The 144,179-nt window shown below is 43.6% G+C and overlaps 1 protein-coding gene across 1 annotated transcript; it reads right to left on the bottom strand.

The window, feature by feature from the left end:
* Positions 1–36,512: 36,512 nt before the first annotated feature.
* Positions 36,513–117,703, bottom strand: MOSMO (modulator of smoothened). The gene is made up of 3 exons (XM_077448996.1): positions 117,453–117,703; positions 51,395–51,607; positions 36,513–46,362 (listed from the first exon to the last, which is right to left on the bottom strand). The coding sequence occupies exons 1-3, from the start codon at positions 117,556–117,558 to the stop codon at positions 46,178–46,180; spliced, it is 504 nt and encodes a 167-aa protein (XP_077305122.1). The 5' UTR covers positions 117,559–117,703; the 3' UTR covers positions 36,513–46,177.
* Positions 117,704–144,179: the final 26,476 nt, after the last annotated feature.

Here is a 144,179-nt window from a genome sequence, read left to right as displayed (position 1 = left end):
TATAAAGCAGAAGAGAATGCGCTGCATTAAAAAATAAAAAAATGTGCAGCGTGACGAATGAGCTGTCTCTATGTCTCTATTATGAACGCTGGTTTTACCAGACTGAGCGCTTCCCTCTCGTACTTGATTCAGAGCATGTGTGGAATTTTGTGCGTCGAAATTGTCTACGCATGCTCGGAATTTATGACAATGGATTATGTTGTCGGAAAATTTGAGAACCAGCTCTCAAATTTTTGTTGTTGGAAATTCCGAAAAAAAAATTCCGATGCAGCCTACACATAGTCAGAATTTCCGACAACAAGCTCCCATCGAACATTTGTTGTCGGAATGTACGATTGTGTGTACGTGGCATCAGAGCTAGAAACAAATTGCTGGGTAGGGAAAGGCATGGACAAGCACCACTAAAACTTGGGGGTGCTGTCACCACCACATTATTTATGATAGAGATCTAAACTTATTGGAAACTGCTTAATGGGGTCCATATTGGGGAGTCCAGTAAGACAGAACAGGGATCCTTAAAACAAATTTTCACTAAGAGAAATACAGAGTGTGCCATTGCTAACATCTCATTTTAAAAGTTCCGGTTACCAGGCTCTCAGACCGACTTTATTACTCTTATCCGGAACAAGTAAACAAATGAGAAATGATCACTTATTGCACTTCATACTTGCTCCAGGTCATTGTCTCAAAGTACTGAAATTACAGGATCAATACAGCAACCAAGCAACAAGAATTTTTATATGATGGCCAGCAGTGGCACCTTTCATCTATCTCTCAGTGCTGGTGTCCCTTAATGGCAGGAGTTGTGTCAACTCTAAGCCATTGTACACATGGTCGGACATTCTGACAACCAAACGGATTTTGGCCGAAACTGTTGCATACACACGGTCGGACAAAGTTGTCAGAAAATCCGATTGTACATAACGTGATGACGTTATTTCATTACGACGGGACTACGTTCAGGCTAGTAGCCAATAGCTTTCGTCTAGGAATTTGATCTGAGCATGCGCGGCACTTTGTCCGTCGGAGTAGGCTACACATGATCGGAGTATGTCCGATCGGAGCATTTTGTCGGAAAAGTTTACAGACAAGTTGGAAAACTTGGTCCGTCGGATATTCAGACGGAAACAGTCCGATGGAGACCACACAGTCGGATTATCCGACAAAACGGTCCAATAGGACACATTCCATCGGAATCTCCGACCGTGTGTACAAGGACTAATAGTGCAGCATAACAGAGGATTCTCTTAATATTTTGTATTTTCATATGCAGCCAGCACGTCAATCTCTCATCACTTATTCAGGTTTTCCAGAGTCTCTTAGCCCCATCTCTTGAACGTAATGTCTGTTTGCTCAGTAACTCAAGATGACATTTAAACATTATGAATGAGTCAGCCAATTGAATCAGAATCTCACTTCAAGCATCTTCTTTTGAATTTTAAAGCAGAGACGTTGTGTCTAAAAGGGAAGTAGTTATCTTGTAATCTCTAGAAAACCCATAGTGCTTTGGGAGTCCTTTTTCATAGGGGCACCCTTCGGTGAATATTTATTTGTAAACGAAAGACTTCTTGTACTGTATATAGATGAAAACACAGTTGTAAAACATAGGTTTAAAAACTGTTAACTCAAACCCAAAAACCATTAGGCCTCATGGGCAAAGACAAATAAAAAGCCACGCCATAATTTTTTCATTTATTTTTGCATCTAAATGCAGTTCTGCTTAAGCCAATGTCTCCATGGACATTGTGGGGTTTAGATTTATATTTAAGAGCAGCGTACAATGGCATAAGAATGCCCTTAACCTACATGTAGAGAGGAGCTTGCTGTCATAATTTATATTACCGTGCAAACTGGCAAACTGGTTGCCGTGCACAAGGGCCAAATGTTGCCCGACATTCTGCCAGAGTGTACTAGGCTTTAGTTAAAATAATAGACAAACACACTGGGGGTGATTTACCAAAACTGAAAAGTGAAAAATCTGGTGCAGCTGTGCAAGGTAGTCAATCAGCTTCCAACTTCAGCTTGTTTAATTAAGTTTTGATAGAAAAAAAACTGGAAGCTGATTGGTTTCCATGTAGAGCTGCACCAGATTTTGCATTGTCAAGTTTTAGTGAATCAACCCCACTGTGCTTAAAGTGGTTCTAAAGGCTCAAGCTTGTTTACCTTCATGCATTCTATGCATGAAGGTAAACAAGCTTGTGTGTAGCACCTCTCTAATACTTACCTGAGCCCCATCGCAATCTAGAGATGTGCACGAGAGCCTCAGCTCTTCTGGGACTTTCCCTCCTTATTGGCTGAGACAGCCAATGAGGTGAGAAAGCAGTAAAGGCCAAGCCACGGCTCTGTGCGTGAATGGATACACAGAGTAGTGGCTCAGGAGTGAGCCTGCTTGGGTGCCTCCATAGCAAGCATTTATTTATTTTTACACTTGCCTTTATTATGACTTTAAGCTTATAACACACACTTTTAATTTCTTGTTTCTTTTTTGAACATACCCTTTATATATTCACAGTGCTGGAGCAGAAAGTATGTGAACCCCTGGAGCGAATACCTGGTCAAACCTCATTGGGCAGCAATAACTTTAAGAACTGGTTCTGGCTAGCTCAGTAGATTTCTTTAAAAAAAAGGCCTGGATTCTTTCCTAAATGTACATAATATAACTAGATTCTAAAATGTATAGGTAAAGTTGATCCAGGGAATATCCAATTGCCTCTTGGGGGATCAGGAAGGATTTTTTTCCCCTTCTGGGGCAAAATGGATAATACTTTGCTGTTTTTTTCTTACCGTGCTCTGGATCAACTGTGGGTATAGGATTGTATATATTTTTTCCCTTTTATTGGTTGGACTAGATGGACTTGTGTCTTTTTTCAGCCAGTGTAAATATGGGACTTTAACCACTTCCCGACCAGCGCACGACGATGTACGTCGACAGAATGGCACGGGCAGGCATATTGGCGTACAGGTACGTCCAATATTCAATGTCGCCCTGCCATCAGGAGCGCGCCGCCGGTGGCGTGCTCCCGCGCTGGTCGGGACCCCCGTGAGTCCGGTCGTGGGACCCGCGGACTCGATCGCCGCGGGCATCCCCGCGATCGTCTCACGGAGCGGCCGAATGAAGGAAATGCCGTGTAAACAACATTTCTCCATTCTGCCTACCAACTAGTGACGCTGATCTCTGCTCCATGTGATTGGAGCAGAGATCAGTGTTCACTAAATGAAAGCCCAACCCCCCCACAGTTAGTAACACACCCCTAGGAACACTTAACCCCTTCACTGCCAGTGTCATTTAGACAGGAATCACTGCATTTATATAGCAGTGATTACTGTATAAATGACAATGGTCCCAAAAATGTGTCAAAAATGTCCGATGGGTCCCCCACAATGTCGCAGTCACAATAAAAATCGCTGATCGCCGCCATTACTAGTAAAAAAAAAAAATAATAAAAAATTATTAATAAAAATGCTATAAAACTATCCCTATTTTGTAAACCCTATAACTTTTGCGCAAACTAATCAATAATAATTGCTTATTGCGATTTTTTTTACCAAAAATATGTAGAAGAATACGTATCGGCCTAAACTGAGGGAAAAAAATGTTTTTTTATATATTTTTGGGGGATATTTATTATAACAAAAAGTAAAAAATAATGCGTTTTTTTCAAAATTGTCGCTCTATTTTTGGTTATAGAGCAAAAAATAAAAACCGCAGGGGTGATCAAATACCACCAAAAGAAAGCTCTATTTGTGGGAAAAAAAGGACGTCAATTTTGTTTGGGAGCCACGTCGCACGACCGCGCAATTGTCAGTTAAAGCGACGCAGTGCCGAATCGCAAAAAGGGGTCTGGTCTTTGACCAGCAAATTGGTCCGGTCTGCAAGTGGTTAAGCAACCATATTTTTGACCATCTGCTTTACAAAACTGCTTCAGCTCAGACACATTTGTAGGATTGCTGCTTTGAACAGCTTTCTTGAGGTCATTCCACAGCATCTCTAGTCAGTAGCTACAAAAAGTGTAGCTGCTGACTTTTATTAATCGGACACTCACCTGTCGCACAATCCAGCGATGCGGGCGAATGAAGCCCCGTTCCTCTCCGCCTCTTCTCTGTGGCGCTGGCATTGTCACTGTGGGCGCCCGGCTGTGGCGTCACACTTGGGCATGCACTGCGCATGCGCAAGCTGCACACTGTGACTGACCAGGCAATCATCTGGGACCTGTGACGTGTCCCAGATGATTGCCAAGAGGGAGGGGAAAAGGTGATCCTCCTTCCGGTGCCGCGGTGCCCCGGGAGGAAGTGGGAGCAGGATCCCTCTAAAAAAATTACATGCCAAATGTGGCATATCAGGGGGTTACCTTCACTTAAAGCAGAAGTTCCATTTTTGGGTGGAACTCTGCTTTAAGGTCTGCGCTCTGACTGGGCCACTCCAAAAGGCACATTTTCTGTTTCTGAAGCCAGTCTGTGGTGAATTTACTTTCAATGTATCTTTACCAGACTACATTTTGTCATGCACTTTGGCTGTCAGTACACTAATTTTCAACGTTCCATTTTCATCTGATGAAAGTTTTATAATGCCAATGAGTCCACAATGGCCAGGATTAAAAACATCCTAAAGGACAGAAATGGTGGAGGAAGCAGTAATGTCACACAATGACTTTGTCTTGATGGTGAAAGAATTTTTATCAACAATTTATCTTTACAAACTAAATTATGTTCACCCCTCCGGGAACCACCAACATAATCACATTATGTAGGAGCTTCAGAAACTAAAGGATACACTACAGTTTAATGAATTAATTTAATTGCTGACTGCAGCAGCTTGAGACCTAGATTAAACAGAATTCACAGAATGAATAAGCAAGCTGCAGCATTTTTACAGCAACTTCCTTTTTTTCTTTAGTGCAGATCATTAGAAACCAGAGTTTCATCTAAAACTAGATCTATACAGAAAGAGAAACGTTATAATTTTGAACACATATAAAGGGAAGAATTCCGGCACTCCAAATAGAGTGATGCACTTTGTTTTAAACGAAAGTATAGTAGTAGCTTTAATAACAAATCTTTTTAGATCAATAGTAAGATCTAATATAAAAAGGAGGAAGCCATACTCAGAGGGTGTCCAGTGCCTCTGTAAACAAGTTTGTAAAGAAAGTAATGCCACGTACACATGATTGGAATTCCGGCCAGAAAAAGACCGATGAGAGCTTTTCATCGGAAAATGCGACTGTGTGTATGCTCCATCGGAATTTACCTGTCCGAATTTCCACCAGCCGACGGAAAACCTTTCTATCGGTAATTCCGATCGTGTGTATGCAATTCCGACATGCCAAAAATCACGCATGCTCAGATTCAACTACGAGACAGAAGCTATGGCTATTGAACTTCCCTTTTCTAGTCCCGTCGTACGTGTTGTACGTCACCACGTTATAAATGATCAGAATTTGATGTAACCGTGTGTAGGCAAGACAGCTTGAACCGAATTCCGTCGGGAAAACCATCAGAGCTTTTTCCGACGAGAATTCCGATCGTGTGTACGCGGCATTAGGGGGGGCAAGTGCCAACTTAATAAATCCTACTGGTTTCAGTGTATCCAGTGTATTCTGTGTAATATAAAACTTACAGGTCCATGGGGGTGGAGTAACCCATCAAAGATAATAACGTCCTGGGGTGCTCTGATGACGCTTTGCAGGCTCGGTATCGATCCCTTGGCCGTGGTTTATTGATTTCAGTCACAGGCTTCTGTGCAGTATCCTCTAAACATGAAGCTCCACGTTGACCAGACTGGAATGTGGAAGCGGAAGTGACGTCACCACAGCAGGCCAGGCATCCAGGCTGAGGATTTGCAATGCTTGAAAGGTACAGGCTACATGCTCGGAGCTCACAGCTCCTTCTACTGGCTTATTACTCTTGGGAGGAGAGCAGCTTAAATACCTAAGCAAGATGTCCGCGTCTGTGAAACTATAACGGCCAGCGGACCAACACTACTAGGAAGTCCTTTTTTCAAAAAATATTAAAAAACAAATTGTTTTAAAGGAAAAATAAATAAAAGATGGGACATATGAAAAAGTAAAAATAAGATGGGAATAGAGTTAAAATGCACTTTTAAAAACATCAAATAAAGTCTACAGGTTTGGAAATATCAGTTTGTAAATGGATAGAAAACTGTCTAAAAGACAGAATTCAGAGAGTACTGGTTAATAATTCTTACTCTGAATGATCTAAGTTCATCAGTGGTGTACCCCAAGGTTCAGTGCTGGGACCATTACTTTTTAATATCTTTATAAATGATATTGGGTCTGGGATCAAAAGTAACATTTCCGTCTTTGCAGGTGACACCAAGCTATGCAGTGGAATAACGTCCTTACAGGATGTCTCCAATTTACAAGCCGACCTCAATGCTCTGTCTAATTGGGCGACTATGTGGCAGATGAGGTTTAATGTTGAGAAATGTAAAGTTATGCACTTGGGGGCTAAAAACATGCATAGAAAAAGAATATATTTTTGCTTCTATTTTGTTACTCTCCCCCCCCCCCCCCTTTTCCCTTCTTTTTTTGTTTTTTGCTTATTGTTATAATATCTTTGGGGGTTTTTTTCTGTTCATTTTCGGTTTGCCTACTTTTCTTATATATTATTATTATGATGCTGTATAGTTTTTACATCTAGTTGGCCCTCCTGATTCATATACATATGTAAGGTTGGCTTGTATTTGACTAATTGTTATGTAAAGATATTGTGTATCATGTTGTTACAATTCCCTCCTGCGGGGGCAGACTGCATGGCTGCTTTCTACTATAGCGTTACAGTTGCACTGTCGCTGTGGTTTTCCCAGGCTTCACCCAACATGTTTGATCCTCCCCACCCTGTTCCACAGGTGGAGTATCACTTCTGACCAAAAGGGAATCAATGTAGCCTCCTCCTCCTGGCTGTCCATATTTGATGTCCGCATTTTCCAGGCTGGAACCGAGGCTGGCCCTCTACAGGACGAAGAGCCAGGACGAAGAGGAATGATGCTGTACAGAAAGGAACACTGAGCCAGAGTCAGCAAGAAATAGATCACACTCAACCTACCAGAAAAAAGTAAAAAAAAATCCAAAACAAGTCAATAAAAAAAAAAAAATCAGTTGTAATCAACAGAAAAAAAACACCAAGAACAACCCCTGGAAAGAACAGGTCCCAATACCTAGAACAAAATGACAGGTCTGGGAAGATCAAAAAAAAAAAGTGATCAGTCAACATGGACGTCCCACTGCTTTACACCCCTAACCCAAGGATCAAGATCATAGAATTTTGTGATTAAGGAAGTTGCCTAGCCAGCTAACCAAACTCGCCAAGTGAGACATACTAGATAAATGTACAGTAATATTATAGAGCAGTGATGGCAAACCTTGGCACCCCAGGTGGTTTGGAACTACATTTCCCATGATGCTCAACTATACCACAGAGTGCATGAGCATTGGGAAACGTAGTTTCAAAACATCTGGGGTGCCAAGGTTCGCCATCACTGGAACAGGCCAATAGGTGACAAGGATCTGAAGTAACCCCAGGATTCACAAAGGAACTCATGGAGTAGGTTCCACAAAGGTGTGCTAAAGTGACATCCCAAAAGAATTCAGGATTATGCCTCAGCCCCAGCATAGAGTGATGACACTAAGAATGAAATCAATCATCATCCCCGACAGGCTGGGTTCACACTAGTGCGACACATCCAATTCGCACAGCAAGAATTTATGACCGGCTCTCTATGGAGCCGGTTCACATCTCTACGCATCAGCTCTGGTGCGATTTGCACAGGAGCCCTGTGCGTCTTTTGGTTAATTTCAGGTCCGAATTCAGCCATAAATTTGAGCTGAAATCGGACCTGAAACGGTGAACGAGGACGCACCAGACTCCTGCTGTGAGCCGCTGCGTGCTCATATGTGAACCCCAGTCTAAAGGGAGATACAGATAGTACCCTCACGCCAGGGTACTAGGTGTAATCCTAAGACCCCTTTCACACTGGGGAGTTTTTCAGGTGCTTTAGCGTTAAAAAAAGCGCCTGTAAAACATTTGAAAGAAGCCTTATCTGCAATCCCAATGTGAAAGCATGAGTGCTTTCACACTGAGATCCCTTTCAAACTGGGGCGTTTTTCAGGCGCTTTAGCTTTAAAAAAAAAGCGCCTGTAAAGCGCCTGAAAGAAGCCGCAACTGCAATCCCAGCTGAAAGCCCGAGTACTTTCACACTGAGGCGCTGCGCTGGCAGGGAGTCAAAAAAAGTTCTGCAAGCAGCTTCTTTGCAGTGCTTTTGGAGCGGTGAATACACCGCTCCTAAAGCGCCCCTTCCCATTGAAATCAATGGGAAGCACCTGCAAAATGCCTGAAAAGCACTATTGGCAGCAGCGCTTTGTGGGCGCTTTTAACCCTTTATTTGGCCACTAGCAGGGGTTAAAAGTGCCCCAATAACGCTGATAAAGCGCTGCTAGTTTAAGCGACGCTTTACGAGCGTTTTTGAGGCGCTGACATTGTGAAAGGGCTCTTAACCACTTGACCACTGGGCACTTAAACACCCTTAATAACCAGACCAATTTTCAGCTTTCGGTGCTCTCACATTTTGAATGACAATTACTCAGTCATGCAACACTGGACCTATATGAAAATGTTGTCCTTTTTTCACACAAATGGAGCTTTCTTTTGGTGGTATTTAATCACCGCTCGGTTTTTTATTTTTTGTGCTATAAAAGAAAAAATACAGAAAATTCTGTAAAAAAATGAATTTTTCTTTGTTTCTGTTATAAAATTTAGCAGATTAGTAATTTTTTCTTCATAAATTTTGGCCAAATTTTATACTACTACATATCTTTGGTAAAAAATAAGTACAAATTGGTGGATATTATTTGGTCTTTGTGAAAGTTATAGAGTCCACAATCTATGGTGCCAATATCTGAAAATTGATCACACCTGAAGTACTGACGGCCTATTTCAATTCTTGAGACCCTAACATGCCAGAAAAGTACAAATACCCCCAAAATGACCCCTTTTGGGAAAGAAGACATTCCAAGGTATTTAGTAAGAGGCATGATGAGTTTTTTGAAGTTGTCATTTTTTCCCACAATTCTTTGCAAAATCAAGATTTTTTTTACTTTTTTTTTTCACAAAATTGTCATATTATCAGTTTATTTCTCACACACAGCATATGCATACCACAAATTACACCCCAAAACACATTCTGCTATTACTCCCGAGTACGGCGATACCACATGTGTGAGACTTTTACACAGTGTGGCCACATACAGAGGCCCAACATGCAGGGAGCGCCATCAGGCGTTCTGGAGCACCCAGGACAATTCTGACATTTCTCTCCTACACGTAAAAATCATCATTTATTTGCTAGAAAATTACATAGAATCCCAAAACATTATATATATATATATATATATATATATATATATATATATATATATATATGTTTTTTTTAGCAAACACCCTGGAGAATACAATGGTGGTCGTTGCAACTTTTTATCTCGCACAGTATTTGCGCAGCAATTTTTCGAATGCTTTTTTTTTTTTTTTAAACTGTTTTGTGCTTAAAAAAAAGAAACACAGTAAAGTTAGCCCAATTTTTGCATAATGTGAAAGATGAAGTTACACCGAGTAAATAGATACCTAACATGTCACTCTTCAAAATTGCACACGCTCGCGGAATGGCGCCAAATGTCGCTACCTAAAAATCCCCATAGGTGACGTTTTTTTTTTTTTTTTACTGGTTATATGTTTTGAGTTACAGAGGAGGTCTAGGGCTAGAATTATTGCTCTCGCTCTAACGTTCGCAGCGATGCCTCACATGTGTGGTTTGAACACCGTTTTCATATGTGGGTGGGACTTACGTATAGGTTCGCTTCTGCATGCGAGCACATGGGGACAGGGGCGCTTTAAAAAAAAAAAATGTTTTATTGTTCATTTTACTTTATTTATTTTAGTTTGACATTTTTTTCCCCAAAATAAATTTTTTGATAACTTTTATTCCTATTATAAGGCATGTAAACATCCCTTGTAATAGGAATATGGCATGACAGGTCCTCTTTACAGTGAGATATGGGGTCAATAAGACCCTGCATCTCACCTCTAAGCTGGGAAGCCTGAAAAAAAAAAAAAAAAAAAAAAAGATTCTGGCTTTGATCGTATTGGCGAGTCGGTAGAAGCACCGGAGGGTGGCGGGAGGGGGGGGGGGATGTCTATGGCTGGGTATTGCAGGGTATCACCGACTATGGCTGGGTATGGCTGGGTATCTCCGAGTATGGCTGGGTATCTCCAAGTATGGCTGGGTATCTCAGAGTATGGCTGGGTATCTCCAAGTATGGCTGGGTATCTCAGAGTATGGCGTTGCAGAGTATTGCGTTGCAGAGCATTGCAGGATATTGGACGGGTGTTGCAGAGCATTGCAGAGTGTTGCAGGGTATTGGCGGGTGTTGCAGAGCATTGCAGAGTGTTGCAGGGTATTGGTGGGTGTTGCAGAGTGTTGCAGGGTATTGGTGGGTGTTGCAGAGCATTGCAGAGTGTTGCCGGGTATTGGCGGGTGTTGCAGAGCATTGCAGAGTGTTGCAGGGTATTGGTGGGTGTTGCAGAGCATTGCAGGATATTGGACGGGTGTTGCAGAGCATTGCAGAGTGTTGCAGGGTATTGGTGGGTGTTGCAGAGTGTTGCAGGGTATTGGCGGGTGTTGCAGGGTATTGGCGGGTGTTGCAGAGCATTGCAGAGTGTTGCAGGGTATTGGCAGGTGTTGCAGAGTGTTGGCGGGTGTTGCAGAGCATTGCAGGGTATTGGCGGGTGTTGCAGAGTGTTGCAGGGTATTGGCGGGTGTTGCAGAGCATTGCAGAGTGTTGCATGGTATTGGCGGGTGTTGCAGAGTGTTGCAGGGTATTGGCGGGTATTGCAGAGCGTTGCAGGGTATTGCAGAGTGTTGCAGGGTATTGGCGGGTGTTGCAGGGTATTGGCGGGTGTTGTAGTGTATTGCAGAGTGTTGCAGGGTATTGCAGAGTGTTGCAGAGTATTGCAGGGTATTGGTGGGTGTTGCAGAGTGTTGCAGGGTATTGGTGGGTGTTGCAGAGCATTGCAGAGTGTTGCAGGGTATTGGCGGGTGTTGCAGAGCATTGCAGGGTATTGGCGGGTGTTGCAGAGTGTTGGCGGGTGTTGCAGAGCATTGCAGAGTGTTGCAGGGTATTGGCGGGTCTTGCAGAGCATTGCAGAGTGTTGCAGGGTATTGGCGGGTGTTGCAGAGCATTGCAGAGTGTTGCAGGGTATTGGTGGGTGTTGCAGAGCATTGCAGAGTGTTGCAGGGTATTGGCGGGTGTTGCAGAGCATTGCAGAGTGTTGCAGGGTATTGGCGGGTGTTGCAGAGCATTGCAGGCTATTGGCGGGTGTTGCAGAGTGTTGGCGGGTGTTGCAGAGCATTGCAGAGTGTTGCAGGGTATTGGCGGGTGTTGCAGAGCATTGCAGGGTATTGGTGGGTGTTGCAGAGCATTGCAGAGTGTTGCAGGGTATTGGCGGGTGTTGCAGAGCATTGCAGAGTGTTGCAGGGTATTGGTGGGTGTTGCAGAGCATTGCAGGATATTGGACGGGTGTTGCAGAGCATTGCAGAGTGTTGCAGGGTATTGGTGGGTGTTGCAGAGTGTTGCAGGGTATTGGCGGGTGTTGCAGGGTATTGGCTGGTGTTGCAGAGCATTGCAGAGTGTTGCAGGGTATTGGCAGGTGTTGCAGAGTGTTGGCGGGTGTTGCAGAGCATTGCAGAGTGTTGCAGGGTATTGGCGGGTGTTGCAGAGTGTTGCAGGGTATTGGCGGGTGTTGCAGAGCATTGCAGAGTGTTGCATGGTATTGGCGGGTGTTGCAGAGTGTTGCAGGGTATTGGCGGGTATTGAAGAGCGTTGCAGGGTATTGCAGAGTGTTGCAGGGTATTGGCGGGTGTTGCAGGGTATTGGCGGGTGTTGTAGTGTATTGCAGAGTGTTGCAGAGTATTGCAGAGTGTTGCAGAGTGTTGCAGGGTATTTCAGAGTATTGCAGAGTATTGCAGGGTATTGGTGGGTGTTGCAGGGTATTGGCGGGTGTTGCAGAGCATTGCAGAGTGTTACAGGGTATTGGCGGGTGTTGCAGAGCATTGCAGGGTATTGGCGGGTGTTGCAGAGTGTTGGCGGGTGTTGCAGAGCATTGCAGAGTGTTGCAGGGTATTGGCGGGTGTTGCAGAGTGTTGCAGAGTGTTGCAGGGTATTGGCGGGTGTTGCAGAGCATTGCAGAGTGTTGCATGGTATTGGCGGGTGTTGCAGAGTGTTGCAGGGTATTGGCGGGTGTTGCAGAGCATTGCAGAGCGTTGCAGGGTATTGCAGAGTGTTGCAGGGTATTGGCGGGTGTTGCAGGGTATTGGTGGGTGTTGCAGGGTATTGCAGAGTGTTGCAGAGTATTGCAGAGTGTTTCAGAGTGTTGCAGGGTATTGCAGAGTATTTCAGAGTAATGCAGGGTATTGGTGGGTGTTGCAGAGCATTGCAGAGTGTTGCAGGGTATTGGCGGGTGTTGCAGAGTGTTGGCGGGTGTTGCAGAGCATTGCAGGGTATTGGCGGGTGTTGCAGAGTGTTGCAGGGTATTGGCGGGTGTTGCAGAGTGTTGCAGGGTATTGGCGGGTGTTGCAGAGTGTTGCAGGGTATTGGCGGGTGTTGCAGAGCATTGCAGAGTGTTGCAGGGTATTGGCGGGTGTTGCAGAGCATTGCAGAGTGTTGCATGGTATTGGCGGGTGTTGCAGGGTATTGGCGGGTGTTGCAGAGCGTTGCAGGGTATTGCAGAGTGTTGCAGGGTATTGGCGGGTGTTGCAGAGTGTTGCAGGGTATTGGCGGGTGTTGTAGGGTATTGCAGAGTGTTGCAGGGTATTGCAGGGTATTGCAGAGTATTGCAGAGTATTGCAGAGTAATGCAGGGTATTGCAGATTAATGCAGGGTATTGCAGAGTATTGCAGAGTAATGGCAGGGAATTGAGGGGTTAATTTTCGGTGAGCAGCGAAGTGGGCACTGCAGATGCAGCCCACAGCGCTGCTGACACCGATCTCTTCCCCCTCCGCTGTACCAATCGATACAGAGAGGGGGAGGGAGGAACCGGCGTCATAACATGACGCCGGTTTGTTTACAAGTGATCACTCTATCATTTGACGGAGCGATCACGTGGTAAACGACCGCGATGAGCGGCCGTTTACCGTGATCCGTGATGGTCACGGATGCTCTTGAGTGCGCGCCCCAGGGGGCGCGCAAGAGCGGAATTCTGGGAGGACGTCATATGACGGCCTCCCAGAGTTAAATAACCGCCCTGTAGCCGTCATTCGGCTATGGGCCGGTTGTTAAGTGGTTAAAGCACTTGGGCTTTCACATTGGTATTGCAGATGAGGCTTCTTTCAAGTGCTTTACAGGTGCTTTTTTTTAACGCTAAAGCGCCTAAAAAATGCATGAAAAACGCCCCAGTGTGAAAGGGGTCTAAATCCTAAACTCTGACTTGTCATTTTAGCCTCAAGTCCAATTGTTGTCAAAAGTTTGTAGAATTCACCTCCATAACATCTCTAAAATTTGCCCCTTTTTAACAAAGGAATCCACCAAGCTCCTCATTCACTCCCTTGTTATATCTCGCCTTGACTATTGCAACTCCCTTCTCATTGGCCTGCCTCTCCATAGGCGATCCCCTCTTCAGTCTATCATGAATGCTGCTGCCAGACTTATACCCCTTACTAACCGCTCAGTGTCTGCCAACCCTCTCCTCCAATCCCTATACTGGCTCCCAATCACCCAGCGAATTCAATTTAACCCTTTCATGACTAAGCCTATTTTTGACATTTGGTGTTTACAAGTTAAAATCTATACTTTTTGCTAGAAAATGACTTGGAACTCCCAAACATTATATATATTTTTTTAGCAGAGACTCTAGAGAATAAAATGGCGATTGTTGCAATATTTTATATCACATGATATTCGTGCAGCGGTGTTTTAAACGCAACTTTTTGGGAAAAGGGAAACTTTCATGAATTAAAAAAAAACTAAACAGTAAAATTAGCCCAATTTTTTTGCATAATGTGAAAGATAATGTTACGCCGAGTAAATAGATACCAAACATGTCACACTTTATAATTGCACGCACGCACTCGACGACAAACGACGGTACCTAAAAATCTCCATAGGCAACGCTTAAAAAAAAAAATACGGTTACCAGGTTTGAGTTACAGAGGAGGTCTAGTGCTAGAATTATTGCTCTCGCTCTGACGATCGTGGCGATACCTCACATGTGTGATTTGAACACCGTTTACATATACGGGCGCAACTTCCGTATGTGTTTTCTTTGCTGCGCAAGCTCGCGGCAACGGGGGCGCTTTAAAAATTATTTTTTTCTTATTTATTTTAAAATTAATAAATAGTTTTTTCAAAAAAAACATTTTTTGATCACTTTTATTGCTGTCACAAGGAATGTAAACAATCCCTTGTGACAGTAATAGGTGGTGACAGGTACTCTTTATGGAGGGATCGGGGGTCTAAAAGACCCCCCACCCCTCCTTTACACTTCAAAGTATTCAGATCGCCGTTTTCGGCGATTCTGAATACTGTATTTTTTAGGGATGCACCGAATGGGTTTTTTGGTGCCGAAACCGAAACCGATACCGAAAATGAAAAATACACTAGACCGAAACCGATACTGAAACAGCACCGAAACCGAAAATGGCTTTTTTCATATATTAAAAAAAAATTATTTATATAAAATTGCCTTATAGTATTATTCATTATAGTATTCATATTCAACTGAATCATTAATTTTATGAATAAAAGAATAGTCCAGTAATGTAAAATAACAGTACTTTAATAAAGCAACCCAAATAAATTGGACAGTGGACACAGAAGATAAAATCAAATAAAATACAAAATTAAATTATAAGTTACTACAGCATATCCTGCAGTGTAGACTGCAGTCAGTGCACATTGAACCATAACAACAAAATAAATAAAAAAAATGAAATAAAATAATATAAAAATAAAATGACTAAGACCAAGTCTGATGCCACGTACACACGATCAAACAAGCGGGTGGAAAAGTCCGGCAAACTCAAGTCCGCTGGACAATCCCCCCGTGTGTAGCCTCCGGCATACTTTTTTGACCCGAAAGTACGGCGGACTTAGAAAGTAGTTTTGCACTCCAATCTTCCCGCCGGACTCGCATTTCGGCGGACAATCCGGCCGTGTGTGTGCCAGTCTGCCGTACTTTTGAAATGAACAGACTTTTCCCGCCCGGAGAAAAGTCCGCTCATTTCGAGCGGATCTCCAGGTAGGCAGGGCCCGCGAAGGAGACGTCGCTGGCCCCGCCACCTGGTATGGACTTAAAGGGGAACCCCAACGCCGAAAAAAATCGGCGTGGGCCCCCCCAAGTCCACAACAGACCCTTGTCCGAGCACGCTACCCGGCCGGCCAGGAAAGGAGGGCCGTACCAGGCCGCGTGCCCTCAACATGGGGGGTGCCTTGCATTCCGCGTGCCCTCAACATGGGGGGCGCTGGGAGCCCGGCATTCTTCTTCGTCGCCGCGGCCTCTTCTTCCGACTTCGGGGGTCTTGTCCCCCTCTTCAGTTCTTCTGCCGGGCCACCGCGCCTTCTTATAGCTCTTTTACAGGCGGTGGCCCGGTCTTCTGTCGCCGCCGCCTTCCGTTCTTCTTCTTCTCCTGGAGATGTTGACTCAACGCTCTCTCCGGCCACAATGCCAGGGACGCGCTGCACGGCCACTTATATAGGGACAAGGGGCGGGGTCATCGGTTGATGTCACATGGTGACCCCGCCCCCTTACGATGTCACAGTCCCGGAGGATGCTGGGAATGTCTCCATGTGACATCAACCCATGTGACATCGACCGATGACACCGCCCCTTGTCCCTATATAAGTCGCCATGCAGCGGTGGCCCGGCAGAAGAACCGAAGAGGGGGACAAGACCTCCGAAGTCGGAAGACCCCCGGAGCTGTGCAATAAATTATTTTATCTTGTGTGTTGTGTTTTTTTTTGTACTTTATTTTACAGGTGAATGGGTAGGGGTACATTGTACCCCATACTCATTCACATAGGGTGGGGGGCCGGTATCCGGGGGCCCCCTTATTAACCACTTTCAGACCGGACCATTTTGCTGGTAAATGACCAGAGGTCTTTTTACACTTTGGCACTGCGCTGCTTTAACTGGTAATTGCGTGGTCATGCAATGTTGTACCCAAACAAAATTTGCGTCCTTTTCTTCCCACAAATAGAGCTTTCCTTTGATGGTATTTGATTGCCTCTGCGATTTTTATTTTTTGCGATATAAACGTAAAAAGACCGCAAATTTTGAAAAAAAATGATATTTTCTACTTTTTGTTATTAGAAAAATCCAATAAACTCAATTTTAGTCATACATTTAGGCCAAAATGTATTCAGCCACATGTCTTTGGTAAAAAAAAAAAGTCAATAATTGTATATTTATTGGTTTGCGCAAAAGTTGTCACATCTACAAACTAAGGTACGTTTTCTGGAATTTACGCAGCTTTTAGTTTACGACTGCCTATCTCATTTCTTGAGGTGCTAAAATGGCAGGGCAGTACAAAACCCCCCCAAATGACCCCATTTTGGAAAGTAGACCCCCTAAGGAAATTGATAAGAGGCATGTTGAGCCCATTGAATATTTTATTTTTTTGCCTCAAGCGATTGAATAATGACAAAAAAAAATTTTTTTTTTTTTTTTTTACACAAAGTTGTCACTAAATGATATATTGCTCACACATGCTATGGGCATATGTGAAATGACACCTCAAAATAAATTCTGCTGCTTCTCCTGAGTACGGGGATACCACATATGTGGGACTTTTTGGGAGCCTAGCCGCGTACGGGGCCCCGAAATCCAAGCACCGCCTTCAGGCTTTCTAAGGGCGTAAATTTTTGAGTTCACTTCTCACTACCTATTACAGTTTTGAAGGCCATAAAATGCCAAGATGGCACAAAACCCCCACAAATGACCCCATTTTAGAAAGTAGACACCCCAAGCTATTTGCTGAGAGGCATGTTGAGTTCATGGAATATTTTATATTTTGCCACAAGTTGCGGGAAAATTACAAACTTTTTTTTTTTTTTTTCACAAAGTTGTCACTAAATGATATATTGCTCATGCATGCCATGGGCATATGTGAAATGACACCCCAAAATAAATTCTGCTGCTTCTCCTGAGTACGGGGATACCACATATGTGGGACTTTTTGGGAGCCTAGCCGCGTACGGGGCCCCGAAAACCAAGCACCGCCTTCAGGCTTTCTAAGGGCGTAAATTTTTGAGTTCACTTCTCACTACCTATTACAGTTTTGAAGGCCATAAAATGCCAAGATGGCACAAAACCCCCACAAATGACCCCATTTTAGAAAGTAGACACCCCAAGCTATTTGCTGAGAGGCATGTTGAGTCCATGGAATATTTTATATTTTGCCACAAGTTGCGGGAAAATTACAAACTTTTTTTTTTTTTTTTTCACAAAGTTGTCACTAAATGATATATTGCTCACGCATGCCATGGGCATATGTGAAATGACACCCCAAAATAAATTCTGCTGCTTCTCCTGAGTACGGGGATACCACATATGTGGGACTTTTTGGGAGCCTAGCCGCGTACGGGGGCCCCGAAAACCAAGCACCGCCTTCAGGCTTTCTAAGGGCGTTACAGTTTTGAAGGCCATAAAATGCCAAGATGGCACAAACCCCCCCCAAATGACCCAATTTTGGAAAGTAGACACCCCTAAATTTAGGGGTACACTAGTGAGACTAGGTAATAAATGGCGGGTGCCCTGAAACTATAAAAAAATAACTAACCAACCAGCGTCACCTGTAACCGTTATATGGTGATCACTGGTGAAAGGGTTAACTAGGGGGCAATCAGGGGGCTTTATGCGGTAGTATATGGGGGTCCCTGGCGCTATAAAAAGCTGCGGCGAACCTAAATACCTACCTGCCTAACTAGCGTCACCTGTGACACTAATACAGCGATCAGAAAAACAATCGCTTATTAGGCTGGGTTCACACTGGAGCGATGCGGGAACGCCACGAATCCGCGGCGGGTTCCCGCATCGCATGCCTCCCGGCGGCAGTTCACACTGCCCTATGCGAACTGCTGGGAGTGTCAGTGAAATGTTAATGACACCCCCAGATCAGTTCGCATATCGCAGTGCGATCTGCAAACTTGGATCGCATGGTGTGAACACCCATGCGATCCGATTCTGCTGCGGACCAAAAAAAGGGTCCCGTGCGAGTTTGCGGCGGGTGCGACACGAATTCAGCCATACTATCTGTATAGCTGAACTCGAATCGCACAGAGATCGGATGTGATTTGCACTGCAGTGCGGTGCGAATCACATTCGTTCTCATAAACCGCTGCAATGTGAACCCAGCCTTAGTGACACTGGCGACGGGGGGTGATCACGGGGTTAAACCTTTATTGGGGGGGTTAGGGGGGTACCTTAGAACTAAAGGGGGCTAACCCTAACTGCCCTAACAGTTATTACAGTCACAAATGACACCCGCCGGGTGATTAGGGGGTTAAACCTTTATTAGGTAATAAATGGCGGGTGCCCTGAAACTATAAAAAAATAACTAACCAACCAGCGTCACCTGTAACAGTTATATGGTGATCACTGGTGAAAGGGTTAACTAGGGGGCAATCAGGGGGCTTTATGCGGTAGTATATGGGGGTCCCTGGCGCTATAAAAAGCTGCGGCGAACCTAAATACCTACCTGCCTAACTAGCGTCACCTGTGACACTAATACGGCGATCAGAAAAATGATCGCTTATTAGGCTGGGTTCACACTGGAGCGATGCGGGAACGCCACGAATCCGCGGCGGGTTCCCGCATCGCATGCCTCCCGGCGGCAGTTCACACTGCCCTATGCGAACTGCTGGGAGTGTCAGTGAAATGTTAATGACACCCCCAGATCAGTTCGCATATCGCAGTGCGATCTGCAAACTCAGATCGCATGGTGTGAACACCCATGCGATCCGATTCTGCTGCGGGCCAAAAAAAGGGTCCCGTGCGAATTTGCGGCGGGTGCGGCGAATGGCTGAACTCGAATCGCACAGAGATCGGATGTGATTTGCACTGCAGTGCGGTGCGAATCACATTCGTTCTCATAAACCGCTGCAATGTGAACCCAGCCTTAGTGACACTGGCGACAGGGGGTGATCACGGGGTTAAACCTTTATTGGGGGGGTTAGGGGGGTACATTAGAACTAAAGGGGGCTAACCCTAACTGCCCTAACAGTTATTACAGTCACAAATGACACCAATGCAAAAAAAAAAAAAATGACATTGGTGTCACTGTGACTGGGGGGCAGGGGTAATTGGGGGGGTGATCGGGGGGGTGTGAGTGTGCCTGGCATGTTCTACTGTGTAGTGACGTGTTGGTGCAACTCACCGATCCTCTCTCCTCGGTGTCGGAACGAAAAATACCGAGGAGAGAATACATCACTTCCTCTCCTGTGTTTACATTACAGGAGAGGAAGTGATGTCACGAACGATTCCTATTCGTCGGGAGCGATCGCGAGGGGGTGGCCATGAACGAATGGCCGCCCCCTCGTCCGGGATCGCTCCCGCACGTATACCGACCGCCGCAGGCACCGGGCGGGGGCCCGATCGGGCCCCCGACCCGCGGGAAGGCAGGGACGTACATGTACGCCCATATGCCTGCCCGTGCCATGCTGTCGACGTACATCGTCGTGCGGCGGTCGGGAAGTGGTTAAAGGGGGCTCCCGGATTCCGATAACCCCCCCGCCCGCAGACCCCGACAGCCAACGGCCAGGGTTGTCAGGAAGAGGCCCTTGTCCTCATCAACATGGGGACAAGGTGCTTTGGGGTGGGGGGGTCGCACAGCCCCCCCCTTCCCCAAGGCACCCCCATGTTGAGGGCACGCGGCCTGGTACGGCTCAGGAGGGGGGAGGGCGCTCGCTCGCCCCTCCTTTCCTGGCTGGCCGGGTAGCATGCTCGGACAAGGGTCTGTTGTGGACTTGATTTTTTTCGGCGTTGGGGTTCCCCTTTAAGTCCATACCAGGTGGCGGGACCAGCGGCGTCTCCTTCGTGGGCCCCGCCTACCTGGAGACGCGCTCGAAATGAGCGGACTTTCCTCTGCGTGTGTAGGCGAGTCCGTTCATTTCAAAAGTAGGGCGGATAGTACGGCAGACTTAGTACGCCGTATTAGTCCGCTGAAAAAGTGCCGTGTGTGGGCAAGTAGCCCGTTCGGAAAGTCCAACGGAAGTCCGCCAGACTAAGTCCGTCGGATAGACGGCTACGTGTGTACACGGCATTAGAAGACTTAAAGTCTTAGACTTTATTAATTTTCAACTTAAATAAGAAGAACTAGTAGTAATTCAGTTCTCTCTCCCTAAGGTGTCAGCGGCTACATGTGCGATAAAAGTGTATGTTGTAGCTGCGGGTTACATACATAGTCATACAGTAGACCACACTGTTTTCCGGCCCCCGGGTATGAGCGGAGACATCCTGGAACACAGTCTACAGTCTGGTCTACAGCAGCGGTGCCCAGGCAATCACAGCAAGCAATGTAGATTAGTCTGTTTCTGGAAGTCTCTGCCCATATCTGGAACACAGTGTGGTATAGTGTATAGTACTGGAATATGTAGACCACCACAGATACAGGACATACAGTTTTGCACATGCAGCGGGCTGAAAGCTTAGGGAGAGACAATCAATGACTGAGAGTTTGTCCCAACAACAAACTATAAAGAATAACAATGGCAAAAGGCTGTTATTCTGTTTCACAGTAATATATAAGTATGCTAAATGCAATAAATATTTTCAACCTGAGGGAACTGTAGTAATTTTATTTTTTTCCCCCTAAGTTCTCTCCCTAAGGTGTCAGCGGCTGCATGTGCGATAAAAGTGTATGTATGTAGCTGCGGGTTACATACATAGTCATACAGTAGACCACACTGTTTTCCGGCCCCCGGGTATGAGCAGAGACATCCTTAAACACAGTCTACAGTCTGGTCTACAGCAGCGGTGCTCAGGCAATCACAGCAAGCAATGTAGACTAGTCTGTTTCTGGAAGTCTCCGCCCATATCTGGAACACAGTGTGGTATAGTGTATAGTACTGAAATATGTAGACAGCCACAGATACAGGACATACAGTTTTGCACATGCAGCGGGCTGAGAGCTTAGGGAGAGGCAATCAATGACTGACAGTTTTGTCCCAACAACAAACTATAAAGAATAACAATGGCAGAAGGGTGTTCTCCTGTTTCACAGTAATATACAGTGCCTTGCGAAAGTATTCGGCCCCCTTGAACTTTTCAACCTTTTGCCACATTTCAGGCTTCAAACATAAAGATATAACATTTTTATTTTTTGTGAAGAATCACCAACAAGTGGGACACAATTGTGAAGTGGAATGAAATCTATTGGATTTTTGAAACTTTTTTAACTAATAAAAAAATGAAAAGTAGGGCGTGCAAAATTATTCAGCTCCCTTGCGTTAATACTTTGTAGAGCCACCTTTTGCTGCGATTACAGCTGCAAGTCGCTTGGGGTATGTCTCTATCAGTTTTGCACATCGAGAGACTGAAATTCTTGCCCATTCTTCCTTACAAAACAGCTCGAGCTCAGTGAGGTTGGATGGAAAGCGTTTGTGAACAGCAGTTTTCAGCTCTTTCCACAGATTCTCGATTGGATTCAGGTCTGGACTTTGACTTGGCCATTCTAACACCTGGATACGTTTATTTGTGAACCATTCCTTTGTAGATTTTGCTGTATGTTTGGGATCATTGTCTTGTTGGAAGATAAATCTCCATCCCAATTTCAGGTCTTTTGCAGACTCCCAACAGGTTTTCATCCAGAATGGTCCTGTATTTGGCTGCATCCATCTTCCCCTCAATTTTAACCATCTTCCCTGTCCCTGCTGAAGAAAAGCAGGCCCAAACCATGATGCTGCCTCCAACATGTTTAACAGTGGGGATGGTGTGTTGAGGGTGATGAGCTGTGTTGCTTTTACGCCAAACATATCGTTTTGCATTGTGGGCAAAAAGTTTGATTTTGGTTTCATCTGACCAGAGCACCTTCTTCCACGTTTGGTGTGTCTCCCAGGTGGCTTGTGGCAAACTTTAGACAAGACTTTTTATGGATATCTTTGAGAAATGGCTTTCTTCTTGCCACTCTTCCATAAAGGCCAGATTTGTGCAGTGTACGACTGATTGTTGTCCTATGGACAGACTCTCCCACCTCAGCTGTAGTTCTCTGCAGTTCATCCAGAGTGATCATGGGCCTCTTGGCTGCATCTCTGATCAGTCTTCTCCTTGTCTGAGCTGAAAGTTTAGAGGGACGGCCAGGTCTTGGTAGATTTGCAGTGGTCTGATACTCCTTCCATTTCAAAATGATCGCTTTCAAAATGATCGCTTGGGAAATCTTTTTGTATCCAAATCCGGCTTTAAACTTCTCCAAAACAGTATTACGGACCTGCCTGGTGTGTTCCTTGGTCTTCATGATGCTCTCTGCGCTTTCAACAGAACCCTGAGACTATCACAGAGCAGGTGCATTTATACAGAGACTTGATTACACACAGGTGGATTCTATTTATCACCATCAGTCATTTAGGACAACATTGGATCATTCAGAGATCCTCGCTGAACTTCTGGAGTGAGTTTGCTGCACTGAAAGTAAAGGGGCCGAATAATTTTGCACGCACCACTTTTCAGTTTTTTTATTTGCTAAAAAAGTTTAAAATATCCAATAGATTTCGTTCCACTTTACAATTGTGTCCCACTTGTTGGTGATTCTTCACAAAAAATTAAAATTTTATATCTTTATGTTTGAAGCCTGAAATTTGGCAAAAGGTTGAAAAGTTCAAGGGGGTCAAATAAAACCCACAACCAACCCCCCCCCCCCCCCAACGTCACTTGCCGTGATGGGGCCTATAGACAGAAAGACAGAGGGATAGATTGGATAGGACAGACAGATAGACATACAGACAGGTAGATATGCAGTTAAACAGATAAATAGATATACATAGATAGATATACAGACAGACGGACGGACGGATGGACAGATAGATATACATAGAGATAGATATACAGATAGATAGGTAGATAGAGAGATAGATAGAGAGATAGATAGATAGACAGATAGATAGACAGATAGATAGACATACAGATAGATAGACATACAGATATACAGATAGACAGACAGATAGATATACATATAGATAGATAGATAGATAGATAGATAGATAGATAGATATACATATAGATATACAGACAGACAGATAGATAGATAGATAGATAGATAGATATACAGACAGACAGATAGATAGATAGATATACAGATAGATATACATACAGATAGATAGATAGATACAGATAGATAGATAGATATACATACATATAGATAGATAGATAGATAGATAGATAGATAGATAGATAATTAGACAGACAGACAGATATACATATAGATAGCTAGATAGATAGATAGATAGAGAGAGAGAGAAAGAGAGAGAGAGAGAACACTGACACTTCCACCTAAACCGTCCCCCTCCACCCCCCTTCTCCATGGAAGCACAGCATCAGCACTTACCTTGATGACTGTGTGCTCCTCTCCAGTGTTCTCCGCTCCTCTCCTGCGGTGTGCTCTACTCCTCTTACTTCCTGTTTCCTCTCTCGGGTGCAATGGGAGAGAGAAGACAGGAAGTGACATCTGAGTCAGATGTCAATCACACTGCCCGGCCGTAGTAATACATACTACAGCGCCGGGCGGAAACTACTCAGCGCTTCAGAAAGCGCCCCAAGGCGGGCTAAACGCCTGCAAATGAAGTGCCACGTCTGCAATCTCATGATTGCATTGATGTGGCGGTTCCCATAGTGCACTGTGTCCGGCGCTCGAACACAGTGCACTTCCTTAAAGAACTTTTTTTAAAGGAGCAGTTTTAAACTTTTTTTTTTTTTACATTTTTTATTTTTTTTTTCATTTATTTTTGTGACTACACAGAAGGGGGGCGGCGCCCCCTATAGACGGGCCGCCACTGACTGGAATATGTAGACCGCCACAGATACAGGACACACAGTTTTGCACATGCAGCAGGCTGAAAGCTTAGGGAGAGACATAGTTTGGCCCAACAGCAACAAACTATGTATGATGTGTGTGTACAGTACTAAAACTGGAGATCTCTTAAATTGAAGAAGTGCAAAAAACTGTAGAACTACTACAATGAACAAGCAACTAATGGCAGTATGGCACAACTAGACAACTGGAACATACTGGTAGTCAGTCATACTATGTTGTATGTTCCAATTGTCCAATAGCACAGTCCAATGCCAATTCATTTACTATGTTCAACAACATGGTAAAGGAATTGGTCTATGCTACGGATTTATAAATCTATTTCAGATTTCGCTTTAAGAACAAAAGTTGCTCTGCTTTCTCACAGGAGAGACGGTTTCTCTTCTCATCAAGAATATGAGATGCTAGACTGAATAGTCTCTCACTCTCTGTACTGGTGCTTGGGGCAGATAAATATCTGCATGCAATCTGTGCAAGCAAAGGAAAACGTTGTTTGTTGATGCGCCAGTACACAAGGGGATTGCCACTTCTGGCGATAGGCTGTTCAGCTAAATAAATGTCCAGCTGTTGGGTAGCTGCACTTGTTGTTGCACTGCTATGGACCGGGGTGCATTCATGTAAAATTTCTTCAAACATATCAGATATGGAGGGAGCATGCTCCTCTTCACTTGTATGCAACCGTTTCTTCTCACTTTCCTCTGTGCTACACCTCAAAACTCCTTCACCGGATGCTTCCACCACCTCCATTTGTGCCTGTATCATTTCCCGTGCACGCTGCTTTTTCTCAACATTAAAATAATGCTCTTTAAATCGAGGATCTAGAACTGTTGCAATGCAGTACAGAGGGTTGGACTCAGTGTCTTGAAACCGGTTGGTAACGGCCTCCAGTAGAGTGGTTTTAGACGTTTTTACGCCATGGTCTGTTTCTATCTCTTTTCCTAGCAGACGCTTCAGTGCGGCAATCAAGGGAATAACTTCAGAAATGGAAGCATTAGTTGAGCTTATTTCTTTTCTTAACTGTTCAAATGGAGATAGAAGAGACAAACTATTTTCAACTAACATCCACTGATGTGCACTCAATGTTGCCGGCAGCTCGCAATCTGCAATGAATGAAGCTAAAACATGCTTTTGTTCAAAAAGACTTTGCAGCATATAGTAGGTGCTCTTCCAACGAGTGGCTACATCTTGCTGCAGTCGTTTCGGTGGCATTCCAAACTGTATCTGCAAAGCTTGTAATCTGGAATAAGCAAGCGGAGAATGCTTAAAGTGACCCACAATTTTTCTTCCTTTTGATACAATATCAGATATGGTGCGCTGACTCAGCAATCCTTCATTCACAGCCAATTGCAGCGTGTGTGCCATACACGGTATGCTTTTAAGTTCACTGTCCTCCATTGCCTTTGCCATGTTCTGTGCATTATCTCGGACAATCAAATGCAATTTAGATTTCTCAATGTGCCAAGTGTCAAGCATGGATTTTAAAGTGTCAGCTATTGCTGCTGCAGTATGTGATCCAACAAACTCACGTGCGTTAAGTAGGATGTTTTGCAATTGAAATTTGTCATCTATCCACTGCGCTGTCAGGCTAAGCATGCTCGTTGGACTGACGTCTGAACTCCAAAGGTCGGTAGTAAAACTGATTGCTATGATGTCGGTAGTCATGAGCTCTTGAACATGTTTTCTAACACTGCAAAACAATTCAGGTAGACAGGTATGTGCAAAGTAGCGTCTGCTTGGTAGTGAGTAACGTGGCTTAATATGTTGCATGAGCCTACGGAATTCAATGTCCTCCACAACAGAGAATGGCTGGTCGTCTAATGCAATAAATTCCATCATTTTACCTGTTATGGCACGAGCTTTGGGACTGTCACTTGCAAATTTTTTTACCTTTTCAAAGACCGTGGCCACAGATGGTGTTGAGCCTGAGTCACTTTTTGGAAGTGGCACTGTTTTCTTGTAATCTGAATGCTAAACTGGATGTCGTGTTTTCAGGTGGTGTATCAAACCTGTTGTTGAAAAATGCCTTGGCACTGTACCCCCTCTTGAAATTTTTGCTGAGCAAAGACTACAGATTGCAAATTTGGGGTCTTTATCAGAAACTTTAAAATATTTCCACACTGCAGACATGGTCTACCTTTGCTGTAGCGCAGAATAATAGCATAGAAGGATCTATAGTGGGAGTGAAATCTGAGGGGGAAAAGAAAAAAAGGACAAAATCAATTTAAAAGCTCAACCCCAGGAGGCAGCTTTAAAAAATAACAAACTATCACTTTTTTTTTTTAAACGCTGCAGCTCTTGCCATGCAAGGTAGTTAATAATATATCTGCACTGCAGTACATCTGACTTGTACCAAAAAGATAATATAATTGCACTGATTAAATTTCATTGCAAATGGAATGGATTGCTTGCATGCAAATTGCAATTGCATGTTATATTTAATTTTTTTGAGCTATTCTGCAGTATAATATACTATACCTTCATGCGCTTGTTGTTGTCATTGCATTTGTCAGCGTAGTATTAACTAAGTTATACATGATTTGTTGAAACATGACAGTACACAATAAAATATATAATATATAGTTATTAAATATAATATATTATATTGCGTACTGTCAAGTTTTTAAAAATTCATGTGCTTGCTGTCATGTCAGTGTGCAATACTATACCAAAATGACAAATTCAATGACAACAAGGGCATACATTTTATAGTATACTAGTACTACAGAATAAATAGCATGCCATTCCATTTCAAATCAGTTTTATAGAACATATTTTTTTGGCTACGTCAGATGTACTGTAGTGCAGACATATTTAATACCATACCGCATGGCACAAAAGGCACAAAGGCGTAAGTAATACATGTTGTTTGACTGCTATGACAGTTTCAGTAGTATAGTAAAATAAATTAGTTGGATTGTTTGGCAGTTTAAGGCAAAAAGGCAATGCATTGCTCACCGGCGAATAGTAGTAATGGGAGCCATCCAGGAGGGACAGTGCCCACTCTTGTACTTCAGTATGCTATATGCAGCCCTCTATGAAGCGGTCTCTTGGGTCCCAGCAGCGTCTCTCGGGTCCCAGCAGCGTCTATCGGGTCCCAGCAGCGTCTCACAAGCACGAGGAGCGTCCGTGGGGAAGGTGCCAGCCTCTCAGCAGGGAACGTGCAAGCCGCCCACAGAACGAGTGATGTCATCCGAAGTTTCTCCCACCGCTACTGCGCATGCACAATTTTCGGCGCCATTATCGGCAAGAATTCTCTTTCGGCAAAATGCCGAAAAGGCAATTTTCGGCCGATATGTTTCGGCGGCCGAAATTTCGGCGCATCCCTAGTATTTTTTTTTAAAACCGGTGCCATTGGCAGCCGAGTAAACGGGAAGTGACGTCGCTTCTGTGTATACGAATAGGAGACTGGAATGAAGCCGCTTATGGCTTCAAGCCAGTCTCTCCCTAGCCACCAGAAGCAATGGATGGTAAACTCGGTAAAAGCGGTAGGAGGGGACGTCCCCTCCTGCTCCTCGGGCATAAAAGCCGAGCGGGCTTTTAGCCGCATTGGTTGTTATGGCTGGAAAGCCGATCGCTGGCACTGAAAAATGGTACCGGGATGATGCCTGCAGGTGTGACAGGTATAACCCCCGAAAGCCGAGTACGCACATCTGCGTACGCTCGGCAGGAAGGGGTTAAAATACTAACCACAACATACAAAGCCATTCGCAACTCTGCCCGAGCTACATCACCAATCTTGTCTCCAAATATTACCCAAATCGTCCTCTCCGCTCTTCTCAAGACCTCCTACTCAAGCTCTCTCGTCTCCTCCTCTCATGCTCGTCTCCAGGATTTCTCCAGAGCCTCTCCCATCCTCTAGAACCCACTACCTCCACCTGGCTATCCCTTACTCTTGCTACCTTCAGGCAATCCCTGAAAACTCATCTCTTCAGGAAAGCCGATCAGGTCTCTAACTAATCTTTTACCATTTCCATCAGCTCATTCACCACAGTTACAACCTTTTGTACCACCTGCCCCACCCTATTAGATTGTAAACTCTTCTGAGCAGGTCCCTCTTAATCCTCTTGTATTTTATTGTAGTATAATTGTATTGTCCCCCTTTTATATTGTAAAGCACTGCGTAAACTGTTGGCGCTATAGAAATCCTGTATAATAATAATAATAATACAAAGACCAGTTGAAAAATAATCAGCAGAGTCTGTCTAACCATCCCCAACAGACAAATCTAGTTGAGCTTCAACAGCCAAGGGCTTGAAATCTTAACTGAAATGCTAAGAGCATTTGTCTGATTAGGAGCAGGACAGGAAAAGTATCTGGCAGACAGGAAAGGAGGACTTGCTCCAAGGTCAAAAGGTTACACAAAAGTCCTTTGGGCATACTCTATGCCAAGAAGAACGTACCTCTGGCAGGATTCTATGATATTCTTCTTGCTTACAATCCAAGTGGTCACATTGCACCCCAACAAATGATATGTGTCTGCCGCATAAGACCTTGTGTACACAAAACACTCTCCTTAGTGCAGATAGTAGATGAGGAGAGCCAGTTTCCAGGGCAATGCACTTAGAACATACAAATGCATAATATAAATCCTAAAAGGGGACTCAATAAATGTAAATAATATACTACAAACAAATCTAATAAAGGCAAGAGTCCAGAAAATGTATTAATCCTTATATTAATGAAAACTACTAAAAGGTGAACAATTGTGAAAAAACTTTTTGCAAAGTCACAAAGTTTATAAAAACATGTATACACAAAATAAGGTCCTTTCACAGTCTATATACTTTACAGGTGTGCCCAGATTCCAACTTCCTGTGAAAAAAAGATATGTGCATCCACCAAGTGATACTGCTTTAAGGAGCCTCTTACCAGATAATGTGGACCATTGGGATACAAATGGTCAAAAATGCTTGTTAGTATCCTTTAACCACGATCCCCAAGTGCACGACACATCTCCCATCAGGATTACTGCTCCGATGTTAAAGACGCTTGCTTTTATATGGACATGGCATCCCAGTCTTAGACCCATACACGCTATACAACTTTTGTTGTCCTATATATATATATATATATATATATATATATATATATATATATTTATTTACCAAAACCATGTAGTGCAAGGGCCTGCCTGATTGCATACAAATTGAAACTCTTAAGGTTTGACCTCATATTATATGGTTTTGGTAAATTTGAAGGAAAAAATCTACAGAAAAAAATTGTATAGTGTGTATCCAGCTTTATTAGTCTCTAGGGTTCGATATTGAGTTGGCCCACTCTTGCAGCTATAACAGCTTCAACTCTTCTGGGAAGGCTGTCCCCAAGGTTTAGGAGTGTGTCTATGGGAATGTTTGACCATTCTTCCAGAAGCCCATTTGTGAGGTCAGCCACTGATGTGGACGAGAAGGCCTGGCTTGCAGTCTCTGCAAAAATGTATCGCAAAGGTGTTCTATCGGATTGAGGTCAGGCCAGTCAAGTTCCTCCACCCCAAACTCGCTCATCCATGTCTTTATGGACCTTGCTTTGTGCACAGTCATGTTGGAACAGGAAGGGGCCAACCCCAAACTGTTACCTAATTGCAAGTGCATTGATGTAATGCAAATGTACACTATATTACCTAGAGTATTGGGACGCCTGCCTTTACATACACATGAACTTTAATGGCATCTTAGTCTTAGTCCGTAGGGTTGAGGTGTCAGTCAAGTTCCTCCACCTCAAACTCGCTCTTCCATGTCTTTATGGACCTTGTTTGTGCACTGGTGTGCATTCATGTTGGAACAGGAAGAGACCATCCCCAAACTGTTCCTGCAAAGTTGGGAACATGGAATTGCCCAAAATGTCTTGGTATGCTGATGCCCTTAACTGGAACTGAGGGGCCAAGTCCAACCCCTGAAAAACCACCAACACCATAATCCCCCTACCAGCAAATGATTTGGACCAGTGCACAAAGCAAGATCCATAAAGACATGGATTAGCGAGTTTGGGGGTGGAGGAACTTGACTGGCCTGCAGAGAGTTCTGACGATAGAACACCTTTGGGATAAATTAGAGACTGCGAGCCAGGCCTTCTCATCCATATCAGTGCCTGACCTCACATATGCGCTTCTGGAAGAATGGTTAAACATTCCCATAGACACATTCCTAAACCGTGTAAAATAGATTAATACTGTTGCTCACAACCTTGCCAGAAGAACTAAATAAGATTTCTAGAAAGCTGCTCACATATAAAAGTATTCTCTACACTCAAGCATAAAAATAAAGGGGGTGTTTTATGTGGCGCTAACTATAATACAGCTACATGTGTATACCCTAAAACAATATAAATAATTCAAATTACAAAAATAGTAATACAGTGCATACAAATGTGCAACAGTGCCAAACAATAAAGTGCATAGTATCCGTATTAAAGTGCAAGAAAATGTATATCAATATGCTAAATAACATCTAGCAATCAATCCATGCAAATAGTGTAAAATAGTGTATATAGCAAAAATATAATCATGCCAAATAGAAACACATCTTCAAAGATCAAAATAAATCAATAAAAAATATCCAGTGAAAAGTGCAAATGCAAAAATAGTCCACTCAAAAAAATATGTGCAATCCATCCAAACGGCTGATGATAATCGTGCAATGTGAGCAATAAAGTGCAATCTACACCGTTCTTCCAGGCTTCAGTGCTTAACGTACACCCCTTATTTCCCCCAGCCTCTCACCTCTAATAAAGGTCCCTATGGACCAGATACCGCTTGGGGGGTGGTTGGTAAACAATCTTCCACCTCTTATAAGTACACCTCTGGGACACAAACTCAGTTCCTCCAATACCCACACTCCGGTTTCATATATAAGAGAATAAGGGGGCCGCCAATGTGTAGTAAAGTTAATCCACTTTATTAATAAGAAATATCCACACTTACATTGAAAAGTAGAAATACAGATGTAAATACTGGTGCTTCCGTCTCGGCCGCGACCGGAAGTGACGATCGACACTATTTTTGCATTTGCACTTTTCACTGGATATTTTTTATTGATTTATTTTGATCTTTGAAGATGTGTTTCTATTTGGCATGATTATATTTTTGCTATATACACTATTTTACACTATTTGCATGGATTGATTGCTAGATGTTATTTAGCATATTGATATACATTTTCTTGCACTTTAATACGGATACTTCTATGCACTTTATTGTTTGGCACTGTTGCACATTTGTATGCACTGTATTACTATTTTTGTAATTTGAATTATTTATATTGTTTTAGGGTATACACATGTAGCTGTATTATAGTTAGCGCCACATAAAACACCCCCTTTACATTCCTAAACCTTGTTGACTGCCTTTCCAGAAGAGTTGAAGCTGTTATAGCTGCAAATAATGGGCCAACTCAATATTGAACCCTACTAAGACTGGGATGCCATTAAAGGGCGGCGTCCCAATACGTTTGGTAATATAGCGTGTCTCAATTGTTAGAAATTCTGTATATACAGTGGTGTGAAAAAGTGTTTGCCCCCTTCCTCATTTCCTGTTCCTTTGCATGTTTGTCACACTTAAGTGTTTCGGAACATCAAACCAATTTAAACAATAGTCAAGGACAACACAAGTAAACACAAAATGCAATTTGTAAATGAAGGTGTTTATTATAAAAGGTGAAAAAAAATCCAAACCATCATGGCCCTGTGTGAAAAAGTGATTGCCCCCCTTGTTAAAACATACTATAACTGTGGTTGTCCACACCTGAGTTAAATTTCTCTAGCCACACCCAGGCCTGATTATTGCCACACCTGTTCACAATCAAGGCATCACTTAAATAGGAGCTGCTTGACACAGTAAGGTCCACCAGAAGATCCTTAAAAGCTACACATCATGCCGAGACCCAAAGAAATTCAGGAACAATTGAGAAAGAAAGTAATTGAGATCTATCAGTCTGGAAAGGGTTATAAAGCCATTTCCAAAGCTTTGGGAATCCAGCGAACCACAGTGAGAGTCATTATCCACAAATGGCGAAGACATGGAACAGTGGTGAACCTTCCCAGGAGTGGCCGGCCGCCCAAAATTACCCCAAGAGCGCAGCGACGACTCATCCAAGAGGTCACAAAAGACCCCACAACAACGTCCAAGGAACTGCAGGCCTCACTTGCCTCAGTTAAGGTCAGCGTTCATGCCTCCACCATCAGGAAGAGACTGGGCAAAAATGGCCTGCATGGCAGAGTTCCAAGGAGAAAACCACTGCTGAGCAAAAAGAACATCAAAGCTCGTCTCAATTTCTCCACAACACATCTTGATGATCCCCAAGACTTTTGGGACAACATTCTGTGGACCGATGAGACAAACGTGGAACTCTTTGGAAGGTGTGTGTCCAAGTATATCTGGTGTAGAAGGAACACTGCATTTCATAAAAAGAACATTATACCAACAGTAAAATATGGTGGTGGTAGTGTGATGGTCTGGGGCTGTTTTGCTGCTTCAGGACCTGGAAGACTTGCCGTGATAAAAGGAACTATGAATTCTGCTGTCTACCAAGAGATCCTGAAGGAGAATGTCTGACCATCTGTTCGTGTACTCAAGCTGAAACGAACTTGGGTTCTGCAGCAGGACAATGATCCTAAACACACCAGCAAGTCCACCACCGAATGGCTGAAGAAAAACAAAATGAAGACTTTGGAGTGGCCTAGCCAAAGTCCTGACCTGAATCCTATTGAGATGTTGTGGTATGACCTTAAAAAGGCCGTTCATGCTCGAAAACCCTCCAATGTAACTGAATTAGGACAATTCTGCAAAGATGAGTGGGCCAAAATTCCTCCAGGACGCTGTAAAAGCCTCATTGCACGTTATCGCAAACGCTTGGTTGCAGTTGTTGCTGCTAAGGGTGGCCCAACCAGTTATTAGGTTTAGGGGGCAATCACTTTTTCACACAGGGCCATGATGGTTTGGATTTTTTTTCACCTTTAATAATAAACACCTTCATTTACAAATTGCATTTTGTGTTTACTTGTGTTGTCCTTGACTATTGTTTAAATTGGTTTGATGTTCCGAAACACTTAAGTGTGACAAACATGCAAAGGAACAGGAAATGAGGAAGGGGGCAAACACTTTTTCACACCACTGTAGACCTACAGAACAGAAGAGGCTCCTTAAAGCATTGTCATTTGGTGGTGGATGCACATATCTTTTTTTCACAGGAATTTGGAATGTGGGGATGCTTTTGAAGTATATGAACTATGACAGGCCCTTATTTTGTTTATACATGTTTTTACACACTTTGGGACTTTACAAAAAAATATGTTTTTTTCACAATTGTTCACTTTTGGACTTTTCACTAATATAAGGATTGATTTATTTTATCTGGATTCTTACATTTAAGTTTGTGGTATATTATTTACACTTACCAAGTCACCTTTTATGATTTATATAATCACTTAGCGTCACTTTTTGATGTATTTGTATGTCTTTTGCTATTAGTGTCCTGAATGCACAAGTGGGTGCTTTATCTTACAGGTTCAAACACTCCAGCTAAAGGACAGTGTAAACAGGACTGTCAGTTTTGTCAGAGGGCCCAGGCAACGTCCTATTACAGGGAGGGACTCCTACTCCTTCCACGAGGTGATAGTACCGCAACCCTTGTATGGTTTAACACAAGCATCCTAGCCAAGCCATTTGCATGTGTTATTTGTGCCTTTTTATATGCATTTTTCAAGCATCCTTATTGAAGTTTATGGGACCAAAAAAAGTACCTGCAGCCTCTCTTAAAGGGGTTGTAAACCCTTGATTTTTTTTTTTTTTTTTTTAAATACCAAATATATCATACTTATCTCCACTGTGCAGTTTGTTTTGTATACAGGGGAAGTGTAGATTGTCTTTCCAGCAATGCTTTTAGGGCTAGCAAGCGCCGTTCCATTTCCCGGGATCGGCATGCGGTCCCAGCCTCGATGTGGTGCAGGTTCGGGCAGGAAAGGACAGCGTTTCGCATCCAATCATGCTTTGCCTTTTTTTACGCTGTTTTCAGCTCCCCTATGCACCAATATAGTATTAACATACTTATTTAACAAAAACAGCTTTCCATTAATTCTACACAGACTTGCCTCACTCTCTTCATAGCTATTTATAGCACACAGATCGAATGCTTCTGCCTTACTTCCTGGAAAGACTTTAGGTCATGACACAGTTAGGAGTTGACCAGCTGAGGGTAGATGATGCGGGGTGTGTGCTAATGAGATCAGCTGGTCAACTCCTTCCTGTGTCATGACAAAGTCTGACCAGGAAGTAAGGCAGAAGTAATCGAGCAGTGTGTTTAAACAGCTATGAAGAGTTAGGTAAGCCAATGTACAATTAAAAAGGGAAAGCGGTTTTATTTTTGCAAAAGAAGTACACTTATGCTACATTGGTGCATAGAGAAGCTGGAGGGAGGGAAAAAAAAAAAGGTGAACTTTGCCTTTAACCGCTTGCCGACTAGCCACCGCAGTTATACTGCGGCAGGTTGGCACGGCTGAGCAAATGGTCGTAGCTGCAAGACGGCCGCCTTTAGGAGCGACGCCGGAGCTGTTGCTTGCGGCCAATGACCGCGTTGTCCGCCGGCGACCCAAGATCGCTCCTTTAGAGAGAGTCAGAACAGGGATCTGGCCATGTAAACAGACATCCCCATTCTGTCAGGGATGTAGAGAGAGATCTGCTGTTCCTTTTGATTGGCAACAGCGATCTCTCAACTCCCTATCAGTACACTCCCTCCCAGTTATAAACACCTCCCTAGGGAACACTTAACCCCTTGATCACCCCTAGTGTTAACCCCTTCCCTGCCAGTGACATTTATACAGTAATTAGTGGCTATTTTTAGCACTGATATAATGTTAATGGTCCCAAAGTGGTGTCAAAAGTGTCCAATCTATACGCAGCAATCCCGCAAAAAATAATATAATAGAAATGCCATAAATATATACTTTATTTTGTAGACACTATACTGTCTACCAAAAATATACAGAAGAATACATATTGGCCTAAACTAATGAAGTTTTTTTTGGGATATTTATTATAGCAAAAAGTAAAAAAATTTTTTTCAAAATTGTCGTTTTTTGTTTATGGCGCAAAAAAGTTCAAACCGCCCTGGTGATAAAATACCACCAAAAGAAAACTATTTGTGGGGGAGAAAAGGATGTCAATTTTGTATGGGTACGTCATCACACGACCGCGCTATTGTGAGTTAAAGTGACAATAGCAAAAAATGGCCTGGTCATTAAGGGAGCAAATCCTTCCAGTCCTTAAGTGGTTACGGCTTTGAGTCGTAGATCTGGAAAAATTACACCTTTCAGCATTTTTCTCTGGACAGGCTCCATGACTAAGAATGTATTAACCGCTCCCCGACCGCCTCACGCAGATATACTGCGGCAGAAAGGCATGTACAGGCAGATTAACGTACCTGTACGTTGCCCTATAAGGGGTGGCTTGCGGGCGCTCCCGCTGGGAGCTCCGTGATCGTGGGTCCCGCGGACTCTATGTCCGTGGGCATACCCGCGATCGTCTCACGGTGAGATGCTAGTGTAAACAAGCATCTCCCCATTCTGCCTAATGACACTGTCACTGATCACCACTCCGTGTCACACACAGCCCCCCTCCTCCCCAGTCAGAATCAGTCCCTAGAACACACTTAACCCAATACAGCGCCACCTAGTGGTTAACCCCTTCACGGTAATCAATGCAATTTTTTAGCATTGATCGCTGTATTAATGCCAGTGGTTCCAAAAATGAGTCAAAATTGTCTGATATGTCTGACATAATGTCGCAGTCATGATAAAAATCACTGATCGCTGCCATTACTAGTAATAATAATAAAAAAAAATCTATAAAAATGCCATAAAACTAGCCCCTATTTTGTAGACGCTATAATTTTTGAGCAAACCAATCAATAAATGCTTATTGCGATTTTTTTTAACCAAAAATATGTAGAAGATTACGTATCGGCCTAAACTGAGAAAAAAAAATGTTATATAATATATTTTTTGGGGATATTATAGCAAAAAAGTAAAAAATTATGCGTTTTTTTCAGAATTGACGCTTTGTTTATAGTGCAAAAAATAAAAAAAACGGCAGAGTTGATCAAATACCACCAAAAGAAAGCCCGATTTGTGGGAAAAAAAGGACATCAATTTTGTTTAGGAGCCATGCCGCATGACTGTGCAATTTTCAGTTAAAGCAACGCAGTGCCGAATCGCAAAAAGTGTTCTGGTCAGGAAGGGGGTAAATTCTTCCGGGGGCTGAAGTGGTCAAAAGCTTGAGAAAGCCAGGTAGCTCACATTTTCAGTTCAGGAATGAAGCCCATATACTTCTCATGATAGGTGTCCATTCAGAGTATTAATTTGACCCATGGGAGTCACCCCCAACAGTGTAAACGCACACACTAATAAAGAGACACACAAACAACGAAATAAAGTGTTGGAAACCATATTTGTCATTTGAAGGATTTTTCCCATTTATACATATTTTTTCTGCAAATATCTCAGTATAGTCAGGTGACAATCAAATTGTATTTACAGAATGCAATGTCATGAAAAATTAAACAGGTGCAAGGGATGATGGGTAAAAGTAAAAAAAAAAAAAAAAAAAAGTAAAGAAAAAAAAAAAAAAGTCTCCCATGAAATAATTTAAGAATGTCCATTTGACTGATAATAAATTAGTCATAACAAGTAACACACATTACAGAACAAAGGTATTTACATCATCTTGACCTAGTAATGACATCTCCTGTAGCATACTTTTGTTTCAAAGTCTATAGCTGTGCTTGGAGTTATCGCTGGTAAAAATGCAGCTATATGTAGCAGATAAGCGCAGTAAATAGAAGATGAAAAAAAACACACCAAAAATGTGTGGGATTTGTACACACTTACACATGAATATGGTACCATAACCCTTTGTATGCTGCACAACAGTGACTACATTGTGAACTGCAATAAAATTATTTGGCGACTGCAAACTAGTTTTGGCGCTTCCCACTTGTTTGACAATTGTTTTTATCAAAATGTATGCAAAGGCAAAACTTTGATAAAGCGGGAAAGTGTTAGATCCTCTGCGAAGTTATTATTTCAGTCTGTGCCGCCCCACTTAGAAGTCGCCCCCAGATTTGCCCTGGCTTCACTGATAAAGTACATATAACATTTTAGCATCGTCATGAGAGTAATAGGGGAGGATAAATATTGTCCCTAATGGGGACAAACGTCCTTGTGACAACCGTCTAGGAGAGGGATTTTTTTTATTCTCACTTGCCGTTGTGTCTGAATATAGTAAGTAAAGGGAAATCGCACCAGCAGGATACAGAAAGCAAAAAATAACTTGGCAGGGGATTTAACCTGTCCCTACTCTATATAGAGAAGAAAAAAATGTTTTGGTTGTACATACACCTGAATCCTTTCGCTGCCAGAGGAGTTTATGCATTTTCCCCACACGTTTAAAAAATCGTTTAGGCCTAAAGATTACATAAATTCCCAAACGTTATATATTTTCTTAGAGAATAAAATAATGGTAGTGCCAATTTTTTTATGCCACTTGATATTACCGCAAAGATCTAGGAAACACAAAATTTCTGTAAAAAAAACACACTAAAGTGATTTATAGGGCAAAACATAAAACATTGGTAAATAATAAAAGACGAGGTTGCACCGAGTAGAGACCCAACATGTGAAACCTTACAAATTTGTGTGCGCTCGTGAAATGGCGCATACAAATTTTCTATAGGCGACTCTTCAAAGGCCCCCTATGGGTCATCAGTTTAGTGTTATGGAGGAGGTATTGTGCTAGTATTGCTCTCACTCTGGTGTGCACAGAAATATGTAACGTGTATCGCAATCTGCATTTTCAAGCATAGGCGCCTTTGAATCATGCTTTCGGATGCTTGGATGTAATTTTTTTTTGCAAAAAAATAAAATAAAAAATACAAATGATTTTTTTTTTTCATCACATAGGGGTCAGTTTTTCACACCAACGGATTGTGTGAAACCCCCCCCTGCTGTCAGGTCCATACAACATACAGACCTGGCAGCAAAATGGTTAAACCCCAATCAATCTAAAACAGTGTTCATCTTGGATGGAATTGAGAAAGGTTAGAGTCTTGGTCAAGTTTTTTTTTTTGCGGTCTGTCTTATTTTCTTAACCAATGATGTACGTTAAATACATGATGACAGTCTGGGACATTAAAAGACATGAAAATGCTACTGCCGGCCAACATGACGTGGGGGTGGCCGCGTGCCGACTATGTAGCCATCTAGCTCTCGCAGACGGGTTATCATTAGCACAGAAAACAAGGAGAGATACAAGGAAACAAACCGCAATAATTATCTGACAAAAACTGCAGCACTTCTCTCAAAAAAGGAAATTAAAAAAAATTGCCTACAGTGGGGCTTTAAAAAGAACATGGGGTGACACACAAGTGTTGTCATAGCAGACATGTTTTTAATTAAAGACCAACAAAGCTTTCACTTTAGATCAACTACTATTATTTAAGGTCATTCACAACAAAAGGAGAAAGCTGCTGAATGTAAAGCTCTAAGTCTCACTCAGGAGGAGGTGTGCTGGACCTCTGCAGAGAGATCCTGCTTCCATAAGAAAGCAAGTGTCTCTCTCTGCAGCTGCTGACAGAGGCTGGCCTTTTCTATGCTTTAAAGTGTAACTCCACTTTTGTTGAGAAAAAAACAAACATTCCCCTCTGGGATTATGTGCAGTGCAAGGATTTTAACAAACTTTGTTGCGGAGTCCTACCTTTTGTTTTTCTCGAGAAATAGCTGTTTGTGTCCATGTGCAAATTAAATTTGTATATAAGTGGTTTCATAATTAATAATAAGCTGCTGCCCCGTCCAGGGTTACAAGGAAAGTGACAGGGTCTGCATCCCTCTAGACTTGCTTTCACTTTGGGAGTATCTCACCAAAGATGACATTTTTGTTGCTGGGGATGGCAAAAATCGGATGTGCATCTAAGTGCAGACTTTTGGGAAAACCAGCGAGCCAATCACACAAGAAGGAAATTACATTTCTGGGGGGGCTTTCTGTACACATTCTGGTAGCCACCTCCAGGTAGCCATATTAAAATGCATTTTTTTAGAAAATGACAGTGCTGCAGATTGAAAAGGAAAGGTAATTTTTAGTAAAATTCCATTACAAGATGGCTTGTGTTGCAATTTTATACTCTATATTATTTTTTTTCCATCACGAAAGTGGAGTTCCCCCTTTAGTGAAAAAGTGTAAAAGCTCATCATACACATCTATGGTGCGGGAATGTGGGTGTTTTACTGTAATGCACGTTAGGCCAGTTGCACACGTACATCATAAATGTATTGATGTTTAGTCCCGTTTCACACTGGTGCAATGCGGGAAGCACTGCTATTACTGTGCGGGTTCCCACATCGCACATCGACTTCTGTGAACCATTGGGGGCATCAATTGAATGTTAATGACACCCTCAAATTAGTTTGCAGTGCAAAATATTAAATGGTACAGGAATCGGATCAAATGGGTGCGGACCAAAATAGGGCCCTGTACCATTTGGTGCGAATGCGATTTCAGCGATACAGTTTGCAAGGCTGAATTTGCATCACACAGACATCGCACGTGATGTACGCATCAATGTAGTGTGAATCACATGCGATATCTATGATTGCACCAGTGTGAACCCAGCCCGACTCTGGAACTTGTTGACAGGCAGTCTGAGAAAAAAATCTGTAAAGACCTGAGAAATGTTGAGTATAGACAAGTAAAATCCTTCTTCATTGCCAATATTGTATGTACCGTATATACTCGAGTATAGGCCGACCCGAATATAAGCCGAGGCCCCCAATTTACCACAAAAAAACTGGGAAACTTATTGACTCGTGTATAAGCCGAGGGTGAGACATCCCTGTGTCCATCCCTGTGTCCCGTCCATCCCTGTGTCAATTCCTGTGTCCCGTCCGTCCCTGTGTCCCGTCCGTCCCTGCCTACCTGTGCCAATCTGAAGCCTCTGTGTGCCATGCTCTCCTCGTCTGACAGACGGCGGCCATTCCTCTGTTCAAAAGCCGCGCCTCCCTGTCTGTGATAGGCGGAACACTCAATTTCACAGCAGTCAGTGTTCCGCCTATCACGGACATCCTCTCATCCTCGTCTGTAGTATGAGAATGAGCGGATGTCCGTGATAGGCGGAACACTGACTGCTGGGAAATTGAGTGAATTGGCTTTTGAATAGTAGAATGGCCGCCGTCTGTCTGCTCGACATGCTGATCGGGCAGGCAGACGGCGATGACTCAAGTATAAGTCGAGGGGGGCACTTTCAGCCTCAAAAAAGAGGCTGAAAATCTCGGCTTATACTCGAGTATATACGGTAATATACTCATTTATACGTAAAAACATGCTTATAGACGAGTAAACACATGTATGAGTCATTTACTGCACTCAAATGAAAAAAATTATAATTTTTGTTTAACTATTCTGCACTCAACTTTATTACTGATCTTTACTTAACTGTGTGCAATCTCCAATTCGGATCAGTAAAAATAAACCTCAGCATTACTCCCATGTGCAAGAGCCCTTGTGTGTGTTGATGTGTTGCAGTGCCATCCATTCTGAATGGCACCCCAATGCACAAAGGCCAACAAACATGCATTGCAGTTCACTGCTTGGTGTTGAAATTTGTGGCACATCTGATTTGTTGGGATGACTTGGTGCATTGGCAGTCCATCGATTTCAATGGGCTACCTAATTGCAAGTGTATTGATGCACTGCAAATGTACACTATATTACCAAGAGTATTGGGACGCCTGCCTTTACATGCACATGAACTTTAATGGCATCTTAGTCCGTAGGGTTGAGGTTGGGGTTGAGGTGTGCCGGCCAGTCAAATTCCTCCAAGTCTTTATGGACCTGGTTTGTGCACTGGTGAGCAGTCATGTTGGAACAGGAAAAGACCATCCCCAAACTGTTCCCACAAAGTTGGGAGCATGAACTTGTCCAATATCTCTATAAGCCCTTGTACACACAGGCGGAGATTCCAACGGAATGTGTCCTATCGGACCGTTTTGTCGGATAATCCGTCTGTGTGTGGTATGCATCGGACTGTTTCCGTCGGACCCAATTTTCCAACTTGTTGGAAATATTTTCCGACAAACTGGTCTGATCGGACATACTCCGATCATGTGTAGAGAATTTTGATCGGACAAAGTGCCACGCATGCTCAGATCAAATTCCTACACCAAAGCTATTGGCTACTAGCGTGAACGTAGTCCCGTCGTAACGAAATAACGTCATCACGTTCTGAACGATCGGATTTTCTGACAACTTGGTCCGACCGTGTGTATGCAACAGTTTCGGACACAATCCGTCAGACAAAATCCAACGGATTTGGTTGGCAGAATGTCCGACCGTGTGTACAAGAGCTAAGAGTGCCCTTCACTGGAACCAAGCCCAACCCCTGAAAAACAACACCACACCATAATCCCTCCTCCACTAAATTTTTTGGACCAGTGCACAAAGCAAGGTATAAAGACATTGATTAGCGAGTTTGGGGTGGAGGAACTTGACTGGTCTGCACCCCAAATCTACAGAACATATTTGGGATAAATTATAGCGAAGACTGCGAGCCAGGCCTGCTCGTCCAACATCAGTGCCTGACCTCACAAACGTGCTTCTGGAAGAATGGTCAAACATTCCCATAGACACATTCCTAAACCTTGTGGACAGCCTTCCCAGAAGAGTTGAACCTGTTATAGCTGCAAAGGGTGGGCCAACTCAATATTGAACCCTATGGACTAAGACTAGGATGCCATTAAAGTTCATGTGCGTACAAAGGCAGGTGTTGGTGTTCCAATACTTTTGGTAATATACTGTAAATGGGCCTTAGGACTTTGAACAATTTTGCTTTTAATACACCTGGAATGTGTTTAGTTAATTTAAACTCAAAAATTCAGTTGCACTTTCAAGGGGTCATCCTGATTTCACTACTTTATAAATCCCTAAACTAGAAAATTTATGAGGACAAAACTAGCTTCACGCTTTTACTAGGAAAGCAAATTACTTATTGCTGAAGCCAAAGCTGGAATGAAATTCCTGTAGACTACACCTCTAAAAACAAGTCTGCAATGTCAGATTTATTATTGTTGCCCCTACTTACTACCTATGAAAAGGTACTTGTCTCTAAAACAAAATGGATTTGGATATATAGTGAAGGCATCTAGAAGGCCCTGCACGTAGCATCAGCAGTAGCTTTCAAGATACTACCACTACAGAGGAATGCAAGATCATTCTTGTAAACACTGCAGAGCTTGATGACCCTCATGTTTCTACTGGTCCGTCACTATAATGGGCTGCCTCACTGGCCGATTGTACTGCTCAGGAGACAGGAAGGGGCAGGCAAACTTTAGCACCAGGAAGTGCTGGAGCTTTGCCAGCCAGCTGAGTCTGGTATTTAGCACTTCCAGTTGCCTGCACACACATGCAGTAATTTTTCTTTGTTCTAGGGCAGCCTTTCTCAACCTTTTCAACACAGAGGAACCCTTGAAATAGTTCTCCATTCTCTGGGAACCCCTGCTAGAAATTAGAAATCTACATCTCTTGATACATTAGTGTGATGGTCAATGGGAAGAATGGTCCTTACACCCGTGGTCATTGGGAGGAATTATCTCCTTACAGATGGCTAAAAAGATCAATGGTGTCGGTAGGAACTTATCCGAGAGGCAGAAATGGCTCAATGCCGAAGGAACCCCTAGCATCCTCTGGAGGAACCCTGGTTGAGAATCACTGTTCTGGGGACTCAACAGTGCAACCTATCATGCGAGGGGCTGCCATTGCTTGTCTCTGAAGAATGCCTGCCTGACCTGCAAGAGATCAAAGAAAAAGACAGAAATTCTCTAATCTATGCTAGTTTCAGTGACTTAGAAAATATTACAGCCAGGCAATTAGCTTCCTCAGAAAGAGTCAGCAACAACAGCCTTTGTATCTATATCATGGCAAATTACCTTTAAAGTGCAAGTTCGTCTTCAGCAAGATTTTGCTAAACTTCCCCTACGCAATTTCATATCTCCCAAATAGTATATACCAGCACTCCCTCCCGTTTTAAATGGTGCATGTCCTTCCATTGCACATGTAGCTGTTGAGGGAATTTCCATAAGAACCACTGGCCCCTTGATGCCCCTCCATCCTGACATTTGTAGGATGGGCTGGACATTAAAATTGTGCCTCCCCTAGCGGCTGCTCCGGGCCATTCAAACTGCGTACAGCTGAGCCCAGTAGTATCCGCTAAAACCGTTCAAACTGCACACATGCACAATGCACTTTTCCTCCTTCTCTAGTTGAGTGCTGAATTGTGAACCCCCAACACCTGCATGCATAGTGGGGGGACCTGCACTATTTAACTGCTTACCGACACACATCTATGTACTGCTGGGTGGCGGCTCCAACAAGCAAATTCATGTACCTGTAAGATCTCCACTTCCAGGTTTGCAGCTCTCGCTGTAATTGGACACAGTGGGAGCCAATCAGCGGGTCCATTAAGACCCGCCGATTGGTCCCCAACAGTGGCAGAATGGCGGTCTGCCTATGTAAACAAGTTCTGTGACAAGGGAAGACAGAGATCTTGTGTTTCTGCCGAGTAGGAACACAGATCTCTGTCTTCTCACAGTACAAGCGCACCCCCCCCCCCAGTTAAATAGCACTCCCTAGGTACACATTTAACACTTTGATCGCCCGGGTGTTAACCCCTTCCCTGCTAGTGTCATTAGTACTGTGACAGTGTTCTTTTTTTTTAGCACTAATCACTGTATTGGTGTCACTGGTCCCCATAAGTGTCACTTAATGTCTGATTTGGCTGACACAATCCCGCTATAAGTCGCTGATCGCCATCATTAATAGAAAAAAAAAACACGTATTTCATAAAAATATCCCATAGTTTGTAGACGCTAAAAAATTTGGGGGGAAACCAATCAATATACGCTTATTGGGATTTTTTTTTTTACCAAAAACATGCAGCCTAAGGAGATGAAGAAATTTTATTTTTTTACATCTTTTTTATTGGGTGTGTTTTATAGCAGAAAGTAAAACATTTTTTATTTTTTCAAAAATGGTGAGTTTTTTTTTTGTTTCTAGCGCAAAAAATAACCACCGAAATAAAGCTCTATTTAAGGGGGAAAAGGGACATCAATTTTATTTGGGTACAGCGTTGCATGACCGCGCATTTGTCAATTAAAATAACGCAGTGTTGTTTCGCAAATAACGGCCTGGTTGTGAAGGGGGTAAACCTTCCGGAGCTGAAGTGGTTAAAAGAGTGGTACACTGGTATGTACTATAATGGGAATATGAGATTTTTAGAAAAACTTGTACTTTCAAGATACAACCATCACTTTTTCTAGAGATGAACATCTTTTACTGATCTATTTTGCTGAGCTGATCAAACAGGCATTGCAAGCATGAGGGAAAACCCTTCATCTACAAGCAGCAAATCACACACAGACCAGCAAAATGCCAAAAACAGTAACTCCAATTTGTTGCTCGGTTTGTGAATGCTTATAATGCACATCCAGCATTAAAAAGGTGCTCTCGGGAATCCCTTTTATAAAATTCTGAACGCAAGAAACTCAGAAATGAGACAAGCACATTTCTGCATAGATCCAGATCAAAAAATAAATAAAAAAATTAAATTGCAGATTTACCTATTGCTAGCTCACAGTGTGGTCACTGCAGTATAAGTGTGTACAAACTCCCACTTCTTAAAATCATGATTACCCATTTGAATGTCAAGGAAGTTCCAGTGCTTTGTTAGCCACTTCTGGTGCCTATCTGGACTAGTACAAATTGCTGTCAATTTCCTTTGACGATATGTTATGACGCAAAAAACTTGGAAAAAAAAATGCAAAAATGAGAAATGTCTGATTTTATACATATTTGAAAGAAAAGAAAAAGACAACATTTGAGGGCTGCTACGAAGTATGAGGTAAACTGAAGACTCTTCATTATGTAGTCTTCAAGAAAATGGCTTTAGTTAACTATCGGTTCCAGTTGGCGCACCACAGTGATTTTGCTAGCAAAGCTTTTAGCATTCTTTTCCCAGAACTGCCTAAATTTACACTGTATACTGCGTCAGCAAAAATATATATTTATATAAACGTAAATGAAGAGGTCATTTCCCCCCCACCCTTCCAGAATATTAGTGTTTTCTTCTAATTCCCAACAAAGAGTTTCAGTATTCCAGTACCTGTGTGCTTCTAAAAGGAATTAGACATTCCCTTTTTTTGCATTTTCAAAGCACCGCTCAAACTATTTTTTTCAAAATGATACCCACCCCCATTTTGGTACCAGGAAATATGAGGGCCAATGTGCTGCATATCCATCTACAGCTGGACAGTTGAGCCAAAAAGCACATAAAACTGGCCAGAGCAAAGCCGTTTAACAGAACCAAGCTTTCAGCCATAGGAAGTCTCAGGGGTTGAATAGACTGAGCTGTACGCTTCATAGTGTTGGGGACTCTCCGACTACCAAGTCTCTGTGTTGTTAATCCTCAAATGAATCATCTCTCTTAAGTGAGGCCAGCCCCACTTGGCTTTGAAATGCTTCTAGGTCATAGACAAAGTTCATAAATACTCTTGGTTTACTCTTCATTTCCTATTCTTGCAGACAACGAAAACAGGAGTTGGTTTACTCTTCATTTCCTATTCTTGCAGACAACGAAAACAGGAGTTGGTTTACTCTTCATTTCCTATTCTTGCAGACAACGAAAACAGGAGTTGGTTTACTCTTCATTTCCTATTCTTGCAGATGATGAAAACAGGAGTTGGGTACAGTAATAAAGGTCCGTTTTGCTTGTCAGTGTAAAGCGTTCTTCACGAGTCTACGTCACAGTGCAGACCTGACGGCATAAATATGCTCAGGAGATCAGTCTATGATATTTGTATTTGGTTGTGGAAAGAAAGGCTCTCCATTTGATCCAAAGTGCATAGTGAGAACAAGTTAAAGTCTATTATCGTCTCAGTTCTCTTGTCCCTTTTCAGGTGTTCTCCTGAGAAGGCAATGTCCTTGGAGGTTTCAAAGAACCCCTTCCCCACCTCCCCTCCCGACAAATATATAATGTTCATTGCAATAAAAAGTCTTGTGGATCCCCCTGTACATCAGCCAGGTAAACATACTTTGCCTGCAAATAGTAGTCCCACTATAGTAAAGAAAATGGATAAGACAAAAAGTACATAAGATGACCCAACTACGGTGTTGTTGGGAAGTTTGTAAGGTTGTCCACCAACTTCATTGATGTAAAATCCTATGGGGAATATTAATGCTGCCATACAGAAAAGGATCACTGTGGAGGGAAGAAAAACAAATTGGTTAACCACTTAAGGGACTAGCCTCATTTTGAGATGTTGGTGTTTACAAGTTTAAAAGTTTTTTTTTTCACTAGAAAATTATATACAACCCAAAAATATGATATATTGTTTTTTCTTTCTAACACCCTAGAGAATAAAATGGCAGTCATTGCAATACTTTTTTTCACACGGTATTTGCGCAGTGGTCTAAAAAAGTAAGACAACAGTAAAGTTAGCCCAATTATTTTTTATTTTGTGAAATATAATGTTACGCCAAGTAAATGGATACCCAACATGTCAAGCTTCAATATTGCTACCGCTCGTGGAATAGCGTCAAACTTTTACCCTTAAAAATCTCCATAGGTAACGTTTAAAAAAAAATCTACAGGTTGCATGTTTTGAGTTACAGAGGAGGTCTAGGGCTAGAATTATTGCATCACGCTCTAACGATTGCAGCGATTCACATGTGTGGTTTGACCACTGTTTTCATATGCAGGCGCTACTCACGTACCCGGCCACAGGAAAGGTTTTGATCGCCTCCGCCACTGCAGACGGCTCCGGTAAGCCGAGGGCACAGCAGAGTGGCGGGTGGCACCTCTCCCGCCGCCAATAACTGATCTTACGGCGAATCCGCCGCAGAGATCGTAAACATGACCGGCTCCTGAAGAGACGGATACCTCGGTTGTGGCAGAAGCTGCTGCCGTTCCCGAGATATCCATCTTCAAAGTGCCAATGTATATGTACAGGATTCGGTTGGAAAGTGGTTAAGAAGACGCAGAATGTTTAAATTCCAGCTGTACCAAAACATGCTACATTTTACAAGTCATTTAAAATGCACGTATGCCTCAGATCCCCAGATGACGCTTGCTATGAAGGAAGGGGCCCCACACATGACTTTATTCTGCAAGTCGGGCTGACCGTTTGGACCTGCTGGCAGTTTGTAAACACATGTTGTTTCATTCCTTGGAGATTGTAAGTGTAATTTAATTGTATTCAATTATAATACCATTATATAATGCTATTAAAATGAATTAGTGATATACTACACTATGTGGATCTCCCTATGTACTTCAATCTCCTCTATGGAGTCGAATTCGTAGAAGGAGTTAGTAGAGCTTATGTATTCTGGATCATGGTGTATGTGGCTGCTATGCAGCAAGGCGTTTAGTGATCTCCTTGTGGGATCAGAGCAGCTGGTAAGGAGCTCAATTAAACGCTTGTGGGGATTCTTTGGGGAGCACCTTTTATGATGGTGTACATTATCATTTTTCACCACAAGAGAGAAGTTATTTTTTTTTTTTAACTGAGCACTTTATAATATATTTGCACTATAATCTTTGCATGATAGTTGCACATTATATATGGACTTGATTATATAGATTTATTATAAGAGGAGTTTATCATATTTTTTTATTGCACAGTTTTTCATGAGATGTATTAAATTTTTCTTTGTATACGGACAGTGCGCTTTGTAGTATTGTTTTATTCTAGTTTATTACACATCCTATACAGATTGGTGGTTTAGATTCAGCAGTCCTAACTAACTGATTTTAAAATAATTTTTCTCTCATTCACTAAGGCGATTTACTTTTTAGCAAACACACATATATTGTTTGGGTTTAAAATACACCTACGCCATTAAAGCCTGGACTTTAAAGCTTTTAAAATTCTTAAAAAGAGCTTTATTTCTTTTTTTTCAGAGCTTTTAAAAAAGGCATTGTACACTTTAAATTTTTTGTTGTTGTTTTAAAGCGGGAGTGCGCGTTTTTTTTTTTTTTTTTTTGAAAGCCAGCAGCTACAAATACTGCAGCTGCTGACTTTTAAAATAGTGACACTTACCTGTCCAGCGCACCCGCGATGTCGGCACCCGAAGCCGATCTCTCGATCGTCTCTCGGGTGCTGCCGCCGCCATCTTGGGTATGGGAATCAGGAAGTGGAGCCTTTCTGCTTCATTTCCCGGTTCCCTACTGCGCATGTCGCGCTGCGCAATAAGGATGGACCCGCTGCCTCTGGGATCTGTGTGTTTCCCAGCAGGCAGGCGGGGGACTTTCGGAAAGGGGCGTAATCTACGCCCCTTTCCGCAGAGAGCTATCCCGGAAGTGGTTGCAGATACCTGTACTGTACAGGTACCTGCACCCCCCTCCCCCCTGAAAGGTGCCAATTGTGGCGCCGGAGGGGGGGGGGGGGTTCCAATGAGCAGAAGGTCCACTTTAGGGTGGACCTCCGCTTTAACTAGGTATTTGTGACGACATACAGTATCTCACAAAAGGGAGTACACCCCTCACATTTTTGTAAATATTTGGATATATTTTCATGTGACAACACTGTAGAAATTACACTTTGCTACAATGTAGTAGTAGTGGTGAGTGTACAGCTTTTAAAATAGTGTAAATTTGCCGTCTCCTCAAAATAACTCCATACACAGCCATTAATGTCTAAACCGCTGGCAACAAAAGTGAGTACACCTCAAGTGAAAATGTCCAATTGGGCCCAAAGTATCAATATTTTGTGTGGCCACCATTATTTTCCAGCACTGCCTTAACCCTCTTGGTCATGGAGTTCACCAGAGCTTCACAGGTTGCCACTGCAGTTCTCTTCCACTCCTCCATGACGACATCACAGAGCTGGTGGATGTTAGAGACTTAGCGCTCCTCCACCTTCCATTTGAGGATGCCCCACAGATGCTCAATAGGGTTTAGGTCTGAAGACATGCTTGGCCAGTCCATCACCTTTACCTTCAGCTTCTTTAGCAAGGCAGTGGTCATATTGGAGGCGAGTTTGGGGTCATTATGTTGGAATACTGCCCTGTGGCCCAGTCTCCGATGGGAGGGGGTAATGCTCTGCTTCAGTACGTAACAGTACATGTTGGCATTCATGGTTCCCTCAATGAATTGTAGCCCCCCAGTTCCGGCAGCACGAACGAAGCCCCAGACCATGACACTCCCCCCACCATGCTTGACTGTGGGCAAGACACACTTGTCTTTGTACTGCTCACCTGGTTGCCGCCACACATGCTTGACACCATCTGAACCAAATAAGTTTATCTTGATCTCATCAGACCACTGGACATGGTTCCAGTAATCCATGTCCTTAGTCTGCTTGTCTTCAGCAAACTGTTTGTGGGCTTACTTGTTTATCATCTTTAGAAGAGGCTTCCTTCTGGGATGACAGCCATGCAGACCAATTTGATGCAGTGCGCGGCATATGGTCTGAGCACTGACAGGTTGAACCCCCCCCCCCCCCCCACCCCTTCAACCTCTGCAGCAAAATGTCTATTTCCCAAGGACAACCTCTGGATAGGACGCTGAGCATGTGCACTCAACTTCTTTGGTCGACCTTTACAAGGCCTGTTCTGAGTGGAATCTGTCCTGTATGGTCTTGACCACTGCTGCAGCTCATTTTTATGGTCCTGGCAATCTTATAGCTTAGGCCATCTTTATGAAGAGCAACATTTTTTTCAGATCCTCAGAGAGTTCTTTGCCATGTTGAACTTCCAGTGACCAGTATGAGAGAGTGAGAGTGATAACACCAAATTTAACACACCTGCTCCCCATTCACACCTGAGACCTTGTAACACTAACAAGTCACACGACACCGGGGGGGAAAATGGCTAATTGGACCTAATTTGGACATTTTCACTTAAGGGTGTACTCACTTTTGTTGCCAGCGGTTTAGACATTAGTAGCTGTGTGTTGAGTTATTTTGACAGCAAATTTACACTGTTATACAAGCTGTACACTCACTACTTTACATTGTAGCAAAGTGTAATTTCTTCAGTGTTGTCACATGAAAAAATATAATAAAATATGTACAAAAATGTGAGGGGCAGACACACTTTTGTGAGATACTGTATTCTGTGTCGTTTACTTGCCTTACTTGATGAGGTGTTTACATGTTGTGGCTTCGGTTTGTAGTTTCATGGCTAATCAATTCTCCATGTCCATGTATTCATTCATCTAGCTCAGAGGTCGCAAACTGGCTCTCTCCAGCTGTTGCAAAACTACAAGTCCCATGAGGCATTGCAAGGCTGACAGTTACACACATTACTCCAACAGGCAGAGGCATGATGGGACTTGTAGTTTTGCAACAGCTGGAGGGCTTCCAGTTTATGACCCCTGATCTAGCCTGACCCTGTTCACTAAAAATATATAGAGAGCTTACGTTGTAATAAGGAATGTGCCTGCATCCACGAGCCCGAGTTCATACCTAGACTTCAGCTTTAAAGATCTTAAAAGAAAAAACACCACACCAAAGACCCTAAACTTGAGCTTCAGCCAGTTTCTTACAGCTTAGAAAAACGTGGCGCTTCCATTAGAAAGCAGACAGTCTTTCCTATTACAATTTAGATTGTAATAAGGTAAAGAGCTAAAGTTTCAGTGCTTGGTGTGAAATTTGAAAATGAATTTCTCCACAATGTCTATAGCTACACAGGTGAATGAGGGTTTCTTTTCAAGTTTTTTTTTGGCTTATCCAGAATAAGTAAATACTTTAGCGAACATAGTCTGGGAACAGATTTAGTTAATGTAAAGCAGATGCAGCTCAGTAGAATAGGGCCCTCTTAACCCTCTTGCATTGAATTGTATTGCTGCTGTCTCCCTTTATGTTGTAAAGTGGTGCGCAAATTACTGGCGCTATACAAATCCTGTATAATAATGCCAATAGGAATATGCATTTTCCATTTGCTTTGCTGCCTACAGCCCCATGCAGGTAGGAATTAAAGGGAAAACAGCAATGCATTCATTTTTTTTTTTTTTTGCCTTAGAGAAATGTACATAGAATATTAAAGAGCTGTGACAACAAGCATCTTGGCTTCTACAGTAAATTAGTTTGACCATTGACCACAACTGTGCTGGGGTAAGATTGACCCGCTAGACAGGAATTGTATCCGGCTTCACCCAAATGTTGAAATACCCTTGTAGTTGCGCTTTAATTCCTCCTTAGAATGTAGGCTCTAATAGAATTAATGTGAGAAATGACTCTCTATAAGACCTCAGTATACGTATACCGGAATTGTTATGGGACACTTACTGCCAGTAAATGCAATCCATCGGGCATATTTTGTAGCTTCTCTCCTCCAATGGGATGCCACTAGCAAACCACAAGTAACAGTCAATGATATGATTCCCATTATGATGAAAAACAGCGTTGTAACCCACTCCGGTGGGAGTCGGGGAGGAATACATATCCTGTCACGTCCATGTATGGTCTGACACTGCCTGACCAGGCCAACCGTGAGAGCACCTGTGAAGTAAGAAAGAATGCATTAATACTGTGAACAAGGTTCTTTAGTGTATAGAACATATAAAATGCCTTTACAAAAATGATCCATCATAGTTTGCCAACATTACCATTATAAATTATTTGGGGTTTCACTCATTGTTTGTCAAAAATAGGACCTTATTTTGCCCTATTTTAAATAGAGAAGGTAATGAGTAAAACCTGTCTTTTTCTGCCCCGTTACCCATTAAGGAGATTTTCCATTCCTTCATGTTCTGTAGAGACAACCAACGAGGAATGAGAACAAATCTCTCCAAAGTCAAACTGAAGTAAATCTCTCCATAAAGTTCTCCCCAAAATTTCAAATTTTCCCTAATTTTCAGTCCCAGAGACATTGGTAATCAGGACAGAGAGAAAGTCAATCCCCCTAGCAAGGATAGAGAAAACAATAAAAAACCTAACGGGTTAAAATTTTCCCACATTCTAGCCAAAAAACACATGGGACAACATGACCCAGGTACTGGTAACATTGGATTTGTTACCTGCTCCTAATAACCAGTTTTTGCTTTTCCTTTGTCCCAGTATGGCAGAATCAAGGGAAGAATCATAGTGACTGCAGGAAACCATGAATGGGTCTAGTGTGTTAAGGTGCACTGCCATCCCAAAGAATGGGCTGCCTTAACACACAATAACGCATGGGTTAGGGCGTGTGTTAAATGCAATTTATAGCCTAAATGGACCCTTAGATGAAAAGTCAAGATCTCCAGGTAATTTCTGCTCCCTAGATCTCTGGGATCTAGTGTCTGGTGACAACGAAGACCATGAAAAAAGGAGTATTAATGTGCTCTGTGGGGACGTACACAGCAATAAAAACCTGAAAAGGTGTTTAAATAGTTGTCTACTCAAACAAAACAACCCAAAATAAGATTTACATCAGAACTATGGGGCATTTCTTTGGGCTCACCACAAAGCCTGCCTACTGGATGGAATTGAATAAAACGTACACCCTCGCAGATATATTTGCAATTTTGCTTATAAACATCAATACGTGGTCTAGATATGTAATGGGCCTCATCAGAGTTTCACCAAGTACACAGTCTTCACCTTTTGAAAGTAGCCACAGACTCCTAAAAAGACAACCTTTAGGGGGTTAAAAGAAGTTGTTTTATATTCTACCTTAAAAGAGATGCATGGGTTTTTTTTTGTTTTTTTAGAATCATACTTACCTAGGTGGGTGCAGCATTGGTCCGATGCTGCATCTGTCCCCCAGCGCCTCTAACACTGAGAACAGAGTGATCCAACACTGCTGGTTACTCGGTTCTCACAGCTTCCTGAGCAGAGAGCTGCTGTCAGACACCAACACTCTGCTCTGCGCCCCCCCCCCCAACCCGCACTCACTGGAGCGCAGGGCTGTGAAGGGGGCGGGAGCGGCCAGCTCAGGCTCTCAGCAGCTCGCCGAAAGGCTCCTTTAAATTGTCAAAGAAAGCTTCCAATATCTCATGATGAAATCATGGGCGTTTAGATATTTTACAGATAACAGTCTCTCAATTCATCCACCCTTAGGCAGACCACAGATGGTGCCAATTAATTTCTTGCAACCATGGGTTGCAGGAAAGAAATTTGCACGATTCCCCTAGCAAACAATGTGGACAGGGGAATCCATCCTGACTAGACATTGTCTGCTCCCAGCGGTGGGGGGCTCAGACACAATCAAGTTCCGATTTCAAGCTGCATGTACATGGGCTTTTTAAAATACTCTCACGTTCGTTAGATCTTTAAGCCAAAAGCTGACGGAAAATTGCAGAGTAAAAAAAATTTGTTTTGGCATGCAATTATGCATGGGAGGCGGAGTGCAATCACGTAAACCTATTCTTTTGATTAATCACTTGATGACCAGCCAAAACCGATACGTTGCTTGAATTCAAGTAATTATACAGGGATGATGCCTGCATCATCCCCGTATTGTGTTTTTTTTTTTTAGAGCCGACGGTAGGCTCTTTTGTAAAGGCAATCGTGCACAAACAGCGACCGTCCCACATGTGAGGTATCGCCGCGAATGTTAGATCATGGGCAGTAATTCTAGCATCAGACCACCGTGTAAATCTAAAAAGTGGTAAAGGCTTTTAAAGTGTCGTCTATGGATAGTAAAATTTACATCGTTTGTTGCCATTGCTTGGGTGTGCGCAATTTTAAAGCTTGATAAGTTTGGTATCCATTTACTCAGCATAACAATATTTTAAATCCTACCAAAGCATTGTGTTTGGGTTATGTGTTTGTGCATTAAAATTGACAAAAAGTGTACCCCCCCAAAAAAAGTGTTTTAAAAACTGCTGTGCAAATACTGTGCGACACCCACCAATTTATTCTCTAGGGCCTCTGCTTTAAAAAAAAAAAAAAAAAAGAAATATACAATATTTGGGGGTTCTAAGTAATCCAGTACCAAAAAGAGATGGTTGTTACATGTAAAGCAAAAAGAGCCAGAAAAGGCCCGTCTTAAAGTAGTTAAAATATACATTTATTCTAGCTACTAGAAATGTATGCACATGGGCGTGTAAATTTTGTCAGTAAGCTCTTCTTCAAATTCAGATCAGAGGCATATAAAAAATAAAAAATAAAAAACTCTGAAGTGCCTTTTTTGGCAGTGTGCATGAGGCCTAAACAGTTATAAACGCTTTAAGTGAATAATGTCAATAATATATGAAATTTTTCCATTGCTACATGCCTGTATGCTTATTACCAGATGAGTCTTGGCAGAGCATCAAAAACCATTAAAGGACTTTGAGAGAGGCTAATAGGTTATCTGCCTGAATGCACAGATGTTTGCCACTAACTTGCTATTTCATGGATTAGGAAGAAGCGAGTCAAGACTTGCCCAAATGTGATTAGTGCGATTCTCTGCTCTTCGGTAAGACTAATGAATAAAGCTTTTCATTGTCTGCTCACAGACAACACTGACACAAGGTCCCCAGCCCAGTTAAAGGAACATTATTTTTATACTGTTCAGTGATTTTAGATATAAATTGATTATCCCAGAGCAACTGATGAAAAAGGCAGATTATACACACACGCACACATAAAAAAACAAAACAAAAAAAAAAAAAAAAACACAAACACACAACTCTAATGAATTTATGTTGACCAGAAAAAACTGTGTTCATTCACTATTTTTTTTTTTTTTTATTAAAACACGTTATACTTACCCGGTCTGTGTAATGGTTTTGCACAGAGCAGCCCCGACCCTCCTCTCCTCGGATACCCAGCCGATGCTCCTGCTTGCTATGGGGGCACTCGTGCGCGCATGTTGCGGGTCTGTCCCGGGCACCTTCATCCTGGGAAAATACAGTGTCCCGGAGGGAAACTGACACAGCCGATGCAGCTGTTCATGATTCTGCAGAGAACAGCTGCATCAAGTTCTGATGACATCATCCTGGCGTGCCAATCGGCACCCACCCTCCCCTGGAGAAACACAGCAAGAGGTGGATAAAGCCCCCTCCCCTTCCTAGTTAATCGCTTTCACAAAGGAGGAGCCGTGGGTGTCGGCCCGCCCTGTTTTGCCACCTCCCGCCGCTGACATCACCCCTAATTTGAATTGGAATTTAGTTTTGTGCATTCACTGCATTGTGCGTGGATTTGTACATATCAAGTGGGGGAAGCTCATTTTACATTAGTCTTGAGGCTTTATTTTTTTCAAATCTTTACTCCAGATCACTCGGGTCATTTTTATTCCTTTTGTAGTCTAAAGTATGTTTTTTTTTTTTTTAAATGCAACTTTAGTGCCTTATATTTAAAGAGCATTTGTTTAATGTACGTTAGCCTAACATTGAAAGAACAAATTACACTCTTTGAATCCAAGTGGCTGCCTGCAACGTTAGAAAAAGCATTTGTTTAATGTATGTTTGCCTATCAAAGGCATTAAAGTTAATAAACCCTGCTACTCTTGAGCACAGCCACCCACCGACTGCATTGTAAGCAGAGTGACATTTCTTAAATGGGAAAGTGGCAGGGCCACTTAGCGACATCACGTGATGGCACCAACAGATTCATGCTGGGGGGGGGGGGGGGGGGGGGGTGCGCATGTCCCTAAATGATATGTTGGAAATGTGGACACCCTACACCCGAGCCTTGCTCTGTGTGCCATAAGACACATAGAACGGGCTTGGTCCTACTCCTTCGTCAGTGGCTGTGATTGACAGCAGCGGGAGCCAATGGCTCTTGCAGCTGTATCGGAGCCATTGAGGAGTGAGAGAGCCTCAGCACTCATGCACATCGATTGATCGAGATCAAGCTCAGGTAAGTATTGAGGGGAATGCAGTAAGGTTAAAAAAAAATAAAAAAAAAATAAGCAAAAAACAAACATAAAAAAAAAAAATACTTTTGTTTTAATTAACAATTCATTTTGACACTGCTATAGTGCAGCCTTTTTCAACCAGGGTGCCTTGCAAAATGCCTGAAAATTAATCAAAAAATTGTATACAAGCCAGCAGGTGGATCAAGTCTGCCTTTTAGTTACACAAAGCCATGGGTTTTCATTATGCACCATTATGACTTTTTAGACACTGGAATCCTAACAATGAGATCATTAGTTAATAAGGAGGACGCCTGTTGCCTCCACAGCAGCGGCGGCCGGTCTATAAGAGGCTGCCCCCCCCCCCCCCCTGCACTGCGCTGGGCACCGGACTAATAGGTTTTAATTAGGTAAATTGTTTTTACACAAGCACGATTGTTTTATGATATCCTTGGGGTGCAGAGTACGCTGCGTCCCAAACCCCCCTACTTGTGATCTTAGCCAATAGTGAATTAAAATTTTGACACTGCGTTACTTCCAGTTTCCAGACTGGGTTAACAAGGAAGCCGCAGAAGAGAGTTGCGTTAGGGGACCTGTGTCCGAGGAGCCGTAGGGATTTTTAAACGGACACCCAACAGTACCAACTGTGAGGTAGGGCCCAATCCTTCAGCCAAGCCTCCATGCTCAGTTCATGAGTACTCATAGACTGGATTACACCAAAAGATTTGCCACGGCACTGAAATCTGAAAATGCACTGCAACTAACAGTACACAGAGGTCTAGAAGGCATCGCAATGTCTTCCGAGCCGTAACCGAGGAACTGGCTGGGGAGCCAGGATCAGGGAGCTTTGTCTGAGGATCTGTGACCAGGGAGCCGAGTCCACCGTGAGTGTAAAGCCAATCATGTTTATATTTATGCTTTGAATTGCCTTTATCCTTATTCAAAGGCATAATATGAGCATCACATGAAGCAAGTAATACTTGTAGCAGAGTGTACATATAGGTCAGTCTCTGCCTGGAGGGGTTTGTTTAGAACCCCCCCCCCCCCAAAAAAAAAAAAAAGATAGCACCAGCCACCACTGCTCTACAGCATCCTTGTTTGACCCCCTTGTGCCCCTCTCCCTCAGCACTTGGGTGACATCAGCTGACTGATTGAGGGAGAAGAGAAACATCGGAATACTAGTCAGTACCAGAGTGGAAAAGTATGTGTTTTGGAAGAGTAAATCTAAAAAAACTCTAACGTTGGGTGTGCTACGTGTGGATGTTGCTGCATTGTGTTTGTGTAAAGCTTGTGTAGTTTTCTATTTTATAATGGGGTGTCTCAAGATTGTCCATTTTAGAGGGTGCCTTGACTGGAAAAAAGGTTTAGCAACACTGCTTTTTAAATAATTCTACTCTTTTACATTGTACTTCAATTATTTCTAGTGAAGACCCCCACACATTTAGTTCCTTTAATTCTGCAACACGTATTCACTATGCCCTGCTGATGGGCACTGCTGTGCCCCAATATTTCACAGAGCATGCCTTCTGAACTACAGAGGAGCTGAAGAGAGGAGTTTCAAGAGGCAGAGTCAATACAGGAATCACTGCCTTCAGGCAGCTAGGTACCATAGAATAAGTTGTCCTTAGAAATTGATAGTAAACTGTTGAGGGGAATCTGCAAGGAATGTATGGAATGCAGTAGGTTGTGGGAAGAGATGGCCAGCAGACAGGCTGCATTTACAACAAGTAAGGAGATTTTTCGAATAAGCCGATACTGGGTTGTCAACATCTATTGTCGTTTTATTGCCATTACAATGCTGAGGTCATAAAATGAAAGCGCATGCTCTGGCTATAGAAGGATTTTAAACGCTGAACAATTATGTCCAGAGATACTAGTCAGTACAAATTGCAACAGGTATTTGCTTTGGAAGAATAAATCACCTCTAATGTTGGGTGTCCTACCTGTGTGGATGTTGCTGCATTATGCAAAACTTTTAGAATAGTTTTTACAATGAATTTTAGAATGGGGTGCCTCAAGACTGTCCATAATTTTAAAAGGGTGGCTTGACTGAAAGAAAAAGGTTGAGAAACACTGCTCTACGCAACAGGCAGTTAAGGGAAATCTCTCCAAAAGGGTATAGATGGGGAGAAAAAAAATGTGAGGTTTTATTCAAAATGAAAAAGCAAAGTAGTAGTAGTAGCAAAGGAAGGGCAAATGCCATGCAGGTTACATCTTGATAGGAATAAAACATGTGCCCAACACTGCCTACAACAGAAGCCCCATACTTAGACAAGCATATTAGTTTAACCACTTGAGACCCACGCTATAGCCGAATGACGGCTACAGTGCGGAGCTCCTTTGCCAGGACTACGTCTATTGACGTCGTCCCGTGCACGAGTGGCCTGCACGCCCCCTGAGGAGAGGAGAAAAAAAAAGCCGATCACCGGCGGCCGTGATCGGGACATCAGTCCCGATCACGGCCAGCCCTGCCAGTGCCCACCTGCCAGTGTCCACCTGCCCCCTCATAGCTAAACATAATAAAAAAATAAGTGCCCCCCGTCAGTGCCACCCAGCAGTGCCCACAGTGCCACCCAGCAGTGCCCACAATCTGCCTCAAAGGTGCTGCACCCCAGTGCCACATATCCGTGCCCATCCGTGTCATCTACCAGTGCCCATCAGTGCCGCCCATCAGTGCCACCTATCAGTGCCACCTATCAGTGCCCATCAGTCCCATCAGTGGTACCTCTTAGTGCCCATCCGTGCCACCCATTTGTGCCACCCATCCGTGCCATCTTATCTGTGCCCATCTTATCTGTGCCCATCTTATCTGTGCCCATCTTATCTGTGCCCATCTTATCTGTGCCCATCTTATCTGTGCCCATCTTATCTGTGCCCATCTTTGCCCATCAGTGCCGCCTTATAGAGGAAGTAAACCCCTTCAAACCACTTTGACCTACAGGTAAGCCTAGATTAAGGCTTACCTGTAGGTCCAAGCAATATCTCCTAAACCTATATGGTTTAGGAGATATTTGCCCGAAAAGTAGTAGACAGCGGCGCGCAGGCGCACTAAATGCGGCAAGTCCAAGAATGGATTTGCCTAATTTGTCGACTCCCGTGCGCATGCGCGGGAGTGACGTCATCGCGGCTTCGCCGAATGGCAGCGTCGGAGCTGCGAGACGCGACTCCCGTGCGCATGCGCGGGAGTGACGTCATCGCGGCTTCGCCGCTGTCATTGGTCGGAGCTGCGAGACGCCACCAGCAAGATGGACGCGGCGGACTACAGGGATCAGCGGCGACTTCGCTGGCTCCTGTGTCAGGTAAGTGACACATAATGAGCTACTATGCGATGCATAGTAGTCCATTATGCTTTACCTTTGCAGGGAAAAAAAGAGGAAGTAAACCCATCAGGGTTTACTTCCTCTTTAACTATGCCCATCAGTGCCCACCAATGCAGCCCATCAGTGCCCACCAATGCAGCCCATCAGTGCCCACCAGTGCAGCCCATCAGTGCAGCCCATCAGTGCCCACCAGTGCAGCCCATCAGTGCCGCCTCATCAGCGCATTTCAATGAAGGAGAAAAATGACCTGTTTGCAAAATTTTATAACAAACTATTAAACATGATTTTTTTATTTATTTTTTTGCATCTTTTTTTGTTTGTTTAGCAAAAAATAAAACTCCGAGCTGTAATTAAATACCACCAAAAGAAAGCTCTATTTGTGGGAAAGAAATGATAAAAATTTCATTTGGGTACAGTGTTGTATGACCGCGCAATTGTCATTCAAAGTGCATCAGCGCTGAAAGCTGAAAATTGGTCTGGGACTGAGGGGGGTTTAAGTGCCCAGTAAGCAAGTGGTTAATAAATACCAAATCCTTAACTGAACATTGGAGTCTACCAGTAAATGAAACGCACCAAATCCTGGCTTGCAGACAAGAAACTAATGCCACACCATATGAGGAATGTTTAGATATCCTTAAAATGCCTGGTTCCTCAGATCTCTATTTGACAAGGTAAACAAATGAAGAGTGATAAACGGGTAGGTTTTACTCCCAAGCACGTAAAAGTGCAGGCATAGGAAAAGTTTAACCAATCCCACAATTTGTGGTGAAACTGCAAAACAAAGACATACTGTGCCCGAGTCTTCTAGGGGGAGAGTAGATTGGCGTGGCTACATTTTTCCTAGCTGATAGTCATTGGGCCCCTTACCCCACAGCAAACTCTCTACAGTCCTGTTGCCCAACCTGCAGCCCTTTGGGCTTTTTTGTGCGAGCATCAGGGCCCCTGCAGATACTAATCTGTGTTTCCTTATTGCAGCAATGGATTTCCAGCAGTTCCATGTAATAGGTCTCCTGAAGCATGACTCCAATCCACCAACTCCTATAGCAAGTTCACCGTCTCCGGCAGTCTGCTGCAGCATGTCTACAGTCTCAGACCATCTCACATATTGTCTGCAGTCTGTGATTATCTCTTGTATCATGTCCGCAGTCTGTAGCCATCTTTTTTTCTCACATGTCCACAGTCTCTGACCCTCTCATATCTTGTCTGCATTCTCTGACCATCCCTTGTGTCATGTCCCTGGTATCTTACCATTGCCTGCACCATGTCTGCAGTCTCTGACCATCTCACAAATTGTCTGCAGTCTGATCATCTCCTGTATCATGTCCGCAGTCTCTAGCCATCTCTGACTATCTCGTATCTTGTCTGCAGTCTCTGACCATCCCTTGTGTCATGTCCCTGGTATCTCACCATCGCCGGCACCACGTCTGCAGTCTCTGACCATCCCTCGTGTCATGCCCCTGGTATCTCACCATTGCCTGCACCATGTCTGCAGTCTCTGACCATCTCTTGCATCATGTACACAATCTCTGATCATCTTTTGTATCATGTCCACAGTCTCGGACCATCGCTTGTACCATGTTTGCAGAATCTCACCATCTCCTGCACTGTGTTTGCAGTCCATGACCATCTCTAGTCTTTCGCTATATCCCATTTTGTGTCTGCGGTCTTTTGAACTGAAAATTCATAAAATTGTCATATGCAGCCCCTTTGGTTAAGTCAGGGGCCACACTTGGGGGCCCCTTTGTTAAGAAAGTTGATCATCACTGCGTTAGACATGCTTCCTTTAATCATCTTCCAATCAATATAGCTTTATATAGCGGATGTGTTTTCAGAAAGGCAGTACACTATATTCTCAAGGGCATAGATTAAGTGAATGGTTCAATGTCCTTCTAAATTGCAGCAGAAAATGTTGCCACTACATAATTGACAAATATAATATGCAAAATTCACACATAGCAGTTGTTACACAAAACACACAGGTCTACACATTTTACTACAAAATTCAGCAATTAATTCTTTTTTCTCTCAAAGCATGTGGCATAATTGCATTGCGAGTACCATCAGCGAAGGAACAAAATGTTTCTTATAGTAATCGATATAAGCTATTCTGAGACCAGCTCAATTTCCAGTGACAATAGGAAAACAAGACATGCTACTAACCACAAAGTATCATTAGAATTTGGTATTGCAGAGTGTTTTTTACTAGATATTACAAATAAAAAGAGATTAGGGCATTTATGCTTTTAGTGCAAGTATTCCCTTCTCACCAACTCCCCCAGTGTTCTTCAACATTGAATGTAATTACCGAACACATCGTTATTCAGAGTGCGGCCCGCTTGGCACCAGATGAACCTTGGAATTCATAACGAGTTTTATAGATGCTCTTTAGAAATCTCATGGTAGTGTGATAAATGATGCATTTGTGATAAGTTCATGAACGTTGGAAAGAGGCTTTTGAATATGTTGCTATTCTCACTCTCTTTTTATTTTATTTTAATACAGGCAGAGAATACATTTGGACAAATATCACTGCAATGCAATAATTACACAGGTGACACAATCAAAAATGTACTTCAACATGGAAGAGATCTCATTTGCCTTCACTTTAACAGCCACTCTTGGCTCTGTCCATCTACAAGTTTTGGCTCTTATTACAGCCGGGGTGGGGTCATGTGAGCACTTCCATTATACAGAAACCATAATAGTCAAGGAGACAGCCAATAAGAAGACTTATTCAGATAAAAACGTTCTTGCACAATCAGTTCAACCTTGGATCAAGAGTTAGGAGAGTATGAAATGGGTCATGGCCACGTGTCAAGTTAAAGTGGACTTTAACTCATAAACCCAACTTCCTCTACTCTACAAATTAAATTATCTTTTTTTTTCAGACAGATAGACCTTCCTCCTGGTGGTATTTATCCAATGATGGCATTTAATTTTTTGCTAAATACATGAAAAAAAAAGGTGTCTTTTCTTTCCGTTTTTTTTTTAATTTTGCAAATAAGTAGTTTTTCTTCTACACTAATGTCTGGTGATGATGCGGCACTGATGGGACACTAACAGGCAGCACCAATGGGATACTGGTAACAGGCGGTACCGATGGGAAACCAATGTGTGATGTGCTGACCTGACTTTTCTAGTTGCAATTGTGACCCGGCATTTGTCGAACCCTGATTATTTAAATATACACATCTATACATATCTCCATCTCTCTAAGGTTATCTACCCCTGATCTACAGTATCTCACAAAAGTGAGTACACCCCTCACATTTTTTTAAAATATTTTATTATATCTTTTCATGTGACAACACTGAAGAAATTACACTTTGCTACAATGGAAAGTAGTGAGTGTACAGCTTGTATCACAGTGTAAATTTGCTGTCCCCTCAAAATAACAAACGGCTATTAATGTCTAAACTGCTGGCAACAAAAGTACACCCCCAAGTGAAAATGTCCACATTGGGCCTAAAGTGTCAATATTTTGTGTGGCCACTATTTTAGTAATTTTTGACCCCTGGACTGCAAAGCTGAGGGTCTACAGGCTCTGGTGACTGGGGTCACAAGAGGGGATTTCTTGTTCTTTTCATTGAGTGTGGTCTCTGAACATTTCCTTCAACCTTGATATTTGCGTTGCTGTTGGAAGCACTAGGCACTTATTTATATTTTTTCACTGTGCTATTTACCATTGAGTATTATTTTAGTTTTATTGTGTATACACATCTATACTTTTTCCACAAGCACTGTTAAGCCTTATACATTCTTTTTAAGGTCTAGTACCTTTGTAACAGCTGCTGTGGTCTTTATTAATTATAATCTTGCACTATATAGTTCTCCATTGGCACGAGTTTTAGTTTGTTTTATACTATTATTTTCCTAGCACTGCCTTAACCTCTTGGGCATGGAGTTCACCAGAGCTTCACAGGTTGCCACTGGAGTCCTCTTCCACTCCTCCATGATGACATCACAGAGCTGGTGGATGTTAGAGACCTTGCGCTCCTCCATCTTCCGTTTGAGGATGCCCCACAGATGCTTAATAGGGTTTAGGTCTGGAGACATGCTAGGCCAGTCCATCACCTTTACCCTCAGCTTATTTAGCAAGCCAGTGGTCATCTTGGAGGTGTGTTTGGGGTCATTATGTTGGAATACTGCCCTGCTGCCCAGTCTCCAAAGGGAGGGGATCATGCTCTGCTTCAGTATGTCACAGTAAATGTTGGCATTCATGGTTCCCTCAATGAACTGTAGCTCCCCAGTGGCAGCAGCACTCATGCAGCCCCAGACCATGACACTCCCAGCACCATGCTTGACTGTAGGGAAGACACACTTGTCTTTGTACTCCTCACCTGGTTGCCGCCACAAACGCTTGACACCATCTGAACCAAATAAGTTTATCTTGGTCTCATCAGACCACAGGACATGGTTGCAGTAATCCATGTCCTTAGTCTGCTCGTCTTTAGCAAAACTGTTTGCAGGCTTTATTGTGCATCATTCTGGCTTCCTTCTGTGATGACAGCCATGCAGACCAATGTGATGCAGTGGGCGGCGTATGGTCAAAGCACTGACAGGCTGACCCCCCACCCTTTTAACCTCTGAAGCAATGCTGGCAGCACTCATTTATTTCCCAAAGACAACCTTTGGATATGACGCTGCGCACGTGCACTCAACTTCTTTGGTCGACCATGGCGAGGCCTGTTCTGAGTGGAACCAGTCCTGTTAAAACGCTGTATGGTCTTGGCCACTGTGCTGCAGCTTAGTTTCACGATCTTGGCAATCTTCTTATAGCCTAGGCCATCTTTATGTAGAGCAACAATTCTTTTTTTCAGATCTTCAGAGAGTTCTTTGCCATGAGGTGCCATGTTGAACTTCCAGTGACCAGTAAGATAGTGAGAGCAATAACATCAAATTTAATGCACTTGCTCCCTAATCACACCTGAGACCTTGTAACACTATCGAGTCACGTGACACCGAGAGGGAAAATGGCTAATTAGGCCCAATTTGGACATTTTCACTTGGGGTGTACTTACTTTTGTTGCCAGCGGTTTACGCATTAATGGCTGTGTTGAGTTATCTTGTATTTTTTTTGTTTAATAAGTTATTATTGAGTATTTCAACAAGAAATATAAAACATACAAAACATCAAATAAAACCACATAGTTTAATGTCAAATAAATCCCTGGAAATACACATTTTTATATTATTATTATAAAAGAAAGAGAAAAAAAAAAATAGAATAAGGGGACAGCAAATTTACCCCATTTTACAAGCTATACACTCACAACTTTTCATTGTAGCAAAATGAAATTTCTTCAGTTTTGTCACATGAAAAGATATAATAAAATATATACAAAAATGTGAGGGGTGTACTCACTTTTGTGAGAGATACTGTATAGGCATATACAGGTTGCGGGGCCATAGTATTACACTTTGATCCTGAATGGGACATTCAAGACCTACCAGCAGTGCTAATGAATCGATCGTCGACTAGGACGAGAGGTGAAATCAGAAGGGGTGGTAAAAAGACAACTCACAAGTCACTCAACTTGTGAGTATGTTTAACATACATTTGTGAACATCAAAGGTAAACGGCACATGAAAAGTTAAATTAATGGACAAAGGTGAAGAGGTAAAAGACAACTAGAAGAAAAAATAAATAAATAAATAAAAGGAGATTTTAAACCTACAACACTAACATAAATGGGAACATTTATTTTAATCAAGTTATATATAACATATATATCACTTTTTAGAAAAATAAAAGAATGAATGAAGGTTAGTTTTAAGCGGAGTGAGTTTTAAATCTTTATAAAACACTATCCCTGCCTCATGGAGGTGAATAAAAAGAACCACTTCCTTTCAGGCTGTTCCTACTGCAATCTATTTAATGGATTTAATTGCAGCCTTGTCAGTAAAAGTCTAGTGCTTTGAAAAAGCTAGAAGCATTCACGGTTTTATAGGTTACACATAAAGCAGTGAAGTCTCAATCATGGACATGATTGGTATTAGGGCTCACTTTACTTCCAGCTGCAATGCGTTAAATTCAAGCAGCCAAGTCAGCAGAGTCATGAAACTGCATACCTGTGAACTGGGACCTATGGGGGGGGGGGGGGGAAGAGAATCAAAGGAACGGAGAACAAGATTCAGTTTATACTCAAAAGCAACTAAATTATACCTTTAAGCCCCATACACACTATCAGATTTTCTGCTGATTTTTTCCTTCAGATTTACCAAAACCATATCATATGAGGTCAAACCTTAGGAGTTTCAATTTGTATGCAATCAGGCAGGCCCTTGTACTACATGGTTTTGGTAAATCTGAAGACAAGAAATCTGCAGAAAATCTGATAGTGTGTGTGTGGCTTTAGTGAGAAATAAAATAGGAAGAGAAGCGGTGACCCACAACTGAAGCCAGAGTTGTATAACAATCCATCAGGGAAATCCATAAACAGTGTCTCAGATACTCTTTGTAAATTTTGATTGCGCCGCCATAGGACACGTCACTGTGGGCTACACACATCGTAAACAATTAGATGGATCTGGGGCACACATCATATGCAGAGGTGCACTAAAACAGACACCCCACCCTTAAAGTGATACTAAACATTCCTTTTTTTTTTAAATAAACATGCTATACTTACCTCTACTGTGCAGCTCGTTTTGCACAGAGTGGCCCCAATCCTGCTCTTCTGGGTTCCCCCAGTGGCTCTTTTGGCTCCTCCCCGCATTAGATAACCCCCGGGAGAAGTGTTTTCCCAGGGGATTACCTTACGGGCATGCTCCCGAGTCCAGCATTTGGTGTCCATAGACTCGGCGGCTGCGTCATTGGATTTGATTGACAGCAGAGGGAGCCAATGGCTGCGCTGCTATCTATCAGCAGAACAGCTGAGAACCCCCTAGCTGAGAGAAGGCGCGTCTCCGTAGGACAAGTCCAAGGGTTCAGGTAAGTAAAAAACGGGGGGGGGGGGGGGGGGCTAAGGTGTCTGGTCACTGGCAGATGTTTTTTAACCTTAATGCATAGGATGCATTAAGGTAAAAAAAAAACACTTACCTTTACAACCCCTTTAATACAGCTGAGCTTCCTCCTGCCACTGCAGTTGTCACACAAACACAGCGGCAAAGGATTTTTAAAGTTGGGTGAGCGGAGACTGATGGGCTTGGCCGTGTTCGGGATCCAACCTGCCCGATCCCGCCAGGAAGCCAACACTGCACACGACTAATCACAGGCAGTGAGACTTTTTCCGAACTGTGCAGCTGCAGGCAGTGGGCAGCATAACCACTTGCCGCCCGCCATATAGCAAAATTATGGCGGCAAAGTGGTTTCAATATCCTGACCAGACATCCTGACCAATGCGTGCCCCTGGCGATCATTGTTGCCGGGTGTCTGTCTGACATCGCGCCACACCAGCAGGTTTACACCCCCTTCGTGACCAGGCCATTTTTACGGCACAGCATTGTGTAACTTTAACTGACAATTGTGCGGTTGTGCGCTGCTGTACCCAAATAAAAATGTTGGTCCTTTTTTTTGCCTTTTGGTGGCATTTGATCACCTCTGCGGTTTTTATTTTTTGTTCTATAAACAAAAAAAGGCCAACAATTATGAAAAAAAAAAAAAAACACACAACAATATGTATTCTGCTACATATTTTTGGTAATAAAATCCCAAGGAGTGTATATTAATTTGTTTGTGCAAAAGTTATAGCGTCTATGGGATGCTAAATGGAATATTTTTATTAATTTTTTTTTGCAATATTTTGACGGACAAATCAGACAGACACCTAACTGCCCCTTTTTCAGGACCATTGACACCAATACTAAAAACGAATACTATAATCAGTGCTAAAAATGTGCACTGTCACTGTAATAATGACACTGTTTAGGAAGTGTTTAACATCAGGGACGATCAAAGGGTTAAATGTATGCCTAAATTGTGCTTACTAACTGTGGGAGAGGTGCTTTGACTAGGAAAAGGCAAAAGAGCCGTGTTCCTGCTTAGCAGAAGCACAGGATCAGTACCTCACTTCTGACAGAACGACAATCTGCCTTGTTTACATAGGCAGATTGTCGCTCTGCCTCTGTACTGTCTCATTGGCAAGCGCAGGCAGACAAAGTCTGTGGTACCTGCCGCTGGGCTCCCCGCTGTGTATAAATCACAGCGGGAGCTGGTCAACGGCACGTGTGCCCCCAGACCCGGAAGCACCAGATCACGTACAAAGTGGCCGCCTGCCGCAGTAAATGTATGTGGGGCAGTCAACAAGCAGTTACAAATACTGAAGTGATGTATGATAGAATATGGTAGCAATGGGCAGCCCAACGAGACCCCTTTCACACTGGGGCAGTGCAGGCGATACTTAACCCCGCTAGCGGCTGAAGAAGAGGTTAATTGCGCCTGTGTTGCGGCGCTGCGGAAGCGCACTGCAGGCTCCCGCAGCGCCCCAAAGATGCTGCTTGCAGGACTTTTTTTCCCGTCCTACAAGGGCTTTCACACTGGGGTGGCTTGAGAGGCACCTTTCAGGCGCTATTTTTAATCGCTGAAACGCCTGAAAAGTGCCCCAGTGTAAAAGGGGTCTAATGTTGTCTTTTCTCCTCCATCTGGTACTTTGACATGGCTGCTGACTACTACCGCCCAATTTGGGTATTTTTTATTTATACTATTTTTATTTTTTCAGGGTATGCCCTTCTTGTTTATATTGTCCGCTCATTCTTGGCCTTGCCATGCATTACTGTGCCTACATACTGCCGTGACTATCTGTACCACCCTGTCATATGCCGTTATTATACCATGCCTAGGTTTTCAATTAACAATCATTCTGTTCGTTAAAAATAAATACTAAAGTGGTAAAACATGAAATGTTTTCTTCCAAGAAATTAGCAGTTCCTTGCATGTAGGCATTACTAATTTCATTGAAAAAAAAAAAAAAAGAAAAAAAAAAAAGGCCTACATGTTGCTTGCTACCCAACTACATCATGGCAGCTTTGAATAATATCAGAAGGGTAAGTCTGTTGAGATTTCTGGCAGAGCAGTTTTCTTTCATGTGGAAAGTGATATGGTCACAGGCCAATTATAATACATGAGGCATTACTGCATCAAGAGGTAAAACAAGAATGCCACTTAAGTGCAATGTCAATCACCAAAGTGCATGAGCAATTACATGATAGGTTGTTCAATAGCTCCCATAATGCCGGGTGACATTTTCATTTTAACTAATGGGATGTATAAAGGATTTCAAATGGCACAGGAAATATGACAAAATGTTTGGCTTCCAAGTGCATCTGTGTGTGCCCGAGAAGGCGAAGTGCATTAACAAGGTCAGCACATTTTTTCCTTACAGCCAAGTCAGAGTAAAAATGGTCGGGTTGCGTCATCCCTACAACCACTGCAACCACACTTTTTTTTCCACAGCTTTTTCATTCAACCCCTCCCCCCACCCATTTATCTTAGAATTACCCATTTTCTACAGGGGAAATTGTATTTCTATTAAGCAACAAACTTACATTTTTTGCAGATCTTCATAATACAATTTGTTCAATCTATATAAATTCTATAAATATATAAATAATCTACTACACTTTTTTCTGTTTCAGCTATTTTTGTAAAGTTATGTTTATTAACAGTTTTTCAAACACTTACAACATATACAACACATGACCCATAGCCCCCCCCCTGACCCTTGTGCAGCCCTCCAATCAATACCAGACCTCAGACCATGTTTCTCAGCTGTATCCCATGAAAATCATGTTTCCCAAAGAGTAATGACAAGTCCCAATCCTGTAGGCATAACAGAAAGACCCATAACGCACACCAATGGCTAACAAGGAATCCCGGCATCCTCTCCCCACTCAATAATTTAATTCAAAGTATCTTTGGCGTCCAACCAGCCCTGCCATACCTTCTCACATTTCTTGGGGCATCCCCTACTTAGGTATGTGGCCTTGTAAAGGGGTAGTGCCTTGTTAATCAAGCTTTTCCAATAGGACACAGTGGGTGGTTCAGGTTTTTTCCAATATAACAGGATAGCTTTTCGCGCATAAAACAAAGACAGAGATATCATAGTCCTCTGTGCCCTTCGAGGCGCCAACTCCTCCACCAGCCCGAGCAAACATACCGCGACTGTGATAGGAATCGGCACCGCAAGGACTGTTTGTATGGTGTCCGTCACTCCCTTCCAGAAGTCCTTAATCTGCTGGCACTGCCAAAATATATGATCAAAGCCAGCACGGTCCGCCGTACAACGCCAGCACCCCGCTGAACCCGTACCATACATTCCAGCTAGCCGTGCAGGAGTATAGTACACCCTGTATAGAATTTTAAATTGAATAAAGTCTATCTCTTGCTGATACCAGGGTCTGAAACGGGTAATCCCACATGTCATCCCAATCCTCCCCTCCAAAATCTGTCACTAAAGCACTCCATGTGTCTCTACATTTCTGGATCATATTTGGTCTTTCAACGAACAACTCTTTGTAGACCGCGGACAGAGGCTTCAGCAAGTCCCCCGTCCGCAGCACCCTCTCCAGGGGAGTCACACCAAGCTCCACAGCGTCGGAACCAAACTGAGTGAGGAAGGCATGCCTCAGCTGGAGGTAGCGAAATAAATACCAATTAGGTAGATTATATTTAGCTTTTAGTTGGTCAAACGTATATAGCCTCGTCCCCCCCACTACGTGCCCCAGCTGTTTGATGCCAACCCTGGCCCAGATCACTGGGTCAGGAATCGCACAAAAATGCGACAAACAGGGATTGAACCAGAGAGGAGTGTCCGGCGACCAACACCCCACCCTGTTCTTCATCAAAACCTGTGCCCTGTCCCACGCTCTCACCGTTGCTCGCATTGAGGCCGTCAGAGAAGGGGAAGCCCTTGTACCCCTGTATACCAAGTAGGATAAACTCTCATACGAGCCCAGAAGGGCTGCCTCTAATACCGTAGCCGAGTCCCAGTCATCCCTTGTTAACCAACACCTGGCGACTACCATCTGTCCAGCTATGAAATACTTAAAAAGATCTGGTAATGCCAAGCCACCTTGACCCCAGGGTTCCTGCAAAACACGGAGACTTATCCTGGGATGTGTGGCGGCCCATAAAAATGAACTAAATAAACTATTCACCCTTCTAAAAAAAGAACAGGGAATCCAAATTGGTGAGTTTCGCAGAAAGTATAGGAACACCGGCAGGACTTTCATTTTAAGCAGATTAACTCTACCAATCAGGGACAACGGCAAGTGTTTCCATGCATCTAGTTGCACCTTAACCTTGGCCAGTAATGGAAGAAAATTTAGAGACATATAGTCACCTACCCTTGGTGATACCCGCACACCCAAATACTTGAACTCCTGCACCCATGCAATGGGAACCTTGACGGTCGCCAGAGCACGGGCCTCCCCATCAATAGCCCTCACGTTGGACTTCTCCCAGTTAACTCGTAGCCCTGAGTATGTGGCGAATTTGTCCAGCACCTCAAACACTGCCTCCAAGGATGACCCTGCATCCTGCAGAAAGAAGCATATCATCTGCATATAACGCTATGCATTCCTTAATGCCCCCTACCTCCAATGCTCCAACCTCAGGGGACCTCCGCAAAGCTATTGCCAGGGGCTCTATTGCTAGCACAAATAAGGATGGGGACAGCGGGCACCCTTGACGCGTGCCCCTGCCCACTTTAAACTGAGAGGAGATTGAGGTACCTATTTTAATAACCGCCCGGGGATTGCTATAGAGCAGGGATATCTAGGTCACGAAAACCTCTCCAAAGCCCATGTGCCTCAGCACTGCCAGCATATACTGCCAGTTCACTGAGTCAAAGGCCTTAGCCATGTCGAGAGATACCACTACTCTCGTGCCTGTCCTGTCAATGAGCAAACAGTCTGCGCAGGTTGGTGTCCGTAGATTTTTGGGGGATAAAACCCGTCTGATCTATGTCCACCAAGGTAGTAATGACTTGTGAAAGTCTGGTAGCCAAAACTTTCGTTAAGATTTTTAAATCTTGATTCAGCAGCGCTATTGGCCTGTACGATGAACATTACAGGGGATCCTTGCCTGGCTTTGGCAGCAGAATAACCTGTGCCTCTAACCAGGAGTCAGGAACACACTTGTGTTCAAGATAGTAACGAAAGAGATATTTTAGCCTAGGCACCAAGTCCTCCAAATGTGACCGATACCATTCGACACAGAAACCATCAGGACCAGGGGATTTATGGGGATGGAAGGACCTAATGGCCCTCTCAATTTCCCTGTCTGTGATATCAGCGTCCAAAATGTCCCTGTCTGCCACAGACAGCACTGGGACACCCAGAGACGCCAGCAACCCATCTAATTCCAGGGGACTGTAGGCAGGAATAGGCGCATACAAGGCCCTGTAGTAGTCCACAAAGGTGTCCAAGATATCCGTTGGATTTGTAAGTATAAACCCCCGATCATTTTTAATGCAAGGTATATTTGTCTGTACTCTCTGTTCTGCTACTAACATAGCAAGCAACTTACCATTTTTATCCCCTTGCTCAAAAAGGGATTCAGCTAGCTTCGTCCTAGATGTGTGGGCTAATTCAGTATAATGGAGGGCCAACACGCGCCTCGCCTCCAGGAGTTCACTATACGTGACATCGGATTGATTATCTGAATGTGCCAGAGCACACACCCTCTCTCTATCCTGTAATTCCTGTTCTTTCTTATTATGCGACCTTCGGGCCTGCTTAATGGCTGAAATATAATGGCCGCGCATGCAAGCCTTAAACGCATTCCCAAACCGTTGTTGGGTCAGCAGACCCTGCATTATCTTCCCAATAATTACTAAAATGTGGCGCAACCCGAGTGGACACCTCCTCCACCTCCAGCCAGCCAGGGTTCAACCTCCACCCCCCCCCCCCCCCCCAGAAACCGAGGTGTGACCAATATGTATCGACAGTGGCGTGTGATCAGATAGACCACCTGCGAGATATTTAGCTCCTCCCACCAACTGCAGCATTGACGCATTTGCGAACGCTAAGTCGATTCTCGAGGAGGATCTGTGCGTTTTGGAAAGATGTGAGTAACCTCTGGTAGTAGGGTTTTTCTACCGCCACAATTCTGTCAGGGCAGCCGTGGCTGCCCAGGCAGAAAGGTCAGCCGATGCCACTCTGGACGCATTGGAGGAGTCCAGAGCGGTAGAGAGTATGGCATTAAAACCCCCAGCTATAAGGAGTGGGAGATGCATGTAGGGCGCCAATTTACCCAAGAGGTCATACAGGATCTGGATCCGGAAGGGAGGCGGAATATAAACATTTACCAAGACCATTTTGCAAGTACTGATATCATCAGCTACAATCAAAAACCTTCCTCCTGGGTCCGAGATCACACGATGGATGGTGCAAGGAACCGCCTTACTGATTAGAATGGACACCCCCCCTGGGAGTAGGTGGAGTATGTTGCGTGGATCGCCCGCTGTATCCAGGCTCTGCGTAAGGCCAGTACCCTGCTCCCATCCAGATGCGTCTCCTGCAGGAACACTACATGAGGACTAATCAGTTTTAAAAATTGAAACATTAAAGCTCTACGGAATTTGTCATTCAGTCCTCGGACATTCCAGGAGACCACATTAAACATTTGTCCCACCATCATCCCCCAGTAAACCGGTCAGATATGAAACAATATACATACAATACCAGAGTGAAATACAGCTGACCATGCGAGGCATACATGTGACTAAGCATATGAAAAGTAGAAAGGCTGACTTGAGGGGTTGCAAATACTAAACAGCCTACCCCTTGACCCCCATAAACACCCTGCTGCTGTGTAGCAAACCAAAAAAAAAAAAAAACAGGTACACGCAGCTTTTCCCCGAACTGTGTCCTAAAACAGTCCTTGAGGGCATGACCGTTTAAAGGGTCACTAAAGACCAGAAGACACAAAAAGAAAAATTTGACACACTCCAAAACAAAAAGGTGTCAAAAAGTCAACTGTCCTAAACATGGTGCCTGAGTTCCCGGAGCTCCCGACTCCGCTTTGGGACCCTTCCCGTACTTGCCATAGTATCCGGACCTTGTGTGCCCCCCTCAGTTCTCAGGAGTCAGGATCTGAAGTGTCCAGCAAAGAACCATACATATACTGAAATGTGCATAAGAGGAAGGGGTAACGCTTTACAAATCTCTCCCCCCACCCAGAGTCTGAGGGAGCAACCCTTAACAGCAGGTAATCTCAATATTGACACAGTAGGTAGCCCAACCCCCGGAGAACAGACCAGCCGAACTCTTTGAGGAGGCCAGAGAAGAAGACAAAAAAGGAGGAGAGAGTCCAAACCCACCATGGAGAGAACTAGATACGCCAGGCCTCGCTTATCACAGCGACTGGAGCCAGGCGTCTGCTTCAGCAGGGGAATCAAAGAACTTCACCGAGCCCCCGTGCTGCACTCGTAGCCGACTAGGGTAGAGCATGGAGTATTTCAAATCTCGTTCACGGAGCCTTCTTCTTACGTCCGTAAAGGTCTTGCGTCGTCTCTGCAAGTCAGCCGAGAAGTCAGGATAAAGATGCACCGCTGTGTTCTCAAAGGGCAGAGTCTGATGTTTACGGGCCTCGCACAGTATACGGTCCCTGTCCCTATAGTTGAGAAATCGCACTAGGAAAGGCCTGGGCGGGGCCCCAGGAGGACCCCGGCTAGTAGGGACCCTGTGAGCCCTTTCTACCACATAGGTTGGGGAGACCTCGGTCAAGTGGAGGAGTGCCTTAAAAAAAAACCTCCGCAAACTCAGCCGGGTGGTCCCCCTCAGCCCCTTCTGGAAGGCCCAGGACCCTAACATTGTTCCTCCGAAGGCGATTTTCTGCGTCATCTGCTTTAGCCACCAGATTTTGAACAGTGCCCTGTAGAGCATGTATGGCTGCATCGTGGCGGTTAGTGGTGTCCTCCGTTGCCGAGATTCGTGATTCGGTTTCAGAAAGTCTGCCCCTAAATTTGTCTAAGTCCGCTCTTATGAGATTGCATTCCTCCGCCAGGTGGTCTATGCGGACCAGCAATGATGTTCTGCTTTGCTCAATTGCTGCAAGGATGACAGTGGTATCATTGGTTTGAGGGGTTGGCGGCACGGGCAGAGCAGCCGCTTGCGGTGCCGCCTGCTACATGTCTGCCATCAGCGCCTTAAATTGATTCAAAAAGTCCCCAGGACACTGTGCAGGCTGCGGTGGTGCCTTCTTAGCTGCAGACTTGCCTTTGGAGGGCATGAGGGAGTAGGAAGACAAACTGAAGGCACGCAGGATTGTACGTATGCAGGGAGGTGGACCCCTTTAAAAATTTTCCCAGCCACAGGATAATCAATAAACGGCCAGGCTGACTGAAAGTTTAGCTCTAGAGTTTCTCCAGTGTCCAGGTGCTGCCGGAGGTCTTGGGGGACAGCAGATACAGTCCAGCAGGGCGCAGAGTGGGCAGGGTATTCCCCTTTAAGAGTGTCCAGCCATGTACTAGGAGGTGAGAGCAAGCATGGATGATAGATGACTGTAGCTGACCTCCACCTCACTCCCCCAGCCACCGTTCTAAAGCACCCTGCAGCTGTCCCCAGTGTTCAGGACTCACCTCCCTTCCTGGATGAAGTGTGGTCTCTGCAAGCTGCTGCAGCCTCTAGGATACTGTCCGTCCGTGCCCCCGCGTGTCGCCCGCTATGGCGAGCTCCAGGCACGGCGATAGCTTTGGCGGTGGGGAGTCCTGGCAGCAGCCTTTGAGATGTCCTCCGCAAGGCTCTATCCCCGCTCGGCCCGCTCGTATGGGCGCTCCGCGATCGAGGCACTCCACCGTGGCCGGCCCGGAGGCTTCAGAGGCCTTAAAGATGGCGGTCGGTCTCCGCAGGATTAGCTAGGCCGCAGCCGAACGGGGCCTCCCGATACCTCCAAATACCGCAATATCGAGCTCAGCTGGTCCCTAGGATGTCCTGGGGTGAGAGGGAGAGGCTTGCAGCGGCGCCGGGTCCTTCAGCAGAGAGGATGGTATAGGATTAAAATCAGGATACCGGGAGCTCCAGCACCTCACGTCCTCCCTGTATCACATCCGGCCACGCCCCCGTTTCAGCTATTTTTAAATAAATACTCCCCTTTTCTAAAGCTACAATTATTATGGTGAGGAATCTGGCCACAGCCTCTTGGTCTACAGATCAGCTGAACATCAGCGCAAATAGGGGTGTTGCAGACAGTGGAGTCTACAGATCCTACTACGGTGCCTGCCAACCTGTTCTATCCCTTTCCAGCTACTGCAGGCACCCCCACTGTCTTCCTAAACAGAATTGCACAGTTGAGTTCAGGGGCACCCCCATCCCAAAATATGTAACTTTTTTTTATGCTTCCCTTTGCCCCCTTTCACACTGGGGCGTCTTAAAAGTCTCATGATTTTGCGGCCGCGATTTCAGGGAATGCCTGTGTAAACATGAGTTCTATGGACCGCAACTCACATCAAAGTTGGTTAGTACAGGGACTACTTTGAAGTCGGTAAGACTTAAAGTGGAAGTAAACCCATCGATTTAAACAGTTAAAAAAAAAAAAAAAAAGACATGCCGGGAATGCTAACTGCACATTGGCTGTGCTCTCAGCCAAACTATCAAACCATCCAATGGCTGGCGTCATAACGAATCACATGTGCAACACCATAGCAGTTGAAGATTAAACAGAGGCAAAGATGGCAGCTTCCTTGGCTGAAAACGATAGGGGAGTTTACTTCCACTTTAAAGTCGCACAGATATGAATGGTTATCATTGGGAATCATGGGGTACAACTTGTCATGGGACTCTGATGTTCAAAGTCACACACGTGTGAGAAGGGCCTTTATCCGATGTTGTCTGGGAAGACACTCACAGGATCTCCCCTGTCTTCTGGGTTGAAAAACGGTGGACACCATTCAACTTGGAAGACAGAAGACATCTTGTTCTTGTGGTGAAAAGGTATTACTGCAGAGGCACCTTGGGATTGTAGGTTGGTATTGCAATCAGTAGAGTTTTTGCACCTGCAGGGGAACCACCGACGCACAGGCACTGTGAATGTGCCCTAATAGCCGAACTCCATGCAAATGTTGGAGAAAAAAAAAAACACCACACACAGCACCTAATCTAGTTAAACGTTCAATAAAAAATGTGTTTGAAACGTAATAACCTGCTAAATAGTTTCATTATATCCTCATGTATCTACATGTACAGCAGCATTCAGGGAGCTTGGCCCAGCACTCTGAGCTAATCAGAGCTGTACTGCTTGGCACAATGTTCTTGGCCTACACTGCGGATACTTACAGAAGGGAAAAAGCAGATAGAGATATATTATATATATATATATACACACACACACACACACACACACACACACACACACACACACACGCACAGTGCCATGAAAAAGCATTCAATACCCTTTGATATTTTCTACATTGTGTCATGTTACAACCAAAAGTGTAAATGTATTTTATTATTGGGATTTTATGTGAGAGACCAACACAAAGTGGCACATAATTGTGAAGTGGAAAATTGTGGCGTGCATTTGTATTCAGCCCCCCTGAGTCAGTAGAACCACCTTTCACTGCAATTAAAGCTGCACGTCTTTTTGGGGATGTCTCCACCAGCTATGCACATCTATAGAGTGACATTTTTGCCCATTCTTCTTTGCAAACTAGCTCAAGCTCTGTCAGATTGGATGGAGAGTGTCTGTGAACACCAATTCTGAAGTCTTGCCACAGATTGTCAATTGGATTTAGGTCTGGACTTTGACTGGGACATTTTAACACATGAATATGCTTTGATCTAAATCATTCCATTGTAGCTTTGGCTGTATTTTTAGGGTCAATGTCTTGCTGGAAGGTGAACGTCTGCCCCAGTCAAGTACTTTTCAGATTCTAACAGGTTTTCTTCTAAGATCGCCCTGTATTTGGCTCCATCCATCTTTCCCATCAACTCAGTTCAGCTTCCCTGTCCCTGCTGAAGAAAATAATTCCTACAACATGATGCTGCCACCACGTTTCACTGTGGGGAGGCATGTTAAAGGGGATGTGCAGTTTTAGTTTTCCGCCACACAGAGAGTTTTGCTTTTAGGACAAAAAAGTGAAATTTTGGTCCTATCTGACCTGAGCACCTTCTTCCACATGTTTGCTGTGCACCCCCCCCCCCCCCATCGCTTCTCGCACACAGGACTTCTTATGTCTTTCTTCTTGCCACTCTTCCATAAAAAGGTCAGATTTGCAGAGTGCATGACTAATAGTTGTCCTGTGGACAGATTCTCCCAACTGACCTGTGGATCTCTGCAGCTCCTCCAGAGTTACCATGGGCCTCTTTGCTGCTTCTCTGATTAATGCTCTCCTTGCCCGGCCTGTCGGTTTAGGTGGACAGCCATGTCTTGGTAGGTTTGCAGTTGTGCCATACTCTTTCCATTTTCAGATGATGGATTGAACACTGCTCCATGAGATGTTCAAAGCTTGGGATTTTTTTATTTTTTTTTTTATAACCTAACCCTGCTTTAAACTTCTCTGCAACTTCATTCCTGACCTGTCTGGTGTGTTACTTGTCCTTCATGATGTTGTTTGTTCGCGAAGACCTCATACACACTATACAACTTTTGTTAGATTGCCTTTAGATTTACCAAAACCATGTACTACGAGGGCCTGCCCGATTGCATACAAATTGAAACTCCTAAGGGTTGACCTCATGTTATATGGTTTTGGTAAAGAAAAAAAAAAAAAAATAGTAATCTACAGAAAATTAGATAGATAGTGTGTATCCCAGCTTAAGGTTCAAACCTCGAGGGCTTTACAGGACAGCTGTATTTATACTGAAATTAAATTACACACAGGTGGACTCCATTTACTAATTAGGCGACTTCTGAAGGTAATTGGTTCCACTAGATTTTAGTTGGGAGGATCAGAGTAAAAGGGGCTGAATACAAATGCACTCCATGGCATTCTTTTCAGATATTAGTGAAAAATGTTGAAAACCATTTATAAATTTTCCTTCCACTTCACAATTATGTGCCACTTTGTGTTGGTCGATCACCTAAAATCCCAATAAAATACATTTAATTTTTTGATTGTAACATGACAAAATTGGGAAAATTTCAAGGAGTATGAATACTTTTTCAAGGCACTGTATTTAATAGATTATATTTAAAAACAAGGCTGCCTGAAAATATAAATTAAACACAGCTTAAAGAGGAAGTAAACCCTGATGGGTTTTACCTCCTCTTTATTTCCCTGCAAAGGTAAAGCATAATGGACTACTATGCATCGCATTGTAGCCCATTATGTGTCACTTACCTGATACCGAAGCCTGTGTTGTCACCGCTGTCCCCACTAGCAGCGAGCGTCCCTCTTCCTTCCGGGGCCGCAAACTCAAGCTCTGTGACTGGCCGGAGCCACGTAACGTCACTCTCGCGCATGCAAGCGGGAGCCACCAGTCACGCCATGACCCCTTCAGAAACAGCACCATCTGCCCTTTCTAAAGTGCGCATGCGCCGTAGACATCGGCAAGCGGCTTTATTGTAAATATCTCCTAAACCATGGAGGTTTAGGAGATATTTCCAGCACCTACAGGTAAGCCTTAAAGAGGGATTCCCCCTGAATTTTTTTTTTATTAAAAGCCAGCAGCTATAAATACTACAGCTGCTGACTTTTAATAAATGGACACTCACCTGTCCCAGGGTCCAGCAATATGGGCCGATCGATTGCTCGGCCCCCTGGCTGCTGCTGCCATTCTCGGTGAGGGAATCAGGAAGTGAAGCGTTGTGGCTTCACTCCCCGGTTCCCTACTGCGCATTTGCGAGTCGCGCAGCGCAATGGGAATGGTCCGCGCTGTCTCTGGGACCCGTGTGTCCCCCAGCAGACAGCTCAGCGGGACAGGAAGAGGCATAGACTCCTGTGGGAGTCTATGCCCGGAAGTGGGTGCAAATACCTGTCTTACGGGTATCTGCACCCTCCTCCCCCCTGAAAGGTGCCAACTGTGACACCGGAGGGGGGAGGGTTTCGATGAGCGGAAGTTCCACTTAAGGGTGGAACTCCACTTTAATATAGGCTCATCTGTAGGTAAAAGTGGTGGTACAGGGTGTACAATCACTTTAAGAAACACTATGCAACAGACATCACCAGCAGAGCCTAGAGCATTGCACTCATAAGCAATTGGCATGGCTGGTCTGCATAAATGAATCAATTTTTGGATACTCTCACTCCTTTTAATTTTCTAAAAGCACATGCCTTTTTGCATATTGTGTAATAAAATGCTTAGGTGTCACATTTCCCATTATAAATTACCCGGGTATGCTTTTTAAATGCAAATTGGCAGACAAGCCCTCAAAATAGGCCCACAATTCATTTTGACTGAAGGAAATATAAATCAGCTTGAATGGAGAATACATTACCGCTACCACATTTCAAGCAGATCTGCAAAGTAAGATCCGCTAACAATAACAGGATTCAGGGAAAAGGGAAATGTAGCTGATTTATTGAAAGTGGAGAAAAAGCAGACCCAATGCCCCAAGCAGGGTTTATCTTCCAAATGAACATCAGAAAACAATTGGCTTATATGACCAGGGGGACACCTGGCTCCTTCTTATCATAAACAAACACATTTTCAAGTGTAAAGGATCAAAAAGGAAGGAAATACTTTTTTTGTTTTTTTTTTGCAAATGGGCTACTTTCTTTAGCAGTTCAAATGTTAGCTAAACCAGTCATTTTGTGTTCAGGAGGTGGTGATCCTACTGCCTCCTGAATGCCAGTTTTCAATGGTACTAATGCGACACAAAGCACTGGGGCCACAGCAAGCGAACAGCCTCCTTGGGACTGTATTGTAGGCTTTGGGTGGGCCGTAAAAACAGGTGGTTGAGCCGCACCTACTTAATGCGGCCTAACTTTGTACAATAATAAATTCAATTTTAATGATTAGCGATCACAATACTCATTTATCTACACTTACAGAGCAAGCACTGATAATGGTGCCCATTGCAACCATTCAGCAGAGTGCTGCTCATCTGTAGCAATGAATGGGGTCATGGCACATGCGCAGTAGGAAGAGGACCCAGTCTGGAAGTTTTCCTTGTAAAAGCTGTGCAGCACTGGGCAGGGCCATACAGTGATGATTGCAGGAGCGGGTAGGAAAGTAAATCTTTTATCCTGTGGGCTGCATGCAAAAGGTGTGGAGTTACTCAATGGAAATTTATATTTTATTTTTTTCATTAAAAAGTAAAGTCGTCCCGTTTGCCTTCTTACTGCAAAATGCGGCCAACTGTCCCGTTAAACCTCTTTCATACAGGCATGGGGGGGGTTTGAGGATTGTAAAAACAGGTAGCTGAGCCACGGGTTTAACAACCCCTTGCTGCTTACATAAAGGCTAAAGACAGACAGAGGAGGCTGTTCACGTGCTGACCATGCAAGATTTTGAGATAACTTGGATCTCTTTGTCAGGCATTATACATGTCTGAAAACCATTTTCAGAAATGTTTTAAAATGTAACAAAAAGGCATCTAAGGCATCCTAAAAGCTTGCACCTTTACGCTTGGGTCAAATGTACGTGCATGGTTTCATTGAGACTTTTCAAAGGTGTCTGGTGCGGTTTCGTTCACCAGTGTAGGTGCGAATTTGTTAAGTGTATGACACTTGCAATCAAACCTAAACCTGAACCTGACCTAAAATCATACAGGACCCCTTTGAAAAGTGAACGGTGGGCGGCCCACAGATATTTGAGCTGGCTCCAAAAAAAAAAAAAAAAAGCAGATTTGGTTCACATCATGCAAACTGGATGCGGTACAATATGCATACCATTCACATATATGTGAACCGGGCCTTAGGGTATAGCAAACTCCAAAATTTCTGCAGAGAGGACCCATAATATGACAAATAAGGATGTTGAAGGATCACAGAACCAAAAATGAAACGTATTCCTGCAAAACTAGGCTGAATTAAATATGGATTTATAAAAAAAAAATAAAAAATAAAAATAAAAAAAAAACACACACACACACACACAACACCTTTAGGGCTAGAATACAACCGCATCAAACTACTCTTGCCATGCCTACCTGTCAGCTGTTTATTGAGTGATGCCATTCAGCCTGACATTAGATTCAGGCAGACTGGAGTACTATGGACTGCAATGGTAGCAGTTACGGGTTGGACATTAAAAAAAAAAAAAAACACAACACACACACACACACACACACACACACACACACACACACACACACACACCACCATTTACAGGCGTTTCATTTTTTTTTTTTCAGTCTGTAAACACACCCCTATATTAGCCTAAGTAGCCATGCACACGCAGAAGAGGAGCATTTAGAGGCTGAAAAATAAAATGCACCACCACCGCATTCAAAAGAGGATCTTTTGGGCAGAAAGAAAGCTGAACGTGCCTAAATGCTAGGCGCGTTTAGCGTTGGAGTGCTTATTCATTCCAATGGCCAGAATAAATTAATGTTCTGGCCAATGGAAATAATGAACACTCAAACGTTTGACACGTCTAAAAGGCATATGCAAAATGTGTAGGAAAAGGAGAAAAAAAGGAGAGAAACGCCAGACCGATCCTAGTGCAACATCATTTATTGTAAAAAAGCAAAGGGTTATTCCAGTGTAAAATGCACTTACATAGTGCTCAGTAGGTGGAAGCTTTCTGTGTCCAGCAAGATGACACACTGCCCCTTGAATCCCTGGGATGGATGATCAAAGTTCCACAGGCGCCATCTAGCAGCGGGAACTGCAGACTTGAGGGAACTCGGGCGGACGCCGGCTGGGTAGTTCAGCACAGAGATTCGGAGCAACTAGGGGTGCACCGAATGGGTTTTTTGGTGCCGAAACCGATACCGAAAATTAAAAATACACTAGGCCGTAAACCAAAACCGATACCGAAAATTACTGTTTTTAAAAAATATTTTCATACAGCAGATGGTCAGAGACTGGGGACATATTACAGGAGATGGTCAGAGACTGCGGGCATGGTACAGAAGATGGTCAGAGACTGCGGGCATGGTACAGAAGATGGTCAGAGACTGCGGGCATGGTACAGAAGATGGTCAGAGACTGCAGGCATGGTACAGAAGATGGTCAGAGACTGCAGGCATGGTACAGAAGATGGTCAGAGACTGCAGGCATGGTACAGAAGATGGTCAGAGACTGCAGGCATGGTACAGGAGATGGTCAGAGACTGCAGGCATGGTACAGGAGATGGTCAGAGACTGCAGGCATGGTACAGGAGATGGTCAGAGACTGCAGGCATGGTACAGGAGATGGTCAGAGACTGCAGGCATGGTACAGGAGATCAAGCAGCCTCACCAGTTCCCCTCAGATGCAGCCTGCCTGATAAAAATACATGCACAGTGTTTTCCATGTATTCCAACAGCTTTAGTTCACACCATGCAGTCAGTTTCCGGTGCGGAAACTGACTGCATGGTGTGAACTAGAGCCATTGGAATACATGGAAAACACTGTGCATGTATTTTGTGCAAAAAAAAAAAAGCACACGGAACTGCATCTGGTGTGAACTGGCCCCAAGCAAGCTACCTGGTTCCGTTCCAACAGACTTCTATTGGGAATGCTCATATCATTACATCTACTAGCAATAACTTAACCCTTCCCCATTCTATCACATGGCGATAAAAACCTAGCTGGGTCAAAATCAAGATTATTATTTTTTTTTTTTTATATGGCCAATAAAGGGAGTACAGCCTTTGTCCTGTGACCTGGTTTATATAGCATGGCTACATTCACACAAGTGGCCAGAGGTGGATAGTTTCAGACTTGTACTTTATTTTTATTGGGCCAGTTTGATATATGCAGTAAGCAGCATGTTGCATCAAGTACCAATGTGGTCTCTGCAATCAATTTGATTAGTTCTATTACTTTGTCCTAAAAAGGGATGATTAAGGCACACTGCCACCAAATATGTATTAAGGATCCAATGTAACACATGCATCTCCACTTACCCATGCCCGAATCAGAGCGGTGATCTCCGTGTGTCACAGAGCTGTGCATTGAATTGCCTGGCCGGCTGCAGTAACAATGTCCCGCCTCCTGTAATCATGTCACGCTGATTCAATGTCCCACCATTGGATCAGTGTACCGTCTGTCACAGGAGGCGGGACATTGTTACTGCAGCCACCCAGGCAAATCAATGCACAGCTCCGTGACACAGGGAGATCACCGCACTGTCGGGCGGGAGGAAAGGAGGAGGGATGAAAGGAGGAGGGAGGACGGAGGACTGGGGACGAGCCAGGAAAACACCTGTGCAATGGGCGGCACCAGGGGGCGGAGCCCCGCAAGGCCCCACCCCCATTTTTGGCAAGATTTTCCTTTCGGCAATTTGCTGAAAACACAATTTTCGGCCGATATGTTTCGGCGGCCGAAATTTCGGTGCATCCCTAGAAGCAACCAAATGAAACTGGTCAGATTGATCTGTTACTTCAGAGAGGATCCCCTGCTAGCTGTTACAAGCTGCAACAAACGCGCCCAGTGCAGGGCTCTGCCCGCCCGCGTCCTCAATGCACAGTATTCTGTGAATGGAAACACTACAAGGTCTGGCAGCCTTTGTGGCTATCAGCTTGTAGCTTTCAATGAACTCCCACAATGCTGTGGAGCCATCAGATTGTATCTACTTGCCTGTATGGGATGTACGGGGAAGCAGATACACTGGTAGATCTGCTGGAGACCTGCATGGCACCATAGATCTACTGATACAATGCTTTACAGGCTCCAAAAAAGAAATAAAATCAAAATTTTTTTAAAAAAAGTGTGTATTTATTTTTTTTCTAAAAAGTGAACTTATCCTTTAAAAAGATAGGTAATGGATATTTTATACATGGTTACAGCTTGGGCCAATGTATGAGAGAGATAGAGAGAGATATAGAAAGATATAGATAGAGATATATATAGAGACATATAGAGAGATATAGAGGGATATTGAGAGATATAGAGAGCTATGATATTATGTTTTAGATTTATTCATCGCAAGCGTCTGGGGATTTCTGACAAAATAGTTTGGAACAATTTGTCAAAACACCAGCTCTACTAAAATGAGATATTCTGAGTTTTGTCGCGAGGTTACAGCGGAGGAGCTTTTTAATTGCCACTTCTTTTCTGGAAACAAATGTCCTGCACAATGCGATTAAGATTGTTGATGTAGATGTGTCTATTTGAGCAATTTGCAGCTTCCAGGGGCATTGGACAGGTAAGGTATATACATTATATACCAGGGATATGCAATTAGTGGACCTCCAGCTGTTGCAGAACTACAATTCCCATGAGGCATAGCAAAGACTCTGACAGCCACAAGCATGACACCCAGAGGCATGATGGGACTTGTAGTTTTGCAACAGCTGGAGGTCTACTAATTGCAGCTCCCTGTTATATACATACAGCAGTTACATTGGTCCAAGCTGGACCAATATAACCATGTATACAAATACCCATACCTGGAATTCATCTCTAAATGTACAAATATCAGGCTATGACGTTGAACTCTATTATATATCCCTTTAAATAGGTTGTTCAGAATGATGATGTACTAAATGAACACATACCCAACATCAATGGCAGTCTCCTTGGTCTCAGAGAATCAGATTGTGCAATATCAAAATTTATATGCAGCACCTTCTGTTGCCTCACCCAGGACTGCCCATCAATGCGGTAATAACAGTGTTATGTGTGGTCAGAACATCACAAGCTGTTTACAGGTCCGCAAAAGACAAGGACACTGCCCTGTCATTATAAAGAGGTTTTTTCCTCCCTTTCCTGGAAAATACAAAAACAAAAACGTCTTTTTATGCAAGCGGTGAGGTAATGCTTTAAGCAACAATCCTAATCACATTGTGCAGGACATTTGTTTCCAGAAAAGAAGTGGCAATTAAAAAGCTCCTCCGCTGTAACCTCGCGACAAAACTCACAATATCTCATTTTAGTAGAGCCGGTGTTTTGACAAATTGTTCCTAACTATTTTCTCAGAAATCCCCAGACGCTGCGAAGAATAAATCTAAAAGACAAAGAGGACACTGTGCAGAACATAACACATTAGGCCGAGTCCTACATTTGACGTAGAACCGGTGCTCTAGAATTTCACCACGGTCTGCAGAATAAAGCGATGCCTATTAATTCACAGGCTCAAGGAAACGCATTGTTTCCCAAGTGCTCAGTTCACACAGCAAATAGGAGATACAAGTGGAATTTGACATGGCTCTACCGAAAACACAGCTGACCTAAAATCCACAGAGAAGAGCAAGAAGGAATACTCTGAACTGCATGCATCCCTCCCCAAATGCAATCTAATCATCTAAACCATAAATAATAATGTAGACATCATTAAAAAGTGAACTTTACAGCAATATAAAAAACACTCAACAAAAATTTAAAAACACTGAACAAAAATTATTTAAACTTAGCGCTGTTTCCACATACTTAACCACTTGCTACCCAGGCCAATTCTGACACTTCGCTCCTACATGTCATAATTTTTTTGTTAGAAACTACTCAGAACCCCCAAACATTACATACTGCTAGATTTTTTTTTTTTTTTTTTTGCAGAGACCCTAGGAAATAAAATGGTGGTTGTTGCAACTTTTTATCTCTCACAGTATTTGAGCAGTCGTTTTCAAATGCTTTTAAATAAATAAAAAATTAAAAACGATTTCATGCATTATAAAAAAAATTAATAACAAAAAAAAAAAAACACAGCAAAGTTAGACCAATTTTTGTTTGCATAAATGTGAAAAATTATGTTATACACCGAGTAAATAGATACCAAACATGTCATGCTTTGAAATCGTGCACACGCGTGGAATGGTGCCAAACTTAAAAGAGCTAAATGGGACCCGTCAAGGATGCCCCCTATCTCCTTTATTATATATAATAGTAATGGAACATCTAATTAATGCAATAAGGGAAAATAAAGATATACAAGGGATTAAAATTAGAGATAAGGAGTATAAATTGGCAGTATACGCTGATGATTTATTACTTTATATAACAAATCCTATTATAACAATCCCTAATATAATAAAAGAATTTGATAAATTTGGGGAATTAAGTAACTTCAAGGTAAATTACGAAAAATCTGAAATGATGAATATTACTTTAGAAGATAAAATGCAATCACTTTTACAAAAAGATTTTCCGTTTAAATGGCAGAAAGAGATGATTAAATATTTGGGCATCATGATTCCGAAGGATCTGAAGCAGATACAAGAACTCAATCATAATGTGATTATACGTAAAGTAATAAAACAATTGCAAAAATATGAAAGAATAACACAATCATGGTTAGGGAGAATAAATATAGTAAAAATGGAATTATTACCAAAGGTCTTATATGTATTCCAAACGCTACCCATTGCTTTATCTAAGAGGATAATGATGGATTTAAGGAAGGCTATAAATAGTTTTATATGGACAAAAAAAACCTCCCGAATAAAAAGAGAAACATTAACTAGAACAAAAGAAAATGGAGGTTTGGCTTTACCTGATTTTTTAAAATATATGCAAGCGGCATCATTGATTAGAATTATAAATTGGCAACATGACAGTAAAAATAAACAATGGGTAATGCTGGAAGAGGATATTGCAGGTATACAGTTAAAATTCCTGCCATGGATAAGACCTGAACTAAGGGAGAAAAAAAAGGAACTACCAATTTTTGTGAGAGCTACTTTAAAAATATGGGATGCGGTGCTCAAAAAAGGAAAGCTATCCTCCAGGACTGGACCCTTGTCCCCATTGATATCTAACCCAGAATTTAAGCCAGCAATGGAAAGTGTTAGCTATTTGAAATGGAATAAGATGGAGAATATAAGACTGATCCAGATCCTGGTGGATGGTAATATGCCTAGTTTAAGCGATCTTGGATTAGAAATAAAAAAACACTGGTTGCAATATCACCAACTAGAAACATTTATTGAAACCAATATAAACTTAATAAATAGACCATTAACTAAATTTGAGCAGATAATATTAAAGGAGCAGAACCATAAAAATAAACTATCTAAAATATACGAATCACTGTTACCCACAGGAGATATTAGAGACTTAATAGGAATAAAAAAGTGGGAAGAAGAGTTAGGAGAGATAATTGTAGAAGAAGAATGGAAAAAAATATTAGGAATAATACACAAAACCACAACGGCATTAAAACATCAAGAACGAAACTATAAAGTAACAATGAGATGGTATTGGAGTCCAGTGGCACTAAAAATAATTAATAAAGGCAACACAGATAAATGCTGGAGATGTGGGATAGAAAAAGGGACAATGGAGCATATTTGGTATAGTTGTAAGAAAGTAAAAAATTTCTGGTTAAGGATTTTTGAGATATATCAAAAAGTGACTGGAAAAAGACTGACTCCAGACGTGAAGATAGCATTATTTTCTCTTACGTCAGATACAGTACACAATATGAAACAGGGGATAATACAACATATGACAACAGCAGCTAGAACAATAATAGCACGTAAATGGAAAGAAACTATGAGTCCAACAATAGGAGAATGGATATGTGAAATGAACGAAATATGCTTTATGGAAAAACAAATAAGAGTAGAAGGATATATAAATAATCAACTACCAATTGTATGGAAACAATGGGAAGAGTTTAGGTCCTCTAGTGGAATGAGGGAATACTTATAATGTGGGGTGGGGGAGGGGGAGGGGAGAGAGAGGATAGGAGGGGGGAAATGGGATATTAGAGGGAGGGGGGATAGATAGGGAGGGGGGGAAGGAGGGAAAGATGTTAAGAAGAGAGGGGGGGGGGTTTCCTTTTTTTTTTTTTTTTTTTTTTTTATTATTATTTTTGAGTGTATGGGGATATGTTAGTAAATGTATTATATATTGAGAGAGTTTTTTATGTATGATGTAGTAAATGTACCAGAATGTAATATGGATAATTTTGAAAAAGAATAATAAAGAGAAAATTTGAAACAAACTTAAAAGAGCTTATAGTTGATGCTTTAAAGTGTTTTACAGGTTACCCGTTTATAGTTACAGAGGAGGTCTAGGGCTAGAATTATTGCTCTTGCTCTAACGTTCACAGCAATACCACATGTGTGGTTTGAACGTCGTTTACATATGTGAGCATGACCTACGTATGCGTTTGCTTCTGCATGCAAGCACGCGGGGCGGGGGCACTTTACTTTTTTGTTATTATTATTATTTTTTTACATTTCTATTTTGACACTTTTTTTTGCTCACTTTAATTTTTTTATTACAAGGAATGTAAACATCCCTTCCAATAGGAATAGCGCATGACAGGTCTTTACAGCCAAATCTGGGGTCAATAAGTCCCCTCATCTCACCTCTAGACTGGGAAGCCCGAATAAAAAAAAAAAAAAAAAAAAAAGAAGAAGGATCCTAGCTTCTAAGTCGAGGCAGCGTCATTTTTTCAAATGCAGAGGCCATAACATCGCTCCTGGCCTTTGAAAGATCATAGAGACGTCCGGGGGCACCGGATTCTCTATGGTAAACTTCCGGCATGGACCGATTCCTTCTCCCTCTTGACGATCGTACGGGCGAGGCGGGGAGGAGGAGCATCGGAGGGTAAAGGGGGTTTGGGAATGATCAAGCGGCTGAATGGCTGCTATGATTGTTTTTATGGTGCAGGGAATCGCTGGCTCTAAAAGAAGATGATAGAAGAAGATATCTGAATGATGCCTGTAGCAGGCATCATTCAGATATCCCCAGTCAATGATGTCATTGGGCAGGAATTGGTTAAATCACATGTGCTAAATCATATACATCTATATATAAAGTGCCAATGCAGCGAATAAATAAATAGTCCATCGGTGTAAACAACGTGCTAGTGTTGATGGTTCTTTCTTATGAAAATCCAAGGTGCCACTCCGTGCTCCCCTCCTGAATACCCCACTCACCAACAGTAGGATTCAAAAAAGCATGGTATGTGTCCCTTGGCAAATGAATAAATGTGGCTTGCTCCTTCCTTCTTCGATTATAGGGCTCTCAGCATGGTTATGATATGGAATCCAATAAAGAGAATAGATTTCTATAGTGTAATACCGTATGATTTATTAAAGGTTTAAAAGTGAAAAAATTCAAGCATGTACGTGAACTGCGATGGCCGCCGTGTCATGCGTTCCAGTTACTGGATATGACGTCACTATCTCATTCCCGCATGATGAGTTTAGCCCCTCCCACTGGGCGTCTTCAGAAGCTATGGAACTCTTTCTTCTTATTGGATTCCTCATCACAACCATGCTGAGAGCCCTGTAATCAAAAGGAGAAGGAAGGAGCCACATTCATCCATTTGCCAAAAGGACATGTACTGTACCATGCTTTTAAAAAATCATACTGTTGGAGTGGGGAATTCAGGAGGGGAGCACGGAGCGGCACCTTGGATTTTCCCAAGAAAGAACCATCAACACGGGCACTAATATTTTTATTATGAAAAACGCATCGGTGGAAAAGGATCTTTTTCTCCTGCAGCAGGTTGTTTTTGGTTCCATAAACTAATGGAAAGACATCAAAGTGGTTGGGTTTTTCATGCACTTTTGCCCGCAAGACAGTAGACACCTCCCAAAAACGTAAAGCACATAAAAACCTTAAAAATGTGTGTAAAAAAACACAAAATAGTAATAATAATAATAGTCGGCCAGTATTGATGGATTCTAGCTGCTCGGATACCATTTTACCATTCTTGCAATGACCTGGAGAAACCTTTCTCCATGTTCATTACTGACCAACACCTAGGATTTTCAAGAGAGAAGTCCAAATGTGAATGCAGAAAATTTATCTTCGGTGACATTTGCACTTAATGGTCTTGTGAGCTATAAGAAGTTTGTCAACCAGCTGAATGTAATTTGCTGCTCTGCAGTTGCCAAGAATTCTCATCATCCTTGAATGCTTTCCAGGAGATTTTCTATGACCCCACTAACAGATCTGTGAACCGCTTTTCATTGAAGACATATCTTATCCGAGGACCAACAAAAATACCCCTAATTCCCCTAATCTTGGCATTCCTTACCTTTGACACATCTGTCTCAAATAATGACAACCTTAAAGGGGTTGTAAAGGCAAAAGTTTTTTCATCTTAATGCATTCTATGCATTAAGGTGAAAAAACATCTGACAATGCCGGCGCCCCCAGCCCCCCGCTTTACTTAACTGACCCCTCGAAAGTCCCGCGCTCGCCCTGACATCCTCTTCGCCGCTCTCCCTGGCCGTTGATTGGCTAGAGTGGATGGATTGAAAGGAGCGCAGCCATTGGCTGTCAAATCCAATGACGTGGCGTGCCAGGGGGGGGGGGGGGGGGGGGCAAATGATACAGCGAGCGGCTACGGCCACTTGTTGTATCAAGGGAGTGTGCCCGCAAGAACTTCATGCGATGCGAGGGAGCTTGAATGAAGTTGTGGAGTCCTTGCGGGAGGGAGTCGAGACAGTCGCCGAGGGACCCCAGAAGAGCAGGTTCGGGGCCACTCTGTGCAAAACGAGCTGCAAAGTGGAGGTAAGTATAACGTTTGTTATTTAAAAAAAAAAAAAAAATTCCCTTTAGTGATCCTTTAACCTTCCTTGGTTTGCGTTCACAAACTTTTTCAGCAGCCCGAATTTAAAGTGAACTGGAGGTAAAAATATTTTTTGTTGGGTCAACAAGTGGTTCATGTGCCATGTTTTTCTTCCCTGGAAGTATATTCTTTCGTAGTGCCGATTTCCTTTTAGCCCAGGTTAACACTGAGCTGAATGAAGCCGCGCGAGTTCAACTGATTTCACTCCCGCATGTCAGTCCCGATTTCAGAGACATCTGTGCAGGTTTCTGCACAGATGTCAATGTAAATCGCAGCCTGAAATTGCAAAAAGTAGTACAGAAACTAGTCAAAATGCTCCAGTGTGAACCAGAGCTTAATGTAATGAGAAGCTTGCACAGATGTTCCATTTGCATATGCAACAGTACTCTGTTGTATCCAAGCTGCGTTCCAAGCAGCAGATCTCCACAGATATTCCAGTTGTACTTGGTGTACCTGGTGTATTTCATTCAACAACAGTTCCATGTTTTCGTATGTTTCTTTAATGCAGTGATTCTCAACAAGGGTTCCGTGGAACTCTAGGGTTCGCCCAGAGGTTGCTAGGGGTTCCTTCAGCATTGAGCAATTTCTGCCTCTCAGATAAGTTCCCACTGTTCCCAAGATCCCATTGATCTTGTTAGCCATCTGTAAGTAGGTAATTCTTTCCAATTACCATAAGTGTAAGGACCATTCTTCCCAAAGACCACACATTTAAGGACCATTCTTCCCAAAGACCACACGTGTAAGGACCATTCTTCCCAAAGACCACACGTGTAAGGACCATTCTTCCCAAAGACCACACGTGTAAGGACCATTCTTCCCAAAGACCACACGTGCAAGGACCATTCTTCCCAAAGACCACACGTGCAAGGACTATTCTTCCCAAAGACCACACGTGCAAGGACTATTCTTCTCAAAGACCACACGTGTAAGGACCATTCTTCCCAAAGACCACACGTGTAAGGACTATTCTTCCCAAAGACCACACGTGTAAGGACCATTCTTCCCAAAGACCACACGTGTAAGGACCATTCTTCCCAATGACCACACGTGTAAGGACCATTCTTCCCAATGACCACACGTGTAAGGACCATTCTTCCCAATGACCACATGTGTAAGGACCATTCTTCCCAAAGACCACACGTGTAAGGACCATTCTTCCCAATGACCATCACACTAATGTATAATGAATTGTAGATTTCACATTTTTAGCAGGGGTTCCCCGAGACCGGAGAACTATTTCAAGGGTTCCTCTGTGATGAAAAGGTTGAGAAAGACTGCTTTAATGTGTGCGGCATAGCTAATAGGTATTACAAATTGCAAAAACAGTGTGCCATTTCGCAGCTTTTCCTTCACTTCCTGTCCCATAGACAAGTAGGAAGCTAGAGGAAATCCCTGCAAATTAGAAAGGGAATTCTTTGGGGCCCATACATGGATTGACATTTGTCCGGTCCCTGCTTAACCAGCTGAATTTCAATTCATGTATGGTTGACCTTACCAACATAAAAATAATACTCTGGATTATGGGCACACTTAAGAATCCTGAATGAACAGTGGTAGTCTGCCAAGAGTTGAGACTTCTGTTTAGATGGACTGCCAGAAGAGACTGACTTACCAGGTTCTATATTATGCCTCTGTGTGGAGGTGGCAATCTTGGTATGTATGGGCAGGGCTTTACTTCCTCATGTCAGAGCCTCCAACAAGGAGCAGCACAGAGTTGGCATCACCAAATCTCACTCCAAATTTAACAAGAATAGCAGTCAGAGGCACACAGTTTTAGGCTGGGTACACAAAACCAGACAGATCAAAGCATCAACACAAGTGATGGTGATGTAGGGATCTCCCCCACCAAGATGCTGTATTCTGACATTGGGGACTCAACACCCCCCCTCCCCCCCCCCCCCCAAGTATACACTGGTCAGCATTTGTAGCCACTGAGTACTAATCGAATGCTGGTTTCCTAGCATACCAATTTCGACAGACAGCTGCACACATGGCCTGAAAGTCAGCCGTTTCCTGCTGAACGGTCTGATTTTTGGCCCGTGTGTATTGGGATTCAGATGTCACACTGCAAGCTTTACAGCACACAAGAGCATGTTAACTTACTAAACCTATGGATTTCAAAAAAACACTAAGGCTACTTTCACACTGGGGCGGGCGTCGGCAGTAAAGCTCTGCTATTTGGCTGCTAGTGGGGCGCTTTTAACCCCCGCTAGCGGCCGAAGGGTTAAAATCGTGGCACTTTGATGGTGCTGCCCCATTGATTTCAATGGACAAGGGTGGTCCTACAGCGCTGCAAAGATGCTGCTTGCAGGACTTTTTTCACTGTCCTGCAAGCGCACCGCCCCAGTGTGAAAGCAGTGGGGCTTTCACGCTGGAGAGGCTCTTTACGGGTGCTATTCTTAGCGATGTAGCGCCTGTAAAGCGCCTCAGTGTGAAAGTAGCCTTATAGCTAAAAAAATAGATAAAGCACATGTGTAGAAAGCGGCCTGTTCCCTCTGTTTTCACCCACAGATGGTCTAAGCCAGAAAAATTATTTAAACTGTTTCTAGCCACACTTTTTTTTTTTTGGGATGGTGTGGAAAATAGTTAAATCCCCTGTCAAGTTTTTATTGCTGTCCCGCTAGTGGAAAAATTCACCCTTCCATTTATACTGATGACCATTATTATTGGGAAAGCCAAATTTTTCAGAGAACAAAAGGGGAAGGTGAAGTCTTCCAAAGAGAACTGGTTTGGGGACAACTCTCCAAGAGGGGAATTTCCACACTTTGAGAGATTTCCTCTAAATCTCTGCTGCTTTTCTGAGACTGGAAGTGAAGGGAAATTTCCTCTAGAAGGCAAAATTTTTGTCCTAAACCCTTAGGCTCCATGCACACTGGAGCTGATAAACTGCAGTTTATTGGAGTTTGGGCGTTTTTTGTAAAAGCCCATAAACTCCACTCTATGTTAGCCTATGTGTCCATGCACACATGGACGTTTTTCAGCTTTAATGAGCAGTGGAGTTTATGGGCTTTTTTCTGAACGCCAGAAATTCGCGTTCAAAGTGCCGTTTTTCAGCGCCAAAAAACGACAAACGCCGATAAACGCTCATAAACGCTTGTAAACGCTCGTTCATTATTGTTCGGCATACTATTTTTCAATGCATTGTGGGATTTTTGGAGTGTCCTCTGTGTATTTTTATAAAAAACGCCCATTAACGCTAACGCTGTAAAACGCTCATAAACGCTAGTATAAAACGCTGTTAAAAGCAGGTTTTTAAACCAGCGTTTTGTGCCAGCAATCTGGCGTCCAGAAATAGCTTTTTTGAGCTTCAGTGTGCATGGAGCCTTAATGAGCCGTGGAGTTTATGGGCTTTTTTCTGAACGCCAGAAATTCGCGTTCAAAGTGCCGTTTTTCACTGCCAAAAAACGACAAACGCTGATAAACGCGCGTTAATTAGTGTTCGGCATTCTATTTTTTCAATGCATTGTGGGAGTTTGGAATGTACTGTGGGATTTTTGGAGTGTCCTCTGTGTATTTTTATTGAAAACGCCCATAAACGCTAGCGCTAATAAACGCTCATAAACGCTAGTACAAAACGCTGTTAAAAGCAAGTTTTTCAACCAGCGTTTTCTGCCAGCAATCTGGCGTCCAGAAAAAGCTTTTTTGAGCATCAGTGTGCATGGAGCCTTATTCAGCAACACATAGTGAAAACGTCAGGCAAAGAATTAAGATATAAAAAAAAAAATATATATATATATATATATATATATATATATATATATATATATATAAAAAAAAAAAGTTGCTAAGTTGAACATTATTGTTTTCTAACTTTGCAAGAAAAGTAGGTGTTAATCATTTTAGCAGCTCTATTAACCTCCCCCGGTGGTATAATTATTTCAGATTTTTGATGCTCAAAGCGGTACAATTCTTTTGCATAAAAATTTGGCGTTTTATATTGTAGGCCTGTAATTCTTAAGAATAACTCACTTAAATCTGTCCAAACCAGAGTCTAGTGGACATCCCGGGTATGATAAAGTTTAAAACATGAAATAATAAATTATAAACAACATAAATAACTATAAATAATTATAACAAATAATAATAAAAATTATTCAATAATGTAATCAAATCAAGAACACTGAAATTTGCTCAGTTGCAGAATTGACGCTGTCATTACTTTCAGTGTTTGATGACGAATTTCCCCACAAATCACGATCGCTCAATTCTGCAAGTGATTCTAATTTATCACTGTTTTCTAGCTGGTCTAAAACCACTTTTGACGTAAAAGGGACGGTTTTGGTTGCTATGGACAATCTCCAGTTTCCAGGCAGAAAGAACAGTATTTATAATATAAAACTGCATGCAGGGCACTGGACAAAAGGGATGTGAAATAATTTCATACCGTAATGTAATCGGTAAGATTACAGTGTACTGTATGTTTCACTTTTTAAATTTGGCGCCGTGCTCTGTCCCCGTGCGTCACAACGCTCGCAGGGAACGAAGCCCGGCTCTGTGATGAATCGAGCGGAGACGCAGCCACCGCACACTGCGGGGAGACATCGCAGGATCCCAGGGACAAGCTAAGTAAGCTGTACCTGGATCATGCGATGCGATCCCAAGGATGGTTACAGCTTTTGGTACTGAAAATCTACTCCAAACCACACTCGGGAATACTGTCAGGGAGGTTAAGACCCCTTTCACACTGGGGCCATGGCCACGTGAGCGCCGCTCATTTTAGTGGCACTTTAGTGCTGGTTAAGCGGCAATTTTCAGCCACTAGGGAGAGGTGCTTTTAATCCCAAAGAAGGGGTTAAAAGTGTCTGTGTTGTAGTGCATCTCTGGTGCTTTGGAAGCGCTGCCCATATATTTCATTTTCATTTGAAGTGCTTTTCTGGTGCTTTGGAAGCGCTGCCCATATATTTCAATGGCATTAAATACAGTGGCCCAAAAGATGCTGCTTGCAGGAGTTTACTAATGTCCCGGCAAGCACAACACTCAAGTGTGAAAAAAAGAAGTCACACTGAAATGAATGGGAGGCGGTTTTTAGTCATTCTACAGGTGCCATTTCTAGCGCTAAAATGCTTAAAAATCACCCCAGTGTGAAAGGGGTCTAAGGGTACTTTCACACTGAGGCACTTTTAAACTACCAGTAAAACTGAGCGCTTTTAAGAGCTTTTCATTGATTTCAATGGAGAGGGGCATTTTTGAGGTGCTTTTTTTAGCTCTCCAAACATGCTTCAAAGATGCTGCTTTTAGGAGTTTTTTTTCACCACCCCGCCAGCGCACCGCCTCAGCGTGAAAGCATTCATTGATTTCAAGAGCCGTTTCACAACGACCGTGCAGCTGCATTAGCGGTAAAGCACCGCTAGTTTTAGCGGCTCTTTACCGTAGTTTCAAGGGCGCTTTTTGGCCACTAGCTGGACGCTTTTAACCCGGCCGAACAAAGGGTTTCAAAAGCGCCGCTGCCAAGGGGCTGCCCATTGATTTCAATGGGCAGGGGAGCTTTAGGAACAGTGTATACACCGCGCTGAAAGATGCTGCTTGCAGGAATCTTTTTTTTTTTTTTTTTTTTTTAAATGTCCTGCCAGCACAGCGCCCCAGTGTGAAAGCACTCGGCTTTTCACACTGGGACTGCAGATGAGGCATTTTTCAGGCGTTTTACATGTGCTACTTTTAGCAGGAAGGCGCCTGAAAAAAACGCCTCCAGTGCGAAAGGGGTCTAAGACGTCAAAAAAAAGTCCTGCAAGCAGCTTCTTTGAGGAGTGGTGTAAAAACCGCTCCTAAAGCGCCCCCCCCCCCGTCTATTGAAATGAATGGGCAGTGCCTCGGCAGGTGCTTTGCGGGCGCTTTTAACCCTTTATTCGGCCACTAGCGGGGGTTAAAAGCACCCCGCCAGCCCCCAAAAAGCGTTGCTAAAACTCGTGCTGCTTTACCGCCGATGCCCCTATGCTGGCAGTGTGAAAGGGCTCTAATGGAAATAGGTTTTCATGAGCTTTTCAGACGCTTGGCGCCTGAAAAGCACCTCAGTGTCTTAAACGTGTAATGCAAGCCCACGTTTCATTCTTTATCCTAGACGGTATACAAATGTCATTGTATTGCAATTAGGATTAGTAGAGCGTGCCCAGATTATGTTCATGTAACACCGCTATATGAAAACCAAACTCATACATATTCATTACACCCAAGGGGGGACATTAACAGTGGGTAGCCTTCAAGGCAAGGCTCTGACATTTTCAATGATAAATGTACAGAACGCTGGAAGAACGTGAAATCTGCATGCAGGTCAGCTGTGTCCACAGTCGCTGTCATACTAGATTTATTTATTGAGTTTAAGCTGGAATATCCTCTTTTTCGACAACAAGTACTTTTGACTGCCAGAGGTGCCCATTATCATCCCTTTGCAGGTCACAAAATCATAACAAATGCCCAAAACGCAAAGCACTGTTGTAGATATTGAGACATTTAAGTCACTATAACATCTGCCTTGAAAATGAGAAGTCAAATGTTTATATTCATTCCAGCCAGACTCCCCCCAAGGCTGTCTGTCACATATGGAACCAAGTACATGGTCTGATCATCCATACTGGAAATGACAGATTGCACAAAGGCCATATAAAGCCCAACTCCAGCCAAAAGAGTAGGGAGGAATAGAGATTCAATAGAATTAATTTAGTGCGGTATTGGGGGGGGGGGGGGGGTCCTCACATCTTGTCAGCATTTTCTCCCCTGTGGCTAGCACCTCTACATAGCACTGAGGTCGTTGGTTCAAATCCCAGCTACAGCACTACCTGCCTGGAGCCTGCATGTTCTCCCTGAGTGGGTTTCCTCTGGGTACTCCAAAGACATCCTGATAGGTTAATTTTGTTCCAATCTAAACTGGTCCTAGTATGTGAATATATGAATGCGAGTTCGATTTTAAGCTCCTTGAGGGCAGGGACTTATTTAAATGTACAATATAAATGTAAAGCGCTGCGTAAAATGGACGACGTGCCAGAGACACAGGCAAAAACAGTTAGTAGAGCGTACAACTTTCCCTGTATGAGTATTAGAGATCAAAAAGTGACGGTAAAACTCACAGATATATAAAGCGAATACAAAATGTAACTATTCCTCATCCAAAATCTAAAAAAAAATTAAAAAAAAGGAAAAAGTGGAGTTGCGTTTTCAAACTCTATACTGTATTGCCAAAAGTCTTTGGCCTTTTGATCATCACACCTATATGAGTTTGTTGGAAATCAAATTCCAAAACCATGGAAACTAAGAGTTTTGTTGAACAGGACCTGGGCCACAACCAGTATTCCAATTCATCCCAAACGTGTTCAATAGGTCAGGGATCTGAGCCAACCTCAACAACAATGGTAATGTCTTGTTCTATACTGTAGCATTAACAGGACCCTTCACTTGACAAATCTGAACTCAGTTACTTGGAGGGCGGTCAAACTTTTAGTCGAATAGAGTATACGATTGTTATCAACGTTAATAATTATATTAGAAAGCTATAGTATCTTAAAGTGCACGCAGTGTTAAAGTAGACATAAAGCCAATCTCTAAAATCTCAGTCTTTAACGTGCTACTGTAATTTCAACGGTCATTTTCAGTATTTTTAAATCTGTGGTTTTATTAAAATACTACTTGGTGATTAAGGATGAGCTTGGGTTCTGTCCAAGCCAAAGTTTGGCCGACCCCAGAAGGAAACTAAGTGCTGGCTCAATCAATTATGACTATGGTATTGCCTGCCCTGCATGTACATAAAGGGGCGGGGATGCTTGTGACATCATTGACCTCATACATTCATTTTTTTTGTGTATTTCAGTTGTTTATCTGATTTTTTTGTTTGTTGGTTTCTTCTCCTTGCAGAGTTGGCACTTTTTGTAGCTTTTTTTGGACATTGTTTTTGATCACTGATGATGATTTGACGTTCACATCACCTATTTCGACACGAATTAGGTCTGTGAGGACCTGAAGAATCGCGAGTTCCAGCAAAACTCATTGAGCCTACTATGCCAACCATACTGGCATTCCAACTGGAAGGTTTTGGAGATAGGTTGATGCTGTAATATTTGACCTTGTGTATTATAATTGTTTTTATGCATTTGGGTGTAACAATCGTGGTCTTAACTTTTGCATACAATAAAGCCCCTTTCACATGGGGAGAATCCGTTGGATGAATTCCACTAGGTCAGCAGGGGATAGCTGTCAGAGCCCTGTTATTCTGTATGGGCAGATCGGATGAAAAACCGCACAGCCTGTCCATTTTGATCCGATTGACGGATGGCGAACATATCTCCATCAGTCTGTTTTGCGTGGATCTTGTCGGATCAGATGGCAGGCGGGTGTCAGTGGACACATCTCTGCTGACATCCGCCTGCCCATAGAAGTCAATGGGTGGCCCACTCGGATCCGCTTGAAAAACGGACAGGCGGATCCAAGCGGGCCAATCGTGTGAAAGGGGCCTAAATATTGATGTTCTATTTTTAATTGATGTTTATTTACTATTGAAGGCTTACAAAGTCCTATTTTTCAGTTTTTTGGTTCTGGCTCATACTGCCAAGTCAATGATATTACGAGCACCCATCCCTTTGGGTAGATGTAACTGCAGGGAATGCCCTGGGCCCTGGCAATTGGGCTGGTGCTCTGGAGCTCATCCTTGCTGGTGATGAAGCTATGGAGGTCATTGTGCACACACTTACTACTTCAGCTTGACAACTCTTTCTTTCCATCTCCCAGTTGTGCTGCTGTCACGTGTACCCCTGGTGGCGACTACAAACAGCTGTGCTCACACACTGCATAGGCATGTTTCATTGTTATTACATCTAAAAATACAATAGTAGTAGTTACAATATCGATAAGACAATACGCTTTCCTTTCCAGTTTTTCCACATGGGCTAAATGGGAACTAAGATGGCCATAGGTTGCACAATTTTTTTTTTTCATGCAACAACAGATTGCAGGAAAGAAAATAGCTGGATTCCCCCCCCATCAACATAGTGTTAATAGGTGAATATCTCCTGCAGAGCTGCTGTGTTCTCCTGACAGGAAGGGGGGGGGGGGGGGGGGATGGGGAGCGATTATTGCAAAGGGCTATAGGCGCTGCAATAAAGCACATGAAAAATCTGACATACTGGATGTACCAAAGTTGATGGTTCGATCAACTTGGGTACAACTACCCTGCCCATACACGGTTCAAATATCGGCCAGTCCCTGTTGAGCCGGCTGACATTTGAACAGTCTATGGCTGGCTTTATGCACAGTGGACATTTGCCAAAACCTAAAGCCATGTTTTTTAAAACCATTTACATAGTAGGCGAGGTTGAAAAAAAAAAAAAAAAAGACACAAGTCCATCACATCCAACCCATGTTTGTGATATGTCAGTATTACATTGTATATCCCTGTATGTTGCAGTCGTTCAGAGCCCTCTACGTAGTTTAAGGTTAAACCTGTTTTCTTCTAATTTTAATGAGTGGCCATGAGTCTTCTTAGGCTCGGTTCACACAGCGGGCGGCACGACTTGCAGCGCCGCGACCTGCCGCGACCTGCACACGATCAGAGGCGACTTGCAAAACGACTTCTGTATAGAAGTCAATGCAAGTCGCCCGAAGTCGCCGCAAAAGAAGTACAGGAACCTTTTTTCTAAGTCGGAGCGACTTGAGTCGCTCCTATTAGAACGGTTCCGTAGTACAGAACGGAGCGCGACTTGTCAGGCGGGGAAGTCGCCTGGACAAGTCGCCCCTGTGTGAACCGAGCCTTAAACTCCCTTCTGTGAAAAAGTTTTATCCCTATTTATCCCTATTGTAAATATTGCAGAATATACAGCCTCTTGCTACATAACTATGCTCCATTTCATGCTGAATAAACTAAATGTATGTATCTTAATATAGAAAACTATCTTTAGATATATTTTTACTCCAAAAGCATTTAATTAAAGAGGAGCTGCACAAAAAAAAAAAAAAATATTAAAAGCCAGCAGCTACTAATATTGCAGCTGCTGACTTTTAATAATATCACACTTACCTGTCCCAGGTTCCAGCGATGTCGGCGGCAGATGACGAGCGATCGCTCATCTCGCTGCAGCCACCGCCGCCATCCTCTGTCAGGGAATCGGGAAGTGAAGCAAGAGGGCTTCACTGCCCGGTTCCCTACTGCGCACGCGCGAGTCGCGCTGCGCTGGTTCTCCGCTGTGTCTCTGGGAACTGTGCGTTTCCCAGAACACAACGGGGGGGACGGAGCCATGCGGCGGTGGGCGGAGCCATGCGGCGGTCTGGCCGGAAGTGGGTGCAGTTACCTGGATTATCCAGGTAACTGCACCCCCCTCCCCCCCGAAAGGTGCCGATTGTGGCACCGGAGGGGGGGAGGGATAATACTAGCGGAACTTCCCCTTTAGGGTGAAGAACCGCTTTAAAATACATTTGGTTAAATAAAATCAGATTTAAATTCAAAATCTGATTTTTTTTTTTTAACAGATTTTTATCCACCCTTCTAATTGCCTGTGCACGGACACTTTTAATGCCAGAAAAATAAATAACACAACATCTGTAAAATGGGTGTTTTTTTTAGCTGCAGTGTGCATGAGGCCTTATGAGATCATATTTTATATCCATCTATATATATATATATATATATATATATATATATATATATATATATATATATATATATATATGTATATATATCTTTTAGTCAAAATTTTGTCTCAAGTCATTTCCACAAGAAATAAAGTATCCCGCAGCATTACATGCAGATATGCACATCGTGCAGAAAGTCCACCAAGCGACGTCTAGAAGCTAGAACTGGATGTACTTCTACTGCTCCGCGTGCATAAAGCACAATAATGACACTCATTAATACCAGAGGGAAATCAGCAGAAAAACTAATTTGTTCAACAAGAGAGTTTTAATTTAATTAAGACAAAGCTGAACTTTATGCAAACAGCTGAATACACAGATGCAGTACATACTGTATATTTGAGTGCTTTTACCTGCCAAAGGATTTGTATTCCTTTGCAGCAATCCAAAGATTAACACAGCTCTGCCACACGGAACAATCCTGTTTAGCAGGGAAAGGGACTTGATCTGAAATCACATGATTTCAAAGCAGCACGTCCGTGCAACTTCGGGTGCGACTTTAAAGACATCTGTGCGGCTCCATGCACAGATGTCTATTCAAGTCGCACCCAAAATTGCCAAAAGTAGTGCATGTACTACAAATATATTATATATACACACACACATATCTCATCAAACATCTCTATACTTACCTGCTCTGTGCAGTGGTTTTGCACAGAGTGGCCCTGAGCCTTTTCTTCTCGGGTCCCCTGCCAGCGCTCCTGGTTCCTCCTCTATGTCCAGTGACCTGTCGAGAAGCTGCTTCCCATGGGGGCACTCGTGAAAGCTTGCTCCCGAGCCCGCTGCTGCATCCATTGACACAAAGTGGGACTTGGCCCCGCGCCCCCGCTTCCTCGTCACTGGCTTTGATTGACAACAGCAGGAGACAATGGCTCCCGATGCCCCAGCAAAGCCAGTGGGACCCGGAAGTGAAAGGAGCTGCAGATGTGCACAGTGCTGGATCGATTATGGGCTAAGGTAAGTAACAAAAGGGGGGTGAGGGGGATACTGATGCCTAAAAAATTTTTAATACATCAGATTTTGTCGGGATGACGCGGTGCATGGACTGATCTGTGCGACGTTGGCAGAAAGCGGACTTCAGAACACTCGCTGTTCATAATAAAATCACACTCCTGTGACCCATAGGAGAAGTCCAGCCAAAACGAGCTCAGGCTGGACTTCCCCTTAAGACCCCTTTCACACCAGGGCGTTTTGCAGGCGCTATATCGTTAGAAATAGCGCCTGCAATCCACCCTAAAAAAGTTGTTTGAAGTGTGGGGTTTCACACTACAGCGGTGTGCTGGCAGGACGTCAGGGAAAACTCCTGCCAGCAGCTTCTTTGGAGTGGTGAAGGAGCGGTGTGTTTACCGCTCCTCCACCGCTGCTCCCCATTGAAATCAATGGGGCAGCGCTGTAATACCGCCGGCAAAACGCTGCTATTGCCGGCGGTTTTAACCCTTTCGTGGCCGCTAGCGGGGGGTAAAAGCACCCTGCTAGCGGCCGAAATGCTCCACAAATTCGGCGGTAAAACGCCGCTAAAAATAGCACCGTTTTACCGCCCACACTATGGGCGGTGTGGTGTGAAAGGGGTCTTAGAGTGATTGTAAAGCTTGGGTTGTGCTGCAGCACGAAAGTTTTCTCACCTTAATGCATAGAATGCATGGAGTGCAATAAGGTGAGAAACCGTGAGGGTTTACAACCCCTTTAAATGAATGCATCATTCATTCATTAGTTCCAGATCAGCGGATGTCAAGGTCGTTGCATAATTTCATATAATTTTTATTTCAATGAAATACCTCCAAAACAATGCTCTGTCTCCAAAAAAAATGAAAGCGGAGCTCCACCCTAAAGTGGAACTTCCACTCATTGGAACCCTCCTCCCCTCCGGTGCCATAATTGGCACCTTTCGGGGGGGGGGGGTGCAGATACCTGTATAATACAGGTATTTGCACCCACTTCCGGCATAGATAGCCACAGATTCTGCGGGTATTTACGCCACTTCCTGCGGGGCCCCCGCTGTCTGCTGGGAAACACACGGATCCCAGAGACCGCGGGGACCATCCTTATTGCACAGCGCGACTCGCGCATGCGCAGTAGGGAACCGGGAAGTGAAGCCACAAGGCTTCACTTCCTGATTCCCATACCGAAGATGGCGGTGGCAGCACCTGAGAGCCGATCGAGAGATCGACTTCGGGTGCCGACATCGCGGGCGTGCTGGGCGGGTAAGTGTCCATATTTTAAAAGTCAGCAGCTGCAGTATTTGTAGCTGTTTACTTTTAAAAACAAAAAACGGCAGAGCTCCCGCTTTAAAGTACAATATTGTATGAATAATTGTCAAAGTATCATAGAACTGCAAACTCTGTAGTAAGTACATATTAACCATCTTGGGGTTAGGGGCTCCAGTGGTGCTCTGCGAGAGAGACTGTGAGGGCACTCAACAGGAGAGAGGGGCCAGAAACACCGAACAGGGACCCAGGACGAGGAGGATCTGGGCTGCTCTGTGCAAATCCACTGCAACAGAGCAGGTAAGTATAACATGTTTTTATTTTTTCCTATAAAAATAACAAACATCTATCCATTTGAAACATACCATACCATGTTAAAATGAACCGAATGTACATTAAAAGGTGAAGTCCAGCCTGAGCTCATTTAGCTGGGCTTCTCCTATGGGTCACAGGATTGCAATTAATTTTGCACTCCTGTGACCTGTTTTCAGCAGAGAGCTGTCTGGAGTCCACTCTCTGCTAACATCACTGGAATCAGTCCAGGGACCGCATCATCTCAACTTCATAAATCTGGATCCACCAGGTGCCTGGACCAATGGCAGTCTCAGCCTCTCAGCGAGCCACTGAGACAGCCGCTCCCCACCCCTCCACAGCTCAGCGCTCCAGTGAGAGTGTGGAGGAGCAGAGCAGGAGAGCTGCTGATTGACAGGCAGCATCTCTCCACTTGGGGATATGTGAGAACCGAGCCATCAGTGGTGTTTGATGGCTCAGTTCTCAGCAAAGAGGTGGCAGGGGACAGATGCAGCATCCACCTAGGTATGTATGATTAGGGAAAAAGTGCAAACCCATACTTCTCTTTTAATGCATGCTTCCTGATGAACGGATCCTTTTAGTTTAAAGATTTGGGTCATTTTTCTTATTTAGAATATCTCCGTCCCACATGGTATCTAGTATCTACCTTTTTAGTAATAATGATCTTGGCACTGGGTTGAAGAATTGCTACACGATGGGCCATTACGCTTCATGTTTCATAAGCTGTCAGATTGTGCACACTCAGTCATAGTTGAAAAACTCATTACGGTTTGTAATAGCAGAGCAGTCTGAATATCTAAATATAACCTATTAACAATTATGTCTCAGTTACTGAAGCTAGGAAATTGAAATTAGCTGATCTTCTGAACCAGCCAGCCAGAATAATTTGTCAACTGTCCCTGGCCTGCTTTAAGATCACTGGGAGTCCAAGGGAGTCATGTTGTGCCTGGATCCACTATTACATCACTATAATGAACCCAAGAAGTGCACAATGCAAAGCCGCTTCTGATGTATGGGAACAGGTTTTTTTGCCCCAATTAAGTATTATGTAAACCCTCGCCTTGTAAAACAACCTATTTAGTTAAAATAGAAATAAAAAGGCAAAGCATTTGTGTATAGATAATAGCAAAGCAGAGGGACTGTCAGGAACACCAGGGACTTCACACAAAGGAAGTAATACAACGAAAACAGGATACCTTTTAATAAAACGTACATGGTAAAGCAGGGAAATATCAGGAATATGAAATGTTGGGTTTACTTCTTTAAAGACATCCTTAGCTATGACATGCTAAGGGAAAGCATTGGACAAAGGGGACCTAGTATTTCTAAAATGTCCATCCCACAAGCTTTGAGGTCCCATTGAAGGGAAGTTTTTTTCCTCTCACTAAAGTTTTTTTTTTTATGCACTGGTGTGCCCAATACATGGCCAAAGGTGCTCCAGTCCTTGACCCAGGTCTACACCAATACACATGCATGTAGGGCCAGGTGGACACTTACCACTGCACTATGATTTGGGGGCAGAGCAGTAGCAAGAACCTTTCAAACTTGATGGCCAGTCCCACTCGGGGTCTCCAAACTTTACAAACAAAGGGCCATTTTATTGTCCTTCAAACTTTAAGGGGACTGGACTGTGGCCAGTGGGAGGAACAGTGCCCCATCGCTGGTGCCAGTGGGCGGAATGGTGCCCCATCGTCTGTCAGCGGTAAGAACTATGCCCCAAGCAAATAAAAGCAAGCAAAAGGGTCACATCCAGCCCTGGGTTGCAGTTTGGAGACCACTGTGCTAGAGGAACCTTTTCTGGGCAATCCAGAAGCAATTCAGCTAGAGCGATAGCATTGGGCTAGCACCTAATTTTGAGGTGGAAGCTTAGCAGAAATATAATTAACACATATGTTGGAAGCTTGTCTTTAGGTGGAGTCAGGTGCCGTACTAGGGTCAGCTACAAGTGAGAACTTAGGGCCGGTTCACACTGCTGCGATGCAGGAACCCTGCAGATCCACTACGGGTTCCCGCATCACATGTCTCTTGGCGGCAGTTCACACTGCCCTATGCAAACTGCTGGGAGTGTCAGTTAAAAGTTAATGACACCCCCAAATCAGTTCACATATCGCAGAGTGATCTGCAAACTTGGACAGGAATCGGATCACATGAGTGTGAACACCCATGCGATCTGATTCTGCTGCGGACAAAATAAAAAAATAAAAAGAAGGTTCCTGTGCGAGTTTGATGCAAATTCAGCCATATGATCTTCATGGCTGAAATCGCATCGCACAGAGATTACATGTTTTTTTTCCACATCCGATCTCCAACATCGCACCAGTGTGAACCGGCCCTTAAAGCCATATAAAAATGAGCAAATCATGGATTACTAAGGGCAATAACCTGCTCCTACGGTGTTGCTTGGCCAGCAACAGAATGAAAAGAATTGGGTGGGGCTCATTGAAGGCAAAAAAGGTTAAAGGATATCTAAGCCCAAGAACAAACATGTAATACTGAAGCTCACGACTATTTTTCAGGCTACGAACCTGCACTGATTAAACTGCAGGCATTTCTCCTGGTGGGCTGTCTGGTTTGAAGTGGCAAAAATTGACATACTGAGCCAGAAGACTACTTTGAACATTCAAAATCTGAATAGTAATCCGATGATCCTAGAAAGCGCCTGCTTGCGATGCTGGAACGTACTCTGGAGCTCCCTGCTCATGTGACAATGCAGAATATCTGAAGTATATTAATTACATAAATAAAATGCAAGTACCAAGAAGGTTCTTATGACACCCCCCCCCCCCCCCCCAGATTTAAAACTGCATCGAAAGTCTTAATGTGACTGGCGACAGAAGGTTACAAAGCACAAGGTACAGGAAAAGTACGGTAGGCTGTTCCTAATCTTCTATAGATTGTTTAGCAGACGGGCAACTAGGTCCTTACACCACCCAGATCAGTATATTTTTAAACCAATAACAAACTGGAACGGTCCATGGCTTTTGGCAGATATCTGCAATTAGGAACAGCTATGCGCCCTAGACAAAGACAGTTTTTATCCACAGATGCACATTTGTCCAAAACAGCAGGTAATCGCTTCATGTGCAATTACATGCAAACAGTCTAAGCCTGTCATTGATCTGTACAGGATTCCTGTACAGGTTGATCAGAAACACCTGTCCACATTCAAGGCACAAGTACCATGTTTTGGGTAGTGTATGGCCCTAATCGCTTGTCTTCGGGAGCCCTTATGAATTAGAGACCTCACATTGAGAGAATGATCTGATTTTAGCACAGTAGCTGGATTTGCTGGATAGCATTAGCATCTCACGGGCTGATTTCAGTTATTGCCTAGAACTGCTCTTTAAAACTGATGTGTTTAGGCCTTCTGGGATGCATGCTTTCTAAAATCAAGAGCAATTACCATTCCTGTCTACAGGGTAATAGGCTTAAAATCCACTAACGGTTCTTTAAACTGGTCGATATGAACTCTCAGGAAAGACAGTGGTCTGGATATGGAACAAAATAACAATCCTGATACAAAATCAATTTTCATACTTTGGTTACAAGCATGGGAAAAAAATATGGGGTTTCATCTGCAAATATCATATTATAAAAAGGTAAGAAAAGCAAGAGGAAAAAGCTTTTCTGGAAAAATTAGGAGGATTTCTACTTTCAGGCAAAATGTTAACCTAAAGCTAAAAAAGCTACCAGTATTACTGGGAATAATAAATAGTAATGGAAAATGTGTGTTACCTGGAGAAAAATGTTGCCCCAGGTCCCCTCCTATAATGCATTGTTATCAAGACGTGGCCCGGTCATATCTCTGCGGACGAGTGAGATCAGCCAGACAGATAGCCCGTTCTTTTAAATATATAATAAAAAAATTTCCCCATAAGAAATAATAGACACTCAGATGATTCCTTCCACAACCACTGCTGGACTGTATGTGGCCAGAGGTGCGGGGGCGATGGTAAGACACTCGGAAACTGTTGACACTTGCGCGTGTTACCCCACCCCACCCAGCTGGGAGTGTCTCCGAGTTCTCCAGACCTCTGGCCATATACAGTAATATATACACCAGCGGCTTGAGTCTTGCAAGCAAATCAAGTCAGTATTTTTTTTTTTAAATATAGCTCCACTTGTGAAGCGCTCGTATACCACGTTATTTGCAAACCGAGGTATCAGTCACTGCAGGACAAACAATTCAGATGACTAAAATGGCATTTTAGTCAAAAGACTAGGACTAAAACCCTTCTGTAGTGCAGCAGCCCCCCTTTTACTTATCACAGACCCAATCGGTCCATCGATGGGGACAAGCACAGCAGCTCCAGGCGCTGTCTCGGGCCCTCATTGGATAGATAACAGCGGGAGTCCTGGATTTAGTCGAATTAAGCTCTCTGTAATCTCCCATATATCGGCACAAGTCAATGCTGTCAGTCTAAGGCCGGCCATACATTACACAATTTTAATTTAGAATTACCAAAACCATATAATAGAAGATAAAACCTAAACACTTTCAATTTGTATATAATCAGGCAGGCCCATGCACTACATAGTTGAAGATGAATCTAAAGGAAATTGTATAATGTGGTCAGCTTAAACACTGACCATGCATACAGGAGAGTAGAGCATGTTTATGTCCGCATCTATACATTTTGTTCATTGAAAGACAAGCAGCAGTAATAAACCATCCCATCTGACTATTCTGTTTTACTAAAATTTCATGGAACCCTAAAGTGGTAGTAAACCGCCCAAAAAAAATAAAAAAAAATAAACTAGCATATTATGAAATACTTACCTTAGAACGAGGCTCTCGCAGCTTGCCCGGTCACCCCCGAGGGGGCCGAAATGTTCCCTTTGCGTTTCTTACAGGTTACAGGCTTCAGCGCTGCGACTGGCCGGAGCCGCAATGACGTCACTCCCGTGCATGAGTCCTTCTTTCTGGCAAGGTCCAGCACAAGCCGACGGACTGTCAGCGGCTGCATAAACAGTGAATATCTCCTAAACCAGGTTTAGGAGATATTAATTTTACCTACATGTAAGCCTCATTATAGGCTTACCTGTAGGTAAAAATGACCAAGCGGACAATACAACCACTTTAAGCGCAACCCCCCCCCCCCCCCCACATTATTCGACTATGCTATTCTCAGAATTCACAATAATGTAGTCATACTACCAAAAGTTTGGTTCTAGCACGCCTGCTCTAAATACAGATACTGTATATAACTATTAATACCCAGACATAAAGACTAGCTGTATTCCTGGCATCAGATATAAGGCTGGATTCACACCTATGCATTATTCGTGCTTTTTGCATTATGCAGATTTGCACTACATTCCATTTACCATGGTTTCCTATGGAACACGTTCTGTTGTGCAAATCTGCAAAATGCAAAAAGAACTAAAAATGCATAGGTGCGAGTCAGGCCTAAATGTCTTTTAAGACCAAATTATACACAAAGACCAGCTACAACTCTGGACAATGTCCAGCATATTATTCACTTTGTCATTCGCACACACACTCTCAAAAACGTAAAAGCATTGCAACCAACTCTGGTGAGCACACACGTTATATGCCCAACATTAATGGGTATAGTGAAAATCAGCTAAGGCTTCAAGAGAGGTTCTTCCTTCCTTTAAAGAGGGGTATTTGGGGCTCGTTTAAATCTGTGCGTTTTTGAAAAATCTTGCTAGTTGCATCTTTCCTTTCTTTCATAAGAATTAGTTAAACATCTTACATAGTGATGGTTGGTAATGCACAAAAAACATCTAAATGCATCAAAAATGTATGTAAGTACAGACAAAAGATCCATAAAATAGGAAAGACCAGGTACAGGTAGATGTTGTTGCCTCTCCCACCCCCTGGAGTAAGGAGAATGAACAGGGACTGGAGCATTAGAACCCAAAGATTCTGCAGTCTGCCTTCTTTTTAGGCTTCATGCAGATAAGTACTGGCATATACTCATGTACAGTCATTCTACAGGCATCCATATGGAGCACCTGAACTGACTAAGTGAAAGAAAAGTACATTTTTATGTTGTACTTCGCTGTGCAAGAGGCCCTAATGTAGCACAACACAAACAGAAGCTGACAAAGTTGGATATTAAAGCGGAGGTCCACCCTAAAGTGGACCTTCCGCTCATTGGAATCCTCCCCCCCTCCGGCGCCAAAATTGGCACCTTTCAGGGGGGAGGGGGGTGCAGGTACCTGTACAGTACAGGTATCCTGCACCCACTTCTGGGATGGCTCTCTGCGGAAAGGGTCGTAGATTATGCCCCTTTCCGAAAGTCCCCCGCTGCCTGCTGGGAAACACACAGATCCCAGAGGCAGCGGGTCCATCCATATTGCGCAGCGCGACTCGCGCATGCGCAGTAGGGAACCGGGAAATGAAGCCGAAAGGCTCCACTTCCTGACTCTTATACCCAAGATGGCGGCGGCAGCACCCGAGAGACGATCGAGAGATCGGCTTCGGGTGCCGACATCGCGGGCGCGCTGGGTGGGTAAGTGTCCTTATTTTAAAAGTCAGCAGCTGCTGTATTTGTAGCTGCTGGCTTTTAAAAAAAAAAAAAAAAACGGCGGAACTCCCGCTTTAATTGATTTAGCTCTGGTCACATTTGTCTCTATAAACCTTAACTTTTGCTGGGATCACCTAGGCAATCTGAGCTGAAGTGGGTGCGGGTGCCTATCAAAACTAGGTACCCACTTGGGACAGAAATATTTAACAATATCCCTCAACAAATCTATGAAGATAAATTAGTGCCACTTTTTCAGGCTGCTGGGACATTGTACGAGTTTTGTCTCAGACTGTTGCCGGACTGTATGGGGTGGGATCCCTGATCCTGCGTGTTTGGCTGTTAAGCTTACTGTTATTTAGAGCACGGTTAGTTGTCAGCTGTCGATTAGCTTAAGCCCCGTACACACAATCGGACTTTCCGACAGGAAAATGATGGATGTCAGGCTGTTGGCGGACAATGCGACTGTGTGTATGCTCCATTGAACAATTGTTGTCAGACTTTCCGCCAACAAATGTTAGATAGCAGGTTTTCAAATTTTCTGCAAACAAATGTGTGGTCGGATTTTCCGATCGTGTGTACACAAGTCTGTCGGACAAAAGTCCAAAGTACAAACACGCATGCTTGGAAGCAGAAGCATGTAAACTTGTAAACTAGCGCTCGTAATGGAGAATTAACGTGGCAAATTATGAAATCTCCAAATACAGTGCACAATTCTCTTCTTTAATGGGATAATAATGAAGCTGCTTTACTGGTAATAGTGATGGAGTTATTGCAAACAAATTTTCAAAGGCTTTTTTTTCTAGTGATATGAAGAATAATATTATTTTTTTTTGTATTATTTTTATTTGTGCAAGTTACAACATCATTATCCCGTAATTTTTTAAAAACAAAGACACAACCATGTTGGTGTCCCTTGTCAATTTTACATTGGGACACTTGTATTTTATTTATTTTTTTATCTAACTGCCTACTCCCAAACTGTCATTTTAAGTAAAACACATAGTAAAGTATTATTCTCCACAATTTTTTTTATTGTGCATTAAAAAAAAAAAAAAAAAAAAAATTAGACATGCTTTCTGCCAATAGTACTTAAAGCGGGGTTACACCCTAAAGTGGAACCTCCGCTGATCGGAACCCTCCCCCCCTCCGGTGTCACAATTGGCACCTTTCAGGGGGGAGGGGGGTGGAGATACCTGTCAAAGACAGGTATTTACACCCACTTCCGGGCATAGACTCCCGTGGGAGTCTACGCCATTTCCTGTCCTGCCGCGCTGTCTGCTGGGACACACACGGGTCTCAGAGACAGCGCGGAGAATTCCTATTGCGCTGCGTGACTCGCGCATGCGCAGTAGGGAACCGGGAAGTGAAGCCGATTCGCTTCACTTCCTGATTCCCTCACCTAGAATGGTGGCAGCAGCAGCCGAGGGCCGAGCGATCGATCAGTCTCGGCTGCCGGCATTCGCTGGCCCCCGGGACAGGTGAGTGTCCATTTATTAAAAGTCAGCAGCTGTAGTATTTATAGCTGCTGGCTTTTAATATTTTTTTTTTTTTGGTGGAATCCCTCTTTAACCAAAAAGTGCGTTCTATGCAACCAAAAATATAGAATATACCAAAATCAAATCATTATTAAAAAAAAAAAAAAAAAACAATGTCAAAGTAATAACTCCAAGGCCAATAATATATAACACGTTATCTGAAAAGCATTAAATGAAAAACGTGAAAAGAAAAGCGTGAACCAACACTCACCAAACTTCTACTAACATGAAATTAGCAGAAGGAGCCCAAAGGGTGGCGCTAAAGAGCTAAAAAAAAAAAAACACATAGTATGTCTAGTACGTCACTACGTTCGTAATTGTTGGCCAACATTTGTATGACCATGTGTATGCAAGACAAGTTTGAGCCAACACCCTTCAAACAAAATTCCACGGTTTTGTTGGCCAAAAATCCGATCGTGTGTACGAGGAATTACTGTTAACGTTAGCTGTTTATTAAACAGTGATATCATCAGTGCATCTAAAGTTTGCATTGTTTAGGATAAGCTTTTATCTGATTTTTTTGTGGTCTAAATTCTGTGTGAATTTACAATAAAGTTACCGTAGTTCCAGTTTGCACCTAAGCTAGTGTAGTCTAGTTCTTGGGTGCAATTCCCAGCTAGAATAACTGGTTCCTTGTTCCAAAGTGAAGGAAGCTGTATCTTTGGCAAAGGCACCTAGGCTGGGTGCCAGGCGGTCCGTCACAACACCTTTCCATTATTTAATTTTTTGCAAGTTCTACCAGGTAAAACATGCCATTCATGCGCAATACACAAACTTAGACCCTAATAAATAATTAGGAATATGGTTATAGGTGAAAGCTTTTTAATTTTTATTTATTTTTTTTATAAAAAATTCATAATGCTCCAAATTTCTGCCTCAGCAAAAACAAAACCTGTGATTTACCCATGCAAAGCAACAGGTTTCATTTAGCACCAACTTCTTCAACAATTTTTACTTACCAAGCCCTGGCCCTTGCTATAGGTTCAGCCACTGTGAGGGTAGAGTAATACTGGTACTTCCAGTAACTCCCTGTCCCCCTGCATGACAAACTCCAGAAATTCCAGCGTATAGTCAGAATAACCAAGGGCTGTATTAAACTAAAGAGCAATTCCAACAATTGTTTGAGTATTTTCTATTTGTATCACTGAATGTACACCTTCACGAATGAATTTGTAAAATACAGTATAATTGGCCTGCAACATTTAGTGATTTTAATACAGTAGTGCTGGAAGGTTTACGTAGCCCTGGCAAGATTTGTACAATGTTTGCCATTTGTGCTGCACCAATGTTACAATACAACAACCATACCCAGAGAAGCCTCAAAATGTCTGGAACAAAATCGCTTGGAGTAAAGAGACCAAAATGAAATTTGTGTGGTCACAACCGCTAACACTATTTTAGGAGACAAGTCAACAGGGCCTATAAAGAGAAGCAAACCATTCCAACTGTAAAGCATGGAGGCGGATGCCTGTTTTGGGTGAGTGTGACCTACACTGTCACAAGGATTGAAAGACAAAGTACCAGCAATAATAAAAGCTCACCTGTTGGTCCAGTGATTCAAGTAAAAAATAATCTGCGCTTCAAAAATAATATGCAGAACCCTTTTCAAAACCGCACTTCTTTAGGTCTTCTAATTTTGATTGTGAGCTCCACCCACTATAAAGCCCAATTTGTGGGTGATCCCAAAGGGGAGTCTCAGCAAAGCCCAGTAACTAATGCCCACTTCGCTTTGTCCTTCGGCAGTCATGGGAAATTTTTCAAACAGGCTTCTGGAAGTACATAAATGGTCTACAACTATAACAGTGATGGTCGAACCTTGGCACCCCAGATGTTTTGGAACTACATTTCCCATGATGCTTCACTACACTGCAGAGTGCAAGAGCATCATTGGAAAATGGTTCCAAAACATCTGGGGTGCCAAGGTTCACCATCAATGACCTATAGCAAAGGCATTATTTAACTTTGGTCAAAGCTGCACAGTTTTTTATTTATTTATTTATTTATTTTTTTATCTCAAACCTCTTACAGTCACAGGCAGTTTTTTGTTAAAGGTAAACTAACCCTTTAAAAGGCCTGGCTCTCATGCTAATCCATTAGCTTCAATAATTTTTGAGCAATTCACCTGACATAAGCAGGTAGATCAAGAACACCAAATTCATACTGTTAGGCTGGATTCACACCTATGCATTTTTAGTGCTTTTTGCACTACAGTCCATTTATAATGGTTTCCTATGGAACACGTTCTGTAGTGCAAATCTTCAAAATGCAAAAAAGCACAAAAAATGCATAGGTGTGAATCCAGGCTGCTCCACATGACTCGCTCATTAAAGCCTCCTTTATTCCCAGACACATATCGGTGTATATAAATATAGCACAGGACAATCTGAATGCTATAAAAAAAAAAAAAAAAAAAAAAAAAAAAAAAAAAAAAAAAAGGGGAAGAAGAAGGTCCAAAAACTCCCGTTACAGCCAGTGTCTCCTGCTCCCTCTAGTTTGCTTCCCTGAACTTCCTGTGGGACAGTCACACTCCCTCTCCCCCCCCCCCCCCACTGGAAAATATATATCTCTATTTATCATCTCCAGGATTCCCCTAGGCATTCACAAGATTAGCTGCCACTTTTAATATGGGGTTGCGTGTCAGCATACAGGACTTTCCTAGGAGCATACACAACAGGGTAGCACCATAGGACCCTGGAACGAGCCACCCTGGAAAGTGGGAACAGCAATCAAGGAACTGGGTAAAACTGCAGGAAGAGCAAACTTTAAGCCCCAGGTCCACACTGGGGCGATTTGACATGACAAATCGTATGCGAAATCACAGCCTATCTCCGGCAACGTCCGAATCGTTGCAACACCAATTTGGCGGCAACGATTTCCAAAAGTAGTTCCTGAATTAATTTTGGTGACTTTGGGGGCAATTTCAATAGACATCTGCGCATGAACCCGCACAGATGTCTTTCAAATTGCCCCCGAATTTGAAATAAAATGCGGGATTTCAAACCGCCTCCAATGTGAACATAGGCTGGAATTGGACCCAATGCAACGTTCCGAGGTCAGCCACTAAACCATTACCATTTAATAACTCAATAAGCATTGAAACCAGCGACAGTCAGGCATCTGGCATTTCCACAAGCTCAGCCAAGGCAACTTCTCAGCAGGGTTTTCTTTTTTAATAAATAAAGGCGCATTATGGATTTCTCAACACCTCCAATTCCTCATGTGAGCTGAGGCTGGTGTCAGGGATGTCTGCCCTCTACATAACCATTGACACTTGGGTGATCCAAGCCTGTGCACTGCTCTGTACACAAACACGTCCAGTACCTGGATAATGCACGCACAATGCAACTCCTCTCTCATGGCTTCAACCAGCTAGGTGCAATGAAAGTCTTACTCTCTAATATCAAAGTGCTAGGATAAAAAAAACGTAATAAGACACACTATGTAAATAAGCTCAACACTTACCTGTCCATTGGGCCCCACTACTATCGAACATGTCCAGTGTGTCAGATACCCGTCTCCTGCAAGGCACTGCAGTTACCACCTTCTTGGCCACTACATCATCTGCAGGACACTCTGGTTTCAACTCTCTGCAACTGTGTTCTGTGATGACGTAGTGTCCAGGTGATAGAAAGAACAATACACGGCAGGAATACAATATCCAGCAATTCTAGAAGTGCTGGATACCAGAGGGGAGGGAGGCCTGGACAGGTAAGCAGTCAACATATTTCTTTACAAAAAAGGATCTTAAAATATTTTATCCCATATATGCAGTAACATTAACCTGTCCGCTGTGATTCCTAATTATCCATCATCACAACTGTACTCCAAGTGATCCTCCTGGTGATGAAATGTGACAGCCTATAGGCACTTGGTGGGTGTCTTGGCACGAATAAATCACAAAAGGTCCACTAGACCATTGTTTCTCAACTCCAGTCCTTGAGGTGTCCCAACAGGTCATGTTTCCCTCAGAAGTAAGGCTGCGGTAATTACTAAGGTAGTGAAACTGATCAAATCACCAGTGCAAAATAATGGAAAGCCTGAAAACATGACCTGTTGGGGCACCTTGAGGACTGGAGTTAAGAAACACGGCTCTAGACTCACCGCCAGATCAGATCCTCATCTCTTATCCATTCCTAAAATATACCTTTTTCTCTGATTGGTACTTCCCTTTGTACATCACCATTACTACTCATCACTGTTGCTTTCTGACCACTACCCTCTGCACATTCACTGTTGTCCCTTGCACACCAACACACCATCTTTGCCCCGCAATCGCTCCCTGGACATCACATTACTTCTTTCACTTCACCATTGTTCATTGCACTAATCATCACCACCACTACCCTCTGCACATCACCATCACGCTTTGGATTGCTTATCAGCAATTCCTTCTGCACCTCACCATTTCTCTTGGTCTTTGTGCACCTTCATTGCTCCCCATCATTCTTTTATCACATCGCTCGTCATGATTGCTTCTTCCACGTGTTATTACTGCTGCTCTCTGAACACAATCACTACGCTTCACACACACCTTCACTCCTTGCACTTCTCCATCACTATGTGGTCACCATCATTCTTTGACACCACTCTTCCCCCCATGCGTCACCATCACCCTCAGATCACATTGCTCTTAGCCCATCACCATCACACTCTGATCACGACTAGTCTTGGCACATCACCATCACACTCTGATCACGACTAGTCTTGGCACATCACCATCACACACTGATCACGACTAATCTTGGCACAGCACCATCACACACTGATCACGACTAATCTTGGCACAGCACCATCACACACTGATCACGACTAGCCTTGGCACAGCACCATCACACTCTGATCACGACTAGCCTTGGCACAGCACCATCACACTCTGATCACGACTAGCCTTGGCACAGCACCATCACACTCTGATCACGACTAGTCTTGGCACAGCACCATCACACTCTGATCACGACTAGTCTTGGCACAGCACCATCACACTCTGATCACGACTAGTCTTGGCACATCACCATCACACTCTGATCACGACTAGTCTTGGCACATCACCATCGCTCTCTGATCACGACTGGTCTTGGCACATCAGCGTCGCTCTCTGATCATGACTGGTCTTGGCACATCAGCGTCGCTCTCTGATAACGACTGGTCTTGGCACATCCGCGTCGCTCTCTGATCACGACTGGTCTTGGCACATCCGCGTCGCTCTCTGATCACATCGCTACTTGCACATCATGATCTCCCCTTGCACTCCTTATCACCACTGCTCTCTGAACACCATTCTCTTTATAATGGTCTTGCACATCACCATTGCCCCCAGATCACCATTGCCCCTTGCACCCTTTATTACATTGCTCTCTGAATACCACCACTACTCTTTGCCCCCTGCACATCACATTATTTCTTGCACATCACCATTGCTCTATGAACTCCACCACCACTATTCTGTGTGCCCCACCATCACTTCTTGCACATTATCACTGCTCTTGGATCACCACTGCCCCCTGCACATCTCCATCACTCTGTGCCCACCACGTACATCACCTTCTCCCCATGGCTCCATACTCTTTGTACATGACATTCCTTCACACACATTCCCATGTCTCGGATATGACAGCCCGCACACCCCGGACAGTCTCCGCACACCCTGATGCCCCCCGCTCACCCGCAGACTCGCCGGTGTTGATCCAGTCCGGGTTGGCGATGCTGGCGATGGCGAAGATATCGGCGGCCAGAAACAGACATCCTGAAATAATGGTCAGTTTATCCATATCTTTCCCCCCCCGCCGCTGTCCGCTCCCCTCTCACACGGAGGGGGGAGATCCCTCCGCATACAACACAAACAACCCAGCGCTGAGGACCGGGCCGGACACTGCCCCGGAACTCGATCCCCCTTCTCCGGAGAGTCCCCCGGAAGTAAACACGACTCATTAGTCCCCCCTCCCCCTCCTCTCCAACCTGGATCTCCCGTCACTTTGTTACTACGGAAGCTGGCAGCGGCCATGTCTGCCTAGCAACACAGAGCGACCTGTCTGCCTAGCAACAAGGAGCGCCGTCTGGGGTTGCTGTGTGCTCCTCCAGCTGCTCAGTTTCAGTTCACACTTGTGTCTTCTCTCCTAGGTGTTGTGTGTGGGGGGGGGGGGGGGACCCATCAGAGGACTGGAAACCTGTATGACAACTAGGATATGGTTTTATACAAAACACTACCCAGGAGAATGACAAACAAAACGTTGAGGGGGGGTAGTCGAGATATATACATACCAAATGACTCTCAAACTAAGGTTTTACTAATATATATATATATATATATATATATATATATATATATATATATATATATATATATATATATTGAAGCTACACGATCTGATCAAAATGTGAATCACACATTTTTTTTTTGCTTAGAATAAAAAGATCACAATTCTCACGCCGTAAAATCTCACATAATACCAAAAAATGGGTTAACTTTACTGGTTAGTTTTTTTTTTTTTTTAATTCAAGAAATAAAAAAATGCATTTGAAAGACCTCTATGCAAATACAGTGCGACATTAAATATTGCAACAACCATTTTATTCTCTAGGGTGTGTAAATAAATGTTTGGGGGTTCTAAGTAATTTGCTAGCAAAAGCACCTGCGGGCGCGCTCCCGTCATACAGCCGGCGGCTATAGCCGCTCGCTGTATCACACAGCCTCGCCCCCCCCCCCCCAGCGCTCCGCGTCAATGGATGTGATTGACAGCAGCGCGAGCCAATGGCTCTGCTTTCCATCCATCCACTCCAGCTAATCAGCGGCCAGGCTGAGAGGTGAAGAGGACGGCGGGGGCGAGCGCGGGATTTTCGAGGGGTCAGGTAAGTAAAACGGGGGGGGGGGGGGCTCGGGGTGCAGGCAGTGTCAGATGTTTTTTCACCTTAATGCATAGAATGCATTAAGGTGAAAAAACATTTACCTTTACAACAATGTTTATACTTAAGTTCAACTGATAAAGAATGTTGTGATTCTTGGCAGACTGCCCAGTTTTTCTTTCCCTTTCTTTTGAGGGCTGTGGCTTCAGAAGAGCAGAGAGAATTCTTTGCATAGAAAGAATTGTTAAACACTTTAGTCAAGATCACGATAACGATTCTTGACGATTAATTGTGCAGCTCTACCGGGAAGCCAAGGCCGCAAGAGGCAGCGATAAAGATTATTCGCTACCACTGCTGGCAAGAGGGACATATTGCAGCCAATTAACCAGTTGTGGATGAACCTATGCAATGTGACTTTATAAGGGACAGATGTCAATCACTGTTTGCGACAGTTGCATGCACTGCCATTTGGGTACCTGAGAAACATTTATGTAAAATGTGTATTAAATTGGTTGTAAACCCTTACAACCAACTTTGACCTACAGGTAAGCCTAGATTAAGGCTTACCTGTAGGTTCAAGAAATATCTCCTAAAGCTACACGGTTTAGGAGATATTTGCCGAAAGACAGGCACCGCTGTCTAAGCGCGCCGTAGTCAACGGCGATATGCCGCGAGTGGCGGCTCCCGTGCGCATGCGTGGGAGTGACGGCTTCGCCGAATGACAGCGGCGGAGCAGCAAGACCCACCGAGAAGATGGATGCGCCGGACTACAGGGGACAACAGTGACTTTGCTGGCTCCTGTGTCAGGTAAGTGACACATAATGGGCTACTATGCGATGCATAGTAGTCCATTATGTTTTACCTTTGCAAGGAATGAAAGAGGTAAACTCATCAGGGTTTACTTCCTCTTTAATGGTAGAAATGTTGTGTTGCTGGATTCAGGTGGCCTGGTGACATTGATAAAAGCTGAATTAGTTACTACAGGGGTCTCAGGGAATAACAAGATGTCTGTTATTTGTGTGCATGGGGACACCCAAGAGTATCATGTGACTTTAGTGTCTTTTGAGACCCCCAAAGGTAACTTCTCTCATCAGGTGAGGTTAGTGTCTCACTTACCACATGATGCTATTGTGGGAAGGGATTTTCCAAAGTTCTGGGAACTCTGGGATTGTCCTGAGCTCACCACTGGTGCCCCTATAGACCAGGAAGGTGATGACCAGAATTCCTCTGAGAGTGGTGAGGACTTTCCAGAATTTCCCTTATCGGTATTGGTAGGGGAAACTCGAGAAACTGGGAAGGAGCCAGCATCCTCAGACAAAAACATGCCATCTGTGGAGTTTTCGGATCTTGAGGTTCACAGGGAAAATTTTGCCACAGAACACTTAAAAGACCCCATCCTAATAAAGGCACGGGAAAATGTGGTGAAAATAGATGGCGAGTTAGTGAACCCAGATAAGACTTGCACTTATCTGTATTTCATTGTGGAAAGGGACCTGCTGTATCGAGTGGCTCAAAGGGCAGAAGAAACCACTGAGCAACTTGTGGTGCCCAAAACTTACACAAAGTTGATGTTAGAATTGGCCCATGGGCACATTCTTGGAGGTCATCTGGGAACAAAGAAAACCAGAGAGAGAGTATTGCAGAGATTCTATAGGCCTGGGGTCATGAAGGAAACAGAAAATTATTGTTCCTCCTGCCCTGTGTCAGAAGTCGGCACCTTTGCTACATTCCCGTAACCTGCTGGTACCTCTACCTATCATTGAGGTCCCTTTTGAGAGGATCACAGTGGATCTGGTAGGTCCGATAATGAAGTCCGCTAGGGGGGCATCAGTACATTTTAGTTATATTGGACTATGCCACCCGTTATCCAGAAGTGATTCATCTTCGAAATGCCTCGGCCAAAACCATAGCCAAAGAGCTATCTCTTGTTTTTAGCTGCATGGGTATTTGTAAGGAACTGCTTACGGACCAAGGTACACCCTTTATGTCCCAGCTTATGAAAGAACTATGCAAGCTGTTCAAAGTGACACAATTGCGTACGTTTGTGTATCTTCCCCAAACAGATGGGTTAGTTGAAATATTCAACAACACCCTAAAACAAATTTAAAGAAGGTGGTGGATAGAGATGGAAAGAATTGGGACTGTCTAATACCCTATTTGATGTTTGACATTAGGGAGGTACCCCAATACTCTATGGGTTTCTCACCCTTCGAGTTACTCTATGGGAGACACTCAAGAGGGCTGCTGGATATCGACAATGAAACGTGGGAAAATTAGCGTTCTCCCCACAGGAGTGTGATTAATTTGAGAATGTCGCCCTGATGCAAGATAGAATTGCACAAGTAATGCCAGTTGTAAAGGAACATTTGGCCCAAGCGCAGTTAGCACAGCAGAGAGTGTACAACCATGGGGATAGGGTATTGGTGCTAGTCCCTAAGGTTGAAAGCTAATTCCTGGCCAAATGGCAAGGTCCATACGAAATAATTGAAAAAGTGAGTGAGGTGAACTACAGGGTCAGACAGCCAGGAAGGCGAAAGCCAGAACAGGTATATCACATCAATCTGCTGAAAGCCTGGAGGGATAGGGAATCCCTAGTCACAGAGACTTTGTCACTGGCCCAGTCTGATTGCTTAGCTCCTGAGGTTGGAATCGCAGTCACCTTATCAAAACCCCAACAACAGGAGGTTAAAGAGTTTGTATTTCTCAACAAAGAGATCTTTTCTGAGCTGCCGGGACAAACATCTGGTGTAGAGCATGACAGTATCACCCGCCAGGAGACAGGGTAAAACTAAAACCTTACGGAATGCCAGAGGTCCGACGGGAGGCAATACATGGGGAGGTTCAAAGGATGCTGGAATTGGGTGTGATAGAGGAGTCCCAGAGTGACTGGTCCAGTCCTATCGTACTAGTGCCCAAACCTGATTGGAGCTGGCAGTTTTGTAATGATTTTCGTCAATTGAATAAAAATGTAAACAAATATTGACACCTACCCCATGCCATGTATAGATGAGTTGATCGACCGGCTGGGAACAGCCCGATACATGACCACTCTTGATCCCACCAAAGGGTATTGGCAAATTTCCCTGGCTGAGTCGGCCAAGGAGAAAACTGCGTTTGTAACCCCAGATGGGGCATTCCAATATAAGAGAATGCCGTTTGGGTTACAGAATGCACCGGCAACATTCCATTGGAAGATGGACAAGATTCTGAGGCCCCATCAAAATTATGCTGCAGCTTACCTGGATGATGTGATTATCCATAGCACAGATTGGGTCTCACATCTGCCAAAAGTGCAAGCAGTCTTAGACTCTATCCGGGAAGCTGGGTATATGGCCAATCCAAAGAAGTGTACCATTGGACAAGACAAGGCCAAATATCTGGAGTACACTAATGGGGGGGGGGGGGGGGGTGATAAAACCCCAAGTCAATAGAGTTGGCCACATCCCAAGCAAGAAGCAGGTATAAGCCTTTCTGGGAATCGCTGGCTATTATTGGTGATTCATTCACCATTTTGCTTCCCAGGCTGTGCCCCTCACCAACCTGACAAAAGGGAAAGAGTCTGTCATGGTTAAATGATCCCCAGAGGCTGACGCAGCATTCCAATTACTTAAAACAAGCCTTATGTAGCCAGCCAGTGTTGTACTCACCAGACTTCTCTAAGGACCTTGTTGTACAAACTGATGCATCAGATGTTGGGTTAGGAGCAGTGTCGTCCCAAGTCTGGAACGGTCGTTTACCTCAGCAGGAAGTTTAGGTCCCATGAGGTAAATTACGCCATGATTGAGAAGGAATGTTTAGCAGTGAAGTGGGCTCTAGATTCCCTTCAGTACTATCTGCTAGGTAGGCACTTTGACCTGGTGACTGATCACGCTCATTTAAAGTGGTTGGCTCAAAACAAGGAGACCAATAGAAGGGTAAATAGGTGGTTCCTGGCCCTACAGGAATTCAACTTTGCAGTTAAGCACCGACCTTTGCATTAAAATGGGGAATGTGGATGCTTTGTGTCGGGTACATGTGTGCCTGACCGCTTGTGTTCCAACCCCAAGGTTGAAACAAGAGGGGGTATGTGACAGCAGGCAGCTAAAATCACCTGGTTGCATCCAGGATGGAAAATATGTATGCCCTAGATTTAGGCTTTATGCCGATTTATACCACTAGGGGGAGTGGTGGGAGTCCTGCAGGGGAAGAGCTGCAGCTGAAGTAAGTGGGCTCATTAAGACCTATATAAAACAAAAACAAAAAAAACAGCATGCTTCGGGAGATGCTCCACCCTGGAACCAGTTCTGTGTAGACTGGGGAGTATGGTATTGTCCATGTGTGGTGAGTAAATGCTTGTGTGGCAAACTTCTAAAACAGGGAGATAGGGACTGGGGCAGCACAAGATTGCACCTAGTTGTTAGATAGGGAATCTACATGTGTAGTAAGTGGTCAAGCTGACCAGGATTTCTTTTCATGTTTCTTTTTGTTTTGCTGTTATATTTTTCACTGCATATAGTATAAATAAGCCGGACATTTGTCTTTTTTTCACCTGCAACGCTGTCTGCTGTGCCCGATTTTGTGTGGTGAACCCATCCAGGGGGTCACACACACCCACTGCCAAGCTAACCCCCTCACAATATATATATATATATATATATATATATATTAAAACCTTGGTTTGAGAGTAAATTTCGTTTGAGAGCTTTTTGCAAGACAAGCAAAATTTTTTCATAAATTTTAATTTGATATACAAGTGATGTCTTCATATAAGAGTAGCGTCATGTCACAACTGATTATAAAGGAAGAGAGGCACTTTTAAGTGTAGCAATATGGTTACATTTAATGAGGGTACAACATTAAGCAACTAACATGGTTGATTATTAAAACAGGCTCATCCAAGTATGCAAGCATCCGAGGTAAAGCTGTCCACACAGACCATCCTCCTCACTGCCGTCATCCCTTCCACTCTGTGCTCCATGAGCGCTTCAAGCCTCGCCTACTGCAGGGTAGTCTTCCCGATCATGATTGCAGACTGACAGCGGTGAGAGCCGATGTTCTATCGAGAAATGCCCCTTGTCGAAAAATGCCTTCAATGGGTCTGCGCATGCGCAGTAACAAACATCACTTCAGCTGATATGTTGATCAGCTGGCGTGATGTCAACACAGTGCATGCGCACAGCGTCGGAGGCATTATCTGACGCTATGCAAACAGCAGAGGTAGAGCATACTTGTCAGGTTCTGCCTCGCTGTTGCAGGCATACCTCCCAACATTTTGAGATGGGAATGAGGGACATCTACTAGCAAACATATGTAGGCATAGGAAACGCTCCTGCCACGCCGCTTAAACCAATTCATGCCCGCGCTATAGCGAAAAGATGGCTACAGCGCGGACGCTAACTGCCGGGGGGGCATCCCTGGACATCCTCCTGTTTACTTCACCTATGCGCGCCGCCGTGGGCGCACATCGGGGAAGTTCTGTGTTGGCTGTGTCCAATCACAGATCGTGCTAAATGGCCAATCACAGCAGCCATTTAGCACTTGATCGGCCTGTCCAAAGAGAGGTGATCTCATATGTAAACATATGAGATCATCTCTCATTGCCGGCTCTCCCTCCTCACACAGAGACGGCGTGTGAGGAGGGAGAGATGAACAGCTGCATCGTCAGTAAGAACACACACACACGCCCACCTGTCCCCAGTGTCACGTATCAGTGCCATCTGTCATCAGTGCCACGTATTAGTGCTGTCGGTCATCAGTGCCACATATTAGTTCCATCTGTCATCGGTGTCAGGTAGTAGTGCCATCTGTCATCAGTGTCACGTGTCATTGTCCTGGTGCTCCAGGGCCTTCAAAAGTGTAATAGGTAGTCAACAAGTTAGATGTGTAATTTATGCTCCTAGAACACGTGATGGCGCTCCCTGCATGTTGGGCCTCTCTAAGTGGCCAGGCTGTGAAAAAGTCCCACACATGTGGTATCGTAATACTCAGGAGGAGTAGCAGAATGTATTTTGGGGTGTCATTTGTGGTATACACATGCCATGTGAGAGAAATAACCTATTACAATGACAATTTTGTGGGGAAAAAAATCAAAAAAAAATCTTAATTTTGCAAAGAATTGTGGGCAAAAAAAACCCCAGAGGTGATCAAATACCACCAAATGAAAGCTCTATTTGTATGAAAAAAAGGACAAAAAATTCATTTGGGTACAGTGTTGCATGACTGAGTAATTGTCATTCAAAGTGTGAGAGCACCGAAAGCTGAAAATTGGTCTGGGCAGGAGGGGGGTTTAAGTGCCCAGTAGGCAAGTGGTTAAAGGGGACGTAACAAAAAAAAGTTAATTAAATCCACAAGTGCTCAATCCACAAGGGACAGAGGAACATCAGGGAAGGTAACTCGAAATCGGGGATAGTTGGGAGCTATGGTTGCGGGGCAGGTTTTGCCTGTATTGAACACCATGTTTTCTGTCTGTTGCACAGCGGGTCCAGTATGATAAATGGCGTGTTGTGGCTGTGTCTAAGGGGGGGGGGAGGGTTAAAATGCACACAAAACCCACCCTTTAAGACACCCACAACCCACCCCGCAATAGCGAGGAAGAATCTGACAATTACATTCTCCCTCAGCACTTAGCTGAACGTCGAATACTGCTGTGTTGATGTGCGCTGTGTTTGCATCACTGCAGCGGATCAACGTATCAGCTGGAGTGACGTTGGGTACGGCGCATACCCATCGGAGGCATTTTTCAAAAGAGGGCATTTCTCGATAGACCATCCCCCGCACTGCCAATGTTCTATGTGGAAAGCTTTACCCCAGATGCCTGCATACTTAGATGTGCCTCCTTTAATCATCAACCATGTGAGTTGCTAAATGTTGTACCTTCATTAAAGCGGGAGTCCACCGGGACTCCGCGTTTTTTTTTTTTTAAAAGCCAGCAGCTACAAATACTGCAGCTGCTGACTTTTAAAATAGTGACACTTACCTGTCCAGCGCGCCCGCGATGTCGGCACCCGAAGCCGATCTCTAGATCGACACTCGAGTGCTGCCGCCGCCATCTTGGGTATGGGAATCAGGAAATGGAGCCTTTCGGCTTCATTTCCCGGTTCCCTACTGCGCATGCGCGAGCCTCGCTGCGCAATGAGGACGGTCCCCGCTGCCTCTGGGATCTGTGTGTTTCCCAGCAGGCAGCGGGGCACTTGCGGGAAGGGGCGGGCACTTGCGGAAAGGGGCGTAAGTTACGCCCCTTTCCGCAGAGAGCTATCCCGGAAGTGGGTGCAGTTACCTGGATTATCCAGGTAACTGCACCCCCCTCCCCCCTGAAAGGTGCCGATTGTGGCACCGGAGGGGGGGAGGGTTCCGATGAGCGGAAGGTCCACTTTAGGGTGGACCTCCGCTTTAAATGTAACCATATTGCTACTCTAAAACCCCTTTCACATTGGGGCAGCAGGTCCGTTAGCGGTGCTTTACCGCTGTTAAAGTGGCATTTTTTGGCCGCTAGTGGGACGCTTTTAAACCCAGATAGTGGCCGAGCAAAGATTTAATAGCGCCCTTTTTCTGGCGCTTCGGCAGCAGTGCCCATTCATTCCAGTGGGCAGGGTCGGTGCTGTATACACCGCTCCTGCACCACCCCAAAGATGGACTTTTTTTCCCACCCTGCAAGTGCACCGCCCCAGTGTGAAAGCACTTGTGCTTTCACAGTGGGGTGGCTTGAGAGGTGCTTTTCATGTGCTATTTTTTTTTTTTAAACGCCAAAAAAGTGCTCCAGTGTGAAAGGGTCTTAGAGGTGCTTTTCTTCTCTTTTATGCTCTGTAGCTCCTGCTGGATTTTGCTTCTAATCCCCTTGTGGATGGAAATTTTGATGGGTACACAACCTATCACATTGCTATAATCTTTTTATATGGACTATAAATGGCAGGACCTTTGAATAAATGGTTGTGTAACGAATCAATTGAGTTTCTATTATTTCTTATGGGGAAATTTTGCTTTGATATAAAAGTGCTTTGGAATACAAACATGCTTTCAGAACTAATTATGCTTGCAATCCGTGTGTGTGTGTGTGTGTGTGTGTGTGTGTGTGTGTGTGTGTCACACTACACCAAGCCTTTTCTTTTGCGTACAAGTAAAAATCTGTATTTTTTTTTTTTTCTAGAAAATTACTTGGAACCCCCAAATAAAAATTATATATGACCCTAGAGAATAAAATGGCAATATTTCTCTTTCAATAGTTTTTATTGAATTTTAAATTATCGACAAATACATCATGAATCATCAAAATTAGACATAAAGCAAATACATAAAATAAAAGAAAATAAAATTGAGTCTGAGCAGGATTCATTAATCAATGAAAAACAAATTAATCAAAGTATCTTTTACGCCTATACTTGAGGCTATTGTAGGGCATGAAAGACTTGAAATGTAAAGATGCATTTCTTTTAGATATACAACCCCTAAGTAAAAAATATTATTAATGGTCTACAACCAAAGTGAAAAAGCAATAAGCTACCTAAATCGTAATATGACTGTACGTGGTCTCTTGAGACCAGAAAAGAAAGGCCACAAACATTGTATAAAAAAAAAGGGAGGCTAAACTCTATCCAGAGCTATGATAACTTAAAGAGGAAGTAAACCCTGATGAGTTTACTTCTTTTTTTCCCTGCAAAGGTAAAGCATAATGGACTACTATGCATCGCATAGTAGGCCCATTATGTGTCACTTACCTGACACAGGAGCCAGCGAAGTCGCGCTGTCCCCTGTAGTCCGCCGCATCCATCTTGCTTGTGGCGTCTCGCAGCTCCGCCGTTGTCATTCGGCGAACCCACGATGACGTCACTCCCGCGCATGCGCACGGGAGTCGACAAATGCGCCAGCTCCATTTTTGGAACTGCCGCGTTCAGTGCGCCTGCGCGCCGCTGTCTACGGCGCATGCGCCGTAGACAGCGGTGCCCGTTTTCGGGCAAATATCTCCTAAACCATATAGGTTTAGGAGATATTGCTTGGACCTACAGGTAAGCCTTAATGTAGGCTTACCTGTAGGTCAAAGTGGTTTGTAAGGGTTTACAACCACTTTAATATGAACGAAAAGCTTTATATGGGAAAGAAATTTCCATTAAAACTTCTTTATGGCAATTGGCAAAAGGATAAGTAGAGAAGACCTCTAACAAATAGCTATAGTCAAGTCTGCTCTCCTTATTTTTGGTATCTATCACTATAAGGCATCGAAATATACAAAGCTTAACTATATAGTAATGATAAAAAAAAAATTAAGGCCTAAGTGGGAGGATAGAAAGTTTTATTTGTAAACATGGCAGGGTCTCCCACGGAAACCCCCGAGATCACCACTCCACCCCAATGGGCTCACACTGTGGAGTGGGATAGCTCGGGGAGCCCCCGCCGGAGAACCCCCCATCTCCGTCCCTCCACTCCCCCCGGCAGCACCAAGAACTCGTGCTCCCCGGAGGGAAGTGGACAGACATATTCTAGAGCTCCCAAGCCCATTCCGAATATCCTCTGTAGAACTAGTAAACTCCGGTCAGAACAACAAAAGTTAACTGAGGGCGAAGACACTAGGATAAGAGAATATCAGATCAGTATCTTAATATTAGAAATCCTGCGTAAAGGAAAGCAAAGATAGAAAGTAGAAAGTGGGATCAGGATAGAGGAAGGAAGGTAAGGAAGGGAGGGTTGTACAGGGTTCAGGGTCATGGTTCCATCTGTGTAAAACTTAAGACTGTAGGTGCCCTGGATATAGTTGCACTGTGATGTGTTGGGCCCATGGTTCCCATGTCAACTCAAATTGTTGAGTGGTGTTCCGCAATTTAGCTACTGTTTGTTCCTGAAGCATAATCCAGGAGATTTTGTACCTGGCAGCCAAGAGGGAAACCTTAGAGGTTTTCCAAGCTTTAGCTAAAGTGATCTTGGCTCCCAAGCACATAAAGAAGATTAGTTGTTGAGTATGCTTAGGGGTGTTGTGTAACCTGCGGTTCAGAAGGATATATGAAGGGTCCTGTGGGATTGAGGCTTTCGTGACCTTCCGCACTAGATGTAGAAATTTGTTCCAAAAGTTTCGTATGCGGGGACACGTCCACCATGTATGGAGCATCGTACCCAAATGACCACATCCTCTGAAACAGAGAGGTGAAATCTCTGGATACATCTTAGAAAGTCTCACAGGGACATAATACCATTTCGTTAGAATTTTGACATTAGCTTCGATTAAGGAAATATTCAAAATACCTTTAGACGATCGTCTGAAAACTTGAAACCACATTTCCGTATCTAGTTGGATGTCCAAGTCTTCCTCCCAAGAACGAGCATATGCCGGTTTATCATTCCTATCTGCCAGGGATGAGTAAATGAGGGAAATTCCTCCTTTGCGGAGACCTTGTTTTAAGCACCATTGCTCGTAAATCGTAACCTTGTAACTATTTGATTTGTCAAGTTCAAGAGAATGTATGAAACGTTTAATCTGTGAGAGTCTCAATTGTTCTGAATCGGGCATCTCTAGTTTGGAATAGCAGTGGCCCACTGAAATGGGACCATTTGGTGTAATGAAATGTCCAATTCTGAAAAGGCCCTTATTCAACCACCATTGAAAATCTTGGGTGTTCAAGCCAGGAGGGAAATCGGGATTATGGAATAAATGCAGGAGAGGTTTCAGTGGGGAAATCAGGTGCTCGTTTTTATATAGTCTATCACATAGTGCTAGGGATTGAGAAAGTGTGGGGGCTAATATGGCAGGTCTTTGCTTTGTTGGTCTCCATAATAGATAATCTAATGTATAGTTAGGTACTGCCTGATTCTCGATAGAAACCCAGTCGGGACTAGTGGTATTAGTATATATTGCTGAGAATTGTGCTAGTTAAACTGCTTGATAATATAAATAGAGGTTAGGAAGTCCCAAGCCACCTTGGGTTGTCCGGCGGAACAGGATGTCACGCGCCAGTCTATGTCCTCGCTTTCCCCAGACAAATCCAACCACCTTTGATTGGAATTTGTTAAGGATCGACTTTTTAATAGGTATGGGGAGGGCTCTAAATAAGTACAAGATTCGAGGTAATAAGTTCATCTTGACTGCATTGAGCCTGCCCAACCAAGACAATCCTTCTTTAGACCATTTAGTGAGATCTGCTTCTAGAGACCTGAAAGCGGGTGGGTAATTGGCATTGTATAAATTACTGACACACTTGGTTAGAAAAACGCCCAGATAGGGAATCCTATCCGTGGCCCAGGAGAAGGGAAAGAAAGGCGCAAGTTGGGAGACGGTTAATGAGGGAACTGAAATATTGAGGGCAACCGACTTCGAAATGTTAACTTGGAGACCTGAAATAGTACCGAAGTCCCGTAGAAGTCGAAGTAAATTGGGGGTGGAAATTAGTGGCGAGGTCAGAAATATGAGCATATCGTCAGCAAAGAGAGCACATTTATGCTCTTCTAAACCACAACGAACACCTTTAATGTTTATATCTGCTCTAATGGCAATGGCTAATGTTTCTATAGCTATAGTAAAAATTAACGGTGACAGGGGACATCCCTGTCTAGTACCTCTACGGATGTCCAATGGTTGTGAAAGATGGCCTAATAGACGTACTTGAGCAGAGGGGGTTGAGTAGAGGGATTGTAGAATGTTCATAAAATTTGCCCCAAAACCCCATTTAGTGAGAATTCCAAAAAGATATGGCCACAAAACAGAATCAAATGCCTTCTGTAAATCCAAAGACAGCAGAAGGCCTTCTTGAGCCGAGCCTCCATCCCATTGAGATTTCAAGAGTGATATTAAGTCAATTGCTCTTCTCACCTGGTCCGTTCCCTGTCTCCCCGGGATGAAGCCCACCTGATCCTTATGAATATAATTAGATATAAATCTGGACATTCCGTTTGCCAGTATTTTAGTCATAATTTTAAGATCATTATTGATCAGCGATATGGGTCTGTAATTTCCCACTTCACAGGTATCTTTACCAGGTTTCGGAATTAGAGATAAATGCAGTGTTAGAATCATTCGGGAGGGGGGCTCCATCCCGGAGAGAATTGAAGAACTGGGCCATGTAGGGAGCTAACTTTGATCCAAATGTCTTGTAATATCTGACTGGGAAACGGTCTGGGCCCGGTGCTGATTCTGATTTAAGGGCTTTTATGACGTCTAATATTTCGGCAGGGGAAAAGGATTCATCCATTAGTTCTTTATGTGTTTGATGTATGTAAGGTAAGTCAAGGTGGTCGAGGAACTGGTTCCTAGCTTTGGAATGTGAATGTGTTGTCTCAGTGTAGAGGTTTTCGTAATAATCATGAAACGATTTCAAAATTTCTACCGGATTTTGTGTAAGGGTACCCGAAGATTGTCTGATTTTGGGGAAGACCAAGGTACGAGTTCGAGCGCACAATTTACTCGCGAGTTTGGCGCCTATTTTATCCTTTTGATAATAAAAGCGAGCTCCCGTCCAGCGCAGGTGTTTTTCCGCAGAGGTGGTGAGTAGAAGATTAAGTGCAATTCGTGCCCTATCAAGTTCAGCCAGGCTGTCTGGGGTGGAGTGTAGTTTATGACTTTTACTAAGTATTCGGAATTCCTCTTTGAGTCGTATAAGTTCTGCGGAGTGTTCTTTTTTGAGCCGGGCAGAGAGTTGTATTATTTTACCCCGCATGACCGCCTTGTGTGCCGCCCACAAAGAGCCTGGCGAAATCGAATCTGTGTTATTGTCTGTAAAGTAGTCCGATAGGGCTGAGTCTAATACCGCACAGTGGGCTTGATTGTTTAGTAATGACTCATTAAGTCGCCATTGGAACAGTCGTTTATCACCTCCCCCTCCCCGTATAGTTAATGAAACGATGGAGTGGTCGGAAAGAGAGGAGTCATAAATTTTGGAGGTTTCAACCAAAGGGATGAATTGTGGAGGAATAAAGATATGGTCTATTCTAGTTAAAGTATTATGAGGGACAGAGAAGTGAGTGTAGTCTTTGGATCGGGGATTCATTTCTCTCCATATGTCAATCAGGCCTGCTGATTGGATGTATTGTGCAACACGAAGACTGCATTTAGGAGGTCTTTTGGGCATTGGTTTCGTAGGGTTGGATCTGTCTGAGGAGAGGTCGAATGGAATATTCGAATCTCCCGCCAGAATAACAATCCCCTTAAGATGGGGTTTCAGTGTTGTGAGAGTCTTTTCAAAGAAGTGGTCCTGGCGGGAGTTTGGAGCATAGTAGGAAACAAACGTATATGTTACTGTATTAAGTGTCCCAGAGACCAGGATGTAACGGCCTTCTGGATCTCTAATCGTTTTGGAATGTTGAAAATGAACTTTGTTGGCAAAGCAAATCGCCACCCCTCTCGTTTTATTAGACGCATTAGCCAAGTAAAATTGAGAGAAGTTTTTGTGGAGGAAATTGGGGTTATAAGAAATGGGGAAGTGCGTCTCCTGCATCATAACAACATCCGCTTTGTGGGCATGAAATTGTTGCATGATTTTGCGCCTTTTCACTGGGGAATTAAGGCCTTGAACATTATTGGACATTATACGGAGATTAGATTGTACCTGTGAGGTAGTGTTTATGGGAAGAGCAAGGAATAGTTTGTGCTATGAGCAAAAGGAGTACCTGTCTTTGTAGTGATCCCTGGCAGATAGGAGATGACACCCGTTCTTCTGAAGAAACGCTTGTGGGATAAAGACGAGGAGAATCCAACCAGACCCTGATCCTGTACAAGGGAGATAGGAAGGAGGAGGTGAGGAGACTGGGAAGGATGAGAAAGTGAGGGTGAAAGGAGGAAGGAAAAAGGTATAGAGAGAATAGAGCTAGAAAAAAGGGGAATAAAATAAAAATACATCAGCATATGCATTGTACAAAATGACAAATCAAGTCAAAAAATAGTAATGTATACTATAAATAAAATAGGAAAAAAAAAAAAAAAAAAACCTAGTGAAATGTGTAGGAAAAAGATCCTCAGAAAAAAAAAAAAACTCCCCCAACCCCGAGTCCGAGCAGAGAACGGATTCTGCTCGAGGCCCAACCCTGAAGAGAAACCAAAGCGACCCTAATGGGACGCTGTAGTCGAACCCCGGTAGGAGATTGAACTAGAGTTCTCCTATCGAGGTAAAAGGGAGGTGCATTGTACCCACCCTGGTTAACCCCGCCGCAGAGGTTGATTATCTCATAGGCTCTAATAGAAAATAATCTGAGCCCTGACTAAAATAAGCAAAGGGAACATATAAGTTATTAGCGACTGCCCTCCTCCTCCCCTACGAATTGGAGGTCCAAGACTTAATGGTAAAAAGAGCCACTATATGAAAAAAAAAAAAAGACATCAATTATAAGGCCAAAAAGTCACTAGGAGAGAATAAATAATACAATTATAGAGGGAGAGGAGAACAGTACAGGCACCACAGTAAAAGTAAATGTCAAAAAATGTCAAAAAAAAAAAAAGTTAAATTTTTCGCATCAGAAGCATAGTAGAAAATTTTTTTTTTTTTTTCTTCTGAGGAATAAGCCTGGAGATGTTTCCAGGAAGAACAGGACCTATTATCAACCCATCCTGGGTAAAAGTTCGGCCCTGAGGACAAACCATAAGGAAGTTAAGTTTCCAACAAAAATTGGACAGTTCAGGTGTAGATTCAAGTTGGTGGGGATTCCCTCGATCTCTTAGGCATCTGCTTCTGCCATATTTGCGTCAGGGGGCTTGTCGGCGAGGGACGTTTGGACGATGAGGTTCCTTTCGGTGTAGAAGTCTGTGGAAGTTCCTGGTTGATCAATCCCAATTGAAGCAGAAGACGTTCTCCATCTTGGAACAATGAGAAGTGGTAAGATTTATTGTGATATGAAAAGTTCAGGCGGAGAGGAAAGGCCCACCTGTAAGGGATTTCTTTGCTCGTCAGAACTTGAAGTAGTGGTTTCAGTGCTCGTCGCTTTTGGACTGTGTATGGTGATAAATCGGTAAAAATTTGTATTGAATGACCTTGGAATGTTAGAGTTTCTGAGGATCTGGAAACTCTCATTATTTCTTCTTTTACTGAGTAGTAGTGTGGTTTCACTATAATGTCTCTTGGAAGTCCGTCCAAGCGAAGAGGTTGCAGAGCCCTGTGTGCCCTGTCTAATTCTAGACGATGCTGTGAAATGGTGGGAATTAAGCTTTTGATGAGGTCCTGGACAGCAAGATGAGTGTTCTTGATAGATTCAGGAAGGCCTCTGACACGGAAATTATATCTCCTCGACCTGTTTTCGAGGTCGTCAATTTTAGCTGTGGCAGCTTCTAAATGATCCTGTAGTTTTGGTTAATGCGTAGGCATGATTGATCCGATTTGAGCTCTATCGCTTCAATCCTGGTTCCTAATTGTTGCAGATCAGCATGGATGGAGGCTGTGATCTGAGTGGCTGTTTGAGACAGCATTTGGGAGAATGCAGTCATCATGGAGACAAAGTCCGTGGGGGGTGAGAGCGAATCTCTGGGAACTATGTCCCATGGAGCAGAGCTGTGTGGTAACATATGCTGTGTGGAGGGATTACATTCCCCTACAGAGTGTCTCAGGAGGGGGTCCGTGTATGTTGGGGAGGGGGCTCCGTGTTGAATTTCACTCACTGTGCCGTTTGAAGCTGTAGAGAGGTGCGTGGCTGTGTTATCCTGGTCCCCTATGGATTCCTCAAGTGCAGGCTGTGTGTTGTGAGGTAACGGCGGCCATCTTGGATCGGCCTGACAGCGCTGCCGCTGTATTAAGAGCGGGTTTGAGGTCCCGACGGGACTGAGAACCGGACATTAGGATGTAGCCTAAAGTTTCCCCAAGCAGATGGAGCCGTTTACCGGCGAAAACGAGGGCTCAGAACGTCGTTGCGGCGGGCGTTAAGCCAGGGTGGCGCGGAGCTCCCGGTCTAAGCGGCCATCTTGGACGCTTCCGCGCATGCGCCTCAAAATGGCAATATTTTATGTCACACATTATTTGCATAGTTTTTTAAAAACGCAATTGTTTTGGAAAAAATATACTTTAATGATTTTTAATGCACAAAAAAGGCAATATAATACCCAAGTGGTAAAATCTGAAAGATGTTACGCTGAGTAAATAGATACCTAACATGCCACACTATAAAACTTTGCACGCTCGTGGAATGGTGACAAACTACAATACTTAAAAATTTCTAGGGGACACTTTACCTCCTTTTTTTTTTTTTTTTTTTTTTTTTTTTTTTAAAGGTTACCTGTTTAGAGTTACAGAGGAGGTCTAGTGCTAGAATTACTGCTCTTGCGCGAACATTCGCAGCAACACCTTACATGTGTGGTGCGAACACTATTTGCATATGCGTGTACGACTTACATATGCGTTCACTTCTGTGCATGAGCATGGCGGGATGGGGTCTTTTTTTTTATTATTTTATTTTAACACTATCACTGGAGTGAATGGAGCTGCTTTTTTCAGGCGCTATAGGGGCTTTTTTTGCACTGTAGCACCTGAAAAACTGGCAGTGTGAAAGGGGTCTTAACTCATTACCTACCTCAACATTTTACTCACATTAGTAAACACATTATATTCCTTTTTACTCGTCTTCCTGCTACACAGTACACTGCCTGAAGACAAGTCCTTAGTGGTCCTCAGTCTTGCTGTGAATTCAGCATTAACCAGTGTTTCCCCACTACACAGCAGCAAGTCTCTCTTGGAAGGGGATCGTCTCACCAGATTTACTACTACTTCACCAGCATTAAACACCTACTCTCACACGTGTAATAGGAACAGTCTTACTATTCACATTTGTACTATTCCTTTGAGTGCATTGCTGCAGGAGCCATTCCTCTGCTGCACTTTCACAGGCTAGCACACCCACATGGCCATAGGGCAAGATTGAAGCCTATTTGAACTCTCCAACACCCCCTGCAGGCAAAATGGATTCCCTGTTGCCAATGGTAACAGTCAACACTTTGGAACAGGAACACAGGTACAGGCTTTTCCTCCAACACATTACACACAGCTGTATTCCAGAATTTGGGGCAAATAAAAATATCATGCCCCAACTGACCATATTCCAGGCATAGAACATTTTTACTCCCATTTCTATGGGAAAGCAGAGCCACTTCTCTGCTGTAGCTCCTCATTTCAGACAATACCTTTTCACTCATTGCCATGGGAGACCGTACTTCCCAGCAGAACCTTCCTAGTGCTCTCCAACTGGTTGCACAGGCTCATCTCGAACCCATCTGTGATGACACTCGTCAGGAATACTCTACCTTGATCCACAAATCCCATGATTGAGCTTAGCTTTGTTAATATGGGCAACAACACCTATCTGCCCATTCCTTCCACTAAGTGACAGCTTGCTTTCCTTTTTTGCGTTCTGACTGCCCCATCTCTGCAGTCAGGCACACAGCACTTTTTAACAGTTCCTTTCAACTCAGGAAAGTTTTGGCATTCTGTCTCTTTAAGGCTTTATTCACATCTATGCATGTTGCTTTTGAGCGTTTCTGCATCATGCCCCGGGTGGTGACGTCACAAGGGGGCGTGGCCTCCGGGTGACACAATCCGATTACCACGCCCCCTCATTTATGGAATGCAGGACATCGGGGGCTGACAGATCAGCAGGACGCCTCATCGGAGGAGGGCCGTCGGCGGGAGCAGCAGCAGAAGGCAAGCAGAATGCAGCTGCCCAGATGTGCCCCCTCACAATTCTGGTCAGTAAAGTGTGCCTTTACATTGGTAGTCATTGGGAAGAAAGCCTCCTTATATACAGCAAAGGGGATCATTGTTCATGGTTACTTACAAGCCGGTCCATCACTCCTTATTCTTGCCAAGGGGTGCATGTACTGGCACCAGAACTATGCTGTTCATTAGGTCAATCTACCCAGGCTGTGGATCAAGGCACCTGCATGCTGGGTGCGTTTATATGTAGTTGTAAATTTTACTTCCAAACAGCTTCCTGACACTATTTTGCCAATGTGGACAGCAAGCGTGGTGGAAAACTATCAACTGCGCATGTCTGAGGCACACAAACTTGTTGTTTTGGCTGCTAAGGGGTCAAGAGCCACAAGTCTCACTTCTACTCTGTAAAAACCCAGGAAGTGAGGATGAAGACATTAAACAGTCATTTTCACTATGTTTTAGCTTGAATACATCTGTTTTCATGTTCAATGTCAGCATACTGTATATTTATGGTACAATCACAACAGTTTATGAAAAGCAGAGGGTTGCATCTAGTGCTGTGCTGACTTCCAATGGGTAATCCAATGAGAGTAGGAGTTAAAAAATATGAGAAAAAGGGGTCAATTCACTAACGTTTAACCTTGTCACGCAAATTATTGCATGCAGTAAATTAAGTCCACTTCATAAAAAAAATATATTTACCTCAAGATCTAAAATTATTCACCACCAGAGTTTGTCTGGCAGTATCACATGTGGACCCCTGCTGTTTTCTGATAAATTGCTGGTTGCTAAGGAGCGGGCCAAGAAGCCAGCCACTACGTCCTTAGCAAAGGATGACTCGTCAGCTGTCGGGGGTTTCCCCTGACAGCTGAATGTAATAAAAAGATGCAGACAATTAAAAATGCTTAAAACAAAAAAAAAAAAAAAAACAGCATCACGCCAAAATGTAAAAAAAGAACTGCGTGAGGTCCTCTCCAAAATCCCCATCAGAGCATGCAGAGCAGCAGCTCAGGAATGGGAGGGGGATGAACTAGTGCCCCCCTCCTGAACCATACCAGGCCACATGCCCTTAACATGTAGGGGTGGGTGCTTTGGGGCGGGGGGGGGGGGCCTTCCCATGTTGATGGTGACAAGGGCCTCATCCCCACAACCCTGGCCAGTGGTTGTGGGGGTCTGCAGGCAGGGGGCCTCCAGATCCCACCCCCCCTATGTGAACGAGTATGGGGTACATTGTACCCCTACCCATTCACCAAAAAGGTGTCACAAAGTAAAAAAAACAAAACACAATTCCTTTATTAAAAAATAAAAAAAACATTGTCCCCTGATGTAAATCCATCATCAATCACACTGCACCTCTATCCGTGACGTCACAAAAGGCAGTGCCACCAGGTGATGTCGCCAGATGGCCCAGCCCCTTGCCTAAATAAAAACTGTCAAACGGCGGAGCCTGCAGTAGGCAGCAGCTTTTTTTTTTTCTTTTTTAAAAATAAAGGAATTGATAAAAACTCTATTTTTATTACTTTGTGTTAAAGAGATTCCGATAAGCGCCCTGCCCAGAGAACCACACAACCGCCAACTAGGGTTGTGGGAATGTCGCCCCTGCCCCAAAGCACCCACCCCCTCATGTTGAGGGCATGTGGCCTTGTATGGTTGGGGGGGGGGCAGGGGTGCTCACTCGTCCCCCCTTTCCTGACCTGCTGGGCTGCATGAAACCAGCTCAATGTGGGAATTACCGCTAAATCAAATACCGTATTCAGTATTTACCACATTTTATTTGCTATCACTTAACTCTTAGTGAATTGACCCCAAACTATTACTAGGGATTAAATTAAATTTGTGTAACAAAAAAAATAAAAAAACACTTCATTAACCTAAAGAAATTACATTAATATCGTATTTTATGATATAATAAAAACATTCAAAGGGGTTCTAAACCCTTGTGTTTTTTCACTTTAACGCATCCTATGCATTAAGGTGAAAAAACTTCTGACACTGACCGGCCCCCCCAGCCCCTCGTTTTACTCACCTGAGCCTGTTCATGCCCTCGGCTGACACGCGCTCTACCTCTCTGCCCAGGGTTTTCAGCTCTTGATTGGATAGATTGATAGCAGCGCAGCCATTGGCTCCCGGCTGCTGTCAATCAAATCCAATGATGTGGGCGCCGGGGGGCGGAGCCGAGTCCGTCATTCTGTGTCTATGCACGCAAATGCTGGACTCGGGAGCGCACCTGCAAGGGGGTTTACCGATGCAAGGAGGAGCTGCGAGCGCCGCTGGGGGACCCCAGAAGACTAGGTTCAGGGCCACACTGTGCAAAACGAACTGCATAGTGGAGGCAAGTATATGTTTGTTTGTTTTTTAAATAACAAAAAAAAAAAAGTTTACAATCACTTTAAAGTTAAATGCTCTATTGATGATAGTAAATGCATGAGCAAGCTAGTTAGGGAATATGGTTCCCCCTAGTGGGGTTGTACCATGTCTGAAATAAGCAAATACATAAAAAAAAAAAAAAAAAGGCTCAAAATATAACCAAATCAGAGAAAATACCACTGCTCTCTGACATGAAAAAATAAAAATGAAACTCATGCAAATTGAATACATTTAATAATGCATCACATGCACAAGAAAACTCGAATAACACTGTCTCTATGACAACGTTAAACCATAAACATTTGAAACCTCAAGGTGAAAAAATTAAACAAAGCCAGGTTATAATAGTGGTAAAAATAATTATCTATTGACCAAAGCAGTAGATGCAAACATGATAAATTGAAATAGAACAGTGCAGAAACTCTGGGGAAAAAAAAATTCTTCTGACGAGATTTTGTAGCCATGTCTGGAATGCTCTCTGTCCAGGAACGCTTTTTTTATCAAAAACACTGTCTGTCATCTTACAGATCAAACAAAATTTACATTACAGTAAGGAAACCAAGGACAATGAAAATGACTTGACTAGAAGTTATTTACAGACAGAATAATGCGATTACAGTTTTTGTTCAAATACATTTGCAACCTCTCGTAGGCTCAATAACAGAATGGGGGGGGACTGCCACTAGAAAGACCAAAACCTGAATTAACCTAAAGGGAAGAGAGAACCCGAAAACCTGATGTGGTCAAAACCCCCAGAAGAGATCTGAACAAAAAGGCACGTCCTGACAAAAAAAAGAAAGACCTTAGGACTGTAAACCCCTGATCGCCCACAAAAGCTCTATGTCTGCAAGATGGTTTGACCAGAAAACTGATCTTGCTAGGCAAGGCTGATCAAGAATAATCCAGTGTAGTTAGAACAAAACAGCCTAAAAAGTGTGCAATCCACCAGGAAAAACATATATTCAGTCCCACAAAGTCAATATGACCGAAGGAGTAGGAAGTAGAATGCAAGGAAGAATCCCCAGAAGGGTAGGCAAGGTAAAGGATATGGACTCTGGTAAGAAAAGCCGAGGATAGCCGATATTTTCCCTGGTACTCATGAAATACCTCTGGAGCAACCACAGAGGATCCTGCCTATACTTTGTGTCTAGCTATAAATCAAGAAATGCTTCCCCCAGATCCAGGGAATTGTCAGCATCTGACGGGAAGGAAACAGGAGACTTATTTGTTTAACCAAGAGAATATGCCAGGTTAGAAGTCAACATAGAGAAAGAAACCTCTAGCCCAGGGGTAGGGAACCTTTTTGGCTGAGAGAGCCATGAACGCCACATATTTTAAAATGTAATTCCGTGAAAGCCATACAATATGCTTAAAACTAAATACAAGTAAATGTGTGCATTTTATGTAAGACCAACACTTTTAACGTACATGTCTCTGAATTAAACAATCAGGTGTTCTTTATCAAGGGATAAATCACAGAACAAAGAAATACGGCAAAGTTGCCGAACATGACATGACCTCTGAATTCTTTTTAAGAACGTTGTTAAGCTGTTGCTAACCAATGATGAATAAAGTACTTCTTACCATTAATGCGACTTCTGGTGCTGCATGGTTTTGCTGATGGCTTTGTAGTCTGGTTGATACATGGTGAGGTTAAGCAGGTTCATGCAGGCATTGAGACTTCCATCCATTAAATGTGATTGTAATTTTGATTATCTATAACTGTAATGTCATCATCTCCCCCATTGTAATATTCACGTCACTCCCCCCTCCCCACTAGAATGTCCACATCTCCCCTACTGTAATATCCACATCTCCCCCCATGTGTGTAATGTCCACATCTGCCCCACTGTAATATCAACATCTCCCCACTAGAATATCCACATATCCCCTATGACTGTCTGCTTGCTTACCACTACACAAGCAGGCAGATCCACGAGCAGTTGAGACAGGTGATGACGACGTCAGCGCGCCACTCACCTAGGCCACCGCCGGGTATACCATGATGGCCGGAGCTAGGCCAAAGCCGCTGCCTTTCCTTCCTATGGGCTCAATCCACGGATCGGCACATCATGTGATTCGCGGATTGAGGCAAGAGCCAGATGCGGCCATCAAAAGAGCCACATCTGGCTTGCGGGCCATAGGTTCCCGACCCTTGCTCTAGCCCTTCAATAGGCTGTGGATCCTTCAAAGGAAAGAGGACCTACTCCTGGTTGGACAAGTCCCCCAAAGTCAGTAAGGTGTTCCCCTCCCTTTCTGGGGGTACCAGAAGAAAACTAGTGTCTTTATCCAACCAGTTTGGCCTGCCACAAAAGATCTAAAGAGCATACAGAAGCTGCGGTCAGAGGCTTCTAGTTGAGAGGAATCAGTGTTCAGTGAATTTCCCCTAAGGGGATCAAAGTGCATGAGACTATCGCTCACCACACTATATTTCTAATACAGGAGGAACTCGAACTTTCTTGGAGGTGAAGACACAGTAACATCTAAATGACGTCCAATGGAGTCTGGCCTAAATGCCTGTCAAAGGCAAAATCCCATGAAACAGAGAATTAGACAGACAATCTGGATAGTCAGAAGGAAGCTTGCGGAATCCTCCAGGAGAGAAGTCCATGGATGCAAAAACAGACAGGAACTACCTGGTCTAAATAAGTCAATATGCTAGACTGCAAAGGCAGACAATTCCTAAGGAAGGCTGAGAAGAAAGGGTGAAAAAGTAGAGGTCTCTGAGAGAAGGGTACCCTCCTGATACTTATGCAAGCAAGGGAAACTCCTTGTTTAATAAATGAGAGCCCTAAAGGACCACCCACCGTTGACATATGTAGCAAGAGGGATGGTGAGTACCCTGCTCTACAGGTAGGACCCAGAGCTGAAATCTAAGGCGGCTAGATCCAGATTTTTCAGACAGTAGACACCTCATCACAGGGGGTCATTCAAGTATCCCATTAAAGGGGATGCCAGGAACAGGCACTAGGTTTAAGACAAGAGTCCAGGCTCTAAAAACAAAACAAAAAAAAAAAAAAAAAACACACGTGTCCCTGTACAACAGTATTTATTTTGATCCCTGAAAGAACGAAGTAGAGTCAAGGCTGGCCCCAGATGACTGAAAAAGGTTCCTCTGGAAAGCGGGACACTAAGTGATACCACCGAGGAACTAGCACTGAATAAACTGTCAGAGTCAGAGACCGTCTCCCACTTTTAGAAACTGCAACCCCCTCCCCCTTAATGCAGGTTTGTCAGCAGACTGCCAGCTTTTCACTCTTAGCCCTGTGGGCCGTCTAAGACTCAGGCTCTGAGTGCCTAGGGGCATCTACTGTGAAAGGAATATATTCTAAATACATATACACACTTGTGCTAGAAGTAAAAAAAAAAAAAAAAAAAAAAAAAAAATGAATATTTTAAACCAAATAAAAATTATGAAGAAAGTTGCAGCTGCTGTACACAAAATGCTATACACTCGACAAAAAAAATGAAATGAATAAATTACAGCGCTCACAGTAGTGCAAATGATGCATCAAAAAACAAAGTGAAAACAATCCATAAGTGAATGTCCACATATTGGTGAAGGATGTGCTCCAATTGATAAAGTGCGATCATGCACCATACCAGAAAACAAAACCTCGTGTGGATTCTGGTTTTAAATCCACACGTCACTTCTGGTTTTCGGTGGAACGCACGCCAGCAGCGGAGTTTCCCATTGCAATCCTTTGCTAAACCTATGCCTGTTAACCTACATTTTTGTAAGCACTTTTTTTTTTTTTTTTTATCTGCGCAATAAATACCTTTACCAAGCAGTACTTCACTATAGTCCCATTCCTTTATGTCGTTTTGGGTACCATGATCCACACTTGATTGTCATGAGCATTGGAGAGCTCCCTGGTATCCTGATGTGAATAGCCATCCCTGACCAACACGATAAGCCTAAAAGGACCCCTAGACTGAAAAGGGAGTGTGGTGCATTTCGAATTTCGAGCACGATCACACTTTATGAATTGGAGTACATCATTCACCAATATATGGACATTCACTAACTTATGACTTGTTTTCACTTTATATTTTGATACATCATTTGCACTACTGCGAGTACTGTTATATATAAAAAATTAAGGGGCACCTACTGTACAAGTGGATACAGGACAAGGGTGGGCTAGCCACTCCATCCTGTACAGAGGCAGGAGCATGTTCTGGCCTGCTGTGGCAGGCATAAGGGTTGTACACAGGGTAGGTGAAAAAAAAATAAAAAATAAAAAAAAAAGACAGACAAGGGCCCTCAGAGGCCAGATACCCTTTAGAAGGGGTATTGGCATCCCGGCACCTTAAAAAGAGTGTTCTGCACATCTGTATGGACAACAGACCCATACGGGACAGAAGTTTTGAGGCTTATAATAAGCCATCCCAACTGAAATAGAAGACATTAAAGAGGGATCTACCCCGGCAGTAGAAAAATCAGTTTGAGGCATCTAACCGGTTCAGCCAGAGTTTGGCAGATTAAGGTCAATACAGCACAGAGTGCCTAGCCTGTCTAAGCAAACTGTCAGAATCCTTGACGTTTAGCATGCCCTCCACCTATAGTTACTCAGTAGAGTGGGATGTTGGTGAATCCAAAGTATGGTATAGACTATTGTCTAGCAAATCTCCCTATAAAAGGGAAAAGTTCCAGAACACTCAATTGGGGCCCTGGACCCTTTGGCACGTTTCCAGTGAGGCTGGAGACAGTAGGCTGTTCATCCAAATACAGTGTAGTACCCACTACCTCCAAAAGGCCAGTAACCTCTACTAAATCTGAAGTGTCTCAATATTAGTCTCATCAGAACTTTAATGTTGGGACTGAATCGCGTTGCATATGGTCACAGGAAGATCAGACGTAGACCCTGTTATAGATGGTGCTGGCATGCGTTTAAGCCTCTTCAGGGGGCTGAGGAGTAGAGAACTGGGACACAAAATCTAGCGTTGATGTAGAAGCCCCCAATGATCATATAGGGAACTCTGTCTGGCCTCACCTGACAGAGCTAAGGGAGACTCATAGGGAGATAACCGCTTAACAGGGAAGGGTCAGACCCTTTCCCTTAGACCAGTGTTTCTCAACCAGGGTTCCTATTGAGGTTGCTAGGAGTTCCTTGAGCTTTGAACAATAGTGGATTGATCTCCCACCTTCACTGATCACTAATGCAACGGGGTCATTTTTCACTACTTCCAAAACGGACCTCTAATGATAATGTGGGCTACTTGGTGTCCACTAATTATTCTTGCTGTATAATAAAAAAAAAACTGACATAAATTGCACAAATGCATCATAAGCTGTAGGCACAATTTTTTTTTTAGCAGGGGTTCTCCGGGAAACCTGAAAATTTCTTCAAGGGTTCCTCAGGGGTAAAAAGGTTGAGAAAGGCTGCTTTAGACTATAGGCTCAAATGAGGACTTGTCTAATTCAGCTAGCAGTATTTGATAGAGAAGCAGTACGTTTCTTACCAGGACCCTCAGGAATGTCCCCGTGTCTTCCTTCCCAGCAGCCTGTGCTCTAACCCCCAATACACATGTCCTGACAGCACAGAACAGCCCAGCTCTGATCATAACACCCACCTCACTAAACCTCCCCCCCCCCCCCCAAC

This window comes from Lithobates pipiens, unplaced genomic scaffold (genome assembly GCF_037356315.1).
Source record: "Lithobates pipiens isolate NorthernLeopardFrog02 unplaced genomic scaffold, aLitPip1_a1.2 Scaffold_22, whole genome shotgun sequence".
Classification (NCBI taxonomy): Eukaryota; Metazoa; Chordata; class Amphibia; order Anura; family Ranidae; genus Lithobates; species Lithobates pipiens.
The sequence above is the reverse complement of the archived record's forward strand: the minus strand, read 5'-3'. Positions and strand labels throughout refer to the sequence as shown.

Bases quoted from the DNA above. Each gene is read 5' to 3' on its own strand.
- MOSMO (XM_077448996.1), bottom strand. From the start codon at position 117,558: ATGGATAAACTGACCATTATTTCAGGATGTCTGTTTCTGGCCGCCGAT. The intron at 51,608-117,452 runs GTGAGCGGGGGG...CTTACTTCACAG, and splicing joins CAACACCGGCGAGTCTGCGG to GTGCTCTCACGGTTGGCCTG. The intron at 46,363-51,394 runs GTAAGTGTCCCA...TTCCCTCCACAG, and splicing joins ATGGATTGCATTTACTGGCA to TGATCCTTTTCTGTATGGCA.